Here is a 144,179-nt window from a genome sequence, read left to right on the forward strand (position 1 = left end):
CTTTGGACAAAAGCGTCTGCTAAATGACCTAAATGTAAATGTAAATGTAATACTACTTATACTCATTCAGCCAAGATAATCTTCGGAAATGAAACAACAGTTTTGTGATTTTTTTTTGTATAAATGTAATCGCTATATGTGAAAAGCTAGTTAGGCTGTAAATGAGTTACGCCACACTGCATGTACACGAGTGTACACAACGGGGTTGTAAAGGCAGATTGGTGTGACGAAGTTCTGTGGCCACTTCATTTTCTATACAAAATGTTAGAAATAGAATTTGAGTCAGAGAAGGTCAGCTGAATATGTCAAATATTTCTGCAGGCAAACATAAATTCAACATATTAGTCGCCTATTTCTATTAATTTAAGCTTAACTCAAGTAGTTCTTTTGAGGAAATTGCTCTGCAGATCAAGGACAGTTTTTAAAATCAACACAACTAACTGTAACTAACTGTTTTCTTTATTAGTCCCAAATTACACACTTATTAAGCTATTACTGACAAACTGAGAAAAAAGGGTCTTAATTCTAACTAAAGTTGAAAGAACACATCAGCGTTATTTAACCTGGTTGTACTTTGGGGTTCATTCCTTTTATATGTTGCTGCTGCTTTAGTAACATTACTGTTGTACTAATGCAAAATGGCATTAAAGTTATGCATTGCAGCCTGACTAGTCTCACACACTCCCAGTGTTTAAACAGTTCTCTTTGTGCGTAGGGAGAGGAAATGAACGATCATATATGTTTACTATAAAGGTGTGAATTTCAACAACATATACACACACATGTACATTTTATTGGTGAATTGTTAAAATCCATAATTCATGGGTAAATGGTTAAAAATCCCAATTCACTATTGATGTTAGAAGATAACGAACGTTTGATTCAAGAAGATGCTGTACAGTTTTAAAAACAAGTATGATTGCTAAAGTAGTATTATTGAGACTTTCGACAATGTGCTAATTCACAACGACCATAGATGGCTAAATGAAACATTGGGAGTGCATGTAATAGTCCTGTTGTTATTCAGGTTGCCATTTTTGAGCCTCCCTGAAGTGCCTTGGTGTGATCTTGGTTTCTGACGAAGGAGATGGCGAGTCACCGTTGAACCGCATCTCTCATTCCTGAGGAGGAACACGTCTCTTCCTTCACTCCCTCATTCTGATGACACCAGTGTGGTAGGACTGTCACTATTCCCCATTCCCATTTGTTTTTGATTGATATCAGGTACACTCAGAAGTAACCCAGAACAATAACTGATCCCAGGGCTAAGAATGGATCTGAATTGACTCAAACCTGGAGATTGCTGACTCAACTAACAACTAAGGAGACTTTAAACATATAAAAAGATAAAGGAGAAACTGATCACATCTGTCATAGTTGACAATTGAGTTTTCATATGGATTATACAGTATGTTCTAAATAGTAGAATATTGTGTATTAAGCCTAATTGAGTGCACTAACTAGGACATCATTTTGTTTATTGGAAGGCTTTAAAACATAGGTTGATATTAGGGGTGTCCAGAAAATCTTTCCGTTCCCCGGATGGTGCTGTTTTTATTCTGGTGCGGTGATGGGTAAAGTCATTGAACTTGGCAGGATGTTGGTCAAAACAAAGATGGAGTGTTGGTCGGTGTGTCTGCTTGACTGACAATCTAATTAATAAAAATGATTGAAGTGAGATGAAACGAGTAAAAAAGTTGTCTTATTAATCGGGCTGGGACAAAATACACCCATGCGGTAGTGGTAGCAAAAACAGCATGGTATCCTGTATAAGTTTTGTCCCCAACAAAGCATGATGTATTAGCATTATCAGAATGTGGAACTAGTAATATAGGTACTCGGTATCTGCAAGTACTAAAATTTAAGTACTTGTACTTGTGTAAAAATTATAGTGTAGAGTGCAATATCTGTGCATCCCTATTTGTAGAGGCTTCACGGCCTTGTACTACTCGGCCTTGTACTACTATTATAGGTAACATAACAGCAGTCTGTGGAAAATTAACTGGCAGTTGTAAAAATTCTTTGGACATGACCTTGTTTTCTTTAGTGGTGGTGACGGCCGAGCTTTGGGTTCCTTGTGCTGAAAAACTACTTCACCATGAATCACACACATTATCTTAACACTCATGTGTCGGGCTGAGTTGAAGTTCAATGATTAGAAAACTTTCGTGTGTGTGTGTGTGTGTGTGTGTGTGTGTGTGTGTGTGTGTGTGTGTGTGTGTGTGTGTGTGTGTGTGTGTGTGTGTGTGTGCTGCCAAACACACACTCCAGGTGAGACATCACTAAAAATGCTAAAACTACTCATCAGATAACAAATTAATATTTTACCTGTTCCCTCCAGCAATTATTTCCTTTTTCAACAAATGCAGTCTAAAGGGGACTTGGATTGTTTTATCATCTGAAAAGGACAAATACAAAAGAAAAGAAATTCAGATCCACCACTGGGCCTCAATGAAAAGCACAAATCTCTCAGGAATTTAATTAGTGGTCAAAACAGGAGTACGTACTCTGCGTATAACACACTGACGATATTGGATAGTACCATTGCACATAATGGGCTGCTTCGGTAATAAACCAAAAGAGTCGCAGGCTCATTTTTGTGAAATGTCATTGTATATACTTTTACACTAATTAAACAAAATCAAAAGTGGTGCCACTTTCCAAAGCTATAATATGGACAATAGGCAATCAGAGTCAGAGATACATGCTGTCAGTCACTGGCAGAGGCCGCCACTGTCCTCCACAGGGATATTTTAACATTTTGTTGTTTGGAGAGATTTTCTGAGAAGTACGTGTGTCTTGATTTGTTGGCGTCTTTAGGGAAGCGCAAAAAAGCTGTAATCAAGCATTGACATAATATCACTGCTTAAAGTTGACATGTTGTCAAACACTTGCTTAGTTAAATAACCAGAAGACATATTGCAACATTAGCATTCATTAGCATGTTTTTCTGGCGACCTGATACATTTAATTCATCAGTTTCTGATACATTTCTTGACTGATTTGTTTTGTCAATTTTCAATTAAAATCGGGAATTGATCTAAATGAGGAGGTTGTCTGTGAGTGTTTGGCTATGATATTACTGTCTTTATTACAATCATGCTGCACTTATTTAAAGGTTGTATCAGCGATTCTGGTTGCCCTCACTTCCGTCTGTGATTGGTTGGAACACTGTTTATTTTGCTTTTAAGGTGTTGGTAGTACCATTTGTTTTTGTGTGCGATCTCAGAGCCTAGGCTGCCCAGAGAGACACGTTTTTTTGACGGCCTGCTTATGGGGCAGGAAGCTAGTGGATCGTGAGGTAAAAACAGATAAATGTGATCATTTATGTTTCGGCCCAGAATCGCTGATACAACCTTTAAAGTGACCAACAGAAAATTAGAAGTGTGAAACTGGACGTTCACTCGCCGGTTATGGTTGATCAGCTGAAAATTGCCCGGTTTCGAATCATCATCAAAACGATCATTGCATAGGTCTTTTTGTAGCTGCTGACTTTGTCTTTTGTTGGGTTCGTTGGAAGGTTTTTGTTGTTGTTGTTGTTGCTGAAAACAGTGGCTGACTCTGCTGGAAATGGGATCGATGAGAGAGGTGACACTGAACCATAACGGTAAAGTTGTGGAACGTTAAGCCAAAATAATGAGCTGAAAGATGCTAAAACCCTCTGTAGAGGTGAGGTGAATTGCCATGTCTGTAGGTAATATTACAGTACTCCCTGAATCCATTGTTCTTATTCACATTTTGATTACAGCAGCTTAAATGAAACAGGCAGGTGCATTGAAGCCGTTTCAAAATGTGTATATGAATTTGTTTTATTCCCTCAGCTGCCAATTAAGCAGGCAGTACACTCTGAACAAACTTTCCCAAAATAGTAATGCAGTCCAATGTGGAATCACATGCAAATTTTTATCCAGTGTGTTTATGTGCCTTCTTTTAAAATGGACTCGTACAGTGTCGCTCAGCATTCACAGAAATGAAAGAGGTAACTTCAACCCTCTGACTATAGCTGTCATGTTTGTCCACTACGTGAATCCAGGAGGCAGATTGCAGATGTTTCCATGTAATGATGACATGAAGATGCTTAAGAAGTAATATGGTGATTTATTTTACTCCTGTGAAGGTGTAACAAGGCATTCCACCAGTTCACAGTACATATGCTACAAATATTGTTTGTTTTCTGCAGTAAACATCTTGCCAAAGTTTGTTCTCACAGTATGGCTATTAAAAATAACACATTCACACTAGCAGCTTACTGCTCCAGCTGTTAAGAGCACACATTAATGCCCAGCCGGCTTCTTTATTATTTAAAATTGATTCTAATAAGATCGTCTTGATTAAAAAGCGTTTCCCCTATATGCATTTAAAAGCGGTGCAGCACCATTGCTAAAAATATCCCCCAAACGCACTTTGGGCAGCCACAGAAATATACAAACAAACAAAGTAGTTACTGGATGTAACTCCAGTTCTTAAGTGCCAGAAATGCAGGGAGAGAAAGAAGGAGTGAGACAGCGTCTGGACCAGATTATCACTTTATATTTTGACTGTTATATTTATTTGTCTCTTAAAAGTGAAACTTATTCCAAAGTAAGAAAGAATTTGAAAGTTGATTTTGTGTACATGCTCAATGTTAAGCCTCCCAGTCCATTTTCATTTCAAAAAGTGGGATTAATATAGCCTTAGTGATCCGTCCAGCTACCATTTTGACAAATTGGAAATGTAGAAAATTAACATAAAAGCCTCTGTGAAGGAAACATTTATAGAACTGTGAAAATGTGCAACTTTTCCTGCCCAGTGAGGAGTCTGCTTCATTATGCCCCCATGGTTTACAGTTACAGCTGCAAATAGTGTTTTTGCTGTCAACTGATTTAAAATTTCACACATAAACCTGTACAACACGTAAATCAGCTCTATCCAGTGTTGAGAATATCGTGGTGTTTCTCATCATGCCACAGTGCAGATGTGTTCCTGAATCAGAGGCAGCCTTGGAGGTCTTCCTGGAGCGCCGGGATATGAAACGTCCCTGACCACAGGACTGCATCTTCAAAAAAATCACACACACACAAAGAACACCAGCCTCAGCTGGCCTCCCAAATGATGTTTGTTTTGTTTCGCTGCCAGCAGACAGCTGTGGGTATTAGCAGCACAATTCAGCATCTGAGTGTGGCTTACAACCCAGGACTTGCAAATCCTTCATTACTGATCCGTCTCAAAGCAAATGTCAGTAAACATGATGTTGATCCAACTTTTGACATGAAATAATGTCAACATACATCAGTTTTATGTTCACAAATTCGAGATGGAAAATTGACCGATGGTATGTCACTGTGACTCAGCGATTAAATGCTGAGCCCTGGAGTGGTCCGCTGCTCGTATTCCAGCTGCATATTCTGTTTCCTAACAGCAGGTGCCACTTGAAAGTGGCCACTGTCGGACTGAAGCGCCGGCCTCGGCCCCTCATGCATATGCAAATTTCATGCAAATGAGTTTCAGTACTGGCGTAAATGTATAATTTTTCTTTCTCTAATGACGGAACATACATAAATGTATTTTTTCTCTCGTCAGTTCTGTCGTTGGCATATGTAGTAATTTCAGTAATTTCATACTTGCGGATGTACCCTGAAGTCAACATTGAAGCAAACATTGCTTTTGTTAGTCTAGCCGCTGTAGCCATTCAATCACAAAACCTCTGAGCCAATTAAGAATATAATTAGTTTTGGCCTGTTGAATGGTAGAAAACGTTTATAAAGACTACACGTCGCAGAACATTAACCAGGCATATGGCACATTATATTATTCAACATAATTACTTTGAGTGAATCATTGGTGTGTTTCTCAATTACATTTTTTACGGCATACATTTACAGCAGTGCTTGTAGTGAAGCTAATTAATTTGCATGGAATTTGTCTACACAACAAGGATATGCCTGTGAACCACAGGCTACTTGAATGTCACTGATATAGCGTCCATGTGCATGAGCATCTGCAGTGATTAACATCCAGAGTCCATTATATAATGAATTATCTGCACGACACACTGCTACGAACTGTGACTAAGACAATAAGACCTGTGTGGGTTTTTAATCATCATCACTGCAGTCACAGTGGCTTATCAGATATATACAGTAGTCCTATAACTCATATGATTTCAGCATAGGCCCCCTTGAAGTCGTGGACAAACTGACAGATCAATCCAAGGAGCTCCCGGGAGTCTTGATCCGCAGGTTCACCGAATTTAACCTTGAGGGGAGATAAAGCATGATGAGTTGTTTGGAAATTATAAGTCTGATAGCTGTTACACTCCCTTTGACCTCAGATCTTTAAAAAAAAAAGAATGCATTTCCTTTCATTAGTTAACTAGTGCCTGGGTCATACTAATTCTTAACAATGGGCTTTTGATATAATTACCTCATATACTGCCTCAGCATGCAACACATTCCTCGAGTGCCCTTATGCAACAGGGTAGACATGCACTGTTGAAATTATACTCACCTAGGTGGTTATGGGTCGTAATTCTCAAGTCAAACTTTTGTCACAAAGGGTCACAGTGGCTAAGTGTATTAATTGACTCATTGCATGCTGTTGACTGTGCAGGTTCAGACTCAGGCTAAGCTGCTCCTCTTCTTATTATGTTTAAAGTCTGGGTAAAAGTCAAATTGGAGATTTGTTTCTAAATACATTATACACGTTAGAAAATAATTGAAAATGGGAAATTGTATAGGACTGAATTGTGATGTTAGACCAATTTTTAACCATTTTTGTGTTTGAGGATATTTTTAATCATGGCTCGACAATGCATTGGAGCCCTCCTTTAGCATAACCCCCACCCTAACACTGTATGAAAACCAACAGTGGTTCTGCTGCTCAATTAGGAGTTGGCACACTTGCCTGCCACAGCCTACAGTTTGCTGATGTACTGGCCGTCTGACATAATGGGATAAATCCCGGATGTTGCATATGTTTGCCTGTGGACCTTCAAAAAAAAAAATCAATTAAGTTTTTATTGTCTATCCCCTTACTGGCCCGCGTCATTCAGGGTACGCATGACAGTGTGCTGCATGCATGTTCCACTTTGCTCACATCATAGGCTCTGCCTCTACTCTGCCTAAGCAGTGGAAGAATTGTTTTGTATAAAAATAACCCTGAAATGAACCTTCTGCATCCTCGGGGCCCATTGAGCAAGCACACTAGCATTTCCTTCAACCCAGCCCTCGGCCCAGCATCGACCCTAGGCTCAGTCACATGAATGGAGGAAGGAAAAAACTTAAGCTTCATCTATCAGTGCATTATAAAATGCTAAAAAAGGCTATTCAAGTGTTCATACTTGAAAGTTGTTCATCAAAAACCCCAAAACAGAGACACCTGTTGATTATTAACAACTAATATCTCTACATTATTACACACTCTTGCATCAGATGTTTTAATTAGTTTACCTGGATACTTTTCAACCGTTATTTCTATTCAATTTTCCCCTTTTTATTACGTATCAATTGAGGCAAAGGAGTTTTTAATTTTACTCAGTTTGAGTGACACACACACACTCACTGCTAAGCCTGTGCTTAGCCTTGGTTTTGTGCATATTAAATATTGTTTTACAATCTGTTTGCCCTTTGGCAATAAAAAACGATTAATACATGTAAAACCTCACACAGGGAGAACCATCTAATGCTTTTGAAAATCATGCATCTTAACTGATAATTTTTTAGGACCAGAAAAGAACTTCTTCTGTGTTTTTAATCCATTTGCATGTTGGCTATTCAAGGGCATCATTGTGAATTCTCCCCATGACAAGATGTGACTAAATATGACACCTTCTCCCCAACCTGCTGCTCTCTCTGCACAAAAACCACAGCTCAGTCATTCTCAATCGTTTTACAGTGCTCCTGAAGGGTTTATTGTTTATGCAGGAGGTTTCACACAATATTAGAACAGGGTCCCCACTGGGGCTGGGGGACGAAGAATTGTGCCCATCTTTTAATGCCACTGGTCTGATTTAGACCAAACATGGAGTAGTAAAACCTAATAGCTGTACTCGGGTATTTAAAAAAGACAGAAAGGGCGGATAGGGATATCCTACAATTAGGGTGGAAAGTACATTTCAAACACAATTATTAACATAAATAACTATCTGAAATATACAGCATATTCAATATGTCCACTGGTCCAGCTTTCATTTAAGCATACAATACTCTTTTGGTTCCACTGCCTGATGATTAAAAACAACTCATGGCCTGAAGGGGGCACTACAGTTAAAGGTCAAATTGTTAAATTTTAAAAGGCCATGGCCACTAAACCATCAGACCATTTTTAATAATACATGGAGGAATGATTTATGTTAAGAATAATACTGAGATATTGAGGATTTTTCTTGGGGAGAGGGTTAATTTTAAATGAAAAGTTTGACATTTTGGGAAATATGCATGGGAGAGGACGCCCTCCCTAATGAGATTGTCTATTACAAACTCTACAAGGGATTTATTTTTCATGTGGTTTAAATGGCAGTATGATTATGATTATTAATGTTGTTATTACCTATATATTATCATTTGTAGACACACAATGTATATGTGTATATATATATATATATATGTATATATATGTATCTACAATTGATAATATATAGATAATAACATTTGAATGCCGCACAGCATTCTCTTTTTTGTATGTCTGTTGATTCTATGAAACCCTGAACAGTTATTGATACAGATTAGGCTACACTAAAATGAGTAGGCTATTTTAGAATTAGGATTTCAGTGGTGGCTGTGTAGTAGTGATGTGAATACCATGGGTTTGTGCAGGCGGCTGACAAAGCATCGTTTGGAGTAAGTTATCAGTCCAATAACTTAAAGAAACAATTGTGTGCAATCGACGATCTGCTCTTCCCCCTCCCTGTCACTCTCTTCCAAACACACGTACACAAGAGGAAACGGCTAGCCCAGCTCTGTGGAAAGCACTTCTAAATGTCAGTATTAAAGACGTTGTGGATTTGTGCACTAAAGTATATCTTTGCCAAGGACAGTGATAAGATGGGGACACTCCAGCACGTCACCTGGGCTAGCTGTTTCCAAACATTATGCTAACAAAAGAAGCTACTGGCTATAGCTTCATATTTCCCATGCAACCGTTTGTCATCTCCCCTGAAGAAAGCAAATACATGTTTTTACAGAAAAGGCCAACTACACATTCATCTTGTGAAAGCCAAGACAATCTACCAAACTATTCTCTTATTCATTCTTCACCCGTTACGAACGAGAGATGTAGATAAAGAGAGAAGGATGACAATGTGTGTTGTGACAATAGGGCCGCAAACTAAATATGAGGAGGATATTGCGATTATTTTTAGCACTCACTTTATAGCGTTGACTGTGTTCCGTCTCCTCCCTTGTTGCTTACTCATGTGTGAGTTGTGGTAAAAAGTTTTCAGTACACAGGAATCTAATTGTGGGCCCAATACAACACAATTCCCTACCAGTCCTAAAGCTCACAGCTCATACTTTAATATCTCAGTGCTAAAACAGAGCAGGAAGGGTAAGTGGACTCTCTATGATGATGTATTGTCCATAGAGATATGGGGAAGGAGAGAAAATAGGCACTGCTTTTTGGATTGATTGTTTTTGGTGTGGGACTTTATAAAAAAGACATAGCACCTGTTAAGATGTCAAACGTAGGCTTGAGCTCTATAAACTTAACCCAACCAGGTTTGTGAGGAAAGAAAATATCATCCTTTATAGATAATATGATAAAAGAATACACATGGACCTCCATTAAATCTGATTATATGTGTGACGGAGGGATTTTCTTTACGAGAGATCCGACATCGACACAAATGCTTAAAGGCAAGTAAAGTTCTCAGACAAACTCATTAAAAAATAATTGTTTTTGTTCTCGGAGTCCAATCAGAGAGCATTTAAATTAAATAGGGCAAGTATGAATGATTACATTGGTAATGTACCAATCATCTATATAAAATCAGATGTCAACAAATCAAAAAAAAGAAAGTATGATCTACTATTACTCCGCAAACGCAACAAACACATTGATTTAAAAAAAAAAAAAACCTCATCAGAAACCCATCAGGGATGCTCTAACAGCTTTCTCATCATTTTGTAGACCATTCATAGATGTGACATCACACATTTAAGGGTCAGAATGAAGAAATTACCTATTAATTATAAAAGAAGTAAGCATAGTGTATTTCAAGGCTACAAATCAGAGATATTTACTGTTTAATGATGTTGAGGCCATCGTTAAGTTATTTCAAATGCTTGATATCCTGGTGTATGCCCTGAAGGACACCTATTGGGGGGGAAAAAGAGTAACCTTGGAGATTTATTCCTTTATAAAATATATGTACTCTCCAAGTGTGTGGGTGAGGAGATGCTCTAAGATGACAAATAACTGAAGAGGGCCATCTAGACACCACTGGAACAGAGAGCTATCCATCTGTGAGGCTGTACAAAAGAGATATTGAAATAATAACTCTAGGTTTACCAGTATGACAGAGTAGAGTTTCTTCATCTCCTCGCACGTCTTCGTCAGGTCGGAGAGATCCGTGTTATATTTCTCAATTGCCACCTTGAGTAAAGAGAAAAGCACAATGAACGCCTGCTGAGTTTTTGTTCATTCAGTAATTCATTCAGTCAGTCAGTGCTCACATTTAACTGTTATCTCTGAGGGGTCAAACTCTGCATGGCTTACATTAGGAAATAAAATGTTTTTATGTGTATTTTATGTGTTTATCCTCAATGGATAGGGTGGGGTGATTATCTCTTCAGAGCATAGAAGCTGTATATGTCCAAATAACGTATTTGCATTTGGCAATGTGCCACAAAAATAAGAGAGACCGCTCTTAGATGTAAACAAAGAAAATGGTAAATTAATTTGTGTAAGAAACAACGTAATCCATACCGTTTACAAGAAGACACGCTGTACGTTTGCTCAAAGAATGCATAAATGAATAGATTTTCACCTTCAGGTCTTTGGAGAAGTTCGGGTGAACTCCAGCATTTGTCTTGTTGGAAGTTTTTCTATATTGAATGACTTTCTGCAGTTCATTCTTCAGGACTGAAGCAACACACACACACACACACACACACACACACACACACACACACACACCTTGGTTACCATCCATCATATTTGGCCACTGAAGCAAATAGCCATTTTAAATCAGATGCTGTCTCCTGTGAAGTGCTGTATTTGTGCTTGTAGCAACTGTTTGTAAGTCATCATATCGACAATCTATTGGGTTGAGTCCCATATATTCTCTTCACAAAAGCCATGTTTCCATTTTAGTTTTCAAGAACATTTTAAGCAAACCTTTCAAATAAGACAAAAAAAAATAACATTGTGATGAAAAAACTCTGGTTTTGTCAGAATAACTAGTGGTTGCAACCGGAAACAAAACAAGTCACCGTGGCGATCTGACTCATCTATGAGAGAAAAATGGAGAGTGGTCTTCAGGGATTTGCTTCAATTGAGGAAGTCTTCAATTTCTTCAAGTTCTTTCATGTCAGCTACGATATGCCATACATCGCATATTATAGGAATATCCGAGAAGACGCCGACAGCAGAAATGACTGATCGGTCATGGGAGTCACAGTTTGCTACGTCAGATTTATTTTGTATTTATTCTGCAAAGACGTTTCCATAATCCATTTATCCCATTAACTCTTTTTCGACAAAGATAAAAACCACCTCAAGCAAGCATAAAACTGTTTTCAAAATTGAGGACATTCAAATCTTGCAGTTTCCATTCATCTTTTCTAATGCTATACTTACAAAATGCACATGAATATATGTGAATAGAAAAATGTCTAATGAGGTCATGGTGTTTCTACAAAGTAAAGTGAAACTACTATTACAGAAAGTGTCTAGTATATGCTACTATCACACATCTTCACAAATAACTTAGGTTGGCACAAAAAAGCCGGATCTATGTAACAGCAATCTCAGCAAATATGAGAAACGGTCTTTGGGCACCGTAGTCAAATGTGATCTACTCACCATCTACTTCTGCGGTCAGGCCTTTGATGGAAGCTATCCAATTAAGAGACAAGAAATAGTGACGCAGTCAGAAAATACAGGTTTCACTGAACAGACCTCCATTGACATTTTTTTTTTTTTTTACAGTTTTGATCAAATCTTGATAAGCAAATACCTCCCGGGACAGTTTCAAATTCTGCCAGCTCCTGGGTAAAGGTGGCCAGAGACGGTTCATGCAACATGATCTGCTCGACAAGGGCATGGAGCAAGGTGAACTTCCTGTCTTTCCCGCGGAGCTGAGTGAGCTGATGGAGGGAGAAAAAAAAGGCCACATGTTTGTATCTTCAATAAAGGTTTACCTTGGCTTTTCTATTTTCAAAAACATTGCAAACACTTGCTGTGAGCAGGGATGTTTTTGTTGTGAAATGGAGGATCCAGACAGAGATCAGTGTGAAGCCCCTCTCCATTTTGCTTAGCACATCCAGAGCTAGTGAACTCAAATCTATTTCATTACAAAAAAAATAGGCATAATAGAGTAGCTGGCCTTAGAGGTTGGTTGTTGGCGGTGGTTTGGAAAGCTCCACAGGAAGGTCATGGTGGCATAGGAATGTAGGTGATAATATTGGCAAACATAAGATATTAAATTGGATAGGCCCATATTGACATATTTATTTGTATCTATTATAGATAACTATTATTTTGCAGGTCACACGTTTTATAAATATATTTTTATATATTTTTAAACAAATTCATAAGACCTCAAGTAAATGCCTACATATGGCGTATGGCATTTTTGTTTATTAGTCATGAGTAATTAGTAGTAGCATTAACTGACTCCTTTCATATATTTGAATATAGTGGTGATATTATGACTCTAAAATTGGGGCCATGTTGCCCCTGATGGGGCCACCTAATTGAAATGCAGGTTTTCTTCTAGGTTATGTTGTTGGCCGGTCTCTGAGGAGTACATGTACAAGACACGCACCAAGTATTGGTGCTCACGAGTAAAAAAATTCAAGAAATTAAAAGAAGATCTGAAATAACCTTGGTGCATTTTACTCCGGAGCAGTCAGCCATTAATTTGCTCAGAGTCTGTCTCAAGCAGCAACAGTTTACTCTCCTCAATTAGACCTGGAAACACCTCTCTGAGGGAACACAAGGCCTCGGCTTCATTAAATGGAGCACAGAACATTTTACTTCAGTGCCAAGAGCACTGCCCCCTAAACCTTCCCAGTAGACGGCAAACAAGAGTCAGTGGCTCCAACTAAATTCAGAGAAAGGATGAAAACACTCTTACAGACCCCAGGCAAGACTTTAAACTTTACATCCACCAACTACTGAACGTTAAAGGGAACGTTCACCATTCAGGCACATATGCTTATTCGTTCTCTTGCTGAGAACACCATACTAAAATGTGCTGGACTATTTCTTGGCTCTATATAGTTCTCAGACAACAAGCAGAACCTTCAGAAAGTACCTGTTCCCAGCTGAGAAATGGATCTGGTTTGCTTGAAATGTTTTTTTTTTATATCTTTTTGGACAGATCCAGCTTCCAACCTTCATGCTAAGCTAAGCTAACAATCTCCTGGCACTATAGGTATCGATCTTATCATCTAATAACCGTTTTCCACCAAAATCAGTGCCTACATGAGGGTTTTTAAACACGGAAAAACCTGCCAAAAATAGGCTTAGCCACATTCAATGTCACAAAGGTGATGGAAATGTTATGGTGGCTACTTGTTTTTTGTATTTTAAGAGAAAGTTTGGATGATTTTGATTTAGTTTCTGTCGAGTGTGTTTTACAATTATTAGGGAGGTTAAAATTATTGTTGTCTGACTGGAGTCTGGTGGCTTTTAGGAGAGCATATTCTTTGTTTTGTAGATTAATAAATTATAATTATGGTCAAAATCTATGTTGATTTTATATTATATTAATTTTAATGCATACCACATAGCATCATGCTGGAAAAGGGCATGTCCACCCAGGTATCATGTTTCCATCGCTGGAGCCAGTAAATACCTGTGACTTCTGCAGTCATTTGCCGGTTTTATTGGGTTTTTTGTCCAGTCGGAAAGGGGCTTAACTCTCAGCGAGACAGCGACTATGCATATCTCTGAAAAATGTCAAGTTATCCCTTTTAAATAAACCAGAAAACATCTCTAATGCAAGTTCAGTAAATACATTCTGCATTAGTAAAAATGTTCCACTGACTGACTGCAGATAATGATGGTTCACTTCTGAGAGATTCAGCCAAGAGTGGCCACACTTTGTTTGCGTAGATTAATTCATTTCCAGGCAGCGACACAGTCGCACAATTGTCAGAGACCCAATAGAACCTGAGCAGAAGGAAAGTTGAAAGACGGTGCAGAGAAGCCCTGCTGTGTATATCAATGAGTAGTCTTATTAGCCTTGTGTTGGATCTCTATCAAAAGGTCAGGCGGTGGTGGAGTCATACTTTCGTTAAGGAGGAGAGGCGGAATCCCTTGGCCTTTTCCTTCCTGGCGTTCTCGTTGAGGTAATTGCCAATGGCGAGGAGGTACTCCAGCACTGAAACAAATGACCTGCAGTTGTTCAGCTGCGTGCACATTCTGATCTTCTGGTTAATCAGCTGGAAGATAAACACAGAGGCACAGAGAAAAATAATTTAGTTCCATAATCCATCCATCGGGCCTGTATGAGCTGGCAGAGTATAGACAAAAATAACTCAAGGCTTTAGTATTTTACATTATCAAGATAAACAGCAATTTCACAATGCCTCATTTGACCTCATAACGTGAATAATCAGAGCCTTGTTGTTTGGCAAGAACATTATTTGGTATGCAATTGTGTCAAGTACAAAAAAAAACCTCTAGAATATCGCACATTTTCCCTGCTTAACCAGTTCTGAACAGATCCTGTTGAATATGGATATGAATTATACTGAAAAGCTGAAAACAAATGAAAGTGGGGGTTTTAGGCTTTGTCAATGGTGTTTTGGAAGAAAAGGGAGTTGATACTATGGGAATCATAGTCCTTGACAAAGAGTTAGCTTTTCTAAAAGCCAGCCAACAACAACAATTGCACCATATGCTCCTGTTTTAAGAATAACTTCCCAAAACCTGCCAGTGGGACAGCCTCGATTACACAGAAGAGCAAGCAGATATCGAGCTACATTATATCTACTGGCTTTGCAAAGCACCATCTGCACCATTGTAGCAAACTACTGTAGTTTGTATGAATCATACATGAAACGGCTCAGCTCATGAAGTCATATGACCTGCTTTTAGAGTGCCATCTGATTTAGTATTAACGTTGACTAAAAAAGTGAAAAACAATTGCAAACATGATGTTGTAAACATGTAGTTACTTTAAATACACTGAAATGAAAATACATTTAACAGCTTTCATTCCATTTCACTTTGTTAATTGTTCACTTATCTCTTGGTATATGAAAAATATGTGTCGAATTGTATTTGAGTGTTTTATATGAAACATTTCTCTTTCTGTATTTTAATGCTAATTTTAGATGATGATGTTGATATACCAATAATAAGAATTTGGATGGAAAAGGCTATCAGTTAAGGTTAAAATAAATGTTTACAATAAGTTGAGCAATACTCTGTTGCTTGTCACTTTAAGGGTAAATAATGGTTCACCTCAAAGGTTGGCCCACCTTAAGTGAGCCTCAGCCGAAGGGAGTGGTCGCTAACTTCAGGGCTAACCCCCTTCCCTTTAATCAGCAGGTGGCAAGCAAGACACAGCAACTTGTCTTCAGGAGTTGCAGCATTTATTCATTGACAAATAAACTGCACTGCTGCTTGGCTACATGGCTGTAATGTCACTGCTGACTTAATTCCCATCACACGCGCTCACAACGCTAACGTTACGCTGGGTTTGCAATACTGAAGGAAACCTGCCATGCAGACACAGCTGACCACCTCGCGAGGCACTAATCATGTCAGCTAACAGCTAATGTTTTCCAAAAATCGAATTCAGCATCCTGATCTTGAACATTAATTTGTGCACATAAATGTGTCCAATTAAAATGTGATTTGGTGCAAATAGCTTTCACCTCCCATCGTGTAAACGCTGTAAAGCCTGTGGGTCACAGCCAGCAGAGCAGTAGCATAGCAGGAGGTGTGTGTTTCAGTTGGCAGGAGCTTTGTTTACATTTCTGAATGCTCTGATTTATTCATTTCTCCCTCGTGCTCCACCTCCTGATCATCGACAACCCCAATTCAAGCCCCATTCAGGACCCTCTCATCCCCAGCATTGGAGACGGTCCCACATGCTTTCTGTTGAAAAGCTCAGGGAAGCAGCTGTGCACCGCTCTTCGGAGGTGGCATTTGGTTGCTTTCCCCCCCCGAACAGCCACAAGGGGACAACAGTGACCTCATTCCACATTTGGAATTCCACTTTGACACATGACACAAAGAAGAACATCGGAGCTTAAGATCCTCTAACTTGTGTTTGTCATTGTGATTTCATTTGGAAACAGGAGGAGCAATCAACAAAAGAGCTGAGAACACTACATTGAGTTTTACCATTCAGTATCACACATCACAGCTTCAGGGGTTGCCTCCCTGTCCAGAGCTCTCCCTGTCTAATGCATGGCTGGGCTCGGTTCTGTGTCTTTGCCTCTCTTATTTATATTTGGAAATGGCTGCACACAGAGCACAGCAAACAGTTTAAAGAAGAAGCCAGGACCAATGTGAGGAATAAAAGCTGACATCCTGGCAAGGAGACGAAGCACCAACAAGCACATCATGGGTGAGAAACATCCCCCCAGGTGGTGACTTGTTCTCTCCTAAAGCTTTCTTGTGTACGTCAGGTGACAAGTAAATCCTCTTTTATGTTTGGGCCTTAAGAAGTCTGTTGTGTCAGAGAATTAAAAGATTTTAAATATCCTGCTAACCTCTTCCTGTTTGAACACTTTGTATTTTGTTACTGTGTGATCACAGAGTGCACACAAATACCAAGTTTTGTAAAAATAACCTTTTTTTTTATAAATATACCGATGCAGCAGAAAGAAAAAGCCGTGACTAAATTGAAACGTAATGAAATTGCTAATCTAGTCAAGTCATCGTGTCAACACGCGATATGTTTTCCTCTGTGTTTTTAGACAAAGATAAATTACTGCCACGTTCAATGGATTACAGAGCCATCATTCTTATCCTTTCTTTCTCATCATTCTCAAACAGTCAGCAGACAAGAGATTAGGACTGAAGCACTGATGCAGAAAGGAACAGAGGCTTGAGAGAATCGCATAAAAAGAAGGGGGGAAAAAAACAGCTGTGGAACCGGGAGGTATTGTTGTCAGACTGCAATATCTTCACACCCTGCGGTCTTCAATGCCAATAAACAACTTCCTCTATAAGACAATTAGTCCAATGATGAACCTGCAATGTCCAGATGCTGTCAGCCTTAAACAGTTGGCTTCCTGTGTAAGGGTTAAGAATATGCTACAAATAAACATATATATTTAAATAGTAACTTTGTGTTTTTTCTTTATTATGTAACATTCATTTAAAAGTGCTCGTTTTTGAAGAGAGTCCAAACGTTTGTTGAATGACGTTAAATTCATGAATCTTTCCACGACTCTCCCCAGTAAAAAACCCCAAAGTGGGTTTTTTATTGGGTTTCTGATGAAGATATAAAAAAAAAAAACCTTTTTATGTTTCTCACCACCTACAGAATAATGGGACTTGATTTGATTAAGATCCATCTTTCCTTCTCCGTCAAATGAAGAGAGGTGTCTTAAAGTGCCTCTCCTACCTTTCTGTTTTCAAGATTCTTTAACATCCAGCAAATAGAATAGAAACTACTTCACCCACCACTTAAATGTGAAAATTCAAACTGGATGGGGGAGAAAAGCTTTCATGTATTAATGTCAGTTTGTCCCCAGTTGTTCTTTTCATTTATGTCTAAATCCACGATATATCTTCACTTTAGCTTTTGCATTACAGACTAAATTTTACCCTTTTCAGCTTGAGGGAAAGTAACAGAATTTAAAACACCTCAACAGCTGATTCAACCTTTGATTTTAACTGTGTAAGTCATGGTGTAAACTCACAGGCTGCAGGTCCTTCATGCTGATTGGAAGCTCTCTCAGAGTCAGCAGCAGGTCGAGCTGTGTGCTGAGGCGGGGGATGTTGCACATCTGCGGCAGGGAGAAAAGGTGAGTGTAATAAGCTGTGTGTATACAGAAGAGAGGGCAGTTATCGCTTCATCACAACCCATTTCCGTGTGATTATTCAGAATGGTCTAATAAGCAGCGCCGCGGGCAGGTAGTTGTTTGATGGCTGCAGCCTGTTCTCACACTCTCAAGCTCTTCGGTGAGATTACCTCAGGCAAAAGTTGTGTGCTGCAGGCCTGTCAACAGGCCGATTTAACAGAGAAACTGAAGGCTTGACACCTTAAAACGATTGGGTGAGCTGCCTAGTCGACCTTTGAGTCGGTGCTAACTTCTAATAAATCATTCCACATTGTCAGACTGTCTCACTCAGGTAGCATCTCCCAAAGCCAAAGGGCACTCGGTCTGACGGAGGGTTAAGGATATGTATTAGGATTAGTGTTAGGAATCAAGACCATGTAATCATTTAGCTATTTATCCCGGAATGTCATCCTCCACGAGCACCGTGCTCTTCGGTGTCTTGTCACATTTTCTGACGCATTTTAAATTTCGAATGCAAGGTTAACGGATCACACTCATTCTATGCCAAGTTACCAATTTGCAGTTTTATTCCTCCTGTGCAAAGAATGTGTTCACACATTAGTCACCGGGTTTAAAGTAGTCACATTCTCAGGTATTTTTACTGACATTTACTCAGATCCATAATCGCAAACTCTCATGTTCACCAAATATGAGATTAAAAAAAAAAAAAGAATACTCTTCTTTCTGCTTTGGCACGGCGCCGGATTTAAGTTCCCAGAGAAAGCATGACGGTCATAATTTAGGAACACACAAAGACCTCCATATACAGGTTAGTGCAACACTCTCAGAGAAAGCCTGTACAGCATTGTTAGGATTTGATTTATCTTAGGGAAAAGGTCAGTGCTTAGTTTTCTAGATGCTCTAGATTTGTTCTTAGATGCCACTCTTGTGTCCTCCACGGACATGTGCAGAGGAAATGACTATTATGAACTGTTGGACAGAAAATGTAGAAATGTGCGTTCACACCAAACTCGAAGCGGGAATTTGACTGTGGGGTCAGTTGTGTTTATTCGTGGGATCATTTGGTGTTTATTCGCGTAATAATGTGCGAGACATGCCAGGGAGGAGGGGAGAGGCTTACCTCTACGAAGACACCGACGAGGTTTCATCAATCATGGCTGAAATATCCACTACTACTGCTTTGTACACATTGTGAAGCCCCAGATAATCAAAGCCATCGTAGAGCTCTGGGTGACCTACTCACTTTCTACTCACTCAAATAAAAATGTGCGTAATGGTTGCCATCCGGCCAAAGTTGCATCTTCGAATGCAATAGTGCGGCGGAAAAATGTAGTTAGTAGTACTTACCAGTCCACAGCCAGGCTAGCAGCTCTCCGAGGCTGTGCCAGTGGTGCTCTGAGCTAAATGCTAATAACACTGACGATGCTAACATCATTATGCCAACATAACTTAAATTTGACCTGATGAAAGTCAAGCTCCTGAGAGGGACCGGGATTTGTTTACTGCATGGTAATCCATCCAGTACTTTCACTTTCACTGGTGCTAGATAAGGGTTCGCTTCAGCCAGTAAGAGTTTACCTCTGGAGACCATGAACATATGTAGGAAATGTCACGGTGATCCAGCCCCCGTCGCCACCAAAGTGGTCTATCAACCAGTAGATCGACCGACATTGCTAGAGCCACACTGCTAGCAAAAGGCGCTAAAGCAAATCACTAGCAGACACATGCTGGTAATATGAGGCAGTACACAGTGTGGTACTGAGGAAAGCAGCTGAGGTTGATGTCATGTGGAGGACGCAATTGACTAAGTAATAATGATGCAGAAAATTGCAAATCTGTGATGATTTATAAAGAATGTTTTAGCCCTTTCATTTTCTTTAATAATGTAATGGATTTTAGGGGGAGATGCGTGGAATGACTGAAAATTAGAATAACATTAGACTCAAAGGAGTGAGCAATTAAGTAGTTTCAAATGCCATTTCAGTTGCTGGTAAATGTAATATTTGAATGTAATGTAATGCTTCAGTTAGGCAGCAGTAAACACGACTGATTATGTTGTCTTTTTAGTGGCATTCAGGCCGACTGCAGGCTGGCAAAGAAGGCTCGTGCCTCCAGAAGTACATGAGGGTGCCATAGGCGATGCCGCACTATCTCTTAAATATGAAATATGAATATGAAATCCCTCATGACTGGTGCCTGAATGGCACTGTGGGCTGATCCTGCCGTTACCCCCTCCTGCAGCCTTTAGCCAACTACACAAGACTTAGATGACTGCCAGGTATGCTGGGAGGCGATAACCAGATGAATGGTAAGAGCTTGTCATGACACCCACAGCGTGTGAATGAGGAGACAGGTGAAGGTCGACTCAGCAAGCCCCTCTCAAAGAAAGTGCTACATGAGCAGGAGCTGCATTAGATCCCGCTTGGGTCACGGTGTCACAAATCAAAGAAGCCAATGGGAATTACAATCTTAATTCTGGTATTCATAATTCCAGTTAGTTGGCGGGCTAAACACCGTACCTCCATCATGTACTGGTCCACGATATGCAGCTCTGTCACGGGTCCTTTGTGCGATGTGTACATTTCCACGTCGCCCAACGTGGGGACGTACCTTGAACATAAAACAAGTATAATATCAGTGGGCTGTTCTTGTTGGATGCCTAGTTGTAAATTTAGTTTAAAACCGCGGTAACACGTTAGATTAGGGAACACATATTAACCATGAACTAGTTTATTAGTCGCTTATTCTTATTAAGTGGTTTACAACAACTCCCTAACTCACTATCAATAAGCAGTGATTAGGAAATGATTGATGGAAAACTCTCACAGTAGTTAATGGCCTAGTAGTTGCAGAATATGATCGGGCAGAATAAGGCATTAGTAAGTGATTTATAATGGCTTAAAAACGGCCAATATGCTCCTAATATGCATGTTTATAAGAAACTAAAGTGTTACCAAAACCGCTTAATACAAATGACTGGATCCTACAAAAAAAACAATATTTTGAGTTTCTCTTTGGCTGCTAAAATGCTCCACTACGCTCCCCAACAGTCACTTTTTTTTTGCTTGATGAGAGGGATAAGTGAACGGAAATAAAGTTGCGTGCCATACAACTAAAATATATTAAAGTAGTGAGTTAAAAACATCAAGTTAAACTTCTAGAGCTGAGGCAAACTACACATTACCCCTTTCACATTACACAACACAGTCATTTGATCCACTTATCAGAGGAATACTGATCTACTTTAAAGGTCCACATCAGATAGGAAACATTTACACCATAGTCACATGGTTGGAAATAAATGGGAATAATAGAAAGTGCAGAAAAAAAATCAGCAGAAAAAAAGCATCAATCACAAAAGTAGAAACTTTCCTCCAGGGCTGATGTCTGTCGGTGCCATAGTGAATATTTTATTGCTAAGAGGAAAGAGTGCATGTTGAAAATGTGTACAGGTCTACTTTCTATGGGGTTACAAATTTCTCCTGCTTGAATGCATTTAATAGGCTCTATATATAATTATATGTGAAGTACCGTAAAGCTTTAATTTTAGAGATAGGACTAGAAACAACTTGTGAAATACAGGGGATCTCTCACTTATTAACACTTTAGACTCCCTGATAACCTCAGCATCACATTTTAGAGGTGTCAAAAATGGAACACATTTTCTTCTATTATTAAGTTTATTTATTTGCACGTTATTACGTCTGAGAAGCCCCATCTGTTCTCAGTAAACAAATGGGTCTATGTGCTAAATCCTTCTAGAATGCTGCATGTATAAGTCCTAAATCCTGGAAATTAGTCAGCATTTTTGCACTTCGAGGTTCCTTCGCCTCGAATGGTTTTTTTTTTAATAGTTTTTTGGTTCCATGCCTGAATCAGTTTTGTGGTAAACACAAGCTTAACGACATAAAATATGTCCGTCCGCTGGTAAATATGATGCTTTCACCACGTGACTACTATACAATGACAAGAGTGCTTCATGGATTTCAAATAAGTGACTGAAACGGAAACTTTAAAGGAGTCATCACCTGGAAATCGCAATTTCTCTTGTTAAAACATGCATATCTGTGTTTGACCTCAGTTGAAACTTGCCTGAAAGGCTGGAGTTTGAAAGTGGCGCCGTTTTTTCGCTTCTGCTCTTTTTCCGAACAGGAATAGCACACAAGGGTGTGCATTCCTAAAGCACGAGATTTTGATTCTGCGCCTTCGGTGACGTCACCGTGGCGGCTACTTGCATAAGCCCACCCCTCTTTCACCACCCAACCCCGCCCCGTCCGCTACCTGAAATCGCCGAAGCGCCGCCATTATGTTTTGGAGTCTGCATGCAGGCAAACCCCCCCGGCTCTGTCCTTCCTGCGGCGAATCAACGCGCGCCTCATTACATATTATACAATGCACATCCGGACCAGTCAAAACCTCGCGCGTAATCTCGCGTGATAAAATCGCGGTACGAAAAAGGGTCAGAACAAGCTCAATGTTTGATTAAATTTTTTTTTTTTTTTTCTAATAAGTTTTACGAATTGATCCAAAGCGATCCAAGGGGGGCTGGATACGTATAAAACCAGGTGATGACTCCTTTAAAGATTAAAATCTGGAGGAAATCAAGGAAACCATTCTGATGTTAACTTCCTGGTTGGTGTACAAATATCAATTATAATTGCATATCCAACAAAACCCCCACCTGCCCCCAACAGGATGTTTTTCATGCTTGGCCATTCTGACTCTTGCTTGTTTTTGTCGTCACATGTTTTTCGCTACTCGTCTCGTGTCGAGTGTAGCCATTACATTGATTTCCAGTGGCCCGGAGAAAGGCAAGTGATTAAAAGCCAAGTACCGCCGACGGTCCTCTCCAGCTTTTATAAAACAGCGAGACGCTGATGGGAACAGCCATTTACTCGCTTGTACCGGGTTTGAACCCCGCTCAACTTCAGTTGGACTTCTTCCTTCTGTTATTTCTGTGCGTTCAAACCAAAGGCATTCACTTTTTCATGAGCCAAGCTATGTGCCACTGGGGTTGCACCGGCCATTAATATTGCAGCACCTGTTGGGAGTGGTTCTTTCAAATTTGTATTCCTCAGGCTTATGCCACAGCACATTAAAATATATATTATGTTTTCGTAGAATAAATAAAATCCTCCACACAGTACATTAGATCACTCGCCTTCCAGGAGGTCAGCTTCTAAAGCCACCGAGTAAACTGCAAGTTTAGAGCCAGGAAGCATTTTACCCACTTCCAGTGTTATATTCCCAGGGGCATGTCAATAGTTTCCATCTCTGCAAATAACCAGAGATGAAACTTTTATTAGTAAGTTGCTTTGGTAAAAGGTTCTGGCATCTGCTCTTTAGTATTAGAACACCGAAGACCATCCTGCTTGCACCCAGACTCGCATCCCTTGTTAGGGATTTGCTAAGCTGCTAGTGTAACGCAAAGGATTTGTCTCCACCAATGAAAACGCATATGAACCACCCCTGAACTTGGGCGCAAAAAAGAAAAAAAATAAGTCGTTCACCTCGGCTTCAGTTGGGACGCTATCAGGAATGAATACAAATCAGCGTTTTTTGGCACAATGTCATACCTCCTCAGAGAGGTGATGTGCTCATCAGACAGGCCTCCATCTTCCTCATTAACAACGTACAGTTTGTCCTTCAGCTCTCCCGGTTGCACCGGAAAACTTTTGAGGAAAATGTCTAGAAGAACAAAAGATTAAAACATGTCAACACACTCAATGGCACATGAAAGCTTTCCTCTTGACAGATAGTCTTCTTATCCTGCGATGAAATGACTCAAAAAAAGCATTCTGAAGACAAAGGGTCCTTTGCTTAATTACTTTCCCCCAAATGCCTCAGGGAAATGCACACATTTGCATTCTATCGAGTCAAAGCTGATGTGTTTCTTTTTGTTTTACAGGAAATGCCTCTGCATAATTCAGGAGCTGTGAGAAGCATTCATTAGGAGCCAGCTTCAGGATTTTTTAGACACATATGTAAAATAAAAAACATTTGGAAAACACAGCTGAGAAATTTGAGTCAGCCACTGATTCGGAAGTGTCCGATCAAATGTTCCTTTAAGTTGCAAGGTTGTCTACTAACGTGTGGTCAGACACAGCAAACATTTCACCTAATTTCAAATGCTGAAAATACTAAGACATGTAAAAGGGATACTTTGGTGTTTTCTTGTCCATAGTTCGATGAGAAGATTGATACCACTGTCAGTTAGATATGAAGCTACAGCCAGCAGGTAGTTAGCTTAGAATAAAGACTAGAAACAGAAAAACAGCTAACCTGATCCAAAAGGTAACAACATTAGCCAACCACCACCTCTCAAGCTCTTCAATTAACTTCATTAGCACAATTAGTTTAATACATTAAAAAACCCAGTTGCTGGCCCGGCCCATAAATAGTTCTAGCACATAACCTCAGTTTTGTACAGATCAAAACACAGGGACAGGGCCTGGCTTAATGTTTTCCCCGTTTCCTCTCTTAATGCTAAGCTAACTGGCTAGTGGCTCCAAATTCATGCTGAACAGACAGATATGAGAGTGGCATCTAACTGCCAATACACGTATTTCTGTCACTGAATCCAAAACATCGGACTATGTGAAAAGTTATTCATGACAATGTGCATAAAATAATCATGTTGAATGTTAAGCAGAAATTAACACACACTCTAAATCCTGAACATTCAAGACCAGAGGCAGCAATTCACTAAGCAGAACCAGAAGTCTTTCGTGTCGCATTTTAAAACGAGGAAATGCAACATCATATATCAAGAACAATGTGGAGCGCTTCCAGAGTCCTCGAGAGTGAGGGTTAGGCGGCTGGCCTGCAAATCAAGCCCCTTTGTTGATTGGCGCTCGGACAAACTGGGCATTGCCCTTGCAAATTAGAGTGTGGGGATGAAGAGTGCGTCCCACTGGGAAGTGGGAAGCCACAGGTGTACTTTTAATTAGGAGTGCCACATTTCCACTCATCAAATAAGCAGCATGCACAGGAGCTTTCTAGGTAAATGCCCATGTATCTGGACACAAGCTAAACGGAAATGCTCTTTCATCAGAACAAAACCACAATGGGTCTCACTGAAGAATGCATTACTTAGTGCTGAACTGAAAGTTACTATGAGGATCTTTTGACTGAAATGGTCTCAAATGAATAGCGATGGCTCGATATGGCCGACATAAGCAAAGAAGACCATCAGTGAGAACATTGGCTATCCTGTATAATTCTTAATGCCTATCATAGGTCGTTCTTTCACCAAAGAGACTCTGGTACTCGGAAACAATCCCATTTCTGCACACACAAACTTTCAGAGGGTTTCATTTAAATAGCTGTTTCAGAGAGGTAACATTCTCCAATACTTTGCACAATGGTGTCCTTTAAAGGGACATTGCGTAGATTTAGTGGCATCTAGCGGTGTGGTTGCAGATTGCAGCTGCCTGAAACTTTCCAATTGTGCGCTAACGCAAAACACAAAAGCATGGCAATATCGCTACCTCAGCAGCAAACGGCTCAACACGTCGAACTCCATGAAGAGGACCCGATATCGCATTTTATATCGATATTTTTGCACGAAAGGCGCCACATAAATGAAAATATAGCTATGAATTATATATTCCATATGTGTCATCGATCCCCAGAAATGCTACACACGAAAATATATACATACAAATTTGTAAAGCAGAACCTTTTTTGTTTTTGTTTTGTGACCCCTTGAAGGGCCCCGACCCCTGGATTGGAACTAGACTACACTATAGTTAATATAATATATGAATCACAGACGATGCTTTCTCTATAGAAGAAATAATTTTACTTGATATACTTTCAAGCATCTTGCTTCAACTGCTTCCGTTCATTGAAGGTGATGGGTGACTCCGACATATTGCAGAAGATATCTGAACACTGAGAGTTTAATTGATTTGAACGCTGTGGTGGCATCCGGAGTCCCAGCCATTAGTGTTAGAGAATCCCACCACACTTTCATCTGCTCTGTAGATATTTTTTGAAAGAATGCAATCAATACGAGCTGAGGACTTGTTGTGAAAGTCTTTAAGATTCCTGTAGAGCACTTAAAATACTATAAATAAGTGCGTGGATGATTACTGTGTTGTCTAATGGATTTTTCTTCACTCAGTGTGTTACAGCAAACAACGTAATGTTGTTAAAGTGACGATCGACGAAGAGTTCCTTCTTTATGTCTGACGCTAATTAACAGTTCTGAGTTTTTCTGTTAATTATTGATCGCCTACTTGAGATATCTGATTGATGTGTAGTCGGACTGTCTGCGGAGCTGTTGCTTTCTTTGTTAAAAACAAACAAACACAATGTAGAGATTCTGCATGCACACTGGCTCCCAATGTGTCATGAATAAATAGCGTAGCAGTGAATGAGATATGTTAGGCACGTCTATGGAGATAAATACACAAACTTGTCTCTACATTTTTCGAAAGCTTGCAGCAGAAAGATGCACGGCTTGGTTTTCCTGCAGGCCTGCCAACGCTCAACTCCTGCTCCTGACACACGTTTCCAGGTCAGAGAGGACCAACAACTCTGTATCGGGAACGGCAAATCACTGTGGTTGTCGCTCAGATCCCATATCCATATTTCATGAACATGTGAACCCTAATTATGGTGCCAGTTTGCGTGCTCACACTGATTCCATTTAGCAGCCCACCTCCACCACATCTGTATCACATCAGTGTTTGTGCCTGCTGGAGGAGATGTGAGAGGATGTTTTCTGAGATTTCCTCCCCTGGCTTGGGTCTTGAAATATACAAGCCACACACGCTCAGTTAATCAAAAGTGAAAAGCCATTCGATGAGATATAGAATGTGTTCCACTTCACAATCCCTGTGCGGACTGCGTTACTGCAGGATTGGTGACACACTGCCCCCTGCAGACTCATAGGAGGAACATCCATCTGCCTGTGTGGCATCACTACGGTGTCAACCATTGTTTTAAGAGAGCTAAATGGCAGCATTTACAGGCCCTCCCTGAAAGAGTCGTTAAATCTGCTTCCTCTTAACTGGGAAATTAATGTCTAACACTAACACTGCTGCTGCAACCATCCTGGTTAGTCTTTCTGTGTGGTGCTTCCCTCTGCTGGGTTTGATTTCACACCACAGCTTATAATATCCTAAACAAATACATTTCTATTTCTACTCCAGAAGAATGCCTTTTTCATAACAACATGACAACTATACTAATTATTATCCTGAGGAAGTCTAATCATGAAACAATATTCATACACTCGGATGAATTGTTGGGCTACTCACTGAAGTTTTGTGCAATCTTATGGTTGAGCAAGATATGCTGCGTGGGCCGGATGCTCTGCTCAGCCGTCCCCGACTCTTTAACGCCAAATTGCTCGTATAAGCGCGACGTGTCAATTTCAATCCTCCCGGTGCATTCGTGTGTCCAAAAGGTTGCTGCAATCTGCCAGGAAACAAATGAATTCAGCACGGAGACAACGCCATAATGTGAGGAAATCAATGAGAATATTACAGAAGAGCAACACTGGGGAAGACAAAACAAAGAAGGACCATGTTGCAAGATGAGGTATAATGAAGTGATAACAAGTTGAAATTCACCTTAAGGCAATAAAAAACACTGCATTTAAATATGAATATTCCCACTAATGAGACACTTTTGTAAGCGTTCCGGCGCTAAAATGTGAAAATATGGTGATTTAGGGATGAGTTTTAACTGGTGGCGTTACCTTCTCTTTGCCAACTTGGTCCCAGTGGAAAGCCTTGGTGTGTGGCTCTTTTGAATTCTTTGTGAATTTGGAGAATGAGGGTGGTGCGAGCGGAGGTGGGGGTGGTGGTCTCACGGGTAAAGGGCCTTTCGCAACCGAGGAGCCCGATTCATGGTTGAGAGGCTGTGGGACCTTGGGCGGGGGCGTGAGGGTAGAATCGGATGGTAAGGGTTGAGGGGAGGTCGGCGAGGATAAGGCAAAGACATCGGGGCTGGTTGTCGGTGGGACGGAAGGCAAAACATCAGGCCCGAGAACGGCAGCCTTCTTACCAGTGCGAGGTTTAGGAGAGGGCTTTACTTGACCGGCTGAGGGACAACTTTGACTCGTGTCACCAGCTGATAAATCTCCACCACCAGAAGTGGGATCTGCATGCTCATAATCGACTGGAGGAAAAGTCAAATTAAGAACACCAGATCCACAACTTGACTCCACATCTGTGTCCGTGTCCTCTGCGTCTTCGTCTATGCTGAGATGTTGTAGAGCCTTTTCTTCCACGTCCTCGTCCTCATCGCTGTACTTCCTCTTCCAGTCTGAACACAGTTTGTCAACGGCCTGGACCCAAGCGTCGCGCTCTCTCTGGACAGCCCCAGGAGCCGTTCTTTGATCTGGTGAGGGCACCCGGAACCTGCAATACAGTCAACAAAACTTAACTTCCCTCATTCTCAAATTATTGCTTTTATACGACTGCATTCATTTGAAGAGGAACGGCTAACGTGAAGGACAGAATTCATGGACTGTTTGTTTCATCCTCACTCACTGGTACTCGTTCTTGTGGGTGATCAGTGTGAACGTGTCAGAGCTGTGAGATCTCTGAACGCTGGTGTCGCCGTCTGACAGGTGAATCACGATGGACGTGGCCTCTGCGTCGGCGGGGTCTCGCCGCCTGAAGGGGACCAGCGTTAGCTGGCCTGGGTGGAGCTGGACGTCGTATCTGGAGCGAAATGGCGAAGGTACCGTAAGCCACAACTAAGAGGATCTGGGTTGTGTGTCAATTCCACAATACATACTAACTGTTTTCACTTTCTACTAGACTGTATACTGATTGTCATGTACTGTTTTCGCAGCTGCTATACTGGAAATCCACATACCTTCCTGTTCTGTACTATCTGTACGATTTCTGAGGCCGAAGCCGATCTTGATAGTTAAAAATATCCAATAACTTAGTGATGCAATGGTGACACTGTTCCTAAATGATATCACACTTTGATTAGCGTTTCTATCATTATTAATATGTTAATTACTGGTGGATGGATTTTCTGTTTCTGCCTGTTTCCAGTCATGCTAAGCTAACTCCATCTTGTGTAGATTTTGGACTTTTTAAGTAGTTAATTAAACTAATATTGTGTCTGACACAAATTATTACTCAAGGAGGGTTTTTTTATTAATCTTCAAACATGCACAAAAGCTAACCTCAAAATCTGCTTTCTGACAGTGTTGATTTAAAAACTATATTTGTGACTGAGAATGTGGCCACACATTTGTTATCACTAACTTTGCAGCACATATTTGTGTGTATTTGTTTGACAGTGGCAGCTTTACAATAATGGAGACATGGACACAGCCGTACCTCACCCATTTGAATGACGCCAGGCCGCCTCGGTGCAGCAACAAGGCGCCTTCCTGAAGGCTCTGTGATGCTTGAGGCTGCTGACTTGTTTCTGCATCGTCACTGTATATGTTCCCGTAAATAATCTGATTCACAAGCTGCATCATCTGAAAATCACCAGCATGAAAAAACTCCAAATGAAAGCATCAATAAAGCCTCAAATTAATACTTTCCTCCTCTTAGCACGAATCATTTTAACATAAATTATAGTTTGTAAGCGTACACTCTGTATAAATTCACCTTGTGTTTGTCCTCCACTGATGTGGCCTCCAGTTCATAATCGTGGTGTCCTTTGAAGGAAATGGTAAACCTGGAACCCTCTCCGTCGTCACAGCTCTTGACGATGGAGAAGGGAAGCTGCCGCTTGATGATGCCTTTCTCGATGCTGCACAGCATTTTGGTCTTGAAATCCATCTGCGTTTGACACAAATAAGACGATCGAATTACCGCATCTACTGTAACGTGATACAAATGATCATATTTGATCTTCTCTTATACACCGAACAAAAGTATAGACGCAACAGTTGTTTTTGCTCTAATCATTCATGAGCTGAAATCAGAGATCTTGATTGTTTAAATCTGTGTTAATGAGCACTTCTCCTTGAAAATTTGAAGCAAAAACAAAAGTGTTGCGTTTATATTTTTGTTCAGTGTAGTTTATTAGCCATGCTAGCGGGTCCAACCTGAAATTTTTTTCAAAAGTCCTTGGATGGATTGCCATGAAGGTTTTTACAGACGTGTGTGGTCCCCAGAGGATGAATCCTACTGGCATTGTTGGGTTCACACATTCATGTCTCCCTCAGGATGAATTGTTTGTGATCAAGTCATTTTTTCATCTTGGCAATACTTTGGTTTATGATCCATTTACCTGCAAATTGTATAACTTGCCAAATACGCCTCAGCTCTCGTTTGTATTTAACATTCAAATTAGCAAGACGGTGGACTTTGTACACATACGTCCTAACCACCATGTTAGCATTGATAGCATTTAGAGCATTTTACCTGAAGCTTAAAAGCACAGCTTCACAAAGCTGCCAGCATGCCTGTGTGATCATAGTGTTGTTGTTTTGTTCGTTTCAACTCACCTGTAGAACCCGCTTCTGCCACCTGTAGTGGCTGTGCTTGTGAACACTAAAGTTGTACTGAGAGGGTTTCACTTCCTGCAACAACAGCCAAGAAAATCAACTGTCAAACATGCATATCTGATAGGGAAACACCTTTTTAGTCAACTTGTGGCTTCATAAAGACGTATGAAAGAAGTGTGTTTGGATAGGCGTAGATCAAACGGCTGCAACATTCCTTCATAGAAATACCTCTGGGTTAATCAAACATTTAAAAAGCCATCCAGCCGGCTGAGCAGCTCATTTACAATAGCAATCTTTACAAGACAGGTTTCCTCCAGCTTCAGAGTTTACCAGCAGGTCGTTCACAAAGAGATATGCTCCACCACTCCAGTTTTCAACAGCTGTTTCCAGTGAAAAGGCTCCAAAGACCCGCTGTACCTGACCAAGCACCAAACTCAGGCCGAAATCCTGGATCACATCATACTGAGGAAGTTTTAAAATGCTGGTACCTCTTCAGCCACGGTCTTCTTCTTGTGCAGCTGCCTCCCGTCCATCCTGGCCTGGTTCAGAGCATCCTCGATGGACAACTCTCCGCTCTTCACCTTGTTCATGATGCTCAGCTGCATCTCATTGCTCAGCTGAAAGCACAACAGGGCCCATTTTCTTTCTTTTTATGTCCGGATCTAAAACGTCGTCCCTATTGTGAACTAAGCATACTGTATGAGAACAATTCTGGTTAATATTCTCCCAAATATGCACTGTAATATGAGCCCTATAGGAGTACTACTACGAAGACATTTCCAAACCTCCGTTCGGGCTTTCATGCTCTTCTATTTAACCCTCATGCAGTATTTTTTGCTTCTGCAGATTTTCATCAAATCTTTTCTGCTACAAGATGAGTCAGTCTCAGATCATGGATTTGTAAAGAGGAACCGCTGCTTTGCGATCAGCATCAACATCTGTATGATTCATGCGATTACAGGAATGCATTGTCTTCCAGTCATTGTCAGGTAATATTTCTGAGTAAACTGGTGGATTCCTTTGTGGGGAAACTACTAACGACAGGGAAGTCAGGCTGAATTGAGGAAGTAAGACATGCTTGAGAGACTCCCATAAAGCAAATGGTTTGTCTCCTCTTGTGGCACAGATGTGTCACTAATGGAAGTGAGAGGGCTGATCTGCAGAAGCGTTTACACGTTTAATGGTAAAATAGGACTTGAAACATGCCGTTAAAAGAACGTATTGCTCGTTTGTTTGCTTCCTTGTATATGAAGTGAAATCTTACCTGTGGCAAGACCTCAACACAGCCGTCCATTCTAGATGGAGCGTCTTTCTTCTTTGATCCTAAATTTGGCATCATAATCGTTAAGATTTCACACAAAAATCCATGCAAACCGCTCAGTCCACGAAACCGATCCGCTGTTATAGCAAAGTTCTGGTTTTTTCCCCCTGAAGCAAAGACCTGAGACAACAGTCTGCGTGTCTCACCGGGACAAAACAAAACTGCTGCTGTGATTTGTGTCACTCTTCCTTATCACCGCCCTCTTTCAGCTCAGGTTACACTTCTAGCAGGGCAGGTAGGGGCAGTTTGGTCACGCCCACCACACAACAGCAGAACTTTCCAGTCAGTTAACATGTCTCCACATGCAACACAACAGTGTCTTATCTGCTGCTCAACCTGCCTGACCCCGGCAGAGACCCCTGCAGCTCTTTCCCCATTACCATTACAATACAATCAAATACACCAATCATGTCCTCTCAGCAGAACTCAGATATAAGTCTACTGTACAGTTTGCACAAGTTGAGATTAAAGGTTGCAATGCTTTCAATGTGTCACTTTTTAGACGGATTATTTTACAGCTTAAAATGATTGGCTACATACCAACAATAAATTTAATTTAATTGTCAGTCCACTAATATTTCAATCATATTGATTGTAATACTTGTACAAAGCCAGGAAAGGGGAATTGCCTTGTGGATTCAATAATTTGGGATTCAAGCAGCGACTGTCAAGTTCCACAAAGCCTCTCCGTAATAAAACGTGCACATTAAATGTTGAATTTAGCCTCTTTCACTTTTCCCTGACGTTATTTATTTTTTTCTTATTGTAAGACAAAACACAGAGAGCAACACCAATGCAACTACTGCTGCAACTGTCCTTGAGTTCAAAATTAAACGTTACTTTAACTCATTTTGTCTTTTATTTTGTAGCTCAGTTTACATTTACAATATACTGCATGTGGTTTTTGACTATTTATTTATTGTATTTTAAGTCTTCTTGTGTTTTGATGTTTCTATCAGTAATATCTATAAAAGTTATACCTATATTCTATCAGATTCATATGTAGTCTTATATCAACTTAATTAAACGCTAAGTGAAGAATATCATCACCTTTAACACGGACATCCTGAGGAAATTCATAACAACAGATTGGAACTTTTATTAATGACAGTTATCCATTGGAATTGTCAGCTAAACTGTTCAGAACTTTTAATGGGAAGTCTCCTGACTGAAAGTGGATTTTTAGCCTTTTATGTAATTTTACAAAATGGTATATGTTATTTTTATGTAGCAACAGGGAAGCACGTGACTGGGAATACATTAAACTTAATATTTCCAGTCACTTATTCAAAATGACATGTGTTACAGGGGGTCACACAAACCGGATGCAGGTGAAGCCTCAGGTCTGATATGAGGGAAACGTACAAAGTTTACAGGTTTCATAACGTAATGGATGCAGTTTCGTCTGACGTAATTGCATGAACAGATGCGCAAAAACAATCTGAATGTCAACTGTTTGGACTCGGACAAAATCGGCACATGCGCACACGTAATGGACGTGTTAAATGGCAAGTGCGCATGCGTGAACAGTATAGAAACACCATCAGCTACATGGTGACGGTGTGGGGAAAACCTCTTGGGGATTCCCTCAATCGTGGCTCTCCAGTTTGGCCACAACAGTAATGAAAGCAATAACATTGGTGAATTTCAAGAGAAGCGTTGTAGTCTGGGAATAATACAGTTGATGACTTCATAACTGTATAATTTCCCCCCAGAAAAACCTTTAATTCGATACAGCACATACAAAAATGATATTTTAAAATCCAACTGCTAGAGTGTAACTAAGTACATTTACTCAAGCAGGCTTCTGTTCCTGTCATGCATGTATTGAGTATGATGTTGTGCAACGTCATAATTCCACTCCCAGAGGGAGATATTGTGTTTTTTTTTACCCCCACATTACATTTGCAGCTGGTTTCTTTATAGATTAACATTTGAAAAAGAAACAATGAGTTAAACATATTAAATACAACCTGTTGGTGTAGATTAAAAACACATTTAATAGATGCATGAAATACTTGAAATTAGCTCCACCTCTGCAAACTGCAACAATAAAAAACTGCTTGCACATTTATGCATCTGTAATAATAATAATCTAATAACATAATACATAATTCCTCTTGTCGTACTTTTACTTTTGATACTTCAATAACAGCCTTCGAGTGCAAATCGATCAGTATTTCCTGTCGTGGCTGTGGTGTTGATATATGAGGAGAATAATATTACATTTTTGTATCTTTCTTGAATGTAGATATCATTATCATTTTTGTTGATATCATTTTTCAGCGTGCGTATTCGTCATCATAATAAAATAGGGATAGAATAACACGCACAGTCATTCCATCTAGGCTGATAACATTCAACGTCATTAGCAGGAACTACATCCTAATAATACACAAATATAGAGAACAACAACAACAACTTTACAGGAAAGGCAGACCAGGAGTACATTGTCTTTCTGGATGTGAGATTACATTGACATTCTGTACATTTGAGGAAACGGGCTGTCAGACCAGATACGATCATACGAATGATTATATACTCGAAATGGTCAAGTGAAAAAACTACACAGGAAATACCCTCCGGCAGCTCCTCCTCCCTTTATATCGAGTAGAAGAAGGCAGACGCTGATCACAGAGGGACTGGCGCACACTGCGTGGAAGCAGAGCGCATCGACATGCCGAGACGAAAATTCTCTATGATGCTGCTCCTAATGTGTGTGCTGGGGTTCACGGTGAGTAATCTGATTACTGGTCCTTCGTTTATTATAGATCGGGGATTAATTGCGCGCGTTATTTCGCGGTGTAAAGCTGTGACGCATCTCTGCTAAACGTTACTTTCGCTTTCGTTTTGCTCGCAGCGGGAGCGCGCTTAAGGGTTGAAAACGCGCGACTTTTTAATGATTAAAGGATTGTAATCCTGAAATAAATGAGTGCTATTAATGAATGTGGCGTGAAGTTAGAGCGACAGGGCGTTCAGTCTCAGAGCTAACAGCTTCTTGAATGTTTGGGACTTTCCGCCACGCCCCTTCCTTTAGGGGAAGTCAACCACCAGGTGCGGGAGCTTGAAATGGTAGAAATACAAATGGGACATCACATGACATGTCACAACATGTTAAATGTCGTCTAAAATTGTGTGATTTTTATTTGACATATTTCACAGCCTGATTTGAATGTCTTCCAGACTTAGTTTAAATGGCTTCAGTAAGCTAAATTCAAATAAATGGTTGATGTATAAACTATGATGATATTGCTATAATTTCAAGTGTTTTATGTTCCATATTAAATCTTTAATGTTAACATATCTATGTAAATGTAATATGCCATTCTCTTTGTTTACTTCTTATTAAATTCCTCCGGGCTTCTCCTGGTGTTTCAAGTCACAACGCTATGAACTGTGGGTAATTCCCACAGGCAAAGTCTGCGTCGATGCTGTATTACGGAAAGTGGGCATGAAGGGCTCAAAAGGTCAGCAAGCGAGCCCTCGTGATCCTGGCGGTTTGACGGTGGGACGGCCCCAAACCCACAGGATCTTAACGAGAATGCGTGTTTATCCATCGCTCTTGTTGTCTTGCAGGCGATGAGCGGCGCTCAGCCCCGCTGTGACCCCATCACTCAATATGAGAAGGAGGGCCAGTGCTGCAAGATGTGTGGCCCAGGTACGTCAACATGCTCTGCTGACTAAACATGTTTATTACAATTGTGTTCCATTCGCTGACTAAAGAAAATGTAGGAACTTATATTAAGGTGTGAATGTAATGGATTCTTTCCTTTTATCCATCTGTTAAATCGAAGATGTGACGATTATTTAATACATTTTTCAAAAAATTACATTTTAGCTTCTCAAAAGAGATAATTTACACCGTTTCACCGTTTTATATTATTGTGAAAAGAATAGTTTGGGGATTTGAACACATTTTAAGATGTCACCTTTGAGGCATTGACGTCATTGACGACTAAAATAAATTGCACACAAAAAAAAGAAGCAGATTGCAAACCACATACGCCCCATGAGAAACTTCAGCTTCTTGTTTTTACACTTACCGGTAGTCATTTTAGTCCTACTTTTGTACTTATGAATCAAATCAGACGTCATTTCTGAGCTTTAGAGGTGCAGGTAGATGGATTTAGTTACGTTTAGGCTGGGCTAGCTGCTTCCCCCTGTTTCCAGTCTTTGTGCTAAGCTAAGCTAACCGTCTCTCAGCTGTAGCTTTGTGTTTAACGGCTAGACATGAGATTTTATCCGACTCTTTCTTCTCAAAATGTCAAACTTCCCTCTCGAAGCCACAGCTGTTACGATACTTGAGACGGATTATATTGCACAGTTGTGCTTATTTTTGCTGTTTTTCAGGGACCAGAATGCCGTCCTCCCATAGTTGTCTGGATCCTCAGTGCACACCATGTGCGGATAATGAATATCAAGACAGATACACGACTGAGATCAAGTGTCAACTTCAGCCATACTGTGACCCAAGTAAGTTCAATCAAGCAAAGCAGGTTCCTGGACATCAAAATGCATCAACAAGACTCTAGTTTGATCCGGCGTGACTTATGACCCGTCATCACTCTCCTTCCAGATCTAAACTTTGAGGTTGTTGTCTCCAAGAGCAAGGAGAAGCGAAGCCCCTGCATGTGTAAAGAGGGATTCCATTGCTCCAGTGAAACATGTCTTACCTGTTTTCCTCACAAGAGGTGTGGACCGGGACATGGGGCTCGACCTAAAGGTACGGCACGTTTGATCTCCACGTGAAGGATGTTCCGCTTCGTCTTTTTTGGCAATGTGCTGATCTGTCGTGTGTGCTGTTTGGTAGGCAACCACACGCATGACACGGTGTGTCAACAATGTGCTGAAGGCACCTTTTCTGCTGAATCCTCCTGGGATGGTCCCTGCAGAGCATGGACAAGGTAAGTGTCCAACACCCAGAAGTCTCACAACTAGAGCCTCAGGCGTTTGTCTTCCAGACTGATGCATGAACATGGAAGTTATTTTACCCTTTAATAAGTCATATAGTCAGATAGATAGATACTTACTTACTTACTGACTTGCACACTTACTTACTTACTTACACTTACTTACTTACACACACTTACTTACTTACACACACTTACTTACACACACTTACTTACTTACACTTACTTACTTACACACACTTACTTACTTACACACACTTACTTACACACACTTACTTACTTACACACACTTACTTACTTACTTACACACACTTACTTACACTTACTTACTTACATACACACACTTACTTACTTACTTACACACTTACTTACTTACTTACACACACTTACTTACACTTACTTACTTACTTACACACTTACTTACTTACTTACACACACTTACTTACTTACACTTACTTACTTACACACACTTACTTACACTGACTTACTTACACACACTTACTTACTTACACTTACTTACTTACTTACTTACACACTTACTTACTTACTTACACACACTTACTTACTTACTTACACACTTACTTACTAACTTACACACTTACTAACTTACACACACTTACTTACTTACTTACACACTTACTTACTTACTAACTTACACACTTACTTACTTACACACACTTACTTACTTACACTTACTTACTTACTTACACACTTACTTACTTACACACACTTACTTACTTACACACTTACTTACTTACACACACTTACTGACTTACACTTACTTACTTACTTAGTTACTTATTGATCCCCTAAGGGAAATTCGGGGTCCAAGTAGCTCAAGACATAGACATCACACATAGCATACACATACACACTATTAAGAAACAAGTATTCAAATACACAGTTTAAAAAGGATTGTTAAGAAGAGAGATCCACATGATCAGTAAAGTGCAAGTATGTATGTAAGGTGCACTTTGAGATGTCATTAAAGGTCACTAAAGGAAACCAGTACGCTTGAATGGACCACTTCAGGACAAATAATGGGCTGAATCTGAAACCAGGAATCATCCTTCTAACACTATGAAAAATGATTTTCAGATGTACAGTTGCAGAAACCATTAAGTTCTACTCAACGGACGTATCTGACTTCATCTGTGGTAAGTTCTGGGACGTTTCTCACGTTCAGCTCGCCTGCTGCCTGCAGCTGTGTGATTTTTTTTTGGTGGCGACTTACTCAAAACGAAACCCTGGATGCGATGAAATGGTACGTCTCGTAAATCTATGTCGGTCTGTGGTTTCCGAGTGTGGGATTAACACTTTTCAACTACACGCTGTTTACACTACATGTCTAGACTCTCACTTTTTAGTCACATTTTTTTTTTTTTTTTAAGTAGGTATATGGGACACACCTGCTTCTTTGTGCTCGCTCTGCAGAAATGTAAACGTGTGGCACAGATATTATTCTGAATAAACACCCATTCCACTCAAATGATGTAGTCATGTATTATCGGAGATCACACATTGTGAAAGTGACACTGCTGGGTGGATCGCTGTGCGGTTAACCGTTTTCTCCATCTGTTCTTGTGTTGCAGAGCCACGCAAGCGGTCACATGTGGTTCTCATCTGTGTGGTTGTTTTTTCATTGGTGGCTCTTCTACTTCTAGTTGTTCTTGGATATTTTCTACGCAAAGGTACGCTGCGCTTTTAATGCTCTCTTACATAACATGTTTCAGAAGTCCACTTAATGTACTGATATTCTCCAATTTGTTTTTCCTTCTGTGTTCGGTAAACCAGGAGATGCAAAAAAAAAGATGAAGGTAAATGTGATTTTTTTATTATTATTATTATTATCCTATGTTGTAAACTGACAGAAGTAACCAGTAATATTCTGAAAACATTTTAAATGGTAACACTCAAAATGTTGGAAAGCATGATGTTACTTCCTGTCGAGCAAAACTTTAAGGAATAGCTTGACATTTTGAGAAATGTGCTGACTCGGCGTCTTGCTGAGAGTTAGATTAGATGATGGATACCTCGTTTATATCTGCGTGATAAAAATGTGAAGCCGTAGCCTTGAGGGTGATTAGCTTTGCCTCACCAGTTAACATTGTTGTGTTGTGTTTATTTAATCCGTAGAAAATCTGAGGTTTGAAAACAAGCGGTTTTCAGTGTTTATGCTAAGCTAATTGCCTGCTGGTACTAGAGTCATATTTAGCATGTGATCGACATGAGGCTGGTATGATAATCTCATTTAACTCCTGATAAGGCGAATTCCCAAGCTCTTATTTTGAAATTGCATTTAATTTAGGCTCTCCAGTTAAACTGTTGACCTTGAAATCATAAAAACAACTACTTAATGTTTCCCCTATGCCCACAGCTGAAATGTAATCTATATTTCTACATTTGAACACTGTTTCGCTCCATCAGGACTGCTGTGAATCACCATGTCTCGGGGTAAAAACGGAGCCGCCGAGAGAAACCGAAGAGCTGATGCCGAACCCGGCGGATCGTACGGAGGAAGAGGCCGCGACGCCCGAGCTGCTGTCTACGCAAGAGGAGGGCTGTGTGATGTCCGGTGTGCCGGAAGAAAACGAGGATGAGCTGAGCCAGGAGATGTCAGGAGAGGCAGTTCTCACTGAGAATGGAAACTTAGTGACTCAAGAGAATGGGAAGACATCGATCCTCTCCCGACAGGAATCACAGCCGAAGACTTTTACAGACTGAAACCAGCCGCTGAAAGACAGTATGTAATTATGAATGTAAGCTGTTGTGCGTTGTTGCCCCCGAGTTTCTATTGTGTCTAGTGTCAACAATGAATCCATGTGTTGAAATAATGCCGTTGCAGGGTAGCTATAGTGGTTTGCAGTGTGGCATGTTTAGTAACTGCATTAGTTTAGAGTCTGGCAGCATGTTTTTAAGTTCTGAGCTAATTTTTCACTTTGTATTTAAATTGTGTATTGATGACTATGTAACTTTTCAACAACAACAAAAAACACTTATTTCCATATTTGCACGAGGTACAAAGCTGTGTCGTGGAGCTATTTATGCATAGAAACATGTCATTTAACAACATGCTATTTGCATTGACTTGAATTTTGAATGAGAGTTTTTTTTTTTTTTTTTCTTTCTAGCAATGTGTAAATCTGTCGAAATGGTGACACGAAAAGCGAGACACTTCCCAGAGTGCCTTGGGCGAAATAAAGAGGAAGTATGTGTCGCAATTTGAAATGTATTTTTACTCGTGTTTGTTTCCATTTCCGAACAATGGCAGCATTAAAAGTATGCCGAATTAGCAACAAGCAGTTCCTCTTTTCATTGCGCCCACGGAGGTGCGGACTTCTCTTCCTGGTTTGCTTTGAGGCCACAGAAAACTTTGAAACGTGAAGATTCTCGGGCAGGTTCTTCAGTTGAGGAGCAGCCATGACTTCTGAGCAGATTTTATGGACGTTTATTCATGATGGACATTGGACATAATGACGTCATCGGAAAGTGTAAGTCGCTCTCACTTTTTAGGCTGCGTGTACTAATTTGCATCTGTCGCTTTCACCTCCCAGCACAGGTGGAATGAAATGAATTGTGCTGTAGTTGCTCTCGGTTGCCACAAGGGGGTGCTGAAGCTCCTCTGAAGAGACACTACAGTGCCCAATTGCTGGATTAAAATCTTTAAAACTGAATCTGGAAATCGAAACTGTGCCAAAGTGTCGTAAATTACCACTGCAACAAAAAGGAAGATCCACATTAAAATGAGTTTTATCAGTAGTTCCAAACAATTGGAAGTTTAATGATATTCTATTATATTCATCTGTTTGCTGGGCTCAGATAAGAGCTAATCTGTGGCCTCTGTTACCGTTTGTAGGGATTTGCGCGGAGAGGTGAGGCCAGAAGACGAGGCAGCAGCGTTCCCAGGGGCATTCTCATTATCCCCGGATTAAACGAGGTACAGCCCTTTTGAATTTACATGGAGACCTTATAAGACTTTTAACAGACCTGTGAGTTAATTTCATGTGAATTTTATATTGTATTCTACCTGAGGATAAAATAACTCAAATGAACCCTTAACATCAGTTTGCAGTCACAATGTAAGAGGTTTGAGGGTCTGGAATAGTTCAAAGTGTTAAAGCAGGGATTACGCAGCAACAAATTGACCAAAAACCTGTTTGGGAAGATTTAATGGCCTTCTCGTGTTTTGATATGCAAAGTGGGGCCAATACTCATCCGGGTGACACGATTAACCAGACTTCTAATTTAAGTTTTACATGATAATTTAATTAGCTGTTTAAGAAAATCCTACCTTGTGTTTAATTTATCAGGATTAACATATCGGAGCTTCGCGTTTTTGCAGGATTTAACATGAAAGAGAAACCATTTCCATTTCTTCAAAGGTGAACTTTATTTAAACAAAAATAGTTCTTCACGAATAGACAAAGGGAACATAATTTACATGTCTGCGATGGAAAAATATATCTTACATTTATGTACAAAATAGCATGTTAAGTCTTTGGTCTCTAAAGGGATTTTCATTTCACTGCCAACTTCAGGAGTAATCGAGCGCGTCCCTGAGGTCTGGAAGGTTTTTAAAGTGCAAACGATGCGGACGAAAAGTCTCTTGGTGTCTCCAAACACACTCAGATAATCTCACGAGTGGTGTAACACGACGGGACGAACAGTCCGTTCCTCGAAGCCCACTCGGCCCACAGTTTCCCGGCCGGGTGGTAGATACTGTCCAGGGGTTTCTTCACGGTCTCCGAGGTGGCGGTCTCGGCCAAAGACCAGATTTTGGGTTTCTGACTGGCGGCGTTTTCTTTACCCTCCGAAGCGGGTCGCGTGTGATCGGAGTCCCTCTGGTCCACCTTCTTAACAAGTGCTAGTCCCCCGTCTTGGTCCTCGCCGCTTGGCTGCTGCGGCATCTCCAAGCGCGCGTCCACGGACGCCGAGCAGTCCAACGCGCCCTCCTCCACGCGCTCGTCGTCTTGCGCGCGGTCACTTTGAGGCTCGTCCTCGTCCAGGTGACAGTTCTGCATGTCGGCGTCGTCGCTCTCCCCCTCCTGCTCGTCGTCCTCCTCCTCGTCCGACTTGCCCTTGCACGCCCAGCTCACCCGGTTCTCCTTCTTCAGGCGGCGCCGCGCGTTCGCGAACCAGGTGGAGACCTGCGTGAGGCTCATCTTGGTGATGATGGCGAGCATGATCTTCTCGCCCTTGGTCGGATACGGGTTCTTCAGGTGCTCGTTCAGCCACGCCTTCAGCGCCCCGGTGCTCTCCCTGGTGGCCACTTTGGCGACCCTGCCGGGGTCCTCGGCTGCTCCGGGGCGGTACGGCGGGTAGAAAGCCCCTCCGCGAGCCAGCAGCGCGTGATGGTAGGGAGAGGCGGCCTTCAAGTCGAAACCGTTGTTCTGGAAAAAAACAAGAGAGAGAGAAGGAGCGTAAGAGCGAGCGGAGGAATCTCGATCGTGCGCAATTACGCACAGATTTGGCGACCCTTGACCCAGAGCGCGCAGTTAAATGACTTGTGACCGAACTGCAATGAAGGGAGGGATTCATTCAGGAAGAGTCTTGAGACTTTGTTTGGCAAACACAACTTCCTTTAATGAAGATGAGTTGTTGTTGTTTAGCTTCTAAAAGTTCAGGGTTTCCTCACAGAAAGTTTTAGTAATGGTTTCTTACCATGTGTGCGAGGTGCCTGTGGTGCGGGTAGGGGATGAAGTTGTATCCCTGTAGTCCCGAGTACGTGATTGGAAGTCCAGCTGCCATCGCAGCCAGATGTTGAGCCTGCTGCTGCTGCTGTTGCACCCCCGGCGGGCATCCCAGCACCGGGATCTGGTATCCGGTCGGCATGCTGATGCTCCGTTCCAGGAAAAAGCTGCCAATTCCAGTTTGCGATGCGGGCATCTTTCCTGCGTCCCAGCTATTCGGGTTTGAGTGGCGATCCGCCCTCCTGGGTCTATTTATATCCACGCAGCTGCCAGCCTGTATTTGCAGGGGAGGGGGGGAGGAGGAGGAGGGGGGGAGGTCCCACTGGCAGTGACTGACAGCTCCGTTCAAAAGACCCACGGCTTTCACTGGCAACAAATCCCATCAAAGAAGCCCTCCGCTGTTCCTTTTAGCGTCCTCGTAGAGGCGAATGTGCGCTGCCTATCGCTGCACACAGAGGCTGAAGTTTCAATTCAAATGCATTTGGAGGCGAATAAAGACTCATAGAATTAACCACCAGCTCCATGTAACAATCAAACAGGCCCTTCTTTAGTCTTTATTTTATTAGGTTTTTAAATAATAGTCCCAAATAAAACTCCACAACTCATAAAAAATAATAAGCTACACTTATTATTATGACCTTTTATTAGTTTTAATCGTGTTTTTTTTTTTTTTTTAAGTTTTTGCTTTACCTCTTTTAATCTTTACGACATGGAAAGTAAATCTTTTAACACCTGGTGAATCCAGTTAACAACGTCCCGCCAGTCTCTCCCGCTCCGTCACCTACAGATCTGGACGTTTGTCAATCGAATTAACTCCTTCAGAAACATTTAAATGTCGCCAATAAACAATTAAAGTGGCTCAAAGCGCGCGTAAACGTGTCGCTATGGGAAGGATTGTGACATTTTCCCCCCCAAAAAAATAAACTTTCATGCGATATTTAAGAAAAGAAAATCATCCACCGTCGTTATTGCGTCTTTCAGCTTTTTCTTTATTTGCTCGTTGATGGAGTGAAGCCAACAAAGTGGCCTTTAACGCGTCGGCCTGTTCAGAGCGACGCAGCGTCGCGATGGCCCTAATTAAACGAGGTTAAGTGAAACAGGTGTTGACTAATGTATATGATAATTGTGAGATAACAGATCTGTGTGTGTGTGTGTGTGTGTGTGTGTGTGTGTGTGTGTGTGTGTGTGTGTGTGTGTGTGTGTGAGATAAGAGGAGAAGATTACACTTCTTATTCCACTACCCCCCCCCCCCCCCCCCCCCCTCCATGTCCTTCAAAGAGTTCTGTGTTTGGGTTGGAGGAAGCTTCACCTCTCCTTATCTTGCATAATTTATCATTTTGATTATTATATCAGGTATTAAGGGGTTTGGTGCTGCTGGTGTTAGCATGTTAAGGACAAGGCGATGCAGGGTTGATATACCTTGAAGACCAACAGCATTCTTACTGTGGTTGTCTTTTTATTCTAAACCCAAAATGTCAAAGTCCAGTTTTTAGATTTGAAATGTTATGAGTTGTAATTTGACTCATGAATACAGTTTTTTCACTTTTCACCACAATAGCTTGTTTGTTCCCCACATTTGCTTTGATTTTTAAAATCTGAGCTGATTTCTAAAGCTGATGACGCATCAAAGTATTTCTGCTATTTAACTAACATGTATGCACGTATAAATCAAACATCTGAGCGTTTGCATAGAGTCTGACTTCATATACACTTCATATGTTACAGCAGCAGTCTTTGTATTTTTTTTTTTTTTCAGAATCATCTGAGACCGAGAAGTTCAACTATGTGACACATTGATTTTTCTAGTTGCAGCAAGTTTCCGCTCAGTTGTTGTTGTCGAGCTACATAAGGTTATACAGTCTAATACAGAACAGTGAACTCCTTCATGGAGGTTAGAATGATGCTGCAACAGATTATGAAATACTCACACAAGTTGCTTTAAAGCAAAATTAGACGGATTGTGAATTTATTTATTTTTTTAATGGAGAGAAGCAAAATACAAAGTTGCAAAATCTCCAAATCCAATGATTTCAAAAGTGATTTGGTCTCTATGGATAAATTAATCTTACAAATGATGCTCAAAAAAGGTAGTTGTGCAAGTTACGACAATTTATACACTTAAACACTATTTCAGTATCCACCATGAGGAAGAAATTAATACATTGTAGTTTTGTAGATTTCTGTTTGCTCCTAAAACACGACTTTGACCTCTGAACTGTGGAGAAATGATACGTATTATCAAGTTCCTGCTTTTTAGATGGCAAGATTTGCTCATAATAATAATAAAAAAACTGAATATATTTTATTTTTTTCACATGTTGTAGACTGAATGTTTGATAAATCAAATAAATATCAGATTAATTTATCATTTAAATGCATGTTTCCAACCTCCTGTCTCGTTTCTTCCACCAGAGCCCCTAGTTATCCTCAGAGGGGTTTCTAATATGTTGCATGATTGATAGCAGATCGTTTCTAATTGTGAACAGAGAGAGAGAGAGAGAGAGTGAGGGCGAGAGATACCGGGGACAGCCTCAGATAAAAAAGTGGTAAAGGTTGAGGGAGAGGAGGAATTTATTTGGGTGGGGTCCACAGAACCTAAAGCAAATTTGAACAAGAGCAACAATGGGCCGACTCGAGTGCAAAGAGAAGGAGGCCTATGGCATCAGGAGTCTACATCTCCCAACACAAACAGCTCAGGGCAGCGGCCTTTGTCCCCCTCGTAGGACTCCTTTTCATTCTCTTCCTCTTTCGGCAGCTCCGCTCACAATGCAGGTGTTGCTCTTACAGGATCGACTCTGCGGCGTTTGCCGTTAGGATGTCGGTCGTTTGCGGCGGAGAGAAGTGACCAAATGGAAGAGGATTGTCCTCGCTACCCGAGGAGATACAGTACGAGATAGCGGAGAGGACGGAATGATAAGAGAGTCGGCCCTCTGTATTGAAATAGTGCTGCGTGCTCTTCCTGTTTTATCTCCCACAATCCTTTGCATATAACACAGAACTCGCCACACAAGACTTTGCTCGGCTCCTGGCTTCGGAGCAAAAATACAGAACGACGGTTGCTAAAGGAGCTAATGAGCAGGTCGGGACAAAAGTTTAAGGTGTGACCTCAATTACAGGCAATCCCCCTACCTGCGAGTCGACAAAGGGACTAAACATGCAATTAGAATAGCTGGTGGTTAGGTGTGAACAAGACAACAAAAGCCCAAAGAGAATCCACACAGTATTCAACACCTTTTGCTTGTTAGTTTATTTTTACTACAGCGGACGCCGAGAGTGGGAGAAAGTTGACAGACGGGCTCAAAGAAACTGAGAGAAGAGGGGAAAGAATTATACTTAAGTGTATCACGTGAAAAGTACTTGGTAAAGTATTTAAAATGTCTTTTCAGATCTTTTTTGACACGTTTATATATATATATATATATACAGTATATATATATAGGAGCCACTGATGGCAAATCCCAACAAAGGGGAGAAAAAAAGCAGAAATGTAAGAAGAATTTACATAGTGAGAGGCATGGAGAATAAATTGACAACAAATACATAATGGTCTCCAACCAGAAGTCCCTAATGAGATTTTCCTGGGGCAACCAACACAAATGGAGAGATGTAAGCAAAGTGTGAATGTTATCAAGCTCTCCCACCTCTTTACTATCTGACCCCCTCTGCCCCCAGACCCCCTTCCACTCTTTGTCCTTTGTCATTACTCTTATCAGCGCCACTCTATCATTCTTTCAAAATAGAAGTGGCGCTGAAACCGCTTGCAAATGTAAGTATGTCTTTGTTTGGGGGCCGGGCAGGGGCCCGCCTCCCAGCTCCCTCCTGGGTGCAGCCTGATTGACGGCCCTCCGCTGGGTGAGTGACAGGCGGCGTTGGTTAGGGCCGTGACGGTCCTGCGTGACAGCTGGCGCTGCTGGTTGCGTCTCCCTGTGTCGGGGCCCACGGTGGATGGGTGGGTGGGTGCTGGGCACCCCGGGGTCCCTCGGCAAAAAGGGCCCGGGCCCGGTCTGCTGCGTGGCCCAGTAGGAGCTTGTCATTGCAGATCAGCTGGTTAGCGTGCTGCACCCTGTTTGGACACGAGGGTCCCGGGTCCTCTCTGAGTGTTACAGCAGCGAAGAGTGATTTGTTTTGGGTTTTTTAACCTCAGATGTAGATTTTAATAAAGGTAGGGATGTCAGTGTTTCACTGCCCGGGTGTATTTCTGAGTCTAACGAAGGGGAATTAGAATGAATTCATACAATTCAGTTCTTTACTAACGACGCAAGCAGCATACACATGATTTATATCGTAGTTCCACACGTTAGATTGTAGTTTTATGTACTTCTCCTCCTATTAAGATATTTTACAATAACGTCATTCGTTATTTGTTTAACATATAAACTGCTAAATAAGTGTTACGGACCATTTATTACATGATTATATGCTGCGTATGAATGCTATGTGTTGCCTTTTTTTACCATATAAACGCGTTACGTTGCAGTTTCTCCACCTCACACACATCGATCTTTAGACACACCGGATCTCTTTCCCTCAACCCGACCGTTTTTTTTCCGACCACGATCTAAATTTAACGCAGCATCTCGAACGCACCCAAGTTGGTGCGTCCATTATTTACCCCTCTAAAGCCTCACAGAGAGCAGCTAATGAGGTTATTGGGCATCTGTGACGTGACATCTACATTTTGGCCTATTTGTGAAACAATGGTAACAAGGAAGCCCGGGACATTGGGCTCTGTGTTTTCCAACTCAAAATAACAAAGCCAAGCAGCCGCTGGTGGGAGGCTGTGCTCTCATGGAAATGAGCAACTGAACCAACAATGTAGCGCCTAATCTCTTCAGAGAGAGGAATCAGTTACACAGCAGTATGCACCCCTCAATGCTTTTCATTAGAGTCAGCGTGCTATTGAACCAGTCACTCCCCCCCCCACCACACACACACACACACACACACACACACACACACAGCCCTCGTGTGTAGCCACAGGCGCTGCTCATACATGCACTAGATACAAGGTGGCCCCCCCACCAACAGAAGGGTTGGAATAAGTGGGGCAGAGGGTGGTATGGGGGTGCGAGGCCTCAAAGCATCGGATTAGAGTTAATGTGCCCTCCCTGGGTTATAATCTCTTCAGAGGGGGACTTTGTTTGAGGGGCTTGAGGGCAGTAAGATAAGTATCTATTACAGAAACTCCCTCTTAGCCCCCAAACATCCTCGCTTCAAAAATGAAGCACAAAAACACTTGCCTCTGTTCCCCTCTGTGTCGTCTGATATCCAGGGCCCAGAAGCAAGTGCTGCCCTTTTCAGCTAATCAGGAATTAAGGTCTAAAGCCGTATGGCGAGTTAGCAGGCCCCATATTTACTCCATCTGTAGCCCACAAAGTCAGGTAGTTAAAGTGAGATCAAAGGAGGCTTAAAAAAACCCCGGGCTTATTGAATTGAAAGAAAAGGGAGGCGAGATAAAAAAAAAAAGAAAAAAGCATTGTCACAAGTTGTTCTTCTCCTCCGCTGCGTTGAAGGAGAAACTGTGTTTGTAACTGTTTAAAGTGGAAAAAACAAACAGTGTGCATGAAGAATAAAACACAGCGTTACCGTTTTAAGTTTATATAAAATACTGTTTAATACCAAAATAGCTTCATTATATAAATATTGTGCAAACAATGTAACGGAGGCAGGTTTTAAGGTTAGATTATACACATAAAACAACTTAACAAAGTAAGTAAAAATAAGTAGTTAGAATGAATGAAGATGATTTCTTAAGCAACACAGAAGCCTTTTCAAGCCGAAGACACAGATTTAAAGCACTTTTAAAACGTTGGTGGATGAATCTAAAGAACTACGAACCAAATCAAAGAAGAAAATCAGAGTGATGAAGAAAATCAAACGTCCTCGTTCTGAAGGTTTTGTATTTTTAAACGGATTAACTGCATTTAGCAAAGCAAAGAGTAACTTTTTGCAGTGTTGCTGAATCCATTTGTCTTTCGTACACTTTGAAAATGAAATTGAAATGCAATCTAGCTTAAAATGACTCATTAACGCTGTATTGATTAACTGGACTGTTTGCTGATTTCATCCGTTAAAGTTATATTATGCTGGTTACAGGGCGTGCTGCATAACGGCAACGTGGTGAGTTTGATTCTGGCCTTGAGGCCTTTTTCTTACATGTCATACCGCTCTCTCTCTTTTCTTATGGCTGGAGGTTAATCGGACTCTTTGGTGCTCAGCACAGATTTATTTTATGAATTTACCTCCCAGATTAATTGCATTTCCTTTTCTTTTGTTTTAAGGATCAAATGCAAAAGAAGTGAAACACATTAAGGTTGAAGGTTTTGTCTTTTAGTTTATTTATGGTGAATCGAGTTGTACCAATAATATATTGGGAGTTTTTTTTCCTCTAACTTCAAATAAAATATTAAACTCTGTGGAGGTTCTTGCTTCATCAACCAGGAAGGTTCCCCTTCCCAATAACTAATACATTCCTGTAGTTGACCGAGTAATTATTCCAAAACACTTTTACCAAAATAGCTCTCCTGTTTCTCTGCCACACTGACGGGAATTTAAATCAGTATGTTCGTCAGCAAGTACAAATGATTTTTAATAGGCCTTAAACATACAGACCAGTGTTTTAATTGTGGTTATTTAATATAATATAGCTTTAGTTTTATCCTTTTGAACTCCTGAATCTGGATCATCATGAGGCCTGACGGCTTTAGACATTATAAAGCAACACGGAGCAACATTCATTCAAAGGTAACGGCTTTAAGAAACACTTTTATGGTAAGCATAAATACTGGATATAAGTACATGCGTGTGTGTGTGTGTGTGTGTGTGTGTGTGTGTGTGTGTGTGTGTGTGTGTGTGTGTGTGTGTGTGTGTGTGTGTGTGTGTGTGTGTGTGTGTGTGTGTGTGGTCTCAGCGGGAGAATTTTCGGGGTCTGAACGCAGGAACGACGAGCTGATGCGACGCCGTCCTCTCCTCCTCGATCGGCGCCAGCTCCTCCGCCGAGCCCCACTTCTTCTTGGAGTGAAACAGCGACGCCAACTTCCTGTTCCTGTTCCGGTCCCCGCCGGGACGAGTGACTTGAAACTCTGAGATCCCGGGAATCAAAACAACAACAAAAAACAGTGGAGAAATTATAATCGTCGTATCATAAACTAAACTTAAGACATTTCATTTCAAAATGTAAAATAAAACCACCAAAGTAATCAATTCTGATGCTGCGTTGTTGATTTGTGTGATTCGGCAGGAAACGTATGAGGGACTCACGCAGCTCGCAGTCTTCCTCCGGACCCTCCGGGTCTTTGATGTTCAGATAATGGCAGGCAAAATGGCCGCTGTAGTCCCTTAAGTTTTCTTTGGCCCCTGATGAGAGAAAAATAAAATCTCTGAAAAGTTGAAACTGTTTAAACTGTTTGACTTCTTTTATTTAAAATTAACTCAAGCTTTTAATTTCAGATGATTTACTAGTAAAGATGCCTTTATTTTGAATCAAATTAAGCAGTTTTCATATATAAAGATTTTTCTTCCGTTGTGTTTTTGACCGGTTTGATTACAAAAGTAGTAACAGTCCTGTAAAATATGGCTCCTAGTGGGTTGAATGAAGCAGTTTTTACCGTATGTGATGACGAGCAGGTCTAGAATGTGCCGATGACCGTGTAACGCTGCAATGTGTAACGGCGTGTATCCCTGCAGAGCAGGAACAAGGAAAACAGGCGTAAATACAATTAACTTAAATCGTTAAATCGTGCTCATTTCAGGGACATTGTCAGTGTGAATGTGACATTTCACTTTTATGTGGCGTTCAGGTGTTTGTGGGGGTTTAGTACCTACCCCCTAGAGTCTCCCAGGCCCGACGCAGCCAATCAAAACAATGTGAGTGGGGAGGAAAAAAACATACAAATTAGCAAAGGTTATGGAAACACAAGATAATGATAAAAACATAATTGCTTGGTAATTGACTGAAAATTGCGCGGCTCTAGAGTTGCGCACGCTGGCACGCAGACGCGCTGTTTTGCCGAACAATTAACGTGACGTGACATGATTTATTAGCGGGGTCCTCCCGCGGATCCAGCTGCTGGGATCCAGTTTGCACAGCTGGACCCGTCGGAGTATGACATCATCGAGGAAGACGAAACCAGCAGCCGTAGTCCGTCTGTAGCTACACGCTCACATCAAACACACTCACTGTACACACCCTCCTGAGAGACTCACGTGCTGCAACACACAAGGACAAGGAGACATCAGTGATGTGAACCAGGAAAGCAAACTGCATGGTGCTTCAGAATTAAAGGGGAACTCCACCAATTTAAAGTTTGTATTGGACGGTAAATCTGAGGCCGTTGTGAGTTTTCTGATAATGCTAATAATTATAACGTGTCATTAGATGTGTTTAGAAGACACCAAGTTGGGCCTCGATCCGGGTGCAGGTGTGCATGCACCCAAGATGCATTGGGGTCGGACCGCATTTGGAGGTAGTCTGGCCCACATGAAGTCACATTGTGGGGACTCTCCCTCATCCCCATGATGTAAATCATTACATTTCAGGGTGAAGAGGGTTCAGATGAAGGTTTAGGTCAATGTAAGTCCTTTAAATTTGTGGTTGTGGGTGTCGAAGTTGTCATATTGACATTTAAGGGTTGGCTGTTTTTTTGTTTGTTTTTTTAATGAAATCTATTTCTCATAAACCTTTTTTTATTCCTAATAAATGCTGAGGTCGATGTCTGATTGTTGAAAGTAAATATCAGACATGTTTACTTGAATTCGGGGGGCGTGGTCACAGATCTGAGACAACGTTTTTAATGGCATTTTATTTGCGCGCCCCAATCGCTGGGAGGTTTAGAAACCCCTCCAGCCCGGAGCTCCTTCCCTTCCAAGCAGAGGAGGAGCTCAACCGGTGTTTAACGGGGACATGAAGGAGAAGGAGCTGCCTGAGGTGTTCACGTTATACGTGACACGCTAGACGCCGACGCCGTTTGTGTTAAAGGTCACGCTCTTCTGCCCCCCTGAAATCACACACTGGGACGGCGTTACGCCACCGCTATTTGATTTCTGTGTGAAAAAAAGCAAAGTGGCGTTAACGCTGGATCTTCTTTTATGGTCGTAGACTGTCTGTGTGAAAGGGTGAAAAATATGCTGTCGTGTTGCATCATGGGAACGGTGTGATCCTGTGTTTTTGGAAACTTGACCCATAGCTGGAGTGCCCCTTTTAAAACCATTGTCTTCCAATGAATGAAATGGTGTAAAACCAAATAAGTCCTTTTCAGGAAAATAAATACTAATTTGTGACTTTTTTTAACATTTTTTTTATCACTGGTATTTGAAGAACTTTAATCATTGCATATTTTTGGCATCGCAAGATTAGTGCCATATGGTCCCATTAGAGGGAGGGCAGACAGTAGATTGATTATCGGGTGAATTGACATTTTAAGTGGATGTTTTCAGTGGTTTGGTGTTATGATTACATGTTATATACAGCTGGAGGACCCCTGTAATAGTATGATGGATCATAATAGAAAAGCACCCACTGATTTGGTGTTGACGTCAGCGCCGGCGTTGGCCACCAGGGCGGCCATGTCCCCGTTGCCATGTTTGGCGGCCCAGTGCAGAGCGGTCTGTGTGGAAGAACAGGGGAAAGAACAGCCATTAAATGTTGCTTCTACAACGTTCTGCACTGTCGTCGGGTAATCGTAGCATCATTACAAGCTGTCCGAGCCGAGCGGGGCGCCTTCCTATTGGCTGCGTCGGGGCCAGAGGGCCAGCTGCGCTCCGAGGGGAGTGGACGGATGGAGGGATGGCGAGATGGAGAGATGGTTTCCTGCCATCTAACAGAGCCTAATTACAAAACAACACGGCACTGTGCCCACGGTTGGGGGGCCCGGCCGCCTGTCACCGGGGGGAAGATTGATGATGTTAGTGTGACCCGCAGAGTGGAGACCCACCCAAGACATCAGTGCACTACTGTCAGCACACGTCAAGGAGGGAACCCCCTCCTCCCCCTGTGTGTGTGCATGTATGCAGAAGACACTCAGATGTGGAAATAATACACACATGTTGTAGCTACGACGCGTGCAAACCACATCCACCTGTCTGACCATGTGATCTCCACAGTTTTTCCTACAGGCTTTTAAAGCGGCGTAATTACGGGCCGCCGACAGGTGAAAGCGGAGCGTAGGGGCAGATGTCGGGTAAGTAGCCACATCCACGCCATCGCAGTCTGACCCCGAATCACACGCTAACCATCAGAGTTACATTCTAACCGTGGACGGCTGGAAACCTCGGTCTGTGTTGTTTTACGTCTCCTGATCGGCCAACAGCAACACTGTTACAACACTTAAGACGGGATTTTACCTTTTTTTTGCCATTATTGCCAACCAAACTAATCCCATTAACAAGCTTTTTAAAATTGTTAACGACGACATTCAAATGAAAGATGCGTCTGTTGGTAAAATGATAACTTTCACAGCATCGCTGTTTGATTTCACGTGTTTTCTGACTCTGTATTCTCATCACATCTTAGTTGCAGAGTTGATAATTAAAAGGCGTCAATCTTTGGGGGGAAAAAATAAAAAGTTTGACGAAAACGTTACGAAGGTGTTTCCAGAATCCTCAAAGACATCAAAACATCTGGAGGGGAAGAATTAAGACTTTAAACTTTTCAAAGTGCCTCTTCTCACTTAATCCAAACAACGAGAGCAGCTGGAAATAAAGTGTCCTCGCTTTAATTTATTCAATTTGAACCAACATTTCATCATTTAATCATTAATCATCAGTTACAAAACAATGGGTTCACATTTTTCAAGTCATTTCCAGCAACCTGGATGAGGAAATAGTCTTGTGAAACTCTTGTTTTCCTTTTTTTCTTCCCTCCAATGTTAGAAAAGTCTTTGAAGCCTCTGGAAAAACCCTGGAACAACTGTAAGTGTTGCTCTGTGACATCAGCGTCCATTGATTTAAGCAGAGAAACAGATGCTTCGCTCTGTGACTGTAAAGTGACGACGCACGAGAGGCACAAACCGGGGGCGACGCACGCCGCCGCCGCCCGGACAGCACACAGCTCCTTTTGTGTCCAGAAGCTAGCATGCTAATTGTGCTAATTGTAGCACAACAAGCCTGTCCAACAGCTGGCAGACATGAAAAATGTCTGCTCGTCTCCGCTAAGGGGAGCTTAACTCTGTCTGGGAGACAGATTGTGATGGATGCCGTCTGGCTCGAGTGTCTCCATCTCTTTTGTCCGTCCGCCGTCCCACCTGAAGACGGATTGGCCAGAGGGCCGTTTGACGGGCGGCTCGGCGGGTCTCCCGGTGGGCGGAGGTGACGGACGAGGCCGAAACAGGATGCAGCGCCTTCCCTTCCTGCGTCCCCCCCAACACCCGCCCACCCACCCAACCTGTCCAATCACTCAGGGACGTCCCCGTCCCCGCCACACGCTCCCCAGTGAGGGAAGTGGTGGCTAAAGAGGGGGCTCCCATCGACAGGCGACACAATGGCCCTGCGTGCCTGACACCTGATGTGGAGGAAGGCAGAAGAGGAGTGATGGGCTAATGATGTACTTACAAACTGTGTGGCGGAGGAAGTCCGTCACAGCAGGAACGGCGGTCAACGTCACGAAGGGAAAGAGGAGGGGGAAAAAAACAGACTCTTCACTTTTTACTCCACATTTTTGAAACCGTTAGAAGTGCACGTCTCTATAAAAGCATCTGATCCTGACAAACATTTGGGGAGAAACAGGAAACACTTAAGGATGAAGAGTAATCCCTTCAGTCCTGGTCAAACATGTGATTGAGGGCCTGGTATTCAGGTAGACTCCACCTTGAGCGGAGCGAGGACCCGCCACATGTGGATCAAACGTAGCAACGTGTTTTCGGAAGTCCTCGTGTGTTTTTTTGTGATTCTCTAGTATCTGTACACGATCTCTGGAAAGGCATCCACCTCTGCAGAACAGGGGAAGGCTGAAGGCTAAAGGGAACTTCAAAGAGGCCCGAGGGGGATTTAGCACCTTCCCAGGGACACAACCGCCATTGTTCTACAATTAATCCCAGCCTGCTCTATTACTTTCAGATTATCTTTAAGTGGGTGAAATCTTTGTGGGGCATTAAGACTCTCCTTAATCCCCCCCCAGCATCTCCCTACACTTCAATGGCGGCCGTGCTATCTTGTCCGGGTGGGGATGGCGGAGGCTTAGGGCTCCTCTTAGAAGGTGGTCTGCCATGGCCACAGGACAGTGTGAGAACTGTGACACAGGGGAGGGACAACAAACATGAGCTCAAATCTCTTAAGCGCACACAGGGAGACAAATAAAAGGATTTGGGTTGTCAGGGGGGCACAGGAGCTAAAAAGCTATCTTTCATAATCCTTTTGATAGTGGACCTTTGAAATGCATGATCTGGATGTTTTAACACGGGGTTCTCAGAATGCCATTAAGGGGCGAAGAGGGTCTCGGCAGAATGAGCTTGTGAAAGTTACGCAAGCGAGAAAAAAAAACCGCAGCCTGCGAGTGTCTCGGTCTGAAAACGATCACAGATGAGAGATCAAGCGAACGGCGGAGATCACAGCGTGATCGGTTTGAGTGCACGCCGCAAACGAAGGGCCATCGCGACGGGGGGCCGCGGTAGGTGGTCAGAGGTATCGCAACAGTGATGAGACTATGAGACTTACCCCCTGAGAAGGATGGTCATGGTGTCGGGAGCCACGGTTTGTCATGATGAAGGGGGAAAAAAGAAGACGGGCAAAAATCATGTCATAAGTTGATGATACCACAGCATGCAACATGTCTCAGACAAATACTCACTGAGGTGAAGTCCTGGTTTGACCCCCAAGAAAAGACACAAAAGCATATATTAGTGAAACCACATGTTCGAATAGTGTTGTGTTTGTGTTACTTTTAAAGATAATTCTGGTTAATTACAAACTTATTTGTGCCGTTTTTGAGTGAAGCTGCCCTCACAAAGTCCATCAGGGCAAGAAAGCTAAACTAGGAACTCAAAAGTCCCGTTTGTACGTTCATGTTTACCTAAAGAGAAGGCAAATTATGCCAAACCCCCTTAATTTCCACAGGGGAAACAACAAAAACACACTCAACATGGTGTTCTTTGGACTGTTGCATGACTGATGTTTGACTGGATGAGAGCTCCTCCCTCCACAGAAGCAATGATCTCATAGGTGTTCGACTTCAAACCGCCATGAAATGATCAGCAAATAATGTTGGATTTCTTCCGTTCGCTTTCTTTGTCCTCTAATCGCCGCTCCCTCTCTCCGTCTATCTTTCTCAACCGTCTCTCTCATTCACGATCTCTCTTTTTTTTCTTCTTTTTTCATTTTTTTTTATTCTACTACAGACGTAGTAGTTCACAAAGTACATACTGTTACATGGCGTATGCATCCTATTTGAACCTTGAAGTTTGACCCTCTTCTCATACATCTGCAGCCGGAGAAGAAGCATGCTGCTAGATGGGACTGGATGGAGGAGGGCATCCTGGTATTTTGGGCATACTGCATTCAACATACTATATATTGTATACTATTATCCTGACATACTAAATAGTATGGTAGTGTGGGTATTGGAGCAGCCACGGTGCACTCAAGAACAAGAAAGAAAAGATCCTATTCAGGAACGCAGTAATGAGTCATAATTGAAGCATTGTTTTATTGGAATAAGTCTGGCTAGGTTTGGTGTTGGTATGAAACCCTCTGATCACTTGATTGCCCTGTTTCTTGCCCCATCAGCCCCCCCACCCCATGCCACATTCCCAGATGTTGTTACAGATGGATAATAATGAAGAATACCTTCTTGTTTGCCAGAGAGGGATCTTGTCTGAGCAGCTGAGACAGGTCAGGGACTCGAGCACCTGCAGCCGAGTAGATCCACTCCTTCTCTATAGGATCCAGCTATCACAGAGAGAGAGAGAGGGGGTTCACACACACACACACACACACACACACACACACACACACACACCCTACTGTCCACATCCTGTTGGAGGCTCTGTTGATAGTGCTGAAGCTACAAACCTCTAATCCATTTCCTACAAACGACTGAGTCACAGTCAACTGACACATAGTGGGAGACACCCATGATCACACTGCACCCAGTTCATGCTCCTACTTCTGTTAGTGGTTTAAAGGGGATTAGTAGTGAGAGTGAATGTGTAGTTCAAAGACCCTCTAAATGTTGTTTTTTTTTTTTTTTTTGTAATAATAAAACCACGATTAGGAAGAGGAAAAGGACTCACGGCGACGGCAGCGGAGCCCATGCTGCCCGAACACTCCTCGTCCTGCTCCGACTCGGACTGGAAAGAGGAAACACACCACTGTTAACTGTATCAGTCATACTGGTCACACAGCATGATCCAGAATCACACACACACACACACACACTCACACTCATCCGCTCTTCACACAGCGTCACACTGATGTTTTGCATGAAGGGTGTCAGACAGATCGAGGTAATGAGGCAGCGAGACCAAGCTGCCGCTTTCACACACGAGGGCTAATGAATAACAATCAAATTAACAATTAACCAGAGAACATGCCCCGAGTCGGGCTGCAATTTCAGAAAAACCTGCAACAAAAAAAAAAAAATATGAAAGTGTCACTTTGGCTGATTAATGCGAGAGTGGAGGCGTTTTCTTTTTCTTTGACTTGATTGCAAATTGTTCTCAGATCGTACGGAGACACGATGTTTAAACAGTCGGCCCTTTCAAGTCTCCTGTCACGCGTCGGCGTGCCAACATGAAAAGTGGAGGGATCGTATTTATCCAGCCTACTCCACTCTGGCACATGTCCTTTTTCTTTCTTTGCACTTTAGGTGGAGACCATTAATAACAGCCATAAAAGAAAACGCTGTTTGTTTGGCATCGACGGAGAGGTGACGAGGACTTTGCAGTTGCTTTTTTGGCTGCGACTACTATTTTATTATGAGAATGCACATGACAGTTTTACAGCTCAATGTGATATCTTGAAGGGTTTTTTTTCTACCCAACACACGCAAAACCCAGAGATATTCAATTTACAATAATAAACCAAATGTAGAATTAACAAAATGTTTGACATTTTGCTTGATACATAAATGAAACCATGAATCAAATATCTATCTTTAATGGGCTGATCGCTACGTTCCTGGTTGTTTTGTGTCAAACTGTACTTAAACAACCAAAAGGAACCCGTCGTTAGCTGACCACCAATGAAAAGCCGTCACTCATGACATTTCACACGGAGGATTCTCCTTGTGTTCTCACAACGAGGTCAAATGAATGTGGGATCATTAAACAAGAGCTAAACATCAGCATGCTAAGGATGCTGAAATACAGATGTTTCAAACTAAGACGATGTCTCGTGCTCTCGGAGCAACGAGTATGTAAATTTGACCTGATGATTGTTATTCCAATTCATCCTGAGGGGAAACGCAATGACTCTCAGATGCTAATCTTGAAAGGTGGCTGTTTTTGTGTCAATCACATCAGATCTATGGTAACGGGTTCAACAGCTGGGAAAAATGCGTCCACGTAAACCTCTCGACCCTCCACAGGTAAACTGTTTTTTAGCCTTTACGTCCTTCGTGTTTTTAGAAATACAATAGCTAGACGTCTTTTTTTCTTCTATATAAATGCGTGAGGACCTAAAATGTGTTTTTTTTTTAATTACTGAGATATTTTTCAGTTGTAAAATAAACTTATGTTCTCTTTCTGGAGGACAAACTACATAATAGACAACCTTTATTTAACCTTATCTACTGCGGTTTATTTGTAGGTGCTGATACGGATATATTGGCATTATCGGCTCTAACTGGAATCCACTGTAATTCAAGCTTCTCATTGAAAAGACCAAAATACAAACTCCTCTTAAAGTTTAACGTAAACAAACAAGTGTATCTGCCTGAGAAAGTCCTCCTGCATCCGGGAGCACGATATTATAAATGAAGCTTTTATAGCTTCACAGCCTCGGGTGTTTGTAATTAAGAGAGTGTATGAAACCAGCCAGGTAGCTTCTGTAACGTGGAACGACTGTCAACACACAGTGTGTCCTAAATACAAATTTCAGCTACCTTAAACAAACACTTACTCTGATCGCTGGTTCTTATATTAACACACTTCAACATAATTCACCAAGAGGAGCCGCATATCTTCCTCCGGGATGAATCTCAATCCCCCTCTTTTTTTCTTTTTTTTTAAATGGGCACAAATGATGATTATCTTTCTAATGAGTTCCAACATGTTGTTGCTTAACATAATAACAGAGAGCTTAATTTAAATGCAGATTCTCCCCCAATGGGTCCTCCTCCCACTCAACATACTGCAGTAGGTTAGGAATCCAGGTAATCTACTTAGCACCACCTGGTGGCCGAGGGAGGAACCGCCTGGTTGACCTGGAAGTCTGAATTTTCATCAAAATGTTGAGGCTATTAATTATGATAACTTTAAATCAAAAAGGTGCCAGATAATGAGCATAGTTATGCAACTTTTCACTATTTCCAGACACAAAAAGTAAAAACAGCATAAATGATGAAGCGTACGGCTTCAGTAACGATCAAAAGAAAGCTGCATAATGGCCCACGTTTTAGGATCTACTTTACATTTTCTATTTTGATCTCTGCTCATGTTGTTCAGGTGTAACAGCCCACTTTGGTGTTTGGTGGGAAGTGCAGCCGTCTGATCGTAACTGGTAGTTTATTATTAGTTATTACGAAGAGAGAAAAAATGAAGATCAGCCTCACAGTGATTGTAAACCTACTTGTGCGCTAAAAGTTTACGATAATGATTCAAGAGAAAGGCACACACAGCAATTGATGTCCCGAATACTGACTGTATAGAGCAGATTAACGAGCCAAATTATGATGTCATCTATTTAATTGGCTCATTTTAGCATCATATATCTGCCTCTATCTGACAGAAAAGGAGCGCTACAGCCTGAGTGCCGTAATGCAACATCCAACCACTGGTACGGCAAGCCAAATTGTCACCTTTGACCCCGAGTCTCTATCCAGTTCATCGTCCCCGTTGCTTGAGGTCGGGATGACAGGAAGTTGCAGCAGAGCGTGCTGCACGAAGGCTGTTCCTGTCTGCTGCTCCTACAGAGGGACAGCGAGAGGTAAACGGACACCATTTACTGCTTTGCTTGCTTTTTTTTCCTTTCCCCCTACACCATCTGGGCGTGGATAAGTAACGTTTATCTTAGTGCCCGTTTGAGCAGAATCATGGGCGGGAACATTAAACCAACAGCATCAAATACATTTAATCTTTTGACATCTCTCTATTAAATACTCAAGTTTATTGCAGGAACAATATGAAAAAGTACTTCCAGAGGATTATCGTGCATTAAACCGGCACGTAGTGTCTATTTTCACAACAGTCAAGTGCTTCTATGCATTAGTGTTGGACAGCTCTGCCCTTTTTTATGTAAAGACATAAGCCCTTTGACCTTCTCTCTCTTCTCATAGCGGCTAACTTAGATTTGCACACACTAACAAAGCATCTTTTTTTCCCTCCGTTCCACAGAACAAACTGTCGTTAAACGCCGACACATGGCAGTAAAGAGAAAAAGGCAGAGGGCAACAACAAAGATGGCCCTGTTTGGGAATAAATGCGTCATTCAAGTCAAAGAGTAAACACAGCGTGTGCTGTCTGATGACAGATTCAACGATCTGCATTTCAGCAGCCAGTTTGGTGCCGAGTCATACCGGCCGGTGAGTCAGCAGATTTTAGATTCACCTCTGCAGCAGCGTCGTGCTCCCCACATGACATCGGCTCGTCCTGTCCTTCCTTGTGGGGACGGGACGTCGGCGAGGCGTCCGTGGCGTCCCCCTGCACGCCGGCTGGGGCTCTGGCCGGGCTCGAACGTCTCTGTCCGTCCCCGTCCGGCCCTTCATACTTGGTGTCTCGCTCGTGCAGCATTTGCCTGTATTTCTTCTTTAAGACGAGATACTTCTCGCCCTGCGACAAACAATATGCAAAAACATTTTTTTAAATGTGTTTCTTAACATTAAACTCTCAATATTCATAGATTCTGTTTTTTCTTAGCAATAGGGAAGGAATATGTCATTTTAAGAATGTCTAAGTATGTAATTTAACTCTTCTTTGCTTAAAAATGAAGAGTCTGATCTCAAATGCGTTTTCAATCTAATTATTCAGGGAACAGATCACAAGTCAGAGCATTTACTTCGCACATAAAATGTGTTCAAATCAGTTTTGGCCTTCAATGGAACAAACTGTTTGTTAATGTTGCCAATAAGTGAAAATACGTCATAAGAATAGATGTGAGGGGAAATGAACATTGCAGCTGTCCTCCCTTGGGGGGGAAACCAGTGGGTACAAACAGTCCTGTGATAAAAACAAAGATCTGGAGAGTTCCTTGTTAAGTCATGATAGTTTATCTGGAACAGCGGCCTGTTGCAGCACAGCAGCGGTGCATTGGTGATAGCGTATAAATGCAGCAGACTTGGGAGCTGAGCTTTTTCCACAAAAGGTAAAAATATGTGAATAGTTTACTCACATTCTCCGACTTCACCACAGCGATTCGGTCAATGATCAGCTTGAATTCCTCTCTGTACTTGGCTGCGGGGGAGAACAAATATTTGAGGTGAAAAAGCCGAGAACCAAAAATAGCTTCTAATTTCTCACATTCACTAAAATGCAAAACGTCACAGAATTCACAGAAACCTAAAGGAATCGCACAAGCCCAGCCGTGACGGAAATAGACGAGGATTTACTATAAAAACACTTTATAGTATTTCCAGATACGTGATGTGGCTGGAATGTGGCGGCGAGCGTTTACGACGGATGTGCGGTCGCTGAGCTGCCGGGTGAGTTGGTGACTTGTTGGTGAGTGAGGAGAAAGAAGGAGCTTGATGCTGCTCATATTGTAGATGCTTCAATGAAAACTTTTCCAAGCTTGAGAGCAAAGAGCAAACGGATCACGGTGCATCCCAAAGGCAAAAACCTGAGAGTCACTTTAAACTAGTGGGACAATATATCGAAATATCGTGATACTCCCTGCTGCGATACGTTATCGATACACTGGCACCAGTGTATTATTAAAATATGCAGGCGCTATTTACTGATTCCATTAGGGGTGAGTATCGGCAAGAACCTCACGATACGATACGTATCACGATACTTTGGTCACGATACGATACGTATCACGATACTTTGGTCACGATACGATACGTATCACGATACTTTGGTCACGATACGATACGTATCACGATATTGCGATATAAATAAAGATGAAAACACAAGTACTTGTATATGTACTTTAGATGATATTGATCAGAGGACAAATTGAGTCAAAACTATTTCATTCAAAACAGCCTCTCCATTTTATTAATTCCCATGAAATTCACTGGAATAAATATTGAAAATAAAATTAAAAAGGATAAAGTACTGCATTCACAACGCGTCTAGACATTAATCTTCTCTTTTTTAAATCGATCTTTGGAGTTGAAAAATCAATATTGTATTGGGCGGCAAGGTATCGCGATATATTGCCGTATCAATATTTTTACCCACCTCTAGATTCCATGCATTAAGCCTTTTACCATTTTGCCTCACCAGAGTCACTACTTCATGACTTTTCTTGGCCTTTTTATCAGCTTATGGCTATTTTGGAATAACAATAATAATAATGTTTATTTATTTACATGGCACCTTTTTAAATAGGTTACAAAGAGCTTTTGACAGAGCAAAACAAGGCACATACGGGTCCACACACATACAAATATACACATCAGAGCAGGAGAAACGATGGGTAGAGTTGGTAAGATGAGGTAAAAAGACAATCAAATATAAATAAATCAATAAAAATAAGAAAAGTTGGAAATTAAAAAGTTGTAAAAGGCCACATCACATAAAAAACAAAGTGTTTAAGAATTGATTTAGAAGAAGTCACTGATTCAGACTCGGCACTGCATCGTGAAACTGACACCACAGTGCAGTGAATAAACACAGCATGCCATTAATTCCTGCTTTTGCCTTTTCCTCCTTCAGATGCACAGATGTCCTGATGCATAGATGATTTCTGATATATGATGTATCGCGTATCGCAGAATCGTGATATCATGGTTATCGTGATATCATGGTTAACGTGAGTGACTGTGATTCCCGCCCCTCTACTTTAAACCTGCAGTGAATTCTTTCCTGTGGGAACCAAACAAACTGCAGCTGACGAGCTGATTGACCTCATCATCTTGTCTTTGTTTACAGCTGGTAAGCAGATACGTGCGGGCCGTGGGATTACCAGCCGGCCGCTCATCAAACGGGGAGAGAGGAATGTTCCAGGCCGAGTTATTCCATTCATGCATAGGTGTACATGGGCACGCGGCTCGGCGGACAATCGAAGTGTTTCCTTTTTCCTGATGCCGACGGAAAGAACGTTTGTAGCGAGACAGTTTCAGCGCTCACGTTCAACAACAGCAACAACAGGAAATCCAAAAAGGAAGCGGCCACTTGCACCTCTCTCTCAACAAAAGAAATTCCTCTGCTCACCAAAGTGAGTAAGATAGTAGAAATGCTAGTTATTTATTAGCCGAAGGTCTACAAAAACAAGCCCACCCCCGCCCCCGCTTCATTCCCACCATGCCCTAGTTTTCCGGTTTGATGAAAAAGCAACCCCATTAGAGGTCTACTTCCAGTCATGCATGTGGACTTAATTATGATTAAAACACTATCACGGCGATTACGACAGCGACATCTGCAACCGCGTGCTACGACGGGCTTCGAATGTCTGGGAAGCACTTTTGTAATTGGACAGACGTGTCAGATGGCCGAGGATCCAGGCGGCTCTCTAAACCTCTGTCAACAACTGCAGTGCTGACGAAGCATCTGGATGCCGCACGCTGGCGACGGCGGCACAAGGTCACTTTGGATAATGATTTAGGGAGGTTGAAATGTGTTTGTATGTGAGGCGGTGGCCAAAGGTGAAGGTACAGTTGAGGGAGGAATCATTAGGTTATTTGTCTTCTGGGCCGAAGAGATTGTTGCAATTAAACTGAAGCTATCTTGTCACGAGATCCTGTTCATCCTTCTTTTAAAGAAATAAAACTCTTGAATTAATAAGCAGTCGAATGTAATCCTGTTCAGCTAGTGGATGCTGCTCCCGCCCTATTTGTTCTGGTGGGACAATTAGCTTCTGGTGGCTAACGTTAGCATCCTGCTGAGGTACGAAGTAGTGATGACCCCGTTTCATCCCGATAGCGAAACCTGAGTCGTTCTTTTATGTGTAACATCAGGCTTGACTTCAACATAGCTTTCCTAACTTCATGAAACAAATGAATGCATTGAGATTTGATGAATTATTAAAATAATGAGGTGTAAATTTACCTTTTGTAAAAGGTGAAAGTGCAACAAAATTCAAGGATAAAATATATTTATGAATTAAACATTGGAATAAATGGATTAATTAAATAGATTGGCTAGATTGGAAAAAACCCAATCTAGTCAGTATTGGTATCAGTGCATCCCTACATTGTGTTCCCTTTTTTTGTGATAAATCATTTAAAGGGTTATCTGTGAAGTCAGCAAACTGCCTCCGTTACACAGAAATCTGTATCCAAAGTTTGCAAACATTAGCGCTGTAACAAATTCTTTTTTTTATCAATTAATCTGCGGATTCTTCTCTCAATTGATTGAAGTTTGGTGAAAAAGCCCCAAATCTTCCATAATGTGAGAAAAGCATAAAATCCTCACATTTCAGACACAGAATGAATGTTTTTTAAATGATAAAGTAGCTGCTGATTAAAGATGAATTGCAGCTCAAGTAAACGGATCAGTGAATGTCAGAATCAGTTTGATTGGACAACGAAGCCAGAGTTAGTGTGTAGCTGCTCAGACTCCTGTAGTGTATTAGTATTGTATGACTTTAGACCAACCTATCAGGATCAGGCAGACTGTTATATATTCAGTTTTAAGGTGGAATGGACAGGACTGCTGTAAAAGCAGCTGAATGTGGGAGGCATGTCGCCGTTGCATAAGCGTGTGAGCAGTAAAGTGGGAGGATAGTGCATGTTGGAGTTGCAGATGTGTGCAGATGGAGTCACGTGACATTGGCACCGTGTGATACATTTTTGGTGATGGCTGATGGTTCACGTCCTGTTCTCAGTCACCGGGCGGCTACGACTGGCCAGGGGGGCAGGAAATGACACAATTCCTGCTGAAAGGGTAGAAGTCTGGGGGGCTTTTAATGCAAACCAGATGTCTGCTCTGCGACAAGACGCCCACATAATAAAACAACCGTTTGTTCAAGCAGACCGACCAATGCTGCGTTCAAATGCACCGATCCCAACCGGTCCCTAAATAAGAGAAGCGCGGTGATATTTCCGTGCCATCTCACGGTACCGAGCAGCGACTGATGCCGCGTGAATGCACCACGTCCCCCCCCCTCCCCCCTTTTTTCCCGGTTTAATATTTCCATGTACCTGAACTAACGAGGCGTCGACCCGCTTACTTACCACGTAACTGCAAGTCACTGTGACCGATAAAGGGCTTAAATGTCTTCAGTATGTCTGCGTTTCTGACTCTGCCTGAGCCTGAGCTGCCTCCTCCGGTGGAGTAGAAATAATCCAGCAGCGACTCTTCACTCACATCATTCATCTCAGCTCAGTGTTTGTGACGTCTTTAGCAGCGACCTGGACGCGTTTCTGTTTTTAAAAAAAGATGTTTTTCCTTTAATTCTCTCCGAAGGCTATTTTTCTCTCCACCATAATGCAGTCCTCTTGGCTAATTTGTTGTAGTACATATCTAAACTTCACTCCACCCAGAGGAGCTGCCGCTGCGCCTCCTCCTCCTCCTCCTCCTCCTCCTGTTAACCCTTTAAAGACACCCGCATCTTATTCTCACACGTTGGCCTCAGTTTTGGGATGCAGCTGCTCGACTTTGATTTCGACTTCAGGACACCAGATGAGCTGTGAGGTCATCGCTGAAGAGTGTTCGCGTTGTACTAATTATGCAAAGTGATCGTGAACGTCTCATATTGATGGAGTCCATCCATACAGAGTACTTTTATGCTCGTTATGCCTATTTATATTGTAGTTTCCTGATATCAAATTAGTCACCAAATAAGTGTAAGATCAGTGTCGCACATTCCCAGAAATACTGGAGAACGGTGCTGTTTCAGCAGTCCGTCCAGGTGGTACTAGTACAAGTACTAATATTATAGCGTAGAAATATTCAAGTAAAAATAAATAAGACCAAAGTGTAGAAATATTTAAGTAAAAGTATTCACCAGAGTGTAGAAATATTCAAGTAAAAATAAATAAGACCAGAGTGTAGAAATATGTAAGTACAAGTGCTAATACTGTAGAAATATTAAAGTAAAAGTATTCACCAGAGTATAGAAATATTCAAGTAAAAATAAATAAGACCAGAGTGTAGAAATATTCAAGTACAAGTGCTAATACTGTAGAAATATTCAAGTAAAAGTATTCACCAGAGTATAGAAATATTCAAGTAAAATAACTAATACCAGAGTGTAGAAAATACTGTAGAAATATTTAAGTACAGGTACTAATACTGTAGAAATATTCAAGTAAAAATACTAATACCATGTAGAAATATTCAAGTACCAATACCAGAGTGTAGAAATATTCAAGTAAAAATACTAATACCATGTAGAAATATTCAAGTAAACGTACTTTTACTGTCGACATATTCAAGTACAGGTACTAATACCGTAGAAATATTCAAGTACAAGTACCAATACCAGAGTGTAGAAATATTCAAGTAAAAATACTAATACCATGTGGAAATATTAAAGTAAAAGTACTTATACTGTAGAAATATTCAAGTACAGGTACTTATACCGTAGAAATATTCAAGTTCAAGTACCAATACCAGAGTGTAGAAATATTCAAGTAAATGTAGAGTGTAGAAATACTGAATTAATTAAAATACTGCATAATAGTGTAATGCAATAATATCTGAATCACAATGTTAAAAATAAGCCAAACTTTTTGGAAAGTCGTGCGTTTCTTGCAGCCAGTGGCGGCGCCAGAGTATTTTTTCTGGTTCAACTACGGTGGGGCTAACTCATACGACGGTGGGGCTAAAATCAATGTCAGAATTTCAATGTGAATATATGACAACACCCAGTGGCGCTGCCAGCCGGAATCCAGTACGCACTGGGAGGACTTTTTTTGAAGGTGGAAAAAAAAATTGATGCTGCTGAACCGGGCCGGATGCAGCCGCATTTGAGAGGACGATCGCGCGTGTGTGCGCAATTAGCGTGTGTTGGCCCCTCTCCACTACACAATACAGCTCGGCTCTAGTCTCGTCACCTCTCTGCTGCTGAGCACTGTGGGCCGAGCCGATGCATGTCTCTCTCCCCGGGCCGGCAGAGTTATCATACAGGTGTCAACAGTGCGTCCGTAGTTTTATCCAACACGCCCGCCACCGCCATCTGTTGTTCCGTCCGACGACGTTTAAAAACAAATGTATCCATGATCAATGTTGACCAGCTTACTAACGTTAACTTAACGTGAGTGACTATAAGCCGCTAACGCGAACTGCTAGAGCCAGGTAGCTTACAAACTAGTAGCCTGCTGTCTCTGTGTCGAGCAGACACTAAAAGCGGGCTCACATGAGTGACGTTTACGTACGGACAGTACAGTCTGTTAATGAACCCTGATCAGTGACAGTTGTCATCGCAGCTGCCTGAATGCCGTTACGACGTGACGTGGTGCTGCTGTTGAACTCCACACTTTTCACATGGGAGAGAGAGGGGGATGTGATTTTTAACAATTTAAAATATTTTTTTATGAATATATTCTGACTGACTTTTTCGTGAATTTTCGACATGCTATAGCATGACCTTTTTTTAACAATATGATCAAGGCTTTTTTTTTTTAAAGAGTATTTTCTTGCATAGACACCTTTGTATTTAGCGGGATAGAGAGGAAACATGGGAGAGAGAGGGGGATGTGACATGTATCAAAGGATCTCCAGCCGGGATTCGAACCTGAGGCTGCTGCATATATCAGACATGGGTAAATGGCATGCACTCTAACCACTCAACCACCTGCCTGCCTGCCATGAATAAGCCTTTTTATGACTGTTTTGGACTCACTACACTCAGATTTTGATTGAAACGCGATATAGAAGCATATGTTAGGACTTTTACATCATTTTTACAACATTTTATGAATTTTGTCGATTTTTCACTTTTTTTCCGACATGCTATAGTATGACTTTTTTTTTCCTTGAAAAAGTTGACCATGGCTTTTTATGGCTGTTTTGGACTCACTACACTGAGACTAGGCGCGTCAAGCGAGATGAGCGATTTTAATGCCTTTTTAACAATTTAAAATATTTTTTTATGAATATATCCTGACTGACTTTTTCGTGAATTTTCGACGTGCTATAGTATGACTTTTTTTTGGGGGGGGGAATATGACTAAGCCTTTTTATAACTGTTTTGCACTCACTACACTCAGATTTTGATTGACACGCGATATAGAAGCATATGTTAGGACTTTTACATCATTTTTACAACATTTTATGAATTTTGTCGATTTTTCACTTTTTTTTCGACATGCTATAGTATGACTTTTTTTTTTCCTGAAAAAATGTATCATGGCTTTTTATGGCTGTTTTGGACTCACTACACTGAGACTTGGTGCATCAAGCGATATGAGCGATTTTTATGACTCTTTAACAATTTTAAATATTTTTTTATGAATATATTCTGACTGACTTTTTCGTGAATTTTCGACGTGCTCAAAGGATCTCCAGCCGGGATTCGAACCTGAGGCTGCTGCATATATCAGACATGGGTAAATGGCATGCACTCTAACCACTCAACCACCTGCCTGCCTGCCATGAATAAGCCTTTTTATGACTGTTTTGGACTCACTACACTCAGATTTTGATTGAAACGCGATATAGAAGCATATGTTAGGACTTTTACATCATTTTTACAACATTTTATGAATTTTGTCGATTTTTCACTTTTTTTCCGACATGCTATAGTATGACTTTTTTTTTCCCTGAAAAAGTTGACCATGGCTTTTTATGGCTGTTTTGGACTCACTACACTGAGACTAGGCGCGTCAAGCGAGATGAGCGATTTTTATGCCTTTTTAACAATTTAAAATATTTTTTTATGAATATATCCTGACTGACTTTTTCGTGAATTTTCGACGTGCTATAGTATGACCTTATTTTGGGGGGGGGAATATGACTAAGCCTTTTTATAACTGTTTGTTTACATGGGTAAATGGCATGCACTCTAACCACTCAACCACCTGCCTGCCTGCCATGAATAAGCCTTTTTATGACTGTTTTGGACTCACTACACTCAGATTTTGATTGACACGCGATATAGAAGCATATGTTAGGACTTTTACATCATTTTTACAACATTTTATGAATTTTGTCGATTTTTCACTTTTTTTTCGACATGCTATAGTATGACTTTTTTTTTTCCTGAAAAAATGTATCATGGCTTTTTATGGCTGTTTTGGACTCACTACACTGAGACTTGGTGCATCAAGCGATATGAGCGATTTTTATGACTCTTTAACAATTTTAAATATTTTTTTATGAATATATTCTGACTGACTTTTTCGTGAATTTTCGACGTGCTCAAAGGATCTCCAGCCGGGATTCGAACCTGAGGCTGCTGCATATATCAGACATGGGTAAATGGCATGCACTCTAACCACTCAACCACCTGCCTGCCTGCCATGAATAAGCCTTTTTATGACTGTTTTGGACTCACTACACTCAGATTTTGATTGAAACGCGATATAGAAGCATATGTTAGGACTTTTACATCATTTTTACAACATTTTATGAATTTTGTCGATTTTTCACTTTTTTTCCGACATGCTATAGTATGACTTTTTTTTTCCCTGAAAAAGTTGACCATGGCTTTTTATGGCTGTTTTGGACTCACTACACTGAGACTAGGCGCGTCAAGCGAGATGAGCGATTTTTATGCCTTTTTAACAATTTAAAATATTTTTTTATGAATATATCCTGACTGACTTTTTCGTGAATTTTCGACGTGCTATAGTATGACCTTATTTTGGGGGGGGGAATATGACTAAGCCTTTTTATAACTGTTTGTTTACATGGGTAAATGGCATGCACTCTAACCACTCAACCACCTGCCTGCCTGCCATGAATAAGCCTTTTTATGACTGTTTTGGACTCACTACACTCAGATTTTGATTGACACGCGATATAGAAGTTTAACGATTTTTCACTTTTTTTTCGACATGCTATAGTATGACTTTTTTTTTTCTGAAAAAAAATTCATGGCTTTTTATGGCTGTTTTGGACTCACTACACTGAGACTTGGTGCATCAAGCGATATGAGCGATTTTTATGACCCGAGTGGTCATCTTCCCCTGCAGGTGTCAACGGTGCGTCCGTAGTTTTATCCAACACGCCCGCCACCGCCATCTGTTGTTCCGTCCGACGACGTTTAAAAACAAATGTATCCATGATCAATTTTGACCAGCTTACTAACGTTAACTTAACGTGAGTGACTATAAGCCGCTAACGCGAACTGCTAGAGCCAGGTAGCTTACAAACTAGTAGCCTGCTGTCTCTGTGTCGAGCATACACTAAAAGCGGGCTCACATGAGTGACGTTGACGTACGGACAGTACAGTCTGTTAATGAACCCAGATCAGTGACAGTTGTCATCGCAGCTGCCTGAATGCCGTTACGACGTGACGTGGTGCTGCTGTTGAACTCCGCACTTTTCTTGGTTATTTTGTTGTTGTTTTTTTCTTGGTGGTTTTATGGTAGGGCTAACGGTAGGGCTGACACAATTCTTGATGGGGCTATAGCCCAACCAAGCCCCTCCCTGGCGCCGCCACTGCTTGCAACTCACTTTCTAAATGCTGCACCTGTTGTTACTGTTTGGTTTTATTGATGAAGACGTTCCCTCATGTTTCTCTTCATGAGCTCTCGGGCCGTTTATTCAGATCACAGATTGTAAACCTGTAACCAGCACCTCCTCCCTGCTCCTCCACCTCCCGTTCTCACCAGTGATAATGGTGGAGGGCCAGTCAGTTCAGGTATTAGTCACCCCCGACACATTGTCAGATTAATTGCGTGATTGTGCTGTAAATATTAAATGCGATGTTAATCCCTCCTCTCCTATAGCTTCTCTTTGAACGGGTTTCCATTTTAATTTGGAAATGGGTGATTTGTGTTCCATGTTTGAGGCCGCTGCTCTCAAAAAGACAATATTGTAATTACAGTAAGCTTCTTATAAGCTGATACAATTATTGAGGTGAGGAGTTTATATTGTCGCGTGAAAGTTGGACCTTATGCTCCTTCAATTTAGAAAACAACACAACTTCCACCAGGATAAAGACATTTGATCCTCTAGCATATGCCTCGTCTTTGTGGAATGAATTTATGCCAGAGAACAGCTGGCAATACATTATCACCTTTCTGCTCCTGTCGGGGGGGGAGGAGCTCCCACCGTGATCAGTTCATAAAGGCCTCCAAGCAAACCTGCAGTGGAAGAAGTAAAAGTGCTCATATGAAAATAGAAATATTCTTCATTGCAAGTAAAAGTCCTTCATGTGAAATCCTTCTTGAGTAAAAGTACAGAAGTATTACCAGTTAAATTTAAAAGCATTAAAAGTGCGACTGAATATTAAATTAGGATTAAATTGTTGATGCTGATTCATCAGAAGCAGTTTACTCTTGTTGCTGTTTGAGCTGGAGCTAGTAGTAGTAGTAGTAGTAGTAGTACTAGTAGTAGTAGTATCATTAGTAGTGGAGGTCATAAGATGGATCCGGGGGTCATGTGATGATTAATGTGGCAGAAATTAAGAAACGACAAACATTTTCATGTTTTTTTACTTTTCTGTAATTTCTGACAATTTTGTGAAACACTGGACACTTTTATACATTTTAGACGATAAACATATGAGAGGTGAAGTCCCTCTTTTATAGAACTGTTAAAAACTCATACATCTGAAATGTGACAAGACCTTTATTATTTTAATATTTAAATATTTAAATTGTCACAAGCCAAAACAAATTCTGAACCACTCATACTATCTTACATTTTTTTTTTAAAAAGATGATCATTTAATTTTTTTTTTAGATAAAATTCTATCCTGAAAAGTAACGAGTCATTACTGCTGTCAAATACATGTAATGGAGTAGAAAGTACAGTATTACTCTATGAATATATATGATGCAGTTGTATAACATAGTAAAATAGTACATGCACCTCAGAATTGTACTTAGCAGTACTTGTGAATGGAATTAGTTAGGAAGATGAGAAGTAGTGCAATTACAATGTCAATGTCAATTTTATTTATTTAGTGCTTCACAATAAAGTACAAAATCAATAAACTAAGGCACAAAAAAGAAAACGGCTACAGATAAAATCAGTTTAAAAAATTTAAAACGTGTCCGGGGGCAAAATCCAAAAACGTATACATTTAATATGTAATCAAAATAATCACAAGGAATACTATCAGTTAAGAAAAAGTGGTATGATGACGTGACATAACATTAAGTACAGATTTAAAAATGTATTCTGAATAAAATGAAGTGGTGTACTAACACTGACCTCTCCGTCGTCCCCCGGCCATGTGGGTTTCTCTTTGGCCACTTAATGCTGTTCAGGGGTCTGTGAGAGCAGGAAGGGCCAGATGTTCATGTGCACCATGTGAAGGTCAAAGCCACCAGTCTAACGGCAGTGTGTGCTACTGATCGGGGGCAGATGTTCCCCGGGTTATCCATTCCATATGGCTGTCACTCGTCCACCGGCCTTTTCACAGCACAGCTCTTGTAAACACGCTTTAGTTCACTGTTCTTCCCCCCCCCTCCCCTGTTAAACATGTCCTAAATCCAATCACCTGGTCCCCTCCGAGGGGATGATGTTGATGAATGGGAATGTGTGGTGGTTGTAGTGACCTATAAGCCCTACTGAGATTACAGGCAGACACCGTCCCGGCCTGGCCAGGGCACCAGGAAACCGCTCCAGCTTAGGGAGGGATTGTTTGGATAGACAATGGTGTCTACCTGGTTTTAATCCCCGCTCAGAAAGAGTACGGGGGATTGGCAGAGTTTAATAAATGAAAGTGCTCCTATAATCGGGATTTGCCAAAGTGCCCCTTTTGTGTTAATCGGACATTTTTTACAGCATGGTTTTTGACATCTGCCACAGCAGGTGGTGTTAACCCCGTCTCTGCCCTCGTCTGCATGCAGAGACGTGCACGGAGCACGCACGTGATCTGGAAGGCAGTGTTTCAATTTAATATATTCACACAATTAAAAAAAAACTAGAAATGCATAGAGAGGTTCCAGCAGTGACATTAATAATGGGATGCAGCCCGGCTCCAGCTGACTGGGAACAACCTCATTACTTACTTAGTAAAGGCTAATAGAACAAGGATGTGTAATTCCTCTATTGCTAAAATAGAAAGCTGCATTTTAATAATTAAAGTCCAGCGTATCAGCGATAAAGCATAATAAAATTGTTCTGAAATCGAGGATTACAACAGTAAATCCCGACGGGCCAGATGTGGGAGCGCTGTATTCTGGGACCAGATTAAAGGGGAAATCCCACAGGACCGCACTGTCTTTTTCTCTGCAGCTTAGAGGCTTGTGTGGACTCAACATGCTGTAATCCACCGATTAGCTGATATAATCACCTGTAAATACACCTTGGCCACATCCCCGCGTGTGGGTTGGACACTTTGTTACACGGACGGGTCAGGTTTGGACTTTCTGGGAACCGGAGACAGACAGCTGGAACACATAGGAGATCTCACTGAGTTCCCAGAAAGTAAACCGGACCGATGAATCCTGTTCATCCCTAAATAATAATCAAAAATCCAAGAGGCACTTTGAAGGAGCAGTGGATCCCCAGTTCAACAACCTAAAGTCTCATCAAACGCCTGAATGTGCACTTTTAGTAGAGCATCACAAGGATGTGGTGGAATAAAGCATGAACATACATGCACTGGATGAATATAATAAACACTTTTGATCAGAAATGCAATAGAATTCATGTTGGTAAGCACTTCTGAATCTGTTTTATGGTATTATTATAAATATTATTATTATTGATTGCATGCTAGACAATGACTTTCTTGACTTTTGTATTACATTTTCATGATATACTGTAACATTTTAAACATGTTTTTATGACATGTGATACTTTGTCGGAAAAAGTAATTTAAAAAGTCAAAGTTTGACTTCTTCGTGATTTTTTGACAGACTTTACATTTTTTTAAAATATTTTTATAACCTTTTTGTGAAGTTTGCCTTTTTTTTTTAAATAGTCCTAAAAAATTATATTATAGTATGTCCAAAAAAATCATGAAAAAAGTCATAGTATAGTATTTTGAAAAGTTGAAAAGTTATACTCTAGCATGTCGAAAAAAGTCAAAAGAAAAGTCACATTACCGGTATATCATGTCGAAAAAGATCATTAAAAAAGTGATAATAAATATAGTGCGTCGAAAAAGTCTTAGTATAACACGTCCAAAAAATAATTAAGTATAGAATATCAAATAAAATCAGAATATAGTATGTTGAAAAAATCAGAATATGTTGAGAAATTACTGTCATTTATCAATGAACACTGCAGCAATAGTGAAATAATGCACATCTCATTATATAATACATCCCATGTCAAAGCAAAAGCACCGCTATTGTTCATAATTATTATTATCCTCATTGTCTTATTTGTTGGCAAGCTATTTATTTTGAAAACAACCTGAAATGTGTTAATTTCTCACCATGAGTAGCTGAAAATCTCTGAAAACACGCGAGAAAATGTCAAAAAGTGTGTTATTTTGACAAATTTGGGAATCTAAATGGCTACTTTCGCCTGCAACGTTTTTAAAAATCAATAAAGTGATAGATTTCAGTGCTTGAGCGAAGTCTCTCGATGATGCAGTGAATTACTGCCACAGTATTTCTTCTTCACCTCCCTTCACACGTTATTTTACTGCCTAGGTTAAAAACATGAGACGAGAGCAGAACAACCAGTTCATGTAGTTTTAATGCTTAATGCCATTCAGATTCAGCCTGTTCCCTCAAATCACTCCATTACAATGGATTAAACCATTAAAAGAGGGATAAAGTATTTTAGCATTTTTATTCCGTAAGACACTTTAACATCATTCCTGAAAGAGGAAACACATGATTTTGGTTCATAGCACATTCATACCTGGCAAGAAAAAAAAAAAAAAAAAAAAAATTAAGACTACATCGACAAAGAAAGAAAATGTACAAATCATCGAAGCAAACAATATAAACAATATTTTATATATAAAACATAGCAAGCATAATAAATATTACACATTAACAAAGACAAAAAAAAAAACTAAAAGTAAACAGAGTTAACCTATTTGGTTTGGGGCGATGTTTGGAATAAGGTTAGAAAAAGTCAGTCTGAATGTTAAGGAAATCTCCCGGGAAAAGCTGTGTTCACTCCTGACAGAACAACCCACCCAAACCTTTTTGTTCAATCTCTTATTAGTGTGCACCAACATCACTCCATTTATTTATTTTTCATACGCTGGAGTAGAGAAGGAAGTCCATCAGGGTCCTGAAACATGGCTGTGTTGGACCTTTTTTGATGAGAATCAGCTCTGGTTCAGTCAGGAATTGATGATTCACACACATTCTGTACACAAACAGGACATTCTAATTCATTGGGTGACCGTAAATGTAAATTCACTCCTTAGTGATTCTTCTACTTAACATAGATAACTGTGCAATTTTCATTCTTTTTCTTTTGTTAAAGCAAACCAGGAGTAGTATAAATATTAGGAGGACATCCTAGGTGCTGTTTTTTTTTGTTGTTGCCACATAAAGAGAGCATTAGTGTTCCTCTCTTTGTGACGGCGACGGAGAAGATGCAGGATTCAGCTTCCACTCTGGTGCTCACTCCCCCCACAGTCCACCTTAAGGTCCCAGCCCCTATAATGCTACTTCCGTTGCAAAGTGCAAGCAGTTAGTGTCTCTCTGCCTCTCCCTTCCACTCGAGGACATTTTGGAAACCAATGCAACAGCAAATAAAAGTGTTCAAATGCAAAAAGAAATGGTACGATCAGTGTCCAAAAAGCAACCAGAAGGGAGAGGGCAGCGAGAGAGAGTGCATTTGTGTCTCAAGGAAAATTCGGTCCATCAAAGCAAAAACAATTGTTTGATCCTTATTATGCCCACGTGGCAGCGGTCAGCTGTTTGGAAGAGTGGTTATACCTCCCTAAGAATAAGAAAAGAGAAACCAAATTACAATCATACACATATTATAAGGCAAAAACAGCCTAAATCTACAACCTGATTCAACATAATTTATTCAAATTAGAGGAATAAGTCGACATTTACTTTATTTTACTTGACAGGGAAAAAATACTATTATATAAGTAATGACTTACGATGCCGTGAGTGTGGAGTTGAGGACAAGAGTGGTGCGTATCCTATACAGCTGAGCTAGCGTCAGCTTCTTGTGCTGCTGAGGTGATTTCCTCTTTTTAGGCGCTGTTTCCCGTGAATCGCCTGCGGCCGTGGACTCGTTGTTCCTTTCCACGCAGGCAGAGGGAGCCGTTTCCCCGTCCGAGCCGCTGCTTTGGGGCTCCGTGCCCTCACGCGGCCCGGCGTGCTCCGTGGCGTTCAGGGCCAGTTTGCCGGCGGGCATGCTCGTGCTCAAGCAGTCGTTGGACTGGTGGAGGTCACCGGGGAACAGCTCCGGAGAGTTCGGGCCCAGCTCCGTCAGGCTTTTACTGTGAGCCAGCGGCGACGTGTCCACGCCCCTGCATCGTGATTGGTCCTGAGCCTTGGAGCTGAGCGAGTGCGTGTGCGATATGGGGGGTTTGCCGTAGAGGCGCTGCAGCAGGTTGTCCTCGGAGCGGGACAAGGCCAGAGTGGAAAACCTCTGGAGGCAGTGGAGGCGTGCCTGAACATGAGGCCGCCGGCGAGGTTTACAGGACTGGACTACCGACATCTGGGAACCCAGCGAGGCAGCATCCTCCTCCTCCTCCTCCTCCTCTTCTTCTTCCTCAACCTCCTCTAATTCTGCCTCTTCCTGCTCCGCCTCCTCCTCCTCCTCCTCCTCTCCTTCGCTGTGGCCGGGCTGAGGCCGAAGTTCTCTCTGGAGGGATTCAGGGGAGAGGGTGCCGTAGGCGCTGTCCATGGAGAGGGAGCGGCACTGAGGGTCCAGCTCCTCGGCATCGGGCCCCGTCTCCTGATCGCGCTCCGAGTAAACCCTCTGGGTGGCCTGAGGCTGTTGGACCTCAGACAGCAGGGCCACGACTGAGTCTTTACCCTCCAGGTTCATGTTGGGGGAGGGAGACTCCTGCTGGTCGCCTGGTTCATCGACGTCCATCACCGACAGGGTCTCAGTGGAGCCGTCTGATTGGCTGGAAGGAAAGTTTGGGTGGTTTAGAGGTTTATAATACTTTTTTAGCACACGGCAGGCGACGGGCTTGAAACGGCAACACCACAGAACCAGCAGGAGTTTAGGAAACTATTTATTTGTATTACAGATCCCCGTTAATACCTTTATCTTTAACATGATCTGCTAGATGGAAGATGTTGGACTTCAGTCAAGAAGAACTTGTCAAGAAAACGAGGCGACTGAACGCTGTAGTACCTGGAGTTCTGCTGGTCTTTGTGCCTCATGCATGGGGAACTCGTGGTGGAGTTGCTGCTCTCGTCTTCCTCCTCCTCCTCCTCCTCCACGCCCTCCGTACATCTCTTCAGACTGGCCTTCTGGCGGAGGACCTCCTCGGTGCGAAGCCTCTGAAGCTGGTTCTGCAGGGGTTATCATACCGGTAAATCAATCACGCAAAACCAACCCCCCAAATCCACGTGTTAAACATTTCATAAGAGATGAACCGGCTCTCCAACCTGGACGTTGCAGATTGCATCGATCCAGCTTCGGCCCTGGGTGGCGCTGTTGGCCTGGAAAGTGTAGGCTGCCACTGCACTCTGGAACTCATTGAGGTAGATGAGGATGAATGAGCCTGGAGACAAAAAGAAGACACACAAATCAGCATCGTCTGGAAGAAGTCACAGCTAAGCAGCAAGTGTCATGTCTCAGTAGCAGTTAATCAGAACCATCAGTGATCTCCAGTGTGGGATGGAAAGAAGTACAAATTAGAAAACATACTTTTTACTGCACTACGTTTGTCTATTCAGATTTCAATTTTCATCTCTCAACGTGGTGATTAAGCATTTCATAATTTTATATATATATATATATATATATATATATATATATATATATATATATATATATATATAAAAATAAAGGAGCTAAAGTTTGTAAAACCGTGGCAACATATACTATCGGCCGATATTAGGCATTTTTCCAAACTAACGGTATCGCCATTTATAATGGCCGATAAATGAAATTCTTTTAAATAAAATGAAAAACGGACGAAACACCCTTATAGAACTTAACAGAATTTGTCTCCAGTCTTGTTGGAAGTTATATTTATGAAGCTTACCAAGTCTTTTAATACTGGTCACTTTGTGTTTGGTTGTTATTGTCTTTTTGTTCAAAGGACTTTACGTTTTATATCTTAAGTTTGTATTTTTATACATTTTATTTATCAGAACATAAAATATAAAATAATTAAATAAAATATCGGCCGATATATCGGAATATCGGATTTTTAAATCAACAAACATTTGTATCGGTATCGGGCTCTAATATATATATATATATATAAATATCATACATAAGAGTGAAACACTGACAGGGAACATTGTACTTTGAGTACATTTGGCTGATAATACTTCACATTGATCGTTTAAATATGTCCAAAAAAAGGGACTAAGATCTGAAAATGATAATTAATGACATGTTCATCTGAACACTCACCAGGGTCTTTGAGCTCCTTACAGACGACGTTCTGAATGAGGAGAGGCTGCCGGATGATTTTGACTTTCTCCGCTCGTTTCACCGGCTTGGTAATTAGCAGCAGGTCGGTGAACAGGACACAGTGGACATCCATCTACGGAGGACATGAACTCGTCTCAGTGCTGACAGAAAGGCATTTCTTCCTCGTTCCGAGAGGTCAAGCGTTTTATGTGAAATGCGAGGCTACTGTGAAGCAAACATGAGAAAGCCAGATGTTGAGTGCAGAGATAAGTGAGTCAGTCTTACCCTACTGTCTTTGCCCTCTTTCATCCTCAGCGCTCCCTCGAGATGCAGCTGTCGAGTCTCCTCCGGTGAAATTCCTCTCATGGGAGCCATGAGGTCGAAGCAGTTGTACTCCTTGAGGATCTGGCAGGGGAAATGCACAAAGCATGAGTCTCACATCTCATATCTGGACAGAGAGCTTTCTGGAAGAAGCTGTGGGAAAGCGACGTAGCCGCCGCCCCCCCTTAAATAGTGTCGTACCTTCTCCACTTCCTCGCTGCTGCCCTCTACAGCCTCGTAGGAGTCGATGCGGGCGGAGATGGTGGCCAGCTTCTGTTGTTCCTCACGCTGGCGCATCTGGGAGTCCACGCTGTTGATGAAGCCCTCGACGGCGGCCACCTTGACGAAGAAACACAAAGAAATACAGTTACGGACATTTATACATCATTACCGAGCGGTGGAGGAAGTGTTAAAATGATTTACTTTACTACTAAAATGTATGCTAAATTAAATTTATGCAAAAAAAAAAAAAAGGAAAAAAGTATCACTAAATATTATATTTCAAGCAGAGATTTTCAACGTTTTTCAGGACTCCTCTGGCCTAAAGTGACACGGTGGAGGGACCCCCTAGTACATATCGTATAATATATTGCTTATTTAACCGGGCTAATAATAATGTGTAGTTCTGTGTATAAAAGTACTTTGTATTGCTGTATGTTTACATACAGATTAATATATTTACAGAAGATATTCTGATTCTATATTGTCATTTCTACATCACAATACAACACAAAACACATTGAATACATAGGAAGATTTATATTTGCTTATGTTGGGTCGTATTCATGTTAATGTGTATTTTTGGACGTATTTACATTTTTTGAAAGTAACTGTGAAGATTTCTGATTTAAAGTAAGTAAAAAAAAGTACTCAATACAGAATAATGTCTTGTTATTCTGGAAGTAAAGCTGTCAAAAATGTAGCGTCGTTCTGAAATGTGCGATACAACGTTAAAATACTCGTCGTCGCTGCGTTTACCATGCTGTTGACGATGTCGCGGGCCGACGGCTCGTCCGTCTTCTTGAGGACGCTCTTCAGCAGGAGCGGGTATTTGGTCAGACGCTGGTGAGGCTTCGCCAACATGTCGGGCAGCTTCAAACGGTTACACTGCTTATGGGTCTCTGCCCACTGGATAACGCCGGACAAAGACAGGAAATCAAACATTTAATGAGCCAGAAATGTGAAAAAACACGACGGCGTGTACGGTGATGTGAGGGCTTGGAAGGCGTGGAGCGGGCGGAGGACTGACCGTGACGTAGGTCCTGAAGAGCTCATTGTCCCTGAGAAGCGTGCGCATGTTCTCCATGCAGCCCTCCTCCTCCATGCAGTAACGGATGTAGGGCTGGAACCTGGAGCCAAACTGAGCACACATCGGACAAAGACATGCGTCAGAGATATCACTAACATCAACATGGGGGGGGGGGATATTTACTTATGACTCAGTCAATAGTCTGGAATTAATTCAGAAGACGTTACTGCATCGGTCTATACAAATGCTAGAAAGGTATTGCAAAAAAAGTAGTATTATAAGTACCGGTACTTTTTCATAAGAGCAGTATTTATGAGTGTTTATGTCTCTGCTTCTGCTGCCTGCAGGTATATTATACACACACTGCAAATACAGGTGCACATACTTATTAAAAAGCATTACAATAATAACAGGGAGGCTCCGCAGGCTGAGCCAATAAGGGCAAAGTCTTTATTGCTTCCACCTTGTCGACACTCACACTAAAAATGACTCAAGATACAGAAGTATTATCAGACAATGTACTAAAAGTATCATCAGTAAAGTACTGTTCCTAGAAAACCTGGGAGATCGGCTCATTAGTGAAAGATCTGGTTGGTTAAACGACTTATCCAAGTCCACAGGGTCACTCCTTGATAAGCCGTTCTATGTGGCGCCTGTTGAGATATCGGTAAACAACGTGGCTCCTACTGACCGTCCTGAAGCCGTGGTGGAGGTCGGTGGGGTCGAGCAGCGCCCGGGCCTTCCTGGCCTTCTCCAGGACGGGCAGCATCACCTCGCTCCACAGGGCCGTGTGCAGGCGGACCAGCTCCTGGACGTTGCTGAACAGCTTGGCCGGCTCCACCTCCGTCAGCAGGCCGCTCTCCTGCAGGTTCAGCAGCCCAGACAGGAACAGCTGTGGAGGAGGACGACGCCAAAGTTTAGAAATGTGTTCTCACGTCACACATGGCAGGGCAAAGCTCCCGTCCTTCATGTAGATACCAATTAAACTAATCAAGGCCAGTATCTAGTCTTAGATAGACGCACAATGAAGCGCTTGTTACAGGCTCGTATCAGCACGTCGCTTACATCAGTGATGACTCGGAGTTTCTTGATGTAGGTGGCCTCCGTCTGCAGCAGCTCCCATATCGCCTCCTGCTGGTGGAACTGTCGCCTCGTCAACGTCTGCACACACAAACGCAGATCCAGTTATTAAACACAACCAATACATTCATAGATCCTTACTATGAATACATTCATATTATCACCTCCCGTGTTTAGAGAGCGTCACACAGGCAGGTACAGGTCAGTCTAACACATATATAAGAGTAGAATTTGGTCTTTTTCATGCAGTAAAATACTATGGAGGCAGAGAGACAGCTGTCAAAGTAAAGGATGTGATAAAGATGAATGGAATACTTCTATTACTTCCTTTTATGATTATTTATGACAGGTAAATATAAATCCTGATCAGACACACAAGGTTTTATCTGCCATAAACATTTGTTTGCATTCCGTTTTTTAAACTTTAATCACATGACCCTTCCCACACTTATAAACTTGATGACTGTCACAGACAGCAGCTGAGCGGTGACATCGCCTGTCCTGATTAAGCACGTACTCATTAACAGGTGGACGGGTCTGACGGGCGTTATCGTTTACATTGGGCACGCACGCTTCCCGACAGTTCATCGCTCTGTAAGCAGCGTTCTGACGCAGACGTGCGATGAAGGAAGTGGTTCAGGCACAAACTGGGAAGCAGGATTCCAGTATGTGTTTAGTAATCAGCTGCCAGTCAGTGTTTGTCAGCGAGACATTCAGGGACTGTGTGGGGAGGGAGGGTATGGTTCTCTTTGTTGAAGGGAGGTTAGTCTGATTTAACATTTTCACATGCAGATTATTTATATTTTATTTAAATTTTCACATGCAGATTATTGTTGGATGAAAATAATGAATAATTACTCTTTATTTTACATATTAACGTTTAATGATCAGATTGGTGTATACCTTATTATTATACCATTCTTTATGTATTTCCTTAGTTGTTATTTTTAGTTTTACCAATACAATAATATTTGATTGATTGGTAGATTATAGATAGATCATTTTCTTACAGTCCTTTAGTTCGTTTGTAATTTGGAGCTTGTTGCTAATTCACTCTTATGTGTCCAGGGTTGAAATACCTCAGAAGTTTCATACATCAAACAACATAAGTGTTAATATTTCTTCTAATTTTTGCTTCATTCATACATTGATTGATTGATTGATTGATTGGTTTATTTAAGTGTCAAACCCCATGGTTGGTGCCCAGGCCTCATGGGCTTATTAGACACTAGTCATATTCATCAAATAATAATTTCACAGTTACATCCACGATAGCCACGTGAGAAAATACAGAACACATCATAACACAACTAAACCATTCAAAATATGGATACAAATACAAATGGATTGTCATATAGGATACAGAATACTTTGCCAAAGATTCCAGGCCTTTTCTATAAAAATTTGCCAAAGCAAAAAACATCATTTTCAAACAACCAGCACAGAATCTCCCCTTCATATTCAATAATATATCAGGATTTTTAAACTGGATTGATTCAAAAAGAGAGTTCCTTAAATCACAATATAAAGGACAATAAAATTCATCTTCCACAACCTGGAGATCACAAAATTCACACTAACGTAAATACAAGTATTCATTTAATTGTAGATTACAGTCTGTGCATACACTACATCTCCCACAACCCCCCTGGGCCCTGCGTACCTCTGGGTCGTCCAGTAGCGTCTGCCAACTGTCCTCCAGGGCCAGGTTGGTCTCCTCCTCCTCCTCCCAGGAGTCCTGGTGGAAGGAGAGCTGCCGCGGCACCTTGGGCAGCCCGAACACCATGTAGGAGTGCAGCTTGCTCTGGAGCTGCTCCAAACGGTCCGTCTCCTGCCACAACACCGGAACAATCCGTTAAAAAGACCGGCCTAATTAGGTAACGGCGCGGCGTAACTGCCCGTTTCTGTCCTTTGTGTGTCAAATTATCGATACGCTCAAACTGTAAGTGAGGACGAGTCCGAGCATTAGCATATAAATCCTGTCCTTACTGGCGCCTTAATTCTTAAATCCAACAGTGTCTGCTATTCAGGCCTTTGTTCAGCCTGGCAGGCCTTATGTAGTTATGAAAATGAGCTCTGTGCATTGAGACTGATTTTAATAATGGAGGACGAGGGGAGTGGGGGAACCGCATGGAGGGGGGGGGGGATGAACCAGCGGTTTAAGGGCCGTGAAACCTCTTAAAAAACGCACGGCTCTACATTGATTAATTGTACAGATTTAGAAGAAAAGGAGAAGGAGGTCTCCGATACTCCTATCTGTTGTGAAAGGAGGCCCCCGAGTGGTTCCTCCTCATAGTGTGGAGGGTGCAAGAGGTCCAGGTCCCCGGTGGAGATCTCTGGCCCCGGAGGGGTTGAGGGGGACACTCGGGGTGAATAGAGATGAGACAGGCAGTGACATGTGACTGACAGATACTGTCTCTATCTGACATCTGCTACCGTTTCAGGATGTGACCTCAGGAGGGGAGGGACAATGAGCGTGTGTGTGTGTGTGTGTGTGTGTGTGTGTGGGCAGTATTAGAATAAAAAGTTGATTATCATTGTCTGCATTGAAAGGGAAAGGTTAGACGAACTGGGATTTCACGTTAAAAAAGGGAACTCGAGTCTTAAAATCGGACATTGCAGGGAGTTGCGCGAGGCTCTTCCTCCACCTACTCGCTTCCAAACGGGAAGGAATGTGAGCCAACAACACGAGACTTTGAAGGGAAATGACCTCACCAGAACTCGGGGGATATGGCCTCCCGACCCCCTCCCACTGGTGCTTGCTACTGTTTTGTTTGCGTTTTAAATTGTTTTCTTCCTGAGCCATGTCTGGGGAACAAACTCTCCCCCTCTACAAGTTTTAAAATGTTTTGTTTTCCATCAAAGCGTCACTCTTTTGTTTGGCCTGATCAGCGTTACCTTGCCGAAGGGCCCCGCGCCGGCGTTGGAGCTGAAGAAGCCACTGAAGCGGCTGGCGGCGCGGTTCTTCCAGCTGTCGGGACCGGCCCCGACGCCGGGCAGCGAGCCGCCGGTGGTCTGTCCCAGAGTGTCCGGCGTAGGAATATTGGTCTCTCCGAGGAACTCCGTCATGTTCTTCCTCCGTCGAGCCTGACCCTGCAGAGGCACAGAGAAACATTCACAGCTTGTTAAAAAAAATAACAATTAAAGGACGTAAGAAAAAAACACAGACTGGCTTGAGCGATGACCTCAAAAGGGGGAAGGATAAATGTTTCCAGAGAGATGGAAAGAGACAATGAAGGAAAGAGAGAAATATACAAGGACAGGACAAACAGGAAATCAGAGGGGAATTCTGTGCGAGGGATGACATCAGCACCTAATGATCAGACACAAACAGGAGAGGGAAGGAGCGCCACTTCCTCGCGGTGAAATCTCATTACATCACAAGGAGCGGGCGGGCGCTTGTTCCATAAGAACAGACGGGCCCGAGCCTGGCCATTGTCCCCCCCTCCATTGTTACCCTGTCAGCAGGCCCTGCCGCGCACCCTCACCCATGCAATCTCTGTCCACTTTACGAGCAGCAGCGAAGGCAAACAAACAGGGGCCGCCTCGGTATCTGAGGAAGCAGTTGTTTTTGCCGTTAAAGTGAGGAATCTGCTGGTGAGAGTCGGACCGCTGACCCCCTTCAACCACAGTGACAAGGAACTTACATTCCAGGACACCGACACTGTTGCTGAAACCGACCGGCCATTCCAATGAAATTCCTCCCCCCCCCCCCCTACACACACAATGCGATCAAAGCTGCTATGTTGTTGTCGTGTAGGTCTGGTTCCCAAAGTAGTCGTCCAAAAACAAAACATGTACAACAACACGGGGAAATGACACATGGTGAAATTAATGCTTATTTAGCATTTAGCAACACAGCTTCACTCATGACGGACCGTTTTAAACAAAAACGTCTCAAAATCATCAGGAAACCAACCGAATATTGAAACAAAAATACATAATCTAAGGCAAAAAAAACATGCAAGAGAGGAGTTTGCAGATTTCGGTTACAACCTGAACCAATCAGAATGTAGCTCAACATGAAGCCTGCAAAGCATTTGCCTCTAAATGATAGCTGTAAGTGTGTGGTCGTAAACTGAAATATGAGCATTAGGAACATTTCTGTCAGCCCCTCTCCCCCATCAGGCGCATTAAGAGGCAGGCTACACTGTTTATAAGGTGCTTAGTGCGATAATTCAGCTCAAACTGTAAAGTTGAGATAAAAGTCCAGCTTTGATTAAATGGAGACAAACTAGCAGTCTGGATAAACTCATGAGGTTTTAGCATCTCAGCTCCCACAAGTAAACAGCTTACATAACACTTTAGATAAAGACTTATCAAGGTATATAAATTGTGGCGTGTATATGTAACAAAATGAAATGTAAATATTAGGAATAGCTCTAGTGAAATTGTTCTGCGTTGGACACGTTCCCATTTTAGGGAAGAACGTGCCCGGACCTTTGTGAAAGCACTCAACTAGAGTAAAAGCGTACAAGTGGCCGGTGCAGGGTTGCGTAACGAGATAGTAAATCTGAGTGGGGGGTCCTGCAGGTTTTCTACTCCTTTTATCTTCTTTTTTTTTTTTAAATGATGATCACCAAAGAGGAGAGTGATTTAACTGCAAACAGACAAACCGGCTTTCAAACAAAAACCAGAGTGAAATGAGACCAATTTGACGTCGTTGCAGCGAAAGCGAAACGAGCCATTTAGGGATTTTTTTTTTTAAAAGAGGACAAAAAAAATCAGGGCCCAACTGGTCAAGGACACAGGTGTCAGGAAGTGTTGAGTCTCCCTGGACAAACAGGGGGAAAGCCTGGACCCTGAGACCACCGGGCCAAAGTGAAACCTGCTTGGTTTCAGTCTTTCAGTCCACACATCACTTAAAGACAAATCTGACAAAACACTGCAGTTGGCAAATAATAAAAAACACATGAATATGACTTTAACAAGAAATGAGCGTCTCAAAGGCAGAAAGACGAGGCCAGGAAGTTGTTATTGAAAAGGACAGAGGGACATAGAAGCCACCGACCGTTTCCCACCACAACAACAGTGCTCACCATTGAAGCCAGAGGCATGTCAAAAGTAACAAAAACCATCCTAATCCTTCAATTGGATTCATGGATCGCAGCCCATTCTGGAACCAGCTGCTGCTCTCTCTCAACTTCTAGCCTCGTCTCTCTCTCTACATCCACCGTGGAAACATCCGTCCGGGTCCCGAAGAATCAGCCCACGATGCCGAGCGACAACGGTTCAACGCCGCCGCGTTGTCACTGTCCCATCGGGAGAGGACTTGTGTTGAACTTCACTGGGTCTCGGGAGCGTCCCGTTCCAGCTGACGGGGTCCGGGGTCTGCGGTGTCTGGCTGGCGCGTCCTGCCGTGCTTCCCCTTTGAACCGGGACGTATCTCTGTCCTGTCCTGCTGTCCAAACAGTCAGTGGTTGCATTTCATACAGACACTGGCCTGAAGTCATAGCAACCAGGAGGATCCTGCCTCATTGTGTCAGGCAGGAAAGAGGAGGCAGGGCCAGGGGGGGGGGGGGGGGGGGGGAGGAAAGCTGATCTGAATATTTGGAGGCGGAGTCAGGGTGACAGCTTGTAGGGAGCTCCCTCGTCCAAACACACTTCCTGCTGCTTCTTTGGGTCAATCTCAACAACTAAACCACTCACTGCTTACGGAAGATTTCCATCCTCCAGAGCAATTAACCTGCTTAAAAACCGGGAAAATTACAGGTTGACTGTAAACACATCGCATCTGAAGTCGCTCCACTATTATTTGCGTTATCTCACATCACTGTTTTGCCTGGAGACCTCCCGAACAATGCCACGCTGGCTGGCCAAAACAAGGAACAAGAAATGCCCAGATAATGACCAAACGGGAAATTCCCTTTGTTTACTTGCATGCTTCAGCACATTTAATAAGCTGCTTATCCCCCTTAGATAAGCACAAACAACAGCAGCTCCTCCAGGAGAAAAGTCAAACGTCAACTCTGTAGAAACCACTTAGTTAGTCGCAACCATTTAGAGAATCCATTAATCATTTTTCTTCTTTAATCTGCAGTTCCAGCTTAAAAAAAAAAAAAAGTATCCGTTATATATCTTTATAAACTAAATATGTTTGGGTTTTGGACTGTTTTTTTCACAATGTATTTGACATTTCAAGGAACTGAAAGATATAAAACCAATAATAGATAATAAAAATAATGGCTGTTGAAGCCCCGAAGACATTTCTAGTCATTTCAATCAGTCGATTATTATAATTATTATTTCCGGAGCCAATAAACACTAAAAATAATTGACGTCAGCCCATGCAAATACACCCTCATAGCAAACACCGGGCCGCTCTGCGTCGTGTCTGCCTAACTAATTATGTTTACAAGGTTTCCCTTGCGCCTCCTGTGTAAACGTGTCAGTCAGGACGGAGAGGGCAGCCAGATCCGGAGCGCTCGTTGGAATAAAGCCACTCGCTGTGGGCGACTAGTCCAGTCAGGCTAACGATATCAAACCCTGTGTCCCCTCACAGCCTTATCTTATCGCCGGGGGTTTGTGGCATTAACCTTGGCCTGGAAAGGAGAAAATCTTTAAATGGGAAGGGACTGTATTAAAATAAGTGGTGACAAAGAAAGAGCAAAGAGACCCCCCTCCCTCCTGTTTCTGCCCCATGCTACTGCCTTTATGTTAGTCAAGTGATAACAACTCCCCTTGATCAGGTGGGTTGATTAACGATGGGAAAACAGCGTGACACTGACCTTCCTGAGGGCCTGGACACACACACACACACACACACACAACCAGGAAATAGAAACTTAAATAAAACCCCCGGCGGTCGACACACTGCAGGGTTTCAAGGCCCTTTCAGTTCCAATAAAGAAGACCTGATGTAACGGTGACACACAAAGAGGAGCCCGAGGTGAGAGATGAGAGTTGACAAAACAATGCTGCATTTACTTGACCCCCATCCTGGTCATCGGCCGACAGGATGGAAACGACATAGAAACAAACCGTTAATTAGGTCAACAGTTAATCAAGCTTAAACATATAAGGGTCACAACAAACGGCAATTTTTCCGTGTGGAACCATTGCTTCATCATTTAGTATGAAAAACATCAGAAACGAGTGGGAACCTGTCTGTTATCTGACATCTTCAGAAAGCATTCTTTGCTTTTATAAAAAAAATAAATACAGATTATGATTCAAAATAACCCCAAATGTTCCTTTTTGATCGACTCATTGTTGCACCTCTGAAACACATGAAGAAAATCTTCTGTATCAAACACTTCACCAGTCCGAGCTCCGCAAACAGCCGCGTCAGCAGATGTCTCACCTGACAGTCGGCCGGCGTCGGTTTCGTCTCTGAAGGAGGTGACTCGGGGATGTCTGAGTCCACATGCAGCAGGTCCCAGCTGCGCCACGATGACAAACGACCGAAACGAACCATTTCCACCCCCCCGAGAAAGGAAATCAAAAAATCCCCCAAATCCTCAGATACTAAAAAGGTCTGAGTCAACAAAAGAAAAGGCATAGAGGTTCCAAAAGTCAAGAAGAATCCATTTCCAGGAAATCACAACCAGGACCGAAGTGCAGAATCATCGCAGCTCCTTGACAGCAGCCTCCCTGATCCTGCAGACTCTGTGCACCGCGGGCCAACGGTCACACACAACAATCATAAAAGGTGCGTGTGTGTTCACCCTGCAGTAATCTCCACCTTTAGGCATCAGGGGAAGTTCTTTGTCTTTACACACACACACACGTTTCCAGCCTTCTCAGCATATAGCTCCTCCCACACCATATGGGGAATAAATTATAGTCTCCCAGCACCTCATATAATTAGTTTAATTAGAGTGCGTGCTTAAAAGACACACAAGTCTTCTTGGATTCATAGTGTAGCTTATTAAATTTCCCAAAAAGTCCCAAAACTGAGTGATTGAGCAATATATTGAAATATAATATACTTAAGGGTGGTGTTTAATATCAATTAATATGTTTAATTTAAAAATAATGAATTAAATATAACAAAATAGACGATCCCAAACCCTAAAATCATCTTAAATCTTCACAGAAATTGATTGAAAATAGTCGCAGCTTAATTTACTGATGACTGACTAATTGAACCTGTTATACTACAGATTGGAAATTAGCCACCAGGCTATAATCTCATGTATTTACATTTAAAAAAAGTTTGTACAGAACACTTTCATGAATCACGTATAAACTCACCTGAAAACGTCTTATTATTTACGTTAAAGGTGCTTCTGTCATCTACGATGCACACTTGAAACTCGGCATGTGGAGTCTTATATTTATGCCAAACACCTTATCACCCCAACGGCAGACACTTCTCACTCTATTAACAAACTGTACCGACTGTTGTATGGGACACCTCATGTTTGGGCTCAATGAAGCCCCCGTGTGACCGCCGCTGATTCACCCATTGTCATTCAAAGTGGCTCCGTGTTAATCGACATTGTGCCCATTGTGAGCTCTCAGAGGCCCAATAGTGAGAGGAGAGGAGGCTTGTTGGATGCGATAGCCGGCCGAGGAACAATCTCCACGCATTAACATCCACGGTTGTGTAATGCAGATGGGCCCCGGTTTGAAAAAAAAGAGGAAATAAATAATGACAAAGCTTCTGCCGAAACGTCTTCCGCCTTCCCTGAAACAAAGCTGCTGAACTCCACGAATACAACATCATTCAAAGCAGATTTGGTGGTTCAGGAGGAAAAACGACACGCTTTCTACGTCATCATGGCGTCTGCAGCCCTGAAGCCTTTCTGGGGTTTTGGTCAGCAGCTGTTTCCTTGTTATTTCTCTTCTGTCTACGACATTACAAACCCTTCTCCCCACCAGCAGCAAAACTTTCTTACTGTCATCATCAATTAATCTGCAGATCATCGTCAGCAATCCGTTGTTTGATCCTTAAATCACTTCATTTCACACAAGACACATGAGAAGCTGTTTGAGAAGGGTTTTTCATCGTTAGTGAGGATAAAACACCCGGGTTTAAGTAACGATACCAACAAAAAAACAATACTTTTTTTTTTTACATCCTCAATCGCGATCCAATAATTCTGCCTAAATAAAATCTTGATTGATCTAAAGATGGGAGGAATTACCTGATGATCAAAGCACACACACACACACACACACACACACACACACACACACACACACACACACACGCGTGTATTGAGGTCTCGAATATATAGGGGTTTCCCTGCTGTGATGGAGGAGTGCATTCTGGGAAGCCTGAGCTTCTGACACACACATGGAGGATCCATTACCTGACATTAACTCCCTGGGAAAGCCAAAACCATCCGACTGCAAACTGATCCTGGATCAGTCTGGATCAAACCGATCTGACGGGGAAGCGCTTTACCCCGTCACATGTTTTTTTTTTTTTTATGTATTTAATGTATTTGCTTTTGATCCGTTTTAACGTGGTGTTCGGCGTGCTGTAGCAACTGACGGCGGCGTGTTATGTAACAGCTGACAGAGAGCGTACTGCATGTACTTTATGTTACGTCACGCGGTCCCAGACGGTCCACTTATGTTTATGATGACCGTAAAAACAGACAGTTTCTGTTCTCAGGAACAGGAAAGACGAAGCTGGCTGAATCACGTATGTGGGCATTTCTTTAGAAAAAAAGCTGCTGTGATATGAGAACAGTAATGCAGATATGTTTCAGGTCCCCTGTGTGTAAATGTCTTGTTTTTCCTCCGACCCGACGTCACATTGCTATGGATACGGCTCAAAAACATGGTGAGCCCGACACGGATCCCCAGTGACTCCAAAATACCAGCTTAAATTAATCCCAACCACTACGCTGTAACCATGAGAAACCATGTATTTTTAGTTTTTAAATTAACGCTGCAGCGTGGAAGAGCTCTCATCCACTCAACGATGGACAATACAAATGTTGAATTCACCTTTTGATGTTTTAAATGTGCTTTTCTAAATCGCACATCGAGCAAAAAAAAAAAAAAAAAAAGAGTTAAAAGTTCAACTTGTTTTCAGATCAGCTGATCCGCTGCTGATATTGTGAGCGGTGCTTTGTGGGAACTATCAGCAAAGGTTGGAATGCGTCTTTGACCAATCTGAGAGCTTGGCAGAGCCTCCCCGTTGTAAAATAATCAATCTGGATCATCAAAGCTCTCTGCAGCCTATCACAATGCTGCCAGGGCCCATAAAATGTATCATGCACACAATAATAAACTTGAAATACCCTCGTTTAAACGACAGAATAACTCTATAGAGGAAAAAGGAGGGGGCGGGGCTTGGCTGCGTTCCCCACCAGAAGCCTGGCACAAGCCGCTGCCATGCCGGGCCGTGGATCCGGTCACTAGGCAAATATCTGAACTTCTTTGGGCAAAGGGCCTCGATTCCACACAAAAAAAAAAAAGCAGAAACGCATGCGTTTTTTTTTATGGCAAGTGCCAAAGCTGCTGCCATAGAAACGCAGCGCCCACATGTCCAAGTGGAGCTTTTGTCCTGCAAATAACTTTCATAAAATATGGGCTGGCACCCAACGTGGATCACAGGGCTTCGGCTGTCTGTTACAGACCAAAGTATCCCCTTCAGTGAGCTCTTATGAGGGTCCAACATGGAGGTCATTTATGGGTCACACCAACGAGTTCCAGACAGAGAAATGTAGGGGAGTTATTTTCATTTTATGAATATTTGTGTGAGAAACGGAAGGCGGCAACGCTGACGAGCATCTATAATTATGAAGGTAATAAAATAATAATAACCCAGACGCTCCGTAGTCTGAACCAAGATGGCAAACTGTTGTGAAATGTTCACGTCAGACACGAATTATTACTCAATATCACCTAATATCTCATTGAAACAATCCACAATCCTTAATAATACAAACGTTCATTAAAAAAGCTTAAAGCTCTATTAGTGCAATTCAAGTTTCCACATCACACACCTGTAAGTGTGTGCAAAACTAATATTTATAATGATTATGAAGATATATTGCGTGTGAAGAAAGCTTTCTAGAGTTGCAAATTCATTTTCTGCTGACTCATCAATGACTCAGCTGATTGTTTTAGACTCCACAGAAATGTCACTTGTAACTCCATTCAGCCAAAGCACAGCGTTCAACAGTACAGACAACAACAGTCAGAATTCAATGCATTTCTCCACATAATCAGATATTCAGCACATCACTGCCCCCTAGAGGCCGGACGTCGCCCTCTCCACATGCAAGTCAACAACACCCGACAAGGCCTTGCATGCAGCGTGGGGTACGTTGACATTCTCTGGCAAACTGCCTTGAGAGGAATTAGAGTGTCAGTCGTTTGACAGCACAAACACAATTAATGAACAATTCACCCCCAGCAACAGGAAACGCCGTGACTAAAACACCCCCAGCTTCTTCGCTTCATGACGAGCGCGTTCGTGACTTACCGCCACACATGGCAGTAAATTTCCTTTGACCGAGCCTCTACCTGTTTCCCTGCCCAGAACAAGGGTGACATGAAATCTGAAACACACACACACACACACACACACACGGAAACAAACTCACCTGTAGGTGAGACTTGCCTCGAGGGTGTTTAACAACCAATGACTAGTTTCCAGCACGTAACAGAGCAGCAGCAACAAGCTAAAAGGCTAAATCTCAACAGCCAAAATGAGAATAAATACACTGAATTAACTTAATAATCATTTGTTATTTAGCCATTAAACACTGTGTTGTGTTAAAACATGCATGGGCTAAGAAAATAAGAATATAGAGAAATAAATGCCAAATTATTTGCTGATAATTAACATCTATTGACTTCATAAATCGTGGCAAATGTGACAGTACATTGGCTGCATTTATCAATACAAAGTATTGATATCTGCATTGATATTGATACTGGCTCTGGTGTATAACAAGTGTTCATTAAATTGAAGCTATAGAGTGTGCTCCAACATGTAATTCATCTTTTTTCGTGGTATTGACGCTAGTATCAAAATAAAAGAATAAAACGTATGACTCTTGAAACCAGAGTTATTATGATGAATCAGGTTAGAGCAACTCTTACATTGCCGGCAATAACACACGACGGCGGGTGACAATACAACCGTTCCAAGTAAATATTACTTTGCCAAACACACATCACTCTCCTGGGAACAGATGTTGCTAAGCAACCACTTTGTTCCGCTTCTCCTCGGTGACAATATGTGACAATCATGCAGAGGAAGCACTTTCAATTGTAGCCTTTCAAATAACGTCGCTTCTAAAAAAAAAAAAGAGTCAACTGTTGAATTGTGTTACTGTTGCAGAGCCAAGTCACTTCAAAATGCAGCGTGAGGAAATAGAGCTCATCATCCTCATGTAATTGATTTCATCATCCTCATTTATAAAGAATGAATAGGAGGTTTCACCTTCTCCAATGAGAGGGGATTTCTCTGCAGATTGAATATATTTGGATTATTTAGACTATTTGAGGCACATCACATAATTGTTCTATTCAATAATCCTCTAAACTAGCTTAATTAGCTAGATAAATAGCTAAATACATTATGAGTGACCGACAGTCACACTAGCAGGCTCTACTGGAGGTCATCTAGTTAAACAACAACCCAGAGCAGATGCAGCATGCAGATCTGTGACGTATAGAGCCGGCACAATGTGGAAAAAGTAACCAGTAAGGCAAGTTTCACATTTTGAATACTCATGAAAACACATTAAAAATAACCCAGACGTTAATAAACGCAAACCCAACAACTACGATGGAACGTTAACATGTTCTTTTTTAAACTTTCATATGCCTTGGTTTGTTTCTGGACCCCAGGAAGAGCCTTAGTGACGGCTAACCATCCAGATAAAGAATAAAGAATCGCCTCATTATGAACCAGGCACCAGCTAGAAAAGAGAAGCTTACTTTTGTCTGAAATCAGGGCTCAAAAATTATCTTTGAGAGACGACGACGACGACGACAACAAGAGGTCACATTATGTGCCACAACATGAACCTGATGACTGTCCGCCCCGTCTCCATGCTCTACGTTTGGCAGCTTAGTGGATCTGGATCCTGCAGGCCTCCGTCAGCCGCGCCGCGTCCCACCTCTCTAACACAACACCCACTTCCTGTAGCTGCAGGAGGAACTCATCCACATACGAGACTCCAGGTCGGGCCGAGTGGAGGAAATGCAAAAGGTCATGATTTCTTTTGAGCGAATATTGATATGGCGACGCTATTGCAGGGTTGACTATTTGTGCTTTCACTAATACAGACAGACAGACAGACAGACAGACAGACAGACAGACAGACAGACAGACAGACAGACAGACAGAAATGTAACCAGGCATCTGCAGTGCAGATAAAGATAAAGGTGATGCAATATGATGAGTTCATCGCTGGATTACCACGAGATACTAGCCCAAAGCATCATGGGACAGAAGGAAGAGGCGGTGAAGGGTGTGGCAAAACAGGGTGTGTGTGTGAGAGTGTTTGAACTGGTGGTGTTTATTTTTGGTTAGATGAGCCTGAGAGACAGTTATGAGCTGGAAGGTCATATCAAATATATATCCCATCGTCCTGTTCGGCCGCGATGCTACTCACCAACAGATCGGGGCTTTCTCGGCGTCCCAGAGATCCGTGCTCCACCCTCTCGGTGGCTGGCGTGAGGATGTAGGGGCTCTGACCTCCGGAGGGCTTCATGTTAGGCAGACTGAGCGACCGCAAGTCCTTCACACTCTGCTCCACCTTCAGCTCGTCACCGAGCCGCGCTGAATGACAAAAGAGAGACAAAACAAGGAGGTTTGTCTGGGTAACGGAAACATGTAAAAGTGAAAACCCGTCCCTCATTACTCATTTATGATCTGTAAGATTTATCACCGTGTCCAGAAGACTCTAAAGTGCTTTCTTTTCTATTTTTTGATGATTTTGAAAAGGAGCACCACACCCAAAAGTATTGGGCTCTCTACTTTTTCTCCTAAAAATAAATCCTTTAGCAGGCTCTCATAAACCTCATAATGTAACGCCAACCGAAACGGCACAATAACAAGTAGTTATGTGATCAATTGTGAGTTAAAAAATACCGATCGTGGCCGCCTTACAATGTTTTCAAGCTTAGGGGAGAAAATAGAGGATTTGATTGAAAGTGTGAAAACGACAAAGAGCAGAACCGTAGATCATCCTAACCCTCCGACCACATGACTAAACAGCTGTGCCCCTCCCCCCCTCCTCTGTGTTTCAGGCTGCATGTAACTGTAACTCCAGACTGCGGTCAAGAGCTGCACGTCGGGAGGGTGACAGTTTCAAAAGAATAGCAATTAGTCATGGCATAGGAGCTCTTTTATGGAAGGCTTAAAACGGGCCTTTGATCCGAAGACTGCAGCGAATGTGAGTGCAGTGAGCGCCGCGCAGAGGCACCATTCCCAGTTTCCACTGGGGCATTATGGGAAAGAAAGCTGGCAGAGTCATCACGCTGCTGCTGCTGCTGCTGCTGCTGCTGCGTTATTTAGATTCATGGGAAGTCTTAATCACACTTCTGGAAAAAAAACACAGATCCCTTCTAAGGATACAGTCCAGTTTCCCTCCGAGTCAGAAACACGGGCGTGAGAGGAAACCGGCGTCCGCCATCTGTCCTGCTCAGTCATTGTTTAGGGCGTACAGATAAGAATGGCGTGACGTATAAATAATACACCTTTCCACCAACACTTTCTATTTAGTTTTCCTTTCCACGCGTCCGACAGCTGAATGATAATTGGGAATAATAAAAATGATAACATGAATCATCTGCACTTTAAGTCTATGTGTTACGTTGCATGTTATGTAGGGGTGGGTAAAAATATCGGCAATATATCGCGATACTTTGCTGTACTTTGTCCTTTTTCATTTTATTTGCAATATTTATTCCAGTGAATTTAATGGGAATTAATAAAATTGAGAGGCTGTTTTGAATGAAATAGTTTTGACTCAATTTGTCCTCTGATCAATACCATCTGATGTACATATACAGGTACTTGTGTTTTCATCTTTATTTATATCGCAATATCGTGATATCGTGATACGTATCGTGACCAAAGTATCGTGATACGTATCGTATCGTGAGGTTTTTGCCAATACTCACCCCTAATGTTATGTGATAGAAATGACCCCAGCAGTTCATCTGATTTGCATAAAGTGAAGGTAAATAAGAATTGATGCTGGACTGTTTTTTTTAGATGAGTTTGAAAGAAAACATATTTTTTAAAGCTTGAAAGCTTAAACCTGAAGTCTCTCTCTCTCTCTCTCTCTTTCTGCTTTTCTCAGAAGTTACTTTTCAGACACAGTCGTCAATCTGCGGCGATAAATCAGGAGTAATGGCTGTTTCTAAGAATTTCCTCTCATATATTTCTGCCTCTCAAAAAGGAACGCCTTAAAATACATCTTGGATGAGTCCAAACCTGCCACAGTTTTTGCCTCTTTTCTGTCACTGAACCAGCTAAATAAATAGAATATGGCTGGAAATCGTCTCACATCTTGGCACATTTTACAATTTCTGCCTGTTTTTTGCTTCTTTTTTTTTTTTTACATCTTAATATTACAGATTTACAGTTTTACATGATATAATGCATTTGCAAAATCATCTTTTAACAGATTTACACATATCATCATAATATCTTAAGTGAATATTTTGGCCATGCAATGATAGTATTGAATGAATTAAAACAAAATTTAGGAGCAGCAGATACAGAAATACTTTTTGTAATATCTGGGCATACAATAAAACGACTTTCTGGGTTTTCTGGTCTAGACACACTGATTTTATTGCGGTGTGACTTATTGGAAATTACACAATGATTACTGCAAACGCCTTAAATAATAGAGGACAACTGCAATTTAAACGCCTAAAGAAGGCCACGGATCCTTAGAACATATTCCCCAATGACTCATAATAATAATGCATTCTGTCTAATGGCGCCTTTCAGGGGACTCGAAGGTCAGCTTACATCACACACAAGATCAGCAACAAAGCACCGGCAAGAAAACACCAATGAAGTCAACAATAAGCCATACAATAAGCAACAAAGCACCGGCAATAAAACATCAATCCGATCAACAATAAGACGCACAGCAATCAACAAAGCTGGGAGTTAAAACCAGATGCCTCTGCTGCAGTTGAAGCGAGTAAGATGGTTTAAAAAGGAGGCTTTTTTAAGGTTTAAACAGAGGTTTCGTGGTGCGTTTGTTACCTTTGACTTTGAGGTAGTGTCCTCCAAAACGGTAGGCCTCGAAGTTAAGGGACAGCGGCGTGTTGGACTGATCCAGGAACAAGTCGACCCGGGACAGCTCAATGCCGTTCCTTTCAAACACTGGACCTAGAACCTCTCTGTCACACACACAGAAACACAAATGAGACGTTAATTATGTCAAAACCTTGCAATGCATTCTGTGTGGACGCTCCTCCCGGTCTTACCTCAGGGTTTTCTTTTTCATCGCAGGGACAATTTCTGTGTTGATGTCCACGTTGAGATCGAACTTGAGGCTGAAGCACTCCTTACTGGGGTCCTGCAGGGGAACACGCTGGTAAGTTTACACAGGTGGGGCTCTGCTGGTCTGGACCAGAGTCATGCTGTATGTGTGCTCTCAGGAGAGCCACAGGGGGGCTCCTTCTCCCTGCACTGCCCGACTCAGCCTGCACAGAGCAGCCTGGGAGATTCTGCTGTTGCATCAGAGAATAACTAATATATCTACTGTACAAATAATTATTCACAGGCTTACATCAGTGTGTCGTCTCCGCGTCTTCTTTTTCACCAACTTCATCCCCCCCGTTTTACGCTCCCTGCAAAACAGTAGTGCACAAACATCCTCGTTTAAAAAAAGGAGATATCACACTGTCATCATGGGAAAAGACTTCCAGCGACATGCAGGAAGAACATGAACACAAGCATGATCTAATGGAAGGGTCACTGACCCGCGGTCGCCGCTCCCCTCGTCGTCTTCCTCCAGGTCGGAGGGGGGGCTGGTGCGTGGGGGGCAGGATCGCGTGGACACGTTCCGGGCCAGGATGGAGGCTAAAAGGAAAGAAAAACAGCAGTCGACATTAACGTTGGGTCGGTCCCTCCGCTGGGATAAAGCCATGCATGGGTTTGTTTGTGTTGTAATATCGAATCCTCACGTTCCAAATGAAAAATGTTCACAGCGAGGTTCTTAGATCATCTGGAGGGCCAGACTATGTTTGTATACAGAGTTGTGTATGCATGATTAAGAATGAAAACCTCACCATGAAGAGACAGAAAGATAAAAATGACCAGGTGGGGATGATTGACAAAGATGTCTTTGTTTGTGTTCGAAAGTTGGGACATTTTTCGTGGTTTGCCAGTCCATTCCGTGTGCAGGCTTAAACTTGTCGGATTTCTAAGCAAATCCTTATTTTATTATGACATGTTCTGGCAAAATAAATAGTAGGCTCCGTCTGTGCCGACGGCGTCAGGCCACTAAAACCAACTTCTGTAGCGTTGTGTTTGTTTGTAAACAGGCGAACAGCAGGGGTGAGAGGGGGGAGATGTAATGTGGGACACCGACACTGAAAATTAAATCAACGGGTTTGGATGCATCAGCCGCCGCTGATCCACAAACGGGTGAACGTGAACACACCGTTGAGTTGAATGAAACAAGTACAAACCAAATGGTAAGATTATCAGGCAAAAAAGGTTTCATTATCTGACGAACCAACCTTTTAAAAACAGTCCGACGGGAGTTTAATTATTATTAACGATAAAACTTTAAACTCCAAAAGTACGGGAAAGGCAAAAATACACATATTACATGTTTCCACCTTACTTAGACAATAAAAACACATATCTTTGTAATTTTGATGAGGTATGACATCACTGTGGGTTACCGAACAAAGAAACAATGCAAGTCTACCTTGAGGTTGTAAGTCGAATCGGGGGTGCCGGTCAAAGTGCATGTTGTCTGTGTTCTCTGAATGGCTGCGCGAGTCACATGACTCACACAGGTGAAGGGGGCTCTTGTTATTCAGGTCTTGGCAGTCTGGGTGGTGGCAAACCTAAAAGCAGAGACAGAGGGGGGGGGGGGGCAGGACAAAGTCAGATCACATAACGGCCAAATACAGAAGGTCAAAAACATTTTACAAGACTGGCTCAAAGTGAAAATAGTCGCAGAGTCCCACACTTGAAGAATAAGCAGCTCCCGGCCCGACTATTGTTATTGCCACGATTAAATGACCACAGAGGCTGCGACGGGCATTCCTGAGGTTTGGCGACTCCCACCATCCCCGCCATCTGTCCCCCTCTGTGGGATGACAGCTAATTGACTTAAAGTTAGTTTTTCCACCTTGTGTGCTGATCTGGGACCAGCTTATCCTTACATAATCCAAAATCTTATCCCGACGGGGGAAAACAATAAAACTGACCACAGGTCAGTAACTAGGAGACTCTCGGGTCCGCGGAGGCGCCGGATGGCAGACGGCTGCAGGGATTAAGGATCTCTCTGTCTCGGCCCAGACAGATCCGACACGGCCCCCCTGTGCCTCATCTCGGGAGCACCAGGGGGGGGGGGGGGGGGTCCGCTACACTCCACTCCACCCTGCGTCCCCCTCTCCGCCGTCGCCCGGCTCAGGAAGCGAGGATGTATGGGGGAGATACAATGGGGGTCCAGCTAATGGACTTCCTGTCATTGTTTCCATGTGCTCAAGAGGAGCAGTGTGTCTGTGCATGTGTGTTAATATGTGCACAACAAGCTCGGGACTCTTTCATGTAAACACAAGGACTGCAGATACAAAACAGTGAGAAAGCCTGAGGAAACATGCATATGCACCGCCACATGCTCCGGCAATAACACCCCTCGGATGTTCATACAAATGACTGCCGCCGCCGCCGCTCCTGGTACTCTACCGTCATAGTCTGCAGACCGGAGCAAGAGTCTCCCCCACTGCTGCAACCCGCCTCCATATCCACGGGAGAAGGCACCCGACCCTCGATAAACATCCGACCCGCCAATTCACGCTGCAGCCCGTCGAGCCACACAGACGAGCTGCCTTATTAATCCACTCCTCTCAATGTCTAGTCAGGTATAATCGCAGATTTTAAAAAGGAGCAGGTCGCAGGAGGGAGGGGAGGAAGGAGGGAGGGAGGAGGGAGGAGGTTATGGGAGTGTGAAGAGTTCCAGTAAAGATATAAACCCAAGACAGGAAGGGGGAAAAAAAAGGTCCATCCAGAAGGTTTTTTTCAGAAGTACAATGCCCCCCTAATCTTGCATCCTAATTGGTGCCTGTGCTCCGTCAAAGCCATGACGGTTTCTGCAGCCACGAGCCGAGGCCCTCTCTTTCCTCTCTGTCCTCCACCAGAGACTCCTCCCTTCCTCTCATGCACCAGGGTCACTACACCCAGGCAGAGCCCCTCAACCAGAGAGAGGGTTTAAAATAGAAAAGAGAGTCGGAGAGGCCTCGTCGCCTGCGGTGAACGTGACATGCTCTCAGCGAGCACAACTGCATACGAGGATAATTCCAAGTTAATTACAAGTCCTTAATTCTCATAGTTTTGCCTCATTAATAGCAGTTACGGTTAATGTTGTACTTACTAAAGTAATCATGGAGATCTGAGAACACTGTGGCTCCGTTTACAACAAAGTGCAACATGGCAAGAAATATGTTACCGAGAGAAATAATGGCCACAGCTATTAACTTGTAATATTACCCTTAAATAATATCTCCCTTAACACAAGGAAGTGGACAGTCATGCTAGTGGGACCGACGGCTATCACATGTCAACACTCAGATTATTATCAGGGATATTGATTACCATGCTCCCCGCTTTAAATTAGCGTGTTAAATAAGCGCATGCTATCATTGCTAATTGGCACAGCTGAGGCTCATGGGAATACGATGAACTCTGCAGGTATGTGTTCATTAAGCCCTGGAGAAAGTTAATGACGACGGCGCTCGGGGAAAAGATTCATCAATAGTCGAGGAGATATTTCAGTCGGGAATAAGTGGAGCGTTCCACTTTAAACTGTCGTGTTCGGTCTTGTGTTCACTGTTCACTGCGGTGAGAGAGGAGGAAGGGCAAAGGTGTGATAAAGTCTGCAGGTAGAGGAGAGAGAGTGTCTCAACCTCGCTGCCAAGGAGACGGCTTCACGGCCGAGGCAAACCCGTTACATCATCATTTTTTATGTGTGCAGCAGAGTCAAATGTCCCATCGCACAGAGGTGGTACGTTCTCCAGCGAGGTGTGGAGGCAGACGGCCGGCCGGCCAGCCGGCCCAAAGACAACACGAGGAAATCAAATGCCATATTTAGACAATAGCTCAGATGGATCGGTCCTCCTCACTATCAAGTCGGGGGGACGTTCACATTCCTAATGCAGCTAAAGCAGCTGAAAGTATCCGGTGCCTCGGCCAAGACAAATCACATCGCAGCGTTGAGGCTCGAAAAAGAAGTCCAGTTCCCCAGAAAAGCTCGTAATCTTAAATTCATAACAGATACATGATGATAAAAAGCTAAAATAACAGCGTTTCAGACCCGGATATGTAGAGAAAGGGGATTTTTGCAATACTCAACATTCCTATCAATGAGAGGGATGATTGATACTTGGGTACGAGGACGAGCTGACTTTTATCTGTCTGTTTCTGGATCTGGAATCAGTTTTTCACAACAAAGAGGAGGAGGAGGAGGAGGAAGAGGAGGAGGACGAGGAGGAAGAGGAGGACGAGGAGGAGGAGGAGGACGAGGAGGAAGAGGAGGACGAGGACGAGGACGAGGAGGAGGAGGACGAGGAGGAAGAGGAGGACAAGGAGGGTGCAAGTGAAGCTGAATGTAAGGAAATGTGACGGTGCAGGACAGCTGACAGGAGGCCATGCGTGCCTCGTACTGCAAGTGTGTGTGAGACAAATGTGTCATGTGAGTGTGTCGTGTGTGTGTGTGTGTGTGTGTGTCCCAACCTCACATGCCTGCTCACAGATCTGGTTGGATTAGAGGGGAGGTTTGAGGAGGGGGCGCATGGCTGACTGTAGATGAAACACTGCACACACACACACACACACACACACACACACACACACACACACACACACACACACACGCACACACACACACACACACACACACACACACACACACACACACGCGCACACACACACACACACACACACACACACACACACACACACACACACACACGCGCACACACACACACACACACACACACACACACACACACACACACACACACACACACACACACACACACACACACACACACACACACACACACACACACACACACACACACAGGCCCCCACAGGCCCCCACAGCGGCCCTTCGTCTTAGCTTACCACATCCAACGCCACGTGGCACACGCTTATGTGTCCTTGTTTCCACACATCCTGCAAACACGCCAACACACCCAACACACATACACACCCAACACACACACACACACAAACGGGCCGAATGCGGGCATGCCCGCTGCAAGGCTGTGTCATCCATGAGCAGCACACGACTTTGCTCAGCTGTAATAAAGCTGTTTCTGCTTGGGAAGAAGGCGACCGGAGTCTTGTGAGGTGAGTCAGGATTATTACTCTACACTTAATCCTTCCCAGGCTGGCACGCAACATGTGAAGGCAACACACTTTTAAAAAAACACTTATTGCAACACGGATACACATCACACAGCTGAGGCAAGAGACACCAAACCCAGGACCAGCTAAACGTCAGATTATTACATGATTATTTATATTATTATTATTATTATTATTATTATTATTATTATTGGGGATGGGACTTTTGGGTTTAAAGTAGCAGCCTTACAATTCAATTTGGAATCCTCACAATTTTGAAGTTTTTTTTTTTTTTTGCAATTGACTTGAAGAGAGAGAATCTACTCGGTAATGATCTCTCCATCTCCAAAACTATGCTCATCGAACCTCCGGTCTACTTTTGCCCTCCTTGCCTTTCTCCCTGCAGCCGCACTCAGCCCTCCCCGGGACAGCTTGTCCTGCCAAAGCACACCTAGCACTTATGTAATAGCATGCAACACCGTGTGCATGTGTGTGTGTGTTCCACGAGTAAAGAGAGGGGATGTGAGCCGTTGGCTATAGTTTATGTCGCAGCCAAGTGTCATGGTGTATATGAAGGCAGATAACAGGGTTTCCTTGTTATGTTGCGTAAAGCGTGATAAGAGTCGGATGTAAATAGCATTTTTATCAAATATGAATCACTCATCACATCCGATTGGTTTTTGTGCATCTGCTCGCTTCTAAATACCGGAGGTGTCAATGCAGAACTGTTGAGCTGATGAGCTGAAAATATTGATATCATTCTCATCATTTCTGTGGGGAAGAAGAACCTCTGTGTTTTTATTAAAACTACAAAAATAAACCTTTCACTCACAAGCTTTGGCCTAATTTATCCCCATTTGGGCCTCTCTTCCTCTGCGTAGGAGCCGGTCCCGGATGTTTCCCAGGGACAAGGTCCCAGAAGGTGAGATTTATGCTTTATTGGAAGTAGGACTGCAGTAGTCAGCTAATAGCTTTAAATCTTCATTCATAATGTTGACATTCAAATTCTAAATCAACATCGAAATGCTGTGCATATTTTTTTAAAACCCAGAATCTCTGCAAAGGCTTTGATAAAGATTAGGCTATATAATATTATTATTGTTCAATTAGTTGTGGCTGCGTAGGATTGTGTATGACTAGTGTGATGCAAATATTTCCAATAATTATAGAGCATTGACTTTAGGAAATCATTACATAGAAATATGTTGCCTCGTTTCGCTGCTCGCTCTCCTGCAAACCTGCACTAAAGGGGCATTCTGCCAGCATACATTAATATTTCCAGGTCGGGTTCTCAGACACGTATAATCACAATGAAAGCCTGTCTGTGGCAAAAAACAAGCACTTTCAGTGGACGTGAATAAACGGTGCGCAATTGCCCAAAATGACGGCATGGCAGCCCGTTGAGCGGTACTCCCTCAATACTGGAACCTTTTCAAAAATAGTTTCCCCTATTACTCACGTAGACATAAAGAACATGGGGAAACAGGGCCCAGGTAGGAAAATATCGAAGCAACAAAATCTGGATATCAATCAAGTCATTGAAAAACCAACGCAGGTGGACACATGAATGTACAAGACGATGACTAGCCAACAGATGTTAAATTATAATGAGTAATCACAGGTAGAGCTGGCCGAGAGAGGAAAAATAAAGGCTGCATTGTGTCTTGTTCACTGTTGGTTTGTGCGTGAGTACATGTGTGTGTGTGTTTTATACTGCAAGGGTATAAAAAGAAAAATATATATTATCTTTTATTGACATAATGTGAGTTCCCACATGCATTGGACTATACTACCAGTCCCATATACTCACATACACCACCCTGTTTGTCATCGTGGTGCCCACACCCATAGCAAACTCAATTCTCTGTCAGTGTTCCAGCCATCACACACACACACACACACACACACACACACACACACACACACACACTCTATAGAAAACATGTAATGAAAGCAAACCTGAATCAACACAAAACACAACGGCGTGATTAATGCTTCATATCGGGGGGGACAATGGAGAACAATGTTTGGTTAAGCCGAGCTCTAAACCGTATTGTTTGGGCCAACCTTCTGTCCCAACTCTGAACGGTCTCATTGCACTTCACCCTTTGTTGAGACTGCAGGGTGACATCCAGGTACACTGTGTTTAATTACCGGGGCCAGCTTTAATGCGTACCATCATCACTCCGCTCCCACAGAAAAGTCTGCTTTAAAAGGTCCTGTCCTGACACGAAAGTCATCACTGGTCTGGCAACGGGTGGAGATTCTCCTCCAGCGGTACGTTATGTTACCATTAACGCCGCTCCTCATCAGTCATGAGGGGCTGGAGGACTTTTAAAAAACCCCCCCATTTCATTTTTTCTCTTTCCTACAGAAAAGCATCCCAATAAACTCAGCTTGAAGGCAAATGATTGGTTAGAGGCAGACGAGGCAGAGTCATGCACAGTCTTGTACAAACAGTCTGCAGTGAAGTCAGTCGAACGCCCAGACAGACTTTGGTCAGACCAACTCATACCAGCCGACGTCGAACCAATCAAAGATAACCCAAAAAGTCAGACACGAGTACACATCATCGCGTGCTTCATCGTCTACGAATGAACGAAAGACGACCACTGTCTCTCTTTCACAGACAAATACACTAACATGCTGACCTTTGACCTGCGCATACACAGATAAACTACAGAGTGCAGGGACTACACAAACAGCAGTGTATCAAACCACATCTAGTGTAAATAAAGCTAAATATTTCTCATTTTACTGTAATCCCAAATATGTTTCATTACTCTCCTTTTTTTATTTAATTAATATCAATATTTGGGCCGAGGAATGCGAATACTGATTAAAAAAAACAAAAGTCACAACATTTTAAATTGATCTCTCAATATCCATGAGATAATTATCTCTAGGATGACGATTAATTTGCATCATTATATGTAACTGATGTTTTCTTTTCTTTAGTTGGGTACATTTTTTCAATTAGTCAATAAATAACTTATTTATAAATAATAGAAAATAAGTAAAAAATCCCACCACTAGCTCCCACACCTCAAGGTATCGTCTTCAGATTGCTTATATTAATTTATTCTACTTTATTTTAGACCAGCAGCTAAAAAAAAATCCAAAAGTGATCCTTTTAAAAATCACATAAAGTCACAAATCCTAACTTTGGAGAAGCTAGAACCTAGAAATGGATGGCTTTCCATTCGCTTCATCATTAAAAATGGGTTATTAAAAGAACTGAAATCAAATTATTTAAAAAAAATCATATCACTTAAATGCTGATTAGTCCAAAAAGAAAAGGGAAATCCAGATTATATCAGCATCACAATAAAAAAATATTCCAACTACAACCATCTTCTCAACCCACCTATCAGATGCCATCAGTTACTTTCCCTCCAGCCAATCACCTTCTTGCATACAACTTGATTAGTCCACAACTGCGACCCACAATCCAATATCTGCTCCTGCATTAAGATTGATTATCAAAGAATAAGTGAAATGCCTGCAGAGTGGCCGTGCGTATTCAAGCCGAGCTGACAGAGGTCGAGCCGGGTCAAACTGCTTTCTTTTTTGCCACCTTTTTTCGCCAAAGAACCACTTTTTATTATCCCCTTGGGATCCGAGCCCACGAGCCCACGGACGCCTGCTTTCCTGAGCATCACACAGAGCTGTTGCCCAGTAGGTGGGATGGAAACCAGCGCCCAGTAATGCTGCAGGAGATCAAAGGGGGAGCCCGGTCCAGGGTCTGATTTATTTTTCAATAAATAAACGTTGCATCTGTTGAGGAGTGGCACGCCGCCGCCGCCGCCGCTCGCTTTCTTCTGCCGCCATCTGTCCTCTGGCTGGGCGAGGAGGCGGAGGAGAGCCAGGGCCTTTTTTTTTTCTCTTTACTGCGGCTGTTATGCAACACGACTGCCTGCTTCCCTGCATGCCTGCTCCCTATTAACCGACTCTCCCTCATTCTGGTACCGCACAGCCCCGACGCCTTCGCACACACATGGATTTATTCAAACGGAGGCACTTGTTGCGTTTCATCCTCCCGGGAGAGAGCAGAGTGTGTGTGTGTGTGTGTGTGTGTGTGTGTGTGCGTTACCCAGAACACGTGTTAAGTGCGTTCATCAAAAGGAGTCGGTGGTGAGCGCAGGATTCGCAGAGGGGCGTTTAAACGTTGGGTGATGTCATCAAACGCAATGACCGCAAGTGATAATAAAATAAGAGCAGCAGGTGTATTTAATGATCCCCATAAGGAATAATGCACATTCAGCCCCATCCAATGCAAACTTTAACAGATTCTATATAATGACAACTAATTCTGCTCAGACCTGTAAACATGGCGTTTGCATTAAGGCCAAAGAAACACAAACAGACAGTGGACCGTTCACTCGTTGCTGTTGCCATCTTGGCACGCGTGTCGTTAACAAAGATAACTCAAAGTAAACAAAGGCTTCCCATTACTCCCAACGGTCATTTTTCTTCCTGCTAAAAAGAGGACTGTCACAGCAGATTATAGCTCATTACTGTAGCGCTATCACAGCGAGATTTACACACGACGGCCACATAAATGCTATAAGGCTGAAAGGCTGAGGCGAAAGCTGCAAGACCCAACTAGGCATCATCACCATCTGATGATAAAAGCCATATTATGAAGCAATGTAGAGCTAGTTAGCCCACGTGATAGAGCATCATAACTTAAAATGTCATTCATTCTACCATTCCAACATGAGCTTGTTTGGAAGTAACTAGCTAGTAGGCTAGTTAGCTTTACCTGCTAGCATTTCATTGACTTTCATTGGAGTAGATAAACACACCGTGTTTCTCTGCGCTTTTGTTGTTGTGTTGTTAAATAATTCACAGGTTATTAGATCTTTTTCGAACCTGGAAGGATAATATTACACTGTGGAAGAAGCTCTGGAAGGAATGAGGTCGGTTTTTCCTGGAACTTTCGCAATGCAAATGAAGGCCAATCACATTGTGCTGAACATGTTGAGGTGTGCCTGCATTTACAACAAGGACGAGCCTGAGACATGGATGCAATATTCACAGGTGATCACCCTCAAAACTCTATCCATACCAAATATCCCTCCGAGTGAACAACTGCAACCAGAAATCCGAAGGTGGATTGGCTGCACAGTTGCTACGCCATGATTGGACAAATCGCTGTTTGGGGTCGTACCACCTTAATCACTGTAGGGGGATACGACTGAAAGTGAGTGCTACCGTACTGCAGGTAATAAACAAGAAGACTGATATAGCCGGTTAAGGACGAGAACAATAAATAAAAAAGTCAACAAAGTTGATTAATCAATGTTTCTGGCTTCTTAGATCATGTCTTTTCCAGATCTTATCAGTTACCTCGGTGTGTCCGACGATTCTTTTACCGACAGCAGAAGATGACCGCAAACTCAAAGTTGCGATAAACTGGAATCCTGAACGTGGATTTACCGAACACAACGTATATCATATATCAGACCGCAGATTAGTTTGTGTGACTCATTTGTTTGATGGTATTCGGACATGAGATAGATTACAGACTGTAACTGTACACAACATTTCCTAATGTCGTCCTCCTCTGTGACACATCAAGGAAGAGAGGAGGGGTTTTTCCCAGATTTCACATTATAGACATTCAGGAGATCATCACCACAGTGACATCATTGGTATTCATAACCCCCACTCTGCTAATAAGTATGCAAAATTACAATTACATCATCAACTTGTTAGGGAATCAGTCCTGATGGTGCACCAACAACAACAACCCCCCCATTATCTGGTCTTCCCGATCATTCAGCCGAGTGTTACGCAAACGATCTAAAGGTGGAATCCGACGCTGCCCAAAGGTTCATCTGACAGCAGCACACAGAAAACGACAAACTCAGGAGCAAACACGTTGCCTTCCAGTCAAAGGTATGTTTCAACATGCCGTCGGTTTAGTACCACAAAAAAATATTACCTCCTCATCTCCCACAGCTCATCCTCCTAAACTTGGTATGGTCTTTTTTTTCTTCTTCATTTAACTAAATACAAGTGTAACTTGAAACTCCAGCATGAAATCCTATTTTAATATCGCATTTTGACATATTTTGAAGCTTAAGTGAAATAATGAATTAATTGACTTCGTCCTCTAAAAGACATCAAACACCCCCGCAGCAGAGTCAGATATTTACACGACACCCACATGAAACACGTCACCGTGTTGTCACTGAGAGAGGAACAAGCTAAACCCACTGGAGTTAGCCTCTAACGCCACTAAGCCCTCTCTCCGTGGAAGAACTAAACACAGCCAACATTACTCAGTTCGGGATGATCAATACGACGACATGAGAGGAGCACCACTCACCGGCAGCTGGTCTCTTTCTGCTCTAACAAAGTCAAGTGTGCCGACTGCCGTCTCATGCAATCTCGGCTGGACTGTGACGCAACCAGCCTTCCTATCCATAGCTCCGGGGCAGAGGAGAGAGAGATAGACATGAGGGCGGTGAACAAGACCAAAAAAGGAGGAAGTCCGAGGGGGGGGGGTGGGGGTCGGGGGAGATGGGTCCTCCAAGTTCATTTACAATTGATTTTGGAAACTACTTCCAATTGGGTATAAAAGTATATGGAAAGGGGAAAACTGTGGCGGGTGCCAGGGGGTACGACTGCTCTGTTGATATGAGAAGCAGATGTGAAATATGCAGACAAAGGAGGAAAAACAGACTTAAAACTCTGCAGACTCCTTCCTTCCTTCCTTCACAGACAGAAAGAGTCGACCGACGAGGCAATCGGCAAACAGCTCGTTAAGCAATTTGTTGTTTCGTCTTAACAATATAATCAATTCAACGTCTGTGGGTTTTTGTTCTGCTGGTGGAAGAAAACATGTGATGAAGTCACCTTGAGCTATAGATAGATAGATAGATAGATAGATAGATAGATAGATAGATAGATAGATAGATAGATAGATAGATAGATAGATAGAGGGGTGAGAGAGAAATAAAGAAAGAAATAAAGAATGACAGACAGACAAGACAATATGAGCTAGAAAGAAAGAAAGAAAAAAAGAAAAAAATAAAGAAAAAGATACAGAGGATAGAGATGAGCTAGAGAGAGAGACAGGAGAGAGAGAGAGAGAGAGATAATTGAAAGATAGATAGACATAGACAGAGAGAGAGAGAGGGAGAGAGGCGATAATAATTGACAAACAGTCAGACAGACAGACAGACAGACAGATAGAAAGAGAGAGAGAGACAGACGAACTAGAGAGAAAAAAGGATAGAGAGAGATAGAAAGAGAGAGAGAAAGAATTAAAGATAGATACAGACAGACAGACAGACAGACAGACAATATGAGCTAGAGAGAGATAAAGAAAGAAAGAAAGAAAGAAAGAAAGAAAGAAAGAAAGAAAGAAAGAAAGAAAGAAAGATACAGAGGATAGATATGAGCTAGCTGAGAGAGAGAGAGGTGATAATTGACAGACAGTCAGACAGACAGATAGAAAGAGAGAGAGACAGACGAGCTAGAGAGAGAAAGGATAGAGAGAGAAAGAAAGAATGAAAGATAGATACAGACAGACAGACAGAGAGACAGACAGACAGACAGACAGAGAGACAGACAGGTGATGAAAACATCTGCTGTTTTTCACATAGAGAATGAATGAAAACAATGTAACACCACATGTTGAAGCGACATCTCTCAGTCCTGGATCAATAAAAGCACTAGAATCTTCCTGCCCTTACGTTCACCTACCATAGAATTCATGGGAAGCCCCTTTGAGTTTCGGTGGAAGACCCCGATCAATACCTCCAACACACAGCAGGCAGCGGGAGTTTAAGTCCGACCCCCGGATCGATCTCGCTCTCACAAACGTGCCTCAGCAAATTTCACAACAATCCCGAGCTTCAGAGCGGCGAGTTAGTCTGAGGGACGGCGGGATGGAAAACAACGTGACAGAGCTGAGCGTCTGTGTTTACTACTACAGCAGTCCACACACACACATAAACACGCACACGGAGAAACCCGTCAGCCACGCCCATCGGCTCCATCTCACCCCCACAAGCTCACACACATCCCGGCTGACTCATGCGAACCCCCCTCCGTTCCGGAGAATTAAACTTTTCCGTCTGACGTAGACAGTCATGATGTGTTTCAGCCCAGCCAGATGTAAACTAAAGATATTCTCTCCCTCTCCTCTCCTGCCCGTTTTAGTAACTCAACTTTCACCCTGAGGTGACAGAAGGTGAAGGGAGGTTATTTGAGTTCCTTCAGGATGACATACTTTCACAACCCTCGCTTCAGATCAATCAGAAGGGAAACGTTTCATTTTACAATCAAATGAGGAGCAACGAAAAAGACCTGATATTCCATTCTTTTGGTCTCGCTGAGGGTTATCTGAGTTGACTATATTTAACAGAAAGCCCTGCGTTTAGAGCTGCAATGATCAGTAATTCATTGGTGATAACTAATCAGCAACTAATTTGATTGAATCAATGAATCCCAGTCAATCATTCCCCAAATACGCTGCATTTTTTGCGGCATTTTATTGTAATTTGTGTATATTGTTTGATTTTAACTGTAGTTTGGTGGTGTAGTGGGTAGCACTGTCGCCTCACAGCGAGAGGGTTTTCCGGGATTCCCGGGTCGGATTCGGGTTCCTTCTGTGAACCCTGCCTTCGCCCAATGACAGCTGGGATCGGCTCCAGCCCCCCCGCGACCCCGAATACAGGATAAGCGGTAGAAAATGGATGGATATATGATAGAAAATTAAGTTTTTGTTTTGGGCTGAGTTGGATTTAAAAAAAAGCAATTTAAGGTTGTAAACTTTTGATAGACTAAAAGATCAAGTGACTCATCAAGAATATAAATGAATCCTAACGGGAATAAAAGTTGCAGCCCGATTTGCCATTTCTCTGCAATCGGCGTATAAATCAGAACTGAAAATAACCATTAGGTGCCAGTGTGTGTGTGTGTGTGTGTGTGTGTGTGTGTGTGGGAGTGTACAGCGTGCTGTGGGAGTGTGATGTAAGAGCGAGTGTGATTTATAGCTGAATGTCCTGTTACAGTCTCTTGCGCTGACCGCGAGCCCTCGGCCCACTGCTCTCTGTTCTTTGGTCATTCGGGTTAATCCGAGATGAACCGTGTTAAATTAGCTAGCTCACAAAAACAAGTCAGGACCCCGAGGCCTGGGGGGGTAGGGTTTAATACCCCAAACCCCCCCCCCCTCGCCATCTCCTTGTCCTGTGTCTTCAAAACAAGGTGACCTGTTGAATACATGCTGCCCCCCCGCTGTCAGCCTTAATTAGGGGAGGCTATATTTAAAAGAGTGGCGAGCAGCGATGCAATTATCTTCAAGGATTACACCCCACCGGCACGGCCATTGTCAGTGGGCTGAACGCGACCGACCTCCCCTTGATGCCTGACCTTGGCATTAACCCCTCGATGACCACAAGCTTGGAATTCTTTCAAGTCTTCATGGGAGCATTTAAACACGGGGGGGGGGGGTAACAAAGGGAAATGTGAGTGTGAAGATAACAAGGAAGAACAAGGACGAAGTCAAATACTTCAGCCGTGATGCGGCGGCTGGAAGTTCCACGGTGTCGTGGCTGCAGTCGGAGGGGGATTGAGAGCGCACGCTTCCACGGCCGCGATGACACGTTCAGGATCGGCGATTGTTCAACGCTTATTATCGCCTCTCTAACTCAGCGGCGCAGAGTGCTGCTCTCACAGCGTTTCATTAAGCAGCGGTTGTTTACGTTCCCCAAACAGTCGGAGCAAACCCACAATTAGTGGGGTTTGCCATGGGAAGACTGTTCGCATGCGAGGGATTTAAGATTTAAGGGGAGGGGGAGGTTGTTTTCTAGCCGTCTCCTCACTGGGGGGGCCTCCTCTTAAGTCTTTGAACCCCGGCTATAGTGGTCGGCCCATACTGAGGCTGTTTCCATAGGAGCGTCAGTCAGGTACCCTCTTCCTGTTATCCGTCTGCCACGATGCTGCTTCCTGACTGGGATGTTCCTGGGGGGGGTCGAACTGGCGTCACCGGTGCCCCTCCCTCACTAGTGTTTATGCTTTCCTGACCAGACACCGCATGCACGGACACACATAAGTCAAATGTCCAGTTTGTCTGTTATTGTCGTCCCCCGTTTCAACACGGCGCTACATCATTATTTGGAGTTGATCTGGAAACTCAGCGGGGCGTGTTACGACAAAGTGAAATACATTGCGTTTTATAGAATTGCTGAACAGAAGCCACATGGCAATTAAGAGGATTTATTTCATGTCTCGGTTGCATAATGCGAGATTGGGAACATTTTGATTGCCTCATAACAGCTCTCAACATGGCGACGCCTGAGCGGGCGGCTCATAACGGTGCAGCAATAATAGTACAAACTACTTTAAAAAACGCTGACAGAGCTAAATGTTGCCGCTATACGCTCCCGCGGCTACGCTATCGGTCGGGACAGTGTTAAGCCACTAGTCATACAACCACGTCACACAAAAAAACACACACAAAACACTGAATGTATTGAATTCAACAAGTGGACGTTTGTTGCCAATTAATTCAAATTTGCATTCAGTGGGAATTGTGTCATTTCTTCCTGAAAGTTAATCTCGCTGATGAAATGTTTTGCGTGATAAAAAACCACAAAACAACATACTCATGTTGCATTTCGTATTTCCACTGGAATCGACCATTTATCTCCTTTCATCTAAGCTGTAGGCGACGTGACCTGTGACGTAAAATGAGTCACCGTCTCCCAGTCATCCGCTTTCTGGACCGTCACATCTCATAGGGCTGGAAAAGTACAGCGTCTGTGATTGGCTGACGGCTGATGGAAGCTTCGTGGGTTTGTCTGTACAGGAGGGAGCTGCTAGCCTGTCGCAGCTTGCTGGGGGTGGCTGGGATCCACATCATAACAGCCTGACTCCACCGGAGAGAAATGTCCTGATCAAAACATGGGGATATCACACGTTTCCTGTGGTTTTCTTTTTACGGGATACACCTGATATGATACGTTATCATCAGCTGACGTGTTTTCCAACGAGCTGGCATTTAAGACAAAAGCGTATTCTACGTGGCGATCAATTCAGTCTCTCACGTATTTATAAGATGTCAAACTACTTAAACTGCAATAACCTCTGAGGTGGAGGTAAAGAAACTGGCTGATCATGAAAGCCCTGGAGTTAAATTAATGGGAAATCAAGAACACCGTTTAAAATGCAAGTAGAGGGAAGCGCTCGCATAGAACCAGCTGCCCTGGATCCGCTTTTTCCTGCGTGCAACAGAATCGCAGTTTGTAATAATTTGCATGCGACTCAGCTTCACTGGACGGTTTACAAGTCTAATTAAAGTCTGGGACGTTGAACCAGCTGAGCCACAACACGCCGGCTGGATCTGGCGCGTGCATCCGGAATGCTTTTTAGGCGGAAGGCTGTATGGGTGGCAGCGTCGGTATGTCAGTCATGTCCACCACTCGCCCCCCCCCAGACTGAAACACCTCGTTAACTATTAGAGTGATTGTCTTAAATAACCTTTATTTATTTTGGGGACGTTTCCCTAAGAGGAACGACCTGATCTGACTTACTTTGATAAGCGGTCTCGACCGTTATTGAATCGATCACCGTGACATTTGTCCACCCTCAGGATGAGTTTCAATAACTTTGGGGATAATTTGACTTTATTTTACATCATCGTTGGGTTTCAGAGATGATGTATTTCAAGCTGTACCAACGGTACTAAATAGTAAAAATATCCTGTCTCCTAATTTGGCGTGGCCTTATGTATTTATATATATTTCCAACATTAGATATTTACACAGTTTGCAGTCATATTTAGCATTGCAGGAATTTGTTAACTCGGGTGTTTGCAAACATTAGTTGACGTTAGGTTCAAATTTGGGCTAAAAGTTAGCATTAATGCTGCAGCCAGCGGAGAGAACAGATACCCGTGTGTTGCCTGAAGACAAAGTTAATTTTCTCCAGATTTATTATTTTAGTGTCAAAATGAGACATGAGTCATAATCTTCACCCACATTTACTTTAAAAAGACTCAGTAACAGCTGCTCGTCTCACCTTAAGAGTGGCAAAAACTCATTTGACACAGATACAGGAAATGACCTCATGCAGCACTTCCTTTCAGAACGGTCGCTAAGTGCAAAAAACGGCCGATACGTTTTGATGCTGACTTATGTAATGACTTATGGGGATAATTATCAACACTGACATGCAAGTAAATAGAGAGATAATGAGCTTCCGATCTAGTCTAACAACAGAAGTTCTGTCCGCCGAGCTGCTGCTGTGTGCTGTGTAATCACGCTCACCCTTCCCTTTATAAACAAATGAACAGCAGACTAACTTAACAGTCAGCGTCATGTTGAAATGTGATTAGCCATTTTCCCCTCAGCTCCCCCCGATTCTAAATCACTGAGTCATCAGAGCTCACGTTACTTCATAAAGTAAACTTTACTGGAACTTTATATTCATAGCAGACAGAAAACAAAGGACGAGACAAACAGAATGTATTCCGAAAACAAGGATGAGGAGATGATGATGATGCTTACAGCTGTTTTAAACTGTGCTACGGTCCATACGTGACTGAAGGCTCCATGAATGCATATGAAGTGAATCCCTGCAGGCTGAAGGATGGAGGTGTCGGTGTGTTTCTACCTGGAAATGCCTCCTAATTCCCTGCACTCTTCTGGCTGTTGACACATACAGGACGATGGCATCCAGCCCAATAAGAGTGTTTACTTAGCGGCCTCAGCAGGTCCCTGTCACTGTCTGTTAGGTGAGGTTTTCAACCAAACAGGTCAGTGAGAAGGAAAGCCGGGTTAAGAGAGTAAAGCCGTTGTGTCTGCATTTGTAAAAAAATAAATAAATAATAACAATAAAAGAGGTTGAACAGCTAAAAGGTTGAATGATTCAACAGCTAGTAATTGGGTCATCCTGTGGGAGGCATTGTATATCACACCATTACGCCTGCGCTCGTCTGACTAACATGACACTACTTCCCCTGAAATAAGATTACTCATAATGTGCGTTTGAATGGACCAAAACAGGGGGGAAGGAGAGAGAATGACCAGCAACATGATGCAGGTGAAGGTGAGGAGCGAGTGACGGCATCACGTACGCAGGTCAGGCAGGTTTCCGGCAAAATCCGGTTTCACTAATCCTGACGGGATTTCCAGAAATTCGGTAAAAGAAAATGCAATCAAAAATGATGCAATTAAAAGAGCGTCAGTCACTTAAACGGTGTAATGAGTTTGTCAACGTGGCATTCATGTTTGTTTTGTCTCGTCGTAATTTCACACGTCTTCACAGTTTCCGTTGTACTTTGTCCTGGTTTTCAGCGATATTTAGAAAAATGTTGAATAATTTAATCCCCTCCAGAGTTATGATTGAGTGCATAAAATCAGTTTGGTGAAATTAACTTACACTGAGAGAGAGAGACAGAGAGAGAGAGGGATATGAAACCTAAAGCCAGCCGATTGAAGCTTCTTCTCATCTCAGTCTCAGTCAAACACCCGACTCCCTTCACATTATCCCTGCGCCTCCAGCTGTTTGGGCAGGGAGAGGCCCGTTGCCTAGGCGACCCACACCTTTCGGTTTGTCTTGTCTGGTCCTGTTTTGTCAAAGCTGACGGAGAGAGGGAGGGAAATGAAGGAAAGAGGAGGGAAGGGGGGGGGGCGAAGCGATCAGGGATAATAAGCCCTTCTTCTGGGTCTCGATCCAGGGAGCAAGCTCAGACTAGCACTGAGCCCTAACCAACATAATCTTGAAATGAATCCCCCCCCCCCCCACTACCCAATTCAGCCAAGAACCAGTCTGGATTGGACGTCATCTTCCAGCTGGACACCTGCAGGCTGGTTATAAATCCCAGTGACTTGCAGAAACCCAGTTTCCAGATACACCAGTAAGCCCTCTTGGAAGGCCAATCCAACCGCCTTCCAGTAACCTTTCCAGAGGGATTGTGTAATGCAGTGACGGCACCGAGCTGCAGCAGCACGAGCACGGCAGGGTGACACCTGGTGCACGAGGGTGCAGGTGAAGTCACTCGGTTTCAGGCCCGTCACACTAGAGGAGCTGCAGCCTCACCGGGAGCCGGGCTGAGACAGCGGGAGGCCGAAGGCGGGAGGAATCAAATGGTTTTAAATGCAGGACCGGACCGTCTGACTGCGTTTGCTGCCCTGCTGCCAAGCTGCTGCCGGCATATCAAAGACACTATTCCTACTTGAACAAAAACAACTCCTAAAAGTGAAATATAAAAGTTTTTTTTTCCGAGTAGAAATTCCTTCTAAATCTGTTTAGTGGGTGGAGCGGGCGAAAGTCATATTTATGTTCCCAGTCTGCTAGAAAATGTGAGAGTGAGCTCTGGAGGGAAACGTGCAACGGAGTGAGCTCTGTACTGAAGGCCAGGGTTGCCATGACATTGCCACCTGCTGTTTAAAGATTGTTACAGGCAATGCATGCATAACTCGAGCAACGGATGGAGCCAAATGAGAAATTAACTGTCAGAAATAATAACACTGCACACTCACTTTTTTTAAAGTCTGGAAATGCCCGAACGTTCATGACTCACACTCTCACTGTTCTTACTTCTCGCCTCAAAAGCACTAAAAGCACCAAGAACATTAGCAATTGTGCATCACCGGCAATATCCCCTCTTTACTCGGACAGGAAGGATCGTTATGGGAACCGAGTCAACTCTGATGCATCGTGAATCTGCATGATGAATCTAAAAATGATCCTTCAACACAGCCGAGAAATGTCCATGACGACGAGGAATGAAGAGGGATTCCTAAAGAAAATATAATACGTCTATAAAAAGTTGTCATCCCGTCTGGAAGTTTTGATGTTTTATTGCCTTGCCTTATTTTTATAATGAAAAAAGACTCTTTAATGTTAAAGTGAAAACAGGTCTCTACGAAGTGATTTCTATTTATTACAAATATAAAATGCTAAATGCTTGTTTGTGGTTAAAGTACACACTCAGCTCTACGGAGCTTTATAGCATCTTTGAGCTCATCATTTGGAGTTTATGGAGGTTTTATTTCAGGTTTTGAATCACTGTCACCAGACTAAGACTGTATTTGAGAATTATATACTGGACCTAAACTCATCTGGTGGCAAGAAATGAAATGAATGATGTTGCTTTTTATCTGCCGGATGTGTAAATAGGCAAATATCTGACTTGGGCTTTGAGTTGTCGACAAAAAAGCTTAGTTGCGTTTACATTTAGTACATTTGAAATTAAATCTAGCTAGAAATCAAAGTTAATTTTAGTTTGCCAACAGGTAAAACTTTGTATCTGCTGTCAACCCGTCCTTGTCCTCCTCCTTTCCGTCTGTCCCGGTCCACCCTGAGCTACACGTCTTTCCCTAATCTCCTTACATAATAACGTCAACGCTGACCCTGACCAAGGAGACAGGTGGCGTCAGACATGCTTCGTCCCACGCTGCCTCCGCCTGTGACACAGCAGGTCACTTAAGCACAAAGGCATACTTGGAAATAAGAAAGCACACCTTTATCACGACTCTGAAAAACAGATCTAAAGAGAAGAAAAAGGAGGGAGCTTGTGATGTAAGAGGGGGTTCGGGGACTCAATAATGTGAGGAGCAGGGAAAAGACGGTTCAGGTTAAGCTCCCTGGCTCTCTCCTCTTCCCCCACTTTATTATTCTCAGTTGCCTTGGAGAGAAAGACTATATATAACCGCGTCTCTCGCCACGTGCCGTCTGAATGCACTCTTCCCTGCGTCGCTTCCCCCCCTTTCCATTGTTTCCACTCAGAGGACAACTTCTCCATTCAATGGGAAAATCTGTCTCATGCTCAGCCCCGGTAGGCAGGAGGGAGTCGCCAGCCCAACACAGCAGAGAGGACCGACGGACCAGACACCATGTCGGTTTCTCGTCTGGCCCGTGTTTTTCACAAACCGGTGGCTTCAAAGGAATAATTCATTTCACAGTCGAGTGGCCAGACACAGAGCCCCGACGCTCACGCCCCTTTTAACGCCGCTCCGCTTCCTCCTCACTGTGGGCAATGCAACAACGGGAGACGTGCAATAAGTTCTGGGTGCATCCGACGCGGGGCGAATGTTTAGGAGGACCGATGGGGACAACGTCAGGGAGTGTGGATCTCCATTCTGTCGTTTTTAGTAACACCCAAAAAACTTTTTCTTAAGGTGATCTGCAGGCTTTGGGGGGGTTAAGTCCTGCAAATCTCTTGGATGAACGTAATTGCCCCCTGAAGTGTTTTTCAGCAGGACCACAGCATCTGTCTGTGCCTCCCAAACCCATTACTAATGCCTGCATTTCTTATGCAAAAGAGTTGGTTCGTTTTAGGCACAAAAACAAATAGGTCAGGGTAGGAATAGATCAGGGCTTTTTGGATAAAATAACTACTTGCTTACGGTCGGGGCACGTTTGTCATCGCGGTTACAATAACAACCGCTTGGTTAAGAGAAGGCAACGATTACGGTCACGAGTTAAAGGGCCGAAGAAGCCCCATCGGTAAGAAACAGGAAATGGTGAAGTCTGACGTTTTGTTAACCCCTTTCAACCAACCTGACCCCCCCGTCTCTGCAGACCTGGTGGCTCGAAAAGAAAAACACTGTCCACTGTCCACTAGAGGCATAAAGGGTCCAAACATGGGTACAAAAACACACACTTTATTACGGAACTTAAAGGGATAGTATGACACGTTGGAAAATATGCTTATTTGCTTTGCGGTCGAGAGTCACGCGAAAAGATCAACACCACTCTCCTTAAATCGAAGCGACAGCCAGCAGCTGGTTAGCTTAGCTTAGCATAAACGCTGGACAACGGGTGACAGCAGCTAGCCCGGCTCTGACGGAGGAAAAACAAAATCCTCTGGATCCCGATTAAACAAACGAGCTGCAACATGTTAATGAGTGGGTTTAGAGGTGCCGATTAGAGGATTACGTTACCTTGGGCCAGAGGCCGGCTCGCCGTTTCCACCTGTTTCCACTCTTTATGCTAAGCTAAGATAATCAGCTTAAAGCTGCAGCGTCATATTTACAGACATGAGGCATCTGCCAACTCTCTGCAAGAAAGCAAATAAGTGAATCACCCCCCAAAACTTCAAACTGTTCCTTTAAGGGAGGCTTTAAATGGGAACGCCATCTAAATTTAGAATCATAATGTGCTATTTCCATGTCTGGGAACATTTTATCAGTATTTGTGACCATGAGCTGCTCCATCTCAAATATTATAACACCTTTCCCCAATGCATGAGCAGTTCTTTCCACTTATTTGAGTCTCGGCTCTCAGATTTTGGATTCGGCAGAGAGATGTGAGAGCGTACTGATGTTTAATGAATCACATGTATGAATTTTGAAAATGTTCTCCATTAAGTTCACTAAATTCAAGGCACTTCGATGTTCCAGGACATGAAGACACTTCGTGCTTCTGTTAGTGGACCTGGGAGGGTTTAAGGATCTATAGGGTCTCTTACCTTGGAGGCCCTCCGGCGCTCAGGACACTCGGGGTGCTGGCACACCACCCAGTCTTCCTCCTGGACCGACTTGTCATCTGAAAGAGAGCACACACACACACACACGAGTCAATTAAACATCTCTCTTTATCACTAAAGCAGCCACCCAGCCGGCCATTAACACGCCTTTTTCAAGTAAAGCTGTAAAAACACATTGTAGACACGAGGACTGAAGTCACCGCCTGTGTTTACAGGACGGAGCGAGAGAGTGACTATTAGACAGGAGAAGCACTCTCACGCAGCAATAGAGACGAAGACGAAGAAGAAGAAGAAGAAGAAGAAGAAGAAGAAGAAGAAGCTGGTTAAAGAGATTTCTTGAAGGCAATGTAAACAAAGGGGGGAGATAGTGGGGGGTGTTGTTGGGACGAGATCAGAGAGGAATGAGTAACGACCAGAGAGACAGGAAGAAAATGGAACGAATGAGAGGAAGACCCCCCCCCCCTCTTCTTCCTCCCTTCCCTCCCCCATTCTGCTTTTTGCACCAAAGTGCACTCTCTCGGTGTGTAAGCTCGCTTCCCTCCACAAAATAACAAATCACGAGCTGCATCGAGGGCATGATAAAAGGCGGTGTTTACGTCTCCATCTTCCACATGTACACACACGATAAAGATATCATAACAGAGCAGCGATATTTATCTGTGCGCCTAATGAGAAAAACAGAGAGCGTGCACGTGGGGAAGGAGGTGAAGAGTGTCCGGTTTCTGGGTCTTTGAAGCCACTTTCCAGTAAGCGTGGATAACCTGTTTGTTACGATGTCATCTCTCTCTCTCTCTCTCCCTCCACAAATGATATATCATCACTAAATCATTACAAAGAGAGACGGACCCCTGCTGGAGAATTAAGTCACATGACGGCTGGACTTCAATCATTTGTCACCGTGAGAGGAAATGGTGAAAACAGCCGAGGGCCTCGACCGTCGCAGGGAAGCCGGTCGCCGTGAGTCATCCACTTGGCTGCAGCTCCACTCACAAGTGGAGGGCGCTTGTGGGGAAGAGGGGGAAATCACTGTAATTGGTGCATACCACGGAGCCCATGGCTTCCCCACTGGGAGAGGAAGGGTCAACCTGTCTGATTGGGAGCAAAAAACAAAGTCCAGGGCCACGCTAAGCAGCTGGACGGCACGGCGAGCTAAACGCTAACACGCTAACACGCTCACCAGCTGATGGGAACATCGTTCGTCATTAAAATTAAGTATTTGGGGAAAATTAAGACCAGATCGTGGCTGCTTTATGAAACGTTCAGGGTTTCAGTGACAATAGTAGAAAAAAAAAAGTGGAAAAACTGCCAGAGGTACCAGAATATTTTGGGCTAATCCATTTAGTTGAGATATTTCACAGAAGAAGTAAAGCTTGCTGGAGCAGCTAGAATAAAAGGTCAGGAGGTCACCAAATCAGAAGGATTCATCCTTCAAACTCCCGTATCTAATTTCTTGCCGATCCGAGATGTTTCAGTTTGAGCGATGGTTCGACGCGAGACGGAGAGCGGAGTCAAAAGCAGTTCATCTACTTCATCAATGTCCAGTTTGTTTGGTTTGCTTTCATGCCAGTCCATCCAATCAGGTATTTAAGTCTCCAAACTGGCAAACTGACCGTCTGGCACTCAGAAGCCTCTTTGAACACCTCTCAACCAACGGGGCCGAGTGTCAAAACCTCCGCCGGCTTCCGGGAACAGAGAGAAAGAGAAGCCTCCGCTGTGCTGGGAGCCGGCCGAGACGCGCTCTCACCTCCGACTGCGGCCAGCGGGCCTCGAACTCACGGCTCCCTCGAGGTTTAACGAGCCCTCCGGCGTTTATGGAGTGTTTCCCAAAGAGGCCGAACTTTCTTTGCCGTGGCGAGACTTCACGGACGACTTCCAGTCATCGTGTGGAAAAGGACTTAAAAGGGGCGATAACATGTCAGTCTAAAAACAAACGACTTAAAAAAGGTCAAATATATCAGATCACATCTGGATTAAAACTAAAAATCTGCATAACTTGGAAGTGGAAGGAAGGAACTCTAACTTAAGGCTCTTTCACAATGTCTTTAACAACTTTAAATCCAGTCCAGGTCCCGCTGCCTCTCCTTAGCCCCTTAAAACCTCTGAGCCCTCTCTTCACATCTGGACTATCGGCTTGTATTGTTAAAAAAAAATCACTTATTCTCCTGCTGAAGCTCCATCTTCTCTCCTACTTGCTCACATCTTGCTGACTCTCCCTCTTTCTCTCTCTGATGAACTGGAATTCCTGAACTCAGCACTGCTGATTAAGCCAAAAGCAAACACACACACACACACACACACACACACGTGACAGCAGACAATGAGCTCGCACACTAAAGAGACAGTGGAGCATCTCTCTGCCGGCCTGCTCGCCACAGATAGACGCTGCCTGGGGGCGAAAACCCATTAGTGCTCCCAAAAATAAGCCGGAGCGACGGAGGAAATGATGCACACTCCAACACACAAGACGTGTGCAAGTATTCTCAACCCGTCAATCTCCTCTTCCTCATTCTGGAGCCGGCGATCGATGTGGTTTGGAAGCAGGAATTATTCATGGTTTTGCATTTTTTCTTTTTAATTGAACTTCATGTTTTACAGTCTAATGCGTACCAGCTACAAGGGAAATGTAAAAGCATTATATGACTGAAAACAATGAGTCTATTGATAAGAAAACTCAAGTTATCTATTAAGCAGGCCTCCGGCGTCTCATATGTGATGATTTGTGCTTTCCTCTGATTAAGTATTATTATTTTATTACTGGTTAGCTCGAGGAGGAAATGAAGCTTTGGCCTTTAGACTTATTACACAGCAGTTCATCTTGATATCATGCATGTATAGCCATCAAATACATATTAATGACTGAATTTCTGCAGGGCTCCGATTCATACGAGTTTGCTGGAAACGTTATAAACGTAGCCGGGGCTTTTCATTCAACCCACACATTTAGCATAATTAAGCTAATCTGCTGAGAAAGGCAACTGCTGCCGACTAAAAACGTCAAGTCACAGCACAAACTTCTGGTCTGCAATCCAATAACGGACGCCTTAAAAGGTTAAAGCAGGTATTTTATCGTCTTCCTTCCCATCTGCTCTCACACCTCCGGCTCCCTCACATGCAGGTGGGCCGAGTCGAGCACACGGTTTTATGAGGAATGTGAGGAATGCTTCACTCTGCCTTCTATTCGGTGAGATCTCATCGTGGCACAATGAAGTCACTCTCTTTTTTTTATATGCTCTTCCCATCATGTTTTGTGAGAGCCTCTCCACGCCACATGTAAAGCAACACGCGACTCCTCGCGCCAGGAGATCATCATACGATAAGCCCTGTGAGAGACGAGCACAGATGGCAGGCAGGCGGGGATGGCATACGGTCTGGGAAACCTGGCGAACCCGAACATCGGCGCATTCCACAGTCCAAGCCAGACGGTTACGATACTCAGATATGAGTCGACGAGAAGATGAGGAGGCTTGGCAGGGAAGAAAGGCAGGTGGGGATGGAGAGGCTGGTTCTTATACGGACACAGAAACACTTCTGTGTAAGATCCTTAAAGATTCCATGCACGAGACATCGTCAAGTAGGTGCAAAATTAAAATATGTATCGATTCCAGAATGAACAGAACAAATGTTTTTTAGAGATATAGATATCATTATTATTTTCTTATTGTTATTATATTTGATTGATAGATTTACAGCAATTATGGTGGAATTTAAATAGTTTTAATTAGAGATGAAACTATAATAATAATTCAATGAGACTTATTTGGGAAAACATCTAGTCTGGCTCTGAGGAAAGTCTTATAAAACGTTTGTTTTGTTCATCCTAGCTTTGTGGGGAAGTTCTTCAGAGCCTATTTATATCTAATGAATCACACTTGGTGAATACAGACACCCAAAAAGGCTGTTAGGTGACCTTCACTAGTGAAACCCCGCTGCAGGTGAATGCAGGTTAGCAGCTGTTTGTAATGGCGAGGGTTCGGCGGCGGCGGGGGCGGGACATGTTGTTTTACCCCCATAGTGGTTAAATCACACACATGTGCATCACACGCTCTCCTGCCCCCTCCTTGCATCTTCCTCCCTCCTCCACCACATCTGAGCAAACCCCAACCTCCCTGTGTATAAAAGCCAAAAACCACAGCATAACAAGTGTAAACTGTTCCAGAGAGGGGCGGAGGGAGCACTCAACCATTTTCTTTTTACATTTTGTTTCTCTTTTATGGAGACTAATAATATCCGTTTGACCCTGCCGACTCATCTCGGAATGATTTAATGAAAGGAACGCAGCTTTTTGTCTCCACGTTACATTAAAGGTAGAACTCTATACTCTGTCGCCATGTTTAAGAGGGGATTAACGCATAGCTTGAATTTTTAAGGGCATTAATGCCAGAAATACAGTAATTGGTCGAGCTGATTATTATATAACAGCGTGGCCTTTTGTGTCGTTTCTTTTTATGGGATTTATTGGTGTGAAATTCCCAGAAAAACAGACGCCTTTCCTGTAGTTACTGGAACCCGTGGCTGAGTATGACCTGAGGAATGGCGCTCGTACACCGGGGTTATTTTGGACCGGCCAAATGAGGTCGCACCAAAACAGCCTCGTTTTGTTTCAAACAATCCGACAAAACCTTTCCTCGAGTCTCCGGCTTTAACATCTCCTTTTGAGAAGGAAGAACAGTGTGATGTGCAGACTCGTAGTCATCGGTGGTAAAGAATCATTTTACTGAATCATTTTGTCATTATCAGAGAGACAGCATGTATAATGATCATGGGATAGATGTAGCCTCATGCCCCTTCAGGTGAACCAACATGGGATTTTGAAAGAAAAGAAACAGTTGCATAAGTTACACATACGATGTTTGTCAATTTAAAAGATAATTTTTCATGTAAGCCTAACATTTTTTTTGTTGGCCTGTTGGCCGCATATTGAACCGTCAATAATGCCAAAAGTACATTTCAATGCATCTAAATCTGTTACAGATCTGTCATTTTTACCTGCAGCACCGAAGTGTTGAATTAAAAAGCAGCGGTGTTAAAATAAAGCAAGAGAAGTTCCTTTTTTTGGATTCATTCTGTCGAGTTTTGCAGAAAAGAAAAGTATCTTTAAGCCGAGGAGCTACGGGACTCGGTGTTCCAACAGTCAGGAAATGTTTGCAGAAGAAGCTCGGGTGCTTAATTACAGAGATGGAGAAAAGGTAAGGATCAAAGCCTCACTGTTCCCTCTGTGGCATTCCTCTTTACGGCCTCTGCCAAACAGCTCTGCCTCAGCAGGCACCGGCCTTAAGCTGACCAGAAGGTAGCCGGATTTCCAGGAGGCTGGCTGGCAGAGAGGAGAGGATGAAGAACATTCCTCCCCGGCCCTGTGTTATCACTTCCCCTCCACTAATGGCATAAATCGGGCGGCACAGCGGAAAGCCATGTGCCCCTGTGCCACGTCAAAAAAAAAAAAAAAAAAAAGCACTGAGCGGAGACAGGGAAGCATTTCAGCTCAGCTATGCACTTCTTCGGTGGTAAATATTTCATCTGTGGAGCTGGTCTCTTCCGCTCTTTCCCGGCTCGTCTCTCTCATGTGAGGCCCGTCTTCATGCCAGGTCACTGAGTGCTTTCAACGGAAGAACAGAGCAATGGAAAAAAGAAGAAAAAAAAAAAAAAACCTTTCCGTGATGGTGCTTAAATCCTTAGCTCAAAAGTGCAACTGAACTAGATCATCTGTTTGCAGAAATGTTGCGTACAACATGTCACATGAATAAGGGATCAGACTTGAAATAATAAATTGGGCACAGCGGGGCTTTGAGCTAAATGCTAGCATCGGCGCTCACAATGAAAACGCTAACATTCTGATGTTCAGCAGTAGGGGGGAGTATTGGCAAGAACCTCACGATACGATACGTATCACGATACTTTGGTCACGATACGATACGTATCACGATACTTTGGTCACAATACGATACGTATCACGATACTTTGGTCACAATATGATACATATCACGATATCACGATATAACTAAAGATGAAAACACAAATACCTGTATATGTTAATCAGATGATATTGATCAGATCAAATTATTTAATTCAAAACAGCCTCTCCATTTTATTAATTCCCATGAAATTCACTGGAATAAATATTGAAAATATAGGGTATATAAGGTATCTCATCTTATCTCGCATTTGCCAATCAGAGCAAAACAAGAGGTAGAGCAGAGGATGATGTTAGTTCCATAAGTTTAGCAGGAATTTAGTGATAAACTGAAAAGCTAGAGGAAGATATTACCATTCATCCTGAGAAAGAAACATGAATTTATGTACCCAAACTCAATAAAAGTAAAAAATCTCAACCCATAGCTGTCTAAAATTGAACCAGCAGCAAGTATTCCAAACTAAAAAGGCAAACCGATCGGCCAGATGATGCTTACCACACAGATCGTGGATGACGTCCAGGGACGAGGACCAGGAGTAGCGCTCGACTCCCCCTTGGGTGAGGGAGGGTGGAAGCGTCTCCAGCTCATACGCTCCACGCTTCTTCCAGTACAGGAACATAATGAGCAGCTATCTGGTCATTAATATACTCTAAACTGTTCACTCCATCAACCTAAAGCTTAGCTCTTCCCACAGCGTCCCCCCCACCCCCCCCCCCCCAAAAAAAAAACCCACCATAGTAATCTGAACTTCTGCAGACAATCAAGACATAACTCATCAACCCATCTTTATTATAGAACAACTTGCCAGACGTACTGAACTTTAAACTCTGCCAACTAAGGATTCTTCCCCACCTGCACAATGACCTCATCCAGCTGGAAGCCACAAAAAAAAATACTTTGCTTTGAACCTTCCGTCCAAGTCTTATTCTGTTTTAAGGCCGGTAGACGTGAGCAAACACGTACCCTCAAGTACAATCCATTAGATCTCCGGGGGACCACTGGTTATAAACCTGGAGTCAGCTTTACCACACAGGTCCTCTTTCTAATACTTAATGTCTCTCCACATTAACATCAAATGCCTCTTTTTGCGTCGATTGTGTACATTTTTAAGTTCTCCACTAATCACCCACAGAAAGCCACCCACTAAGCACTGCCAAGCACCCTGATGCCACCCTTTTCTAATCCATTTAAGAGACACAATTACAGACACCCTGCTGCAAACTTATCTCCACGAGTTAAAGGTCCTCCTTCCCCCGAGCCTCGACTTTCATCCACGGCCACGTTTCTCATACTGTACAAAACGTAAGAGTGTGAGGCAGGCTGCTCATGTTAAACGCCTGTGTAGGATTCTCCTGGCCATAGGGGGGCTTTTCTGCCCACTCCATCAGACAAGTGTGGTATTCATGCAGGAGGTGAGTTGCATGCTGGGACGGGCAATCCGGGCCAATGGCTTTTGGACTGGGTGACACAAAGATCTCTTTTAAAGCTCCCCTCCTACATCCAGAATGGACTTTATGTTTTGCAGAAACAGTAAAAAGGCTGACATTTTTCCGCATTCATTAGTGCCCGCGCCCTTTATGTCTCCTGATAGATTTATTCCTTTTTTATGAATGCGAGCGCTCTGTGGCGACTGAGCTCAGTTATTTCTGTGGAGGTACAATGCACACATTGGCCTCTTGGAGATGACATAGGCCGAATGACGTCCCCGTTATGAGATTATTATCTGGGACAAAGCGTTTCCACTTCTCTAATATCTCGGAAAAGGGGTTGAATAAACACGCAGCTACAATATCTGGAGTCACAGCATAATAATGTTGCTTAAAAGCTGATGCACTTCTATTACACATCCAAAATGGAGAAGAAATACTGTGAGAATGTGCTGCACCGGGGGAAGGGAGGGACGTTGTCACACACAACGACCCACATGTCCAATTTTGGGATGAGAAATTAGAGGGTAGGATGGGAGCCGGTTTGCTGCTCAGCTCTGGGCTTTGCAGACATATGGTAATAATCTGAAGCAGCTTTGACCACGCGGCTTCCCTTTTAATGAAGAGAGCAGTCGTGCAGCATGAGAACTGGGCTGCGAACGCGAGGGCCAATTTCCACCTACTGCCGAAAACAAAGAGGGCAGCGAAGGAGGTATTAGACGGCCTCGCTTTCATCATCATCCATGAGATCACCTTTTTAATAAAAAGGAAGGCCAGAAAGTACCCGCCTCCATTATGGCACCGACATTGACATTGGCAGTTTGATATGATCTCACGAGAAAAAGCTATTTAGCTCATGGAAAGAAATATTACATTTAAAAATGGACTATTTACAATCAAAACACCAACACACATCTGGCAGCTGTGTGCTGGCACAGGGTCCATTTTCTGACATGGTTTAGTTCCGTTAAATTATTGAAATGCGAAAGTCTAATAATCACAACCAGGATGTAGACATGGACTGTGTATAAGAAGCCTCGAACTCTAGACTCTAAACTTTAGACTGGCCAGTGGTGAACAACGTTAGCTTTCTTTCGCTAGCTGACTTTTTTGCAACCAGAGATGTCGCCCCCTGATGGTCAGTAGACAGAATGCAATGTTAAAGGCACTTCAGCATTGGCTTCACTTTTCAAAACCAGGAGGTTGCCGCCTGGATGTAGGTGACTTTTTCCGACACTGATGATATATCGTAATTATATTATTTTGTTACAGTTTCTCCCCTCTTAAATGAGCACGCCAACTACTTTCATAGAGTTTGACTGATTAAAGTTAAGAAAATTCAATATTCTGACTTCCAATCCATTGTATGGTTGGGCTTCCAGAACACAGGATCCTACACACACAATGCAACTCTGTCTTCCTCCCATCCAAAGAAGACTTAGAAGTAGTACCCCTCATGACATTCAATATCTGAGATTATAAGATAACTTAGATCATTATATCAGATAATATAAGATCCAGGAAACTAAAGGAATAGTTCTACATTTTGGGAAATAAATGTGTTTATTGTACCAAGAGTTTGATGAGAAGATTGATACCAACCTCACTTCTGTGCGCACATAGATGGGAGTGAGACATGGCTAGACAGTAGAATCAAACTTAGTCATCTAACTCTTGGCAAGAAAGTCAATGAACATATTTCCCAAAAATTATTCTTAATATAGCATATTGCCAGTAAACAGACGTCAAAATTGAAATATGTTTTTTTTTTTTAATTGCTTTTTATTGCAAATTTCCGACATGGAACATCACTATAACAAAAAAACAAAAAGTTGGCTCAACTACCTTTAATTTAGTGTCAGACAGGAATAGTACACGGCGTGCCGAGTCTGAATGAACTGGCTCCTCAATAAAACAACACACTCACTAAAGTATTAATGGCGTGTCGAGAGAAGAGTGTGCGAGCTGGTGCGGTGCGACTGTAAATGAGCCTGTCGGAGTGTGTGTGTGTGTGTGTGTGTGCCCGTGAGGGGAGAAAGGCAGAGTGTTGACAGAGGGAGTGCAGTTGAAGGCTCGTGCCCATGTGGAGGAGGCTCGGGGTTATATTTAGCGAGGTGGCCCATCAAACGGGTGGGGGGGGGGTTAACCCTTCCTCCGGCAAAAACCTGCAAGACTCCGAGAACTTTAAGACTTCATTTCCATGAAGGAGACACTCTAAAACGTGTCCCAGCCGTCTCAGGTACAGAGAGTTTTAGCTCCAATCGCCTGCAGAACTCCAGCTGGCTGCTAACGACGCCAAGACACATCCATGCTAGCAAGCTAACACTCACAATGCTGATGTTAGCGTGCTGATGTTGAACAGGTCGATGTCTGGTTTTTGAGTATTCGTTTGAGACATTTGGGATTGTGTCATTTGACTTTGATTTGACCTGAAAATAATAATCTGCAGATCTGTGAAGGAAGTCAGGCACAATATTTAATACCATTTTAATACCCGTTTATGGTTGCAGGTCAACCATCTTTATGAGTTTGTTGATCGTCACTAAACACAAATATTAGTTTAGCAGACAATGTATAGGAGAAGTTGATGATGACGGTAAATTAATCCCCAAAATGACTACAGTTCATCCTGTGGGGACCTGAATAATGTGCATCGGATTGCATGAAAGCTCCTCCACAAGTTTAAAAGCAGCTTCACGGCTACAACCAGCAACAACAATTGTAACACATCCTTTTAATGAAAACGTCTACATGAAGCATCAGAAAGTGGCTGCGAGAGAGGAGGCGGAGCCACCGAGTGAATTACTACGAGGCATCGTGTAATTTAACTGTCCGTCCTGAAACCAGCGGGGACAAACAACCGCTCTCCGACTTGTTGATGGGAATAATCCCATAATTGGAACAATCTGGCTAAGATTGCAGTGGGGGGCTGCCGTTGAGAAGCCAATAACAGAGTCGACGGGAATCAAAAACACTTATTCTCTAAAAGTACAGTTATTGTCGCGTGGAGGGCTCCGATACGCATAAACAGCTATTTAGCCGGCGTTGAGGTTATGGATGCGGAAGGGACATTTATGTTTAACTTAGAGAAGGTGTGTGACCTCGACGTAGCCCCTCTAAGTATCTGCTGCAGGCTATGACTCACCGTTGGTCTATTTACAACATACAAGGTGATCACATTAGTTGGACTTTAAACCCTGACCAGAGACCAGACACACACGGCTGAACCAGGTTAAATTAGCTCTGTATGCAAATTAAATGAAAATGCAAAGCAGAGTCCAAAGGTTTGTTCTGTGTGATGATGCAAATCAGCGGAGTAAGACGAGGACGGGGAACAGGCTTAATGTCCCCCCGGGGCAAAACAAAAAGAAAAGCCGGTATCTGAAATGTGAACCGAAGAAACATGTCTGATGTTGTGGAGAAATGTCCCGCAAAAAAACGAGCATAACAGCTGCACAAAGTGCTGCGACTGAGGGTAATGAGAGCCGACGAGTTGCAGCGATGTGTAGAAAAGCTACACCTGTTATATCGGTGTGATATTCACCTGTGCTTAGTGAGCCAAAGCCACATTAAAGGAGCAGTCCGACATTATGGAGTATGTGTATTTGCCTATCCAGATGAATATACTGAGATTTTATATATTCTTCTTTTTCAAAATGCATCCATGCGTCTGGTGGTTGTACCTGAACTGAAAAAGGGCATTTTTTCCTGTATAACAAAGGTCATGACCTTTGTTATACAGGAAGTACAGAACAGAAATGAAGAGATGTCAGGAAGGAAATGATCCGTCAAACACACGAGGAAGAGGATCAGAGTTATTGCATCAGTGCATGATTTGTTTTCCCATTACAGACATTACATCCAACCAGAGGAGAAACAAACTGCATTGCCAGGTAGATTAGGATTTACTGTGGTTAGGAGCGTAAATATCATGCTGAATGACTTAAAAAGAACTGTCTAGCATATTATAATGGCAGAGAAGTGAAAAAGAGCCTGAAGGGAGAACTTTTCTTTTCTGTTTTTCACTGAAAAAAGGAATTCTATCTGTGATGCAATAAAAACATTTTGTATTTTTTAAGTGATTCATATATTTTTTTGAGTTTCAAGCATATTTTTGATAATTATCAAAATATTGCTAGGTTGTTTAGGATAATCATGACATGACAAGTTTCTGCAAAACTGCACACGAAGCCGGGATCGTCCTTTTCTGAGTGGTTGGAGAGGAAGAGAGAAAAAAACACAAAAAAACTGACCCCGGAGGTCCATCAGGAAAAGGCAGAAATGCAAAGAGTGGAAAAGTGAAAGGAAACGAGTACCGGGTGTAACAATGGAGGGACGGTCTGAAGAAGTCAGGTTCAAACGTTGATCAGTGAGACCAAACACTCCCAAATACTTCCTCAGACCTCTGCAGCTTTTTCCAGATTTAAAACTTCCACAATTTTCCCCCAAAAAAACAAAAAAAAAACATCCCACTGCAAGATTAACGACTGTTCTGGAGCTTTCACTCATACTGCATGACCTTCAGCAGCAGGTGGGAGTTGGCCCAGGTGTCATGGAACTGTAGATGCTCACATTTTCTTTATGAGCATTTCCTGGCTCAACTCCCATCAGCTGATGAAGGTCATGTGATGTGATAAACTCCAGAGCAGCTACTAAATGGACCTTGTGGCTGTTTTCTTAACTTTCCTACCAACACGGGAGGAGAAGTCCTTGAAGTTCAATGGAACTTTGAACAATGACAATTACACGTAAACTCCATCTGCTGATGAAGATAATGTGAGACAACTGAAAGCTCCAGGACAGCTACTAAACGGTCCTTGCGATTCGACTGTATTGTCAAGTGGAGGGCCGGACAAGTTGAAAGAGAACACTTAAATATTTTTTTTTTTAACAAAACGAGGCTACATGCTGAAGAAGATCATGTGATCTGATTACAAGCTCCAGAACAGCTGCTACACGGATCTTGCGGCGAGACTTTTTTTTTTTTTTTTTTCCTGAACTGCCGTTTCCAAGGTCAAGATTAAACGTTGAACCTCAGCCTGAAAAGCCAACACGGAGAAGAAAGAAGCATCTACAGTTCCAATGCCGGCGGGGCAAAGACTCCATCTGCTGATGAAGCTCACCTTACGATACGATCGAACACATCTGGACATCGGATGACGAAAAACAAAGCGTCGGATGAACAAAACCACAGTCACTAAATGATAGATTTAAGCTCTCTATTCTTTAATGGCGATCAACACTTTTAAAGGTCCCAACAGGACATGGAAGTGGCATCAAAAGATTAAGAGCTGAGGTTTCTAGTCTTGTGTTTTTGTTTTTCGGCGGTGGACAGACACCAGACAAGACATCTGGTCCCAGATTAGACCAGTGTGTTTAAGACAGGCTTAAGACTCCGGTGGCCTGGAACATTGAAGGGTTCCAGACTCAACCAATTAAGGCTGCTAACTCCGTGCTTACTTCGCTTACTGTATGAACCCATGAACTGCCGGCGATGCATACATCACACGTGCAGAGATAACTTCAGGTGCGGGTTCTGGAAGAGATCAGCGGGAGGGGACAAAATATGAATCCGCAACAACGGTTTAGGTTTGTTTTGTTTTTTAAAACCATGCGTGCTTTGGGGGAATTAATTGTGGAGTTGCAGCCCCGGTGAAAGTCAAAAATATATTAAAAAAAATGTCACTTTGATGTGAATTATGAGCTGGGAAAGAGAGAGAGAGGAGAGCACAGATGGCGAGCCTAGAGGAAGGGAGGGGAGGTACAATAAATAGTGTTAGATGCAGATTTACAAGAGCTAATATCTATCATCTGAGTGTGTGCTGAGACCCTTCATCATGAGGGGGGACTTCAGATCAGAGTGTACTGTCCTCCTCCCAGCCTCCAACTGGGATAATTGCTCAGGTCAGTTGCCAAATCCAGCCATTAACTTTGATGACTGGGGGGGGGGGGGGGGGGGTAGCATTAAACAAAGAGTGAGGATCAAAGTCAGCCCCCCCTTTCCTATCTGACTTCTTAAAGCTCGGTGCAGACTAGTGGACTACACAAAGTGTTTCTCTGCAGCACAAAACATCCAAGGTGACTCCAAGTGCATGAACGGAACAGGAAAAGGGTTCAATTATTAATGTTTTTACTTACTGAGTCGTAATCTGAGACCGAGCCAGCTCCTTGGTGGCGACTTGTGCAGAACTGAATTCATGGTCCACTTGTTCGGCACCATGGATGCACGCGAGTCCGTCTTGAAGAAGAGGAGGAGGAGGAGGAGGAGGAACAACACAATCCCCCTGCAGCAACACCAGCAGGGTCCGCGTGCGTGTGTGTAGTCTGGTCTCAACGCTAATCACCCAGTTTTTTTAATTAGCACTCTTCTTTACGCCATGACGCGTTTCATCCCCGTTTCCTGCGCTCGCAACTCCTCTAATAGAAAAAAAAAAATACACAAAAAAACGCGTTGAGTTTCTGCGAGTCGGCGGCGAACACAAAGCTGACTCACATCGCGCTGAAATGCATGTAAAAAGGGAAATCATCCGCCGAAAGTTAGTACGGAACGCGGAGGTGGATGAGTCCGCGCTAAACTGTAAATAAACCTGTTGCTGTCTGCACGCGCACAAGCGCGCGCGAGATAGAGAGAGAGAGAAAAAAGGAAAATCTCCTCGACGTCCGTTGGTGAAGCTCGCTCGGTGGAGGAATGGAGACGAGAAGAAGGAGAAGAAGAAGAGGAGGAAAAAACACCTTCTTCTTTGGTGTTAAAGGAGCAGATCCGCGGCTGGACTTCCTCCCGGCGGCTTCACGCGACCTGCTGTTGAAGTTGAACGCGTTCCGTCGTCTCGCCGCCCTCGCGGATCAAACCGTCGGCTCTCCATTCATTCACACAACCTGGACCCACAAAAGACACTCGATGCAGTTTCTCTCTCTCTCTCTCTCTCTCTCTCTCTCTCTCTCTATCTGGAGTGACGTCGTGCGGCCGCTAGAGGCGCCAGAGAGACACAAAACAACAACAACAAACCAGACTCCATTCAGCTTCTCTGTGATTTCAGCCAACAGTTATATCTGAATATAGTGGAGAATAAAAAAGACAACACATTAGTTACTTAATAGGCTACTTCTACTCTGCATTTATTATTTTTTTCAATGTGATAACATTAGTTATTCAAATTAATAATAATGAACAAGTAAATTATAATATCTGATTCAGGATTTAGATGGAACTTTATTTATTCCCAGAGGAAATTCACAAGCTACACATCAGATAAAGTACTGATAACGTGCCATTCTGAATGATGAGTACTTTTGGCACTAAGTAACGTTATATTTTATACTTCTGCTGGACTTTTCCTTCTAACAGAGTATTTCTACACTCAAAGTCAGCTTCTCGTTTATAACTGCGAAAACGTTATGAGTTGGTTTCGAAATGTGAAATATCAGATTTGTTTAAAAAAGAAAAACCTGTAAAATAAGCAGGGAAAGCAAATGATAGTACACACTTGATATAATGCTGAAAGACTGAGGCTAAAAATCAGCATACTTACCAGTCGATGACGTCTAATACATGGACATGAAGGAGCTAATGCTAGTTAGCCCAAGCATAGTTTTATTAAAACATTTTTAAGTGATGTATTCTATAATATTTGGATGGTTAGTATAGAAACAAATACTTGGACAAGGTAAAGGTTACACGTGTGCTTTAGTGGTCGTATTTTCAAACAGTTTGTTTCACTTTTCTAAGAATAAAGCATTTAAAGATGAGGAATAGCCAATCAAACTGTGTCTAACACGAGTTTGCCTGGAGCCTGCTTGAGTGTAAAGCTCCCCAAATAGAGAGAATGAGAGAGAGAGTGGCTATCATTATTCTACATTTTGGTCAGCCTGGGTTCATGTTTACTTCCTGTCAGCTGATGTCATTCACAAACCCTGTAACGAGGAAACCGCAGCAGAAAATAAACAGAGACACATTGGGAATGTTTACGTTCGTAACTCTGAAATGCTCTAAACTGTGACCGTAAATAATACATTTAGATAAAGACATTCTCCTCGCCTTAAAATACTGCTTTACTACTGTAGGTACTAGGTTTTTATTGCCCGATATGAGACCCCGACTTGAAGAGGGGCCCTGCACATAAAAAATGTGTTCAAAGTAAGAAAATCACGTTACCACACAGCATGACTGGGGCTGTACACGATGCATGGAAACGAGGAGATGGGGGGTTGAAAGGGCCCCACAGCTCAGTTTTTGGCACGAGGATCCTGGTGGCATTACTTCATTTTTGTGTGGTTTCAAACTATATCATGACGGTTTTTTTTAACTGAACGGGGGATTTGAGCAGTTGTAATTGCACACTGCCTCTGGACTGCAACTTTATTGGGCACAATGTTCTCGCAGGAAACAGATGCACCGTTGGGAGGGAGGACGTAACAAAAGCGTGGCACAGATTATTTGATATGCAAGATTTACGGTTAAAATAGAGCTACAGATTTGAGATTTCTGCAAGACTTTTACTGGTGGCAGGTGTTCCTTAATGCTTTTCGCTTGGGCTAACTTCATTTGATCTACACGCTCACTTTTCTTTTTCCATCTTTGATGCCAGGTAACAGCAGGTCATTTTTAAACATTCTACTAATGCATTAAATAAATCCAAAGTATGGAGGAACCACATCTTCCCCTGAATAATAAAGAATTTAAATAAGTATCCCATGCGTTTCACAGCTGTGTGTTATTTCTGATCATTCACAGTGTCACCTCTCTTTCTCTTTGGTTAGCATGAGGTCTATGGGGGGGAAAAAAACATCTGACCTGACAAAGCCAAAACAATGACGCTGCCAAAATGTGGCCGTGTTGTGTTTGTGTGTTCCCACCCTCAATAACGAGGCGGGGGAACGGCAAACAAAGCAGCGGCGCGAGGGCACAGAGGGGATGTTAAAACAGCCCACTTAACAAATTAGCAATTCTTCCCTGTGTGAGTGGATGTTTACCACAAAGTGCTCCTTCCAAGCTCAGATCATTCAAACGTTCAGTCCACATACAGTTACAGGTCGGTCTGATGAGGTTCGTCATTTAGTCTTAATTTGCCTTTAAGATCAGTTATAAAACAGAAAGTTATTCAGTATGATAGGCCAGCATGTTGACAGTTTTTATTACTGCCCTCGCAACATTTTCTAAGTGAACATCTGCTGTTGTTCAGAGCAAAATCTCAGCATACATGTGCTGCCCCCTTGTGGTCCAAAAGGTAGAACCAAGAAGTAAAACAGTATAATTTGGATGTTTTATATCCCTCAAAAGGCCTGCATAGGAAATCGGAAACACGTTGCAATTACAAAACATATTGAATGACCTACTAGTGCAGGAACACTAGTGTCCCTTTAATAACACAATACCAAACGTACAGCAGTTAATGAGCAATAAAAATAGTCTGTAAATCCTCTCACTGACATATAAAGACAACGCTGACAAACACGGCTTCAGATTCAGAGAAAATGGCACGTGAAAGATTCTTCCTATTGTCTGAATCAGGAACTAAACTGCATACGGTCATAATCTGGTTAAACAACCATTGCCTGGTTGAAGTCTACATGGATCTATATGTCTATATGACTGTTAAACAAATAACACTGGTCTAAAATAGCACTTGGAATCAAGAAAACCACAAGGTCTGAGCAAAATGCGTTTCTCATTTAATTTCCGGCAGGATTTTTTGTATTAATTTGCAGCTTTGGAATGACAACGACCCAAAGAAGAGACATCAAACAAGAGCTGTAAGTACAAAGTGTGATATTATTGTCCATGTGACAGAAAACAGACACTCCTTCACAGCATCATCAAATGTACATACAGTAGGTGGTTGTAAGTCCAGCAGCCTTATCCCCCCCCCCCCTCAGAGTCTGTGATACCGGCTGTTCTGTCGCACTGAATCTTCAGATTAAAAACAAATGTCAGACTCCAGTTCTGTACATTCAAAGGCCAATCCTGACTGGTTTGGCAGGAGACACCAGTCAAGAAGGGTAAAGGGCAATAAACTGATGGTTGGCCGAAAATGTCACTGCCTCCCCATTTGACTGGGTCTCGTCAGTCCCTTGAAATGTCGCAGCTTTCCTGCACCGGTGATATCAAAACTGTAGTCTGTGGTGACGTAGGGCATCTCTCCTTCAATGCCCGGCTAAAACGGAGACAAAAAGGTACCGTAAGAAATGATAAAAATATGCGAGGAAAATAATTTAAGTGTATTGTGTTATGAAAGCATAGAGCCGTCTTCTGACCTGTGACGTGAGGATGCAGGAAGGCAGCAATATCGCCCCCAAGAGGAGACAATTGACCTTACGAAGGATGGAGGGATCTACAGGCGTCAGCAATAAGTACAGACCTCGCGCCATGTCGATACCCCGAAGCACACCTGGAATACATCCATGTGTCAATACGCTGAATTTGGACATTTCAATCCAGGAAATGCATATAATAATAACAAGAACACACATTTTTACACATACAGTTATGTCAATACAATGAGGAAGTAGTCAACATACATTCATTTGAGCATTCATACAAAAAGGCCAGACAGGATGCTTACCAAAGCCCACACATGGGCAGATGGGAGCCTGCGACAGCAGAACTGGGCCTCCCCTGCTTGTGACTTTCTCCTCCAGGCAACAAAGTCCCACCAGGCTGGCGTTGGCAGCATAAAACATGTGACTGGGAACCACTTCACAATGGATCACACCTAAAGCCACGGCTGTGTGGGGCACCTAAAGGCCAGAGGGAGAATGTGTGGGTACTTATTGTAGCTGATTTTTTAAAAAAAAATAAGCTTTTCAAAAGAGCCTCCCCTGCTTTCAGTATTAAGCTCAGCTAATCTGTTACCCGCTGCATATTTCAGACATCCTCCATCTTCTAATTCCCAAAATATAGAGTATGTGATTCAACATTACTTGTTGTTAATGTCCACCAAGGTCTCCCCATTTTCCTCAAACGATGAGATTTTTTTTGTTGCCGTTTTCATTCCTCCTGCTCCAAATTTACAAAATGCACGACAGGAATGTTTTTGCTTTATCGTCTGGTTTTTCTTGTGTTGCAAATGGGCCACAACATATTGTCTGTGATGCCCGTCAATAGATGATCCTCGAATCTGATTCAAGACCACGACCGCAGCATCACGACTCTCATGTACCTGGTATGGGGTGAGGCTGTGTAGAGGTCTGATTGGTCCGGGGTCAGGAGACTGCAGCTGGCTCAGGTAGGCCAGTAATGACAGCTCTCTGTGCTCATTAGTGCGCTGGTGTTTCCTGTCGAATACAATGCACCCTTAGAAAAGGATGGAATGACAGCGTTTACGTTCCGACACAGGCTGATCGCGGCGCACTTACGCTGTTCCTTGACACCCCACTCCTTCAAACTCTGATTGTACGATGAGGTGAGTGTAACCTCCGGGGGGGCTCTGGCTCTCCGTGAGCTCGGCCAGCGCGGTCTGGGCAGGCGGGTGCGTCTGGCAGCCGTGTGCCGTCCTCAGGAACTCCGGCGTGAGGGCGGGACACTGGGTGATGCCGCTATGTCCGAGCTGGACCACATGCGAGACCGGGAAGAAGCGGATCATGTCCACGAGCAGCTGAAACCCAAAACCTGTAGACAGCCGCCAAAAAAAAAAAAAGAGAGCACATGTTGACATACTGTTCGCAGTGAGTATATTTCAAGCTCTTCATATTCTGACAGCGGGTGGCCGGAGCTGACCTTTGACCCAGCCCATGGTGTTGATGATGACGGGAGTCTCTCTGCTCTGGGGGCGTCGACGCCACAAGGATTTCAGGGATTCCAGGTAGCGGTCTAAGTCCGTCTCGCATGACGAATGACCGTAGTAGATCATGTGATCTGGTGTGTACTGATGTGTGAAAGGAGGCCCTGAAAAAGAACGCAGCTTAAGTTCACTTATCCCACATGGGGGGAAAAAAAACACATCAGCTCGGCATTAAAAAAAAAAATAGTGCAACAAATAGTGCCACTCCCATGAAACCGTGTGGTGCATTATCCTCCCATAAGCATACAAGGTGTTAATAAATGAGCTGGGTGGTGGAAGCCAGATTACGTGTGAATCAGCGTATATCCCAACGTGTTGAACTATTCATAACACACACAACAACACATAACACGCTTATTAACACCTAATAAAAAAAATGCTGCGAACCATGTGTGTTTAATTTAGACCATTTCACGTTCTGAACGTGTCCCGGTTTAATTGCTGTTACCAGTGTACGTGTGAATGACATCAACCGACAGGAAATAAAGCTGGAAGTCTGTTGCTCACAATCCACAGCATGTTGAAGACTTTAGGACAACGAGAGGATGAAAACGTACCCAGAAGCGGTTCTCTGACAGTCGACAAAGACAGGCAACCAGCGGGGGTGAACTCCGTTTGACCTAGGTCACCTTCCAGATAATCTACGCCAGCAGTGCTACATATACACACACACACACACACACACACACACACACACACACACACACACACACACACACACACACACACACACACACACACAGTGTTTTAAATCAAACAATATGCAACACCATCTACCATATGAATATATTACAAAGCATCAGTCTACATATTAAAAGAAGAACTTACTGATTTAGTAAATTATTGATGAGGGTGCGGATGAATGTTGACTTGCCCACATTCCTGGTTCCACAAACCAGGATGACGGCACAACCATCCATGTCCCCTATTGTGTGACAGACATGAGCTCAAAAATGTGGTTTGTACAGCCATTATCAGACAAGAAAAACATAACATGGCCGTCTTCATCCATCTGTTGAAGTTCACAAGCTTACTGATGTGAGGCAAAGTGAGTTTTCTGTTCTCTCAAAGGCCACATCAGTGATGGATTTAATTTAATCGTTATTTTTTGGAGAGACGACAGGAAACGGTTCATGGTTGGTGCCTTAACTCCCGAGGCATGAAACTGCCTCATTAGTTTTAGAATTTAACAATATCAGATACTAAATTCTGCTGCCTAGTCTGACCGCAACCAAGCATCAATTGACAAGATGTCAAATTGGGACTCTTTTAATTTTTAATTATTCAAATGTGTTCAGAGAAATGTATCACAGTGATCATTCTTAACCTTGACCTTTTTGCCCCACAGGGCGAGTTGCATGTCTAGAAGGAACTCACCTCTGCAGGCGCCGATCACCATGTTAAGAGCATCCCTGTAGCTCTTTGACATTTTCAGGCCGTCTATGGCTGTACCCAGGGGAATCATCCCCAAACCATTGAGAGGAGTGTCAAGAACAGCGGACATGAGTTCACCCTGCAATGTGAAGGAAACGTTGTTTAGCCATGTGCGAGACTCACTTTTCAAAATTACCTAAACATTCACATTTATATACATGGATTCTGTTTATGTTTGCGTCATCTCCTGATTCCAGCCGGCAGAAGATTTAACGTACAAATATAATTTATCGACTCACTATCGGGGGGCTGAACAATTCACTGAGATTTGTGAAGCTCGACAGAAAGCGCGTCAGAGGCGTCTCCATGGGCTCCAGTAGGATGATGGATGAGTTTGACGTAACCCTTGTGAGCAACTTCTTCCGTGATGCTGTTAAACACACATTCAAAAGGCGGTTTAAAGACAGAAACATATGTTTCATAGTATTGTGTCACCAAATAACTCAAAAATAAATACACAATAATTACACGATTCATTATAACCTCGCCGAATAGCATGCTTATGCGTTTTACCTGACGACAGATACTTTCGGAAGATGGGTGAAGCCTCCGTTTTGTCATCTCGGGTTTGATCAGAGCTCGCCAGAGCTCTAATGGTCAGCGGACAATGTGAGGCTGGGGAGAAGAGTGGATACGTCTGCTGGCCTTCCTCAATGGTGAACCCCATCACTTCCACTCGACCGTACAGACAGGTCAAAAGGCACTTCCCGCGGAAACACAGCGTCTGCGGGAGAGAAATTATAATGTTCAGTCAAATAAATGGATAAAAAGAAAATCGTAATTGTTGCGAGATCTTCACCAAAATATCCCGAAGCCTACCTGATCCTTCTGCATGACAAGCACCACATGGTTTTGCTTATCAGCTCTCTCTGCGCAGTAATGGAGGGACTCTCCCTCCAGTCTTCCTGGCTTTATATCTTCCACGTGACCTGAGCTCTCCACACCGTTCCCATGAATGGACAGGGAGTACTCCTTCCAGTCCTGCGAGTCATTCGACTCGTCGTCCATTGTAAACACAGAACTTCCATTAGCCTGCGTGGGCGGTTTCTTTACTCCAGACTGAGGGGTGTTTTTCTTGGAAACAGAGACAGGCTTTGCCTTACTCTTCAATCTCTTGACAGCGGGCTTTTTCTTCACAGACACCTGATGCTCCTTCGCGATTCTGGCCATGACGGGACTCGAGATGAGCTCCGAGGAAACGATGGGAGGCCGGGACCGTTTGCCCCTCACATCCTTCCACTTCTGAGATTTAGCTTGGCCCTTAACCTGTGTCTGTTTAATCACCTTCATGATCTACAAATCAACAATCATTCATGTGGGTGCTGATGGGAAACAAAAAGGGGGGAGCCTGCGAAGAGACAGGCAAAAAAAGGTCTTAAAAGGTCTTTTACTTAATAATACATTTTATATCAATAACACCTATCATACAAGATATGTGCTTTAAAATAATAAAACATTTTAGAAGCACCCAGTTCTTCACATGAAAATAGACATTGAATGAACCATAAAACATGATATAACTAACGGAACATAAACTCGGTAAATTGAAGATTTAAAAAAAAAAAAAAAATGTAGGAAAAAACAAATAAATAAAATGCTTATGTTGGAAAATAAAACACACTGAATGATAATAATTAAAATTGTTTACATACATAGACTCAAGTAAAATAAAATCAAGTGAAATACAAAATGTTAGTACAGAATAAGCAGTAAAGGATAACCTGAAGAGAGAACTTGTAAGCTTTCCTTTTAAAATATTTAGAAATAAAAATAGGTATTTATGTTCTAAAATAAAACTAACAAATACCATCATATGAATACTGTGCTACAAGTAAAATTCCTGCATTAAAAAAAATATTAATATATATTACTATAAATTACACGTTATATTATGACGTTGATGGCTCAATTCAAATACTTTATATCTACTGCTGAGTAATTTGTAAATATACCTACGTGGATCAATAATGTTATGTTAGTGTATCAAATACATTATAATTTATTTGGCCAGATTTTGAAGTATTCATCTATAAAGTACATAGTAAAGTAATTAAATGTAGTGCTGGGGGATCTGAATCATCGTGGAGTATAAAAGTATAAAATATAAGTACCTCTAAATCTACTCAAGTACAGTGTTTGAGTAAATGTACCTCATATGGACAGTTACTTTCCGATACTCGTCTTTAAAAAAAAACAAAACAAAAAAACATACAAGCTATAGCTACCTGGATTTTATGCAGCAATGAGATAGCAGCTGGAAGCTAAGCTAACCATGCTAAACGTAAAACGAGCTAGCTACACCGTTATATTCCTTATAATGTAACGATGCAAGTTTAACAACACGTGAGGTTGAGCAACAATTAAATACATATAAGCATGCAGACGTACACGCATACTCTGCGAGGAGGAATCACCTGTCTGACAACAATGCGTTTTAAACTTGACGTGAAGTTACCTGACAGCTAGACTCACTGCTAGCTAACGTCGTTGCGTTCAGATGGAGGAAAACTTACCCCCGCTTGTGAAGTAACCGACGCAGAGGTGTGGAGACGTCAGTTATTCGCGTTATTAGACGGATAACGGTTATTACGGGTTAACGTGAAGCCGAGGAGCTGGCTAAGGCAGTGCTAACAGGCTAGCTTACATGTGTGAGCCACAAAACAGACGCCGCCGCGTCTAGATGGTCGACTATAGTTTAACCCGGAGTTTTATTATTTACGTTTATGTTGTTCAGCAAAAACTATCACACCTTTTTCAGCGCAATCACACACAAGTTAAATTAAAAATAATAATAATAATAATGCAGCTACAAATGACAACCATGTGTGTGAGTATTTTATTGTTACGTGCACGGAGATGTTTAATAATGGACAACAATAATTTCTCCCGGAGTTCTATTGCGTCACATCCGCTTCCCTTGCAGTTTTAGGGGCCTACAAGAAACGAAAACAAGGTGCATGTAGCGGCTTTGCTCCGTTATCAACGTATTTACAGTAGATTCTGGGTAGGTAACGAAGATATTAGAGATAAATAATCCCTTTTCATCGATACAGCAGATGCAAGCGTCAGAATGCAGCTATCGGGTACGTGCCATGCTAAGGGATCGTCTTAAAATATGTGCGAGGAAATAAACGTCGGGGTGCGTAACTTAGAAAGCTAGGGGCTTGCAATCATTTAATTCAATAATTCAACTAAAAGAGCAGTCTAGGGAGATATATGCACACCAGAAATCCTTTAATAATAAGTATATTTAATGTAGCCGTCACTGACAGAAATATAATTCAGTTAGCTTAATTTGGGAGTGATAAAAAATATAATTATTTAAAAAATATAATGCATTAGGTGTGCTGTTTTATGTTTTGAATTATTTGCAGCGTCATAGATGTGAAATTATTCCAATTATAATTATTGTTACTTCACATACGCATACATACTGTGTGTATATATATATATATATATATATATATATATATATATATATATATATATATATTAAACTACATCCTGTCTAACTTTCTCTTATATTTGGACATGTACGTAGATGCAAAAGTACTGATTATGTTCTTGTTTAATCTGACCATCCGTCCAAAACCCAAAGATATTCTTTATCTCATAAGACAAATAAAAGCTGCGATGTTAAAACCAGCATCTTGACTTAAGAGATTTTAGAAAGATAATTCATTACTATTGTTATTGTCCTGTTATATCTGTTGATTGACTCATCGATTAATCCTCAATCGTTTCA

The 144,179-nt window shown here is 42.6% G+C and overlaps 7 protein-coding genes across 15 annotated transcripts in view; 2 read left to right on the top strand and 5 right to left on the bottom strand.

Moving 5' to 3' along the window:
- Positions 1-2,447: 2,447 nt before the first annotated feature.
- Positions 2,448-32,063, bottom strand: LOC311017859 (uncharacterized protein). Its single transcript, XM_084016486.1, has 17 exons — positions 31,841-32,063; positions 31,065-31,193; positions 30,577-30,651; positions 29,732-29,905; positions 29,453-29,598; positions 28,643-28,816; positions 27,847-28,510; positions 27,404-27,563; positions 23,711-23,822; positions 20,654-20,744; positions 18,033-18,119; positions 14,436-14,588; positions 12,155-12,284; positions 12,001-12,033; positions 10,964-11,058; positions 10,486-10,569; positions 2,448-6,234 (listed from the first exon to the last, which is right to left on the bottom strand). Exons 1-17 carry the CDS (start codon positions 31,913-31,915, stop codon positions 6,133-6,135), a joined length of 2,484 nt encoding a protein of 827 aa, XP_083872612.1. The 5' UTR covers positions 31,916-32,063; the 3' UTR covers positions 2,448-6,132.
- Positions 32,064-34,495: 2,432 nt separating this feature from the next.
- Positions 34,496-40,035, top strand: cd40 (CD40 molecule, TNF receptor superfamily member 5). Its single transcript, XM_084016501.1, has 9 exons — positions 34,496-34,631; positions 35,474-35,555; positions 36,248-36,370; positions 36,474-36,620; positions 36,708-36,801; positions 37,906-37,964; positions 38,400-38,498; positions 38,602-38,624; positions 39,235-40,035. The coding sequence occupies exons 1-9, from the start codon at positions 34,575-34,577 to the stop codon at positions 39,529-39,531; spliced, it is 981 nt and encodes a 326-aa protein (XP_083872627.1). The 5' UTR covers positions 34,496-34,574; the 3' UTR covers positions 39,532-40,035.
- Positions 40,036-41,239: 1,204 nt separating this feature from the next.
- Positions 41,240-42,745, bottom strand: irx7 (iroquois homeobox 7). The gene is made up of 2 exons (XM_084016556.1): positions 42,469-42,745; positions 41,240-42,197 (listed from the first exon to the last, which is right to left on the bottom strand). Exons 1-2 carry the CDS (start codon positions 42,691-42,693, stop codon positions 41,433-41,435), a joined length of 990 nt encoding a protein of 329 aa, XP_083872682.1. The 5' UTR covers positions 42,694-42,745; the 3' UTR covers positions 41,240-41,432.
- A 6,656-nt stretch (positions 42,746-49,401) lies between these two features.
- Positions 49,402-65,244, bottom strand: LOC311017793 (uncharacterized protein). Its single transcript, XM_084016372.1, has 12 exons — positions 64,927-65,244; positions 60,975-61,036; positions 60,194-60,415; positions 59,446-59,553; positions 56,720-56,776; positions 56,274-56,375; positions 55,279-55,290; positions 52,016-52,102; positions 50,703-50,705; positions 50,105-50,177; positions 49,758-49,853; positions 49,402-49,579 (listed from the first exon to the last, which is right to left on the bottom strand). Exons 1-12 carry the CDS (start codon positions 65,066-65,068, stop codon positions 49,404-49,406), a joined length of 1,140 nt encoding a protein of 379 aa, XP_083872498.1. The 5' UTR covers positions 65,069-65,244; the 3' UTR covers positions 49,402-49,403.
- Positions 65,245-74,449: 9,205 nt separating this feature from the next.
- Positions 74,450-133,571, bottom strand: plekhg5b (pleckstrin homology domain containing, family G (with RhoGef domain) member 5b; the record flags this gene model as incomplete). 7 transcript variants are annotated; one of them, XM_084016476.1, is made up of 21 exons in its annotated part: positions 133,362-133,569; positions 119,870-119,946; positions 98,783-98,924; positions 97,827-97,926; positions 97,634-97,694; positions 97,329-97,420; positions 97,105-97,241; positions 94,487-94,653; positions 83,847-84,041; positions 82,612-82,779; positions 80,934-81,029; positions 80,560-80,760; positions 79,869-79,979; positions 79,598-79,747; positions 78,821-78,958; positions 78,584-78,703; positions 78,299-78,431; positions 77,320-77,435; positions 77,063-77,223; positions 75,849-76,829; positions 74,450-75,676 (listed from the first exon to the last, which is right to left on the bottom strand). In XM_084016476.1, the coding sequence occupies exons 1-21, from the start codon at positions 133,441-133,443 to the stop codon at positions 75,667-75,669; spliced, it is 3,438 nt and encodes a 1,145-aa protein (XP_083872602.1). In that variant the 5' UTR covers positions 133,444-133,569. The 7 variants fall into 7 exon arrangements, with proteins under 7 accessions (XP_083872602.1, XP_083872600.1, XP_083872605.1 ...); XM_084016474.1 differs by lacking the exon at positions 133,362-133,569 and adding an exon at positions 126,292-126,434; XM_084016479.1 differs by lacking the exons at positions 119,870-119,946; positions 133,362-133,569 and adding an exon at positions 110,152-110,324.
- Positions 133,572-136,361: 2,790 nt separating this feature from the next.
- Positions 136,362-143,103, bottom strand: nol9 (nucleolar protein 9). Of its 2 annotated transcripts, XM_084014874.1 has the most exons (13): positions 142,948-143,103; positions 141,254-141,782; positions 140,948-141,158; positions 140,674-140,804; positions 140,378-140,513; positions 139,829-139,925; positions 139,558-139,655; positions 138,937-139,104; positions 138,576-138,828; positions 138,380-138,494; positions 137,783-137,957; positions 137,475-137,608; positions 136,363-137,374 (listed from the first exon to the last, which is right to left on the bottom strand). In XM_084014874.1, exons 2-13 carry the CDS (start codon positions 141,722-141,724, stop codon positions 137,255-137,257), a joined length of 2,109 nt encoding a protein of 702 aa, XP_083871000.1. In that variant the 5' UTR covers positions 141,725-141,782; positions 142,948-143,103; the 3' UTR covers positions 136,363-137,254. The 2 variants fall into 2 exon arrangements, with proteins under 2 accessions (XP_083871001.1, XP_083871000.1); XM_084014875.1 differs by lacking the exon at positions 142,948-143,103 and having other exon boundaries at positions 136,362-137,374.
- Positions 143,104-143,351: 248 nt separating this feature from the next.
- zbtb48 (zinc finger and BTB domain containing 48) overlaps positions 143,352-144,179 on the top strand; it is a 5,992-nt gene continuing 5,164 nt past the window's right edge. Inside the window, exon 1 of one of the 2 annotated variants that reach the window (XM_084016484.1) lies at positions 143,352-143,438. The gene's annotated coding sequence lies outside the window, so the exon portion shown is untranslated. Of the gene's footprint in view, positions 143,518-144,179 lie in introns of both variants that reach the window. The other variant, XM_084016485.1, reaches the window with a different exon arrangement.

The sequence above is a fragment of the Eutrigla gurnardus genome (assembly GCF_963514095.1).
Source record: "Eutrigla gurnardus genome assembly, chromosome: 8".
Lineage (NCBI taxonomy): Eukaryota > Metazoa > Chordata > Actinopteri > Perciformes > Triglidae > Eutrigla > Eutrigla gurnardus.

Bases quoted from the DNA above. Each gene is read 5' to 3' on its own strand.
- LOC311017859 (XM_084016486.1), bottom strand. From the start codon at position 31,915: ATGATGCCAAATTTAGGATCAAAGAAGAAAGACGCTCCATCTAGAATG. The intron at 31,194-31,840 runs GTAAGATTTCAC...TTGTGCTTTCAG, and splicing joins GTGTTGAGGTCTTGCCACAG to CTGAGCAATGAGATGCAGCT. The intron at 6,235-10,485 runs GTAAACCTAGAG...TCTCCCCTCAAG, and splicing joins AACTCTACTCTGTCATACTG to GTTAAATTCGGTGAACCTGC.
- cd40 (XM_084016501.1), top strand. From the start codon at position 34,575: ATGCCGAGACGAAAATTCTCTATGATGCTGCTCCTAATGTGTGTGCTG. The intron at 34,632-35,473 runs GTGAGTAATCTG...GTTGTCTTGCAG, and splicing joins TGTGTGTGCTGGGGTTCACG to GCGATGAGCGGCGCTCAGCC. The intron at 38,625-39,234 runs GTAAATGTGATT...TCGCTCCATCAG, and splicing joins ATGCAAAAAAAAAGATGAAG to GACTGCTGTGAATCACCATG.
- irx7 (XM_084016556.1), bottom strand. From the start codon at position 42,693: ATGCCCGCATCGCAAACTGGAATTGGCAGCTTTTTCCTGGAACGGAGC. The intron at 42,198-42,468 runs GTAAGAAACCAT...GTTTTTTTCCAG, and splicing joins ACAGGCACCTCGCACACATG to AACAACGGTTTCGACTTGAA.
- LOC311017793 (XM_084016372.1), bottom strand. From the start codon at position 65,068: ATGAATGATGTGAGTGAAGAGTCGCTGCTGGATTATTTCTACTCCACC. The intron at 59,554-60,193 runs GTGAATCTAAAA...GTCCCTCTGTAG, and splicing joins AGCACGACGCTGCTGCAGAG to GAGCAGCAGACAGGAACAGC. The intron at 56,777-59,445 runs GTGACAATTTGG...TCCTCTTTCCAG, and splicing joins ATAGAGACTCGGGGTCAAAG to TCCGAGTCGGAGCAGGACGA.
- nol9 (XM_084014875.1), bottom strand. From the start codon at position 141,724: ATGAAGGTGATTAAACAGACACAGGTTAAGGGCCAAGCTAAATCTCAG. The intron at 141,159-141,253 runs GTAGGCTTCGGG...TCTCTCCCGCAG, and splicing joins TTGTCATGCAGAAGGATCAG to ACGCTGTGTTTCCGCGGGAA. The intron at 138,829-138,936 runs GTCAGCTCCGGC...GGCTGTCTACAG, and splicing joins CACCATGGGCTGGGTCAAAG to GTTTTGGGTTTCAGCTGCTC.